The following is a 144179-nucleotide window of genomic DNA, read 5'->3' on the forward strand; positions in this document are numbered from 1 at the left end:
GGCAGGAGGATCATCATAAATTCGAGACCAGCTTGATCTACAAAGTGAGCTCAAGGCCAGCCTGAACTGCATATCGAGATACTGTCTCAAAAAGACCAAAAAAAAAAAAAAAAAAAAAAAAAAAAAAAAAAAAAAAGATTCGTGGTCAATGAAATGTTCCTTATTCTATTTTAAATAAAGAGTTACTGTAAATAAGAATGTTTCTATTTTGAGGTTTTATGAGTTTTGGTAATAGGAGGCTTCATCAAAGTTTAAGAACCTAGGGTGCATTGCTAGCCATCTGAAGTGAGATTGTATAGCATGTCAAACATTACTTAGAATGTGTTCATTCAAATTCAGTTCATCTGGAATGGAGAGAAAGATGGGAAATTAAGTTTCTAAATTCAGATTATATTTACTGTCGGTGTTGCACACTCAAGTACATAAACTCCCAACATTCCTTTCCTTGTCTATAAAATTGGGAAAACACTTAATATCAATCTAATTGAGCAGTGTAAGCAATAACTGATGTAGAAATAAAACATACGGAGTCTTACAGTGACTGACCTATAGAAATATTGTCAATTGTGGTCAGAAAAAGTCTCACACAGTGAGCTAATTAGGTGGAATAATTACTGCACTAATCTAAATACTGTGCTGTGAAGAGCACTGCAGGACAGAGCACTTCATCAGGCTCCCGAGCGAGCGTCTGCTGCCACCTACACCTTTCCCAGTTTGCTTGTTCAGGTGTCCGCTCTGCTGGAGCCCAACCAGGCTTCTGACTCGGGAGAGAACAGCTGCGCAAGGATTTTCTGAGGCCAGCTTAGTCCCAGGATTTGAACTTACGTTTCTTTCCTCTAACATTACTGGCATTTACTTTTCATTTTATAAGCAAGAGGATCTTTACAAGTAGGCAGAAAAATGCTGGCTAATGTGTGGGCCAGGAAAGTTCCCTTTAGCTTCTAAGAATTATCTTTAATTTCTAGCAATTTTTAAACCTCCAACTACTAACAGAACCTTTGGGTGTTTTTTTTCTCAAACCTAGAGCCTGATTTTCTTTTTGCTGTGGGATATTAGACCAGATAAAGGGGGTCAGCACTGCCGTGCTGCCTATGTGCTCAGTACTTGGCTTCAGTTGTGATCAGTCCACAGCCAATTGTGGGTCATCTATCCTCTTTCCCTACTCATATTATTGAGGCGAATTCTAGGCATATTATCCTACCTGTAAATATTACAGTGCATATTCCTAAGCTCAGGATTTTAAAAAATAAGCAGTGTTCGTATTTTCAGTGTGTCATCGACAGCGCATGCATCTGCTGCTGTTTCCCAGGCTGCTCATTTGTATCAGGGTGCACTTGAGGCCACACACAGCCCTCAGGTGACTTCCTGTTACACGCCTTCCAATCTCTAAATTCTGATAGGGGCCTGGCTTGGTTTGTAGATAGTTTAGTGCTATCTGGAGGTGGCCGAGCCTTAGAGCAGTGGTGAACCTGTGGCACGCGTATTTTTTATTTTAAGACAAAAGATGTTCATGGATGAGTCGTTTTTCTAAACTAAATTTAACCTTAGCATTCAGGCTTACTGGTAGTGGGGCACCTTGTGGTAAATAAGTAGGCTCTGGGTCAGTTTGGGTGCTGGCTCTAAAGGTTTGCTTTCTCTGATGGGGGGGCAGGGAGGAAGCCAAGTTAAGGAGGGGAGTCCTTGGAAGGGACTCAGGGACCCTGGCACTTTCTTGTCTCTGTTTTCCATTCTCAGCTGTCAGGAGGTGAGCTCTAATTCTGTCTTGGACATCACGATGCTCTGACTAACCATCAGCCCAAAGACAATGGTGTGAAGTAACAATGGACTGAAACCTCCAAAACCACGTGCCAAAGAAACTTCTCTTTTTTGGAGGAGGTGGGTGGTGTTAAAACAGGGTCTGGCTATGTAGTGCAGGCTGGCCTTGAACTCATCATGTAGCCCAGGCTGACCTTGAGCTGGCAGCCATACTCCTGCCTCAGTCTCCCAAATGCTTGGATTATAGGTGTGTGCTACTGTGTGCAGCTACCTTTCCTCTTTTAAATTAATTTTCAGATATTTTGTCACAACCATGGACCACTGACGGACACAGTATTTGCTAACACTGTTTTTCATTTTCTTTCTTTTCCATTTTTCTTCTTCTAGGTACAGGACCTTTGTACTGAGCTATATCGCCAGGCTTTATTTTTTATTTTCAACAGGATTTTGCCATATTGCCTGGTCTGACCTTGAACCTGTGATCCCCCCGCCTCAGCCTTCCAAAAGGCTAGGATTACAAGTATATACTGCACATTCCTTTATTCCATTTCCCCTGTAAATTGATAAATCATATATAGTGGTTTGATCAGATTCTGGTTTTATTCTGGAGGAGAATTAAAGAAGAAACATAGAAAAAAAGAAAAAAAAAAAGAAGAAACATAGAAGTCTAAAGCCTACCCTATGCTCATCTGTTTGGGATATAAATTTCTTTCTAAAAGCCCTTTTAGCAGATACGGTGGTACCTGACTGTAATCTCTGCACTTGGGAGGCTGAGGTAGGAGAATCTCTGCAAGTCCAAGGCCAGCTGGGTTACATACTGAGTTTAAGGCCAGCCTGACCTATATAGCCAGACCCTGTCTAAACAACAAAAAACAAAAAGCTGTTCTGATGGTTTTGAATACCATTTGCTTGCTGAGGACTCCTGCATTTATACTTCTGTTTAGGTCTTTCCAAGGCTTCACAGAGTAGACGAAACTTCACCTTTAATTACTAAAGACAGCTGGGGATTTAGTTCAGTGGTGTAAGCATCTGCCTGGCAAGTGCAAGGTCCTGAGTTCAATCCCCAGTACCAAACAAAAAAAAAATTACTAAAGACATCCTTAAGTGCACATGCCCAAGATACAACTTTTGATTTTACTCAATTCATGGCTCATATATTCCTTATAACTGCAGCACCGTCTACAGCTATGAAAACCAAAAATTTCCATCCTTGACTCCTTTCTGTCTCTACTTCTGACAATCAATTCTAAGCGCTCTGGTTTCACTTCCACGTTACACACTTGTTAGCTGGGCATGGTGGAGCACATCTGTGATGCTAGCGATCAAGGCTGAGACAGAAGGATTGCCTAGAGTTCAAGGCCAACTTAGGTGCCATGGTGAGTGCCTGAACTACATAGCAAGAGCCTGTCTCAAAACGATGTTATTCAGATTGCTTAATTTTATTATCTGATGCATCTGCTGACTTCTCAGTAGCTCTTCGATAAATTCTAAATGACTTGGGTCAGCCTGGAAGTCCAAGCCTGCCTTCTTTTTTCATGTCAAGCCTCAAGAACACAAGAAGCTCTTTCTCATTTTAGAGAATTTTCACTGTTACTCTCTTTAACAGCAAATGTTCTTCCCCTACCTCTTTGTATGACTAGCTGCTTCTTTTGAGTTTTAGGAAAAATATTAACTCCTTGGAGAGGTCTGGTTTGTTTTTGTTTTTTTTGAGACAGGGTCTCACTATGGAGCCTAGGCTTGCTTCAAGCTTACGGCAATCCTCCTACACTCTTCCCAGAGTTCTGGGATTATAGACATGTGATACCATGCCTGGTATAGAGAGGCCATTCTTAACCTAATCTGCTCTGAAATTAGGCTGTTTTCACCATTACTCTGTATCACAATATTGTGCTTATTTCATAGCTTTGCACTACATTTATAATTTTTTTCATATTTATGTAAATATATGTTGAACAAAAAACTAACTTAAATGAATAGAAGATTGAGAACATATGTTCTATTCTGTTCATGTCAAATTTCAAATTTTTGACTGGGTGTGGTAGAGCATGCCTATAATTCCAGCTTCGGGAGGCTGAGGAAGGAGGATTTTGCAAATTCAAAACCAGCCTGGGCTACAAGGTGAGCTCAAGGCCAGCAAAATGCTGTCTCAAAAAGACAAAAACAAACAAAAATGTCAAGTTTTGAAAACTTGGGGAACAGAAAACAAATTTTAATAATATTGTTTCTCGAACAAGGACTATATTTTGATCACAGATTTTTTTTTTTTTTTTTGAAACTGGGTCTTGCTATGTAATCCAGGCTGGCCTTGAATTTGTGGCAATCCTCCTGACTCAGCCTCACAAGTGCTGGGATTACAAGCATGCATCGCCATGCTTAGCCAAGAGTAACTTTTTAAAACTGAAATTTTAGTGAGTTCAATCCCTGTACTGCAAAAATACTGAAATTTTTATTTGTATATAATCTCATCAAAATTTCCATATTGTCAGTGTACTGAATAATTTTATATGATAGTGACTGCTTGATTTAAAGCTTAATATGGGATCGCATGCCTGTAATCTTAGCACTCAGGAGACTGGGGCAGAAGGATTGCTGTGAGTTTGAGACTACAAAATGAGCTCACGGCCAGCCTGAATTACACAGTGAGACCCTGTCTCAAAAGGATGAAGAATAAGAAAAAAAAAGCCTAACCTACTATGCTGCAACCCAAAACTCTTGAGGTTCTTGGGGTGAAGGACCACGAGAAGATGGGAAAACAGAGTAAAGCTGGGGTCAGGTGGAGCCCTTACTCTCTTGCTGGGAGAAAAGAAACTGCTCAACCACTATAGCAGGTTTATTTACATACTCAGAAGGATGATGTCAATTTCAACCCTGCTGCCTAGCAACTTGTTTGCCTGGCAGACCTGGACCCTTGCCTTCTTGGAGCTAGAAAGCTTGTTTATGGAGCTTGCTTTGGGCTGTGTTGTTAGGGCTAACCATAATTTAGCCCCATGAATGTAATCAATTTCCAGCCTCCAGGGTTCCCTACACTACTAGAATTCTGTACTGTTAACATGATACTTATTTTTAGAATCAATACATGTGAATTTCATTATCTAGAGGTGTGATAAAGAGCTTACTTAACAGGGAGGTTTGTAGTCTGTCCTGCCTCAGTGTTTCTCCTGATGCAGTGTGATAGATGCATGTGAATTATGCCTCATCATGGAGCAGTTGGGAACTGTGCACCAGTTTTGTTTAAAGACCTAACAGTAGGACAATATCTTATGGATCATGTGGTAATCCAAAATACTCATTTTATCTATTTATTTCAATTTTCTAAAGTCATGGTATTACTATGTAGCCTCTCCTGCCTCAGCTTCCAAGTGCTGGGATTACAGGTATGTGCCACCATGTCTAGCTGAAAACTGTGATTTTCAAGAAGTCTAAACTAGTCTCTGATATATTACACACTTACTCTTCCTAACCTGGTCACTCCCTCACTTTTAGAAGACCACATCCAGAGCCGGAGCACAGGACTTTTACAACATAAATCTATTACTTCATTATACTAGGTCCTCTCTTCCCTTTTCCTGGTATCTTTCCAGAGTGTCAGTCTCAAATTATACTAATGACCTCTACTGTAACTAAGGTAGCACACGATTCTATTACTTTCTGTGAAAAATTTTACATAATGTTATCAAAATAACTGTGTAAGTGCAATCTAATGTATTTATTTGCACCGCCTTCAATAACATCTGCCCCTTGGAAGACAGGTCACAGGTAGATAAAGCCTAGAACTGATTGGCTTGGTTGGGTTTGCAAAAACTATGTGGACCTGCGGGCCAGGTAAGCACGCTGGTCTCCTCGGTGTATAGGGTCCTCCTCCCTGCAGCGGTGGTCTCTTTGGTGTACAAGGTCCTCCTCTCTCCAGTGGTGGCCTCCCCGGTGTACATGGTCCTCCTCCCCGCAGCGGTGGTCTCCTCCAGTAGTACTTGGTCCTCTTCTCTGTTGCAGGGGCACCCTCGGTGTACAGGGTCCTCCTTCCTGCAGTGGTGGCCTCCTCTTTTCTTCTTGCAGCAGAGTTATCCTCGGTGTACACCATCCTCTTCCCTGCAGCGGTGAAATCCTTAGTGTACACGGTCCTTCTCCCTGCAGCGGTGGCGTCCTCGGAGTACAGGGTCCTCACCCCCCGGGCAGGGCTGCAGGGAACAGACGGGCGCAGCACGTTGCTTCGCGAGCCTTTCCCGGGCAGAGCCTGGAGCTGTGCGCTCATGTGACCCTTTCCGGCTTCCCGAAGGCTCAGGGGCCGCGAGATCGTCACGACCCCCACGACGAGGCAGGGCGCGCGTCCTCTGCTTTCCAGCCCCGCCCGCTTGGACTCAACCAGGACAGAGCCTACTAGGACACACCGGCTTCTCGGTCCCCTTTCGGGCCTCCGCAGAGCCACACCCACACCGCTCCAGCCTGAGAACCGCCTCTGGCTTCAACGCCAGCGGGGAGAGCAGCTCCACAGCCTCCCGAGCTCCTGCTAGCCTGTACCTCTGGATTTCTGCCCCGAGCGCCACCGACCCTCGTGGCGCAGAAAGACAAGCCACTCCGGGGTTCGGGTCCAGCCCGGGCTGCCGCAGCTCTCGCGAGAGTTCGAGCGGGGCGGGGCCCGAGGCCGGCCGCCCCGCCCCCTGGGCGCGCTGCCCTTGGGTCCCCTTAGAGGCCGGAGCTCGGGAGGCGGCGCGTCGCTCGCCGGCGCTCTGCCGCTCCGCTCCGCTGCCTGCTCTGCTCTCGCTCGCCGCGCCCGCCGCCAGGCCCTGCCGCCCCGGCCCACCCTCGAGCTCAGCCCGTCCCCGGCGACATGAGCTTCTTGTTGTAAGTAGCCGGGTCGCGCCGGCTTTGTTCGGGCGCCTCGGGCCCGGGGCCCGGCCTCCGCTACCGTCCGCCCTGCGTCCGCCGAGCCGGCCTCGCCCGCCGCCCGGGCCGCGGGCACGGAGCCGCGGCGCCGACCGGGGACCGGGGCCCCCTCCCCGCCGGCGGGCTGGTCTCGGGCCGGGCGCCCCGCGTGGGCCCGCGAGGCCGCGGTCGTTTCCCATCTCCGCCTCGGAGCCCTCACAGAAGGGCGGAAGGCCGGGCCTGGCGGAGGTGGGGGCGCGCCTGAGCCCGGGCAGCCCGACAGACCCGGGGCCGGAGTCTGCCGCAGACCCTCCATGACGCAGGCGGAGGCCAGCGCTGCAGACTCTCTCTGTTCTGGTCTCTTCCCACCTCCCGTGGTGTTTAGTCATTACACTGGTCTCCGAAGCCTTAGAACGTAACTCGTCTCTTGGCCAGAGTATTGATTCTTCTTAGGGTGTTTGAGCAGTACTCAGCTTTGACAGGAGACGGACCGCCGGGCAGACTGTGTTTCCAGGATGCATGACAGGGGTTCATCTTGTGTCGACCTGCTGCTTGACGTGTTTGAGCTGTTCTCAGGTTCATCCTAAAAGTTGATTCTGAGTTGGTCAAAATGAAATAGTCCTACTGGAGATTACTGGATGACTGAAGTCCTTTGTGTATTATAATTCTCATCTACATATCCAGGCATCTCAGCTTGAGGCTTCTCATCTTGAGTGTAATCTTACATTGCTTATGTTTTAGTCTCGAGAACTTAAAAGCTGTCTTTGAAATAGCAGTGTGGGTGATGTCTGTGACGACTGCTGATGGGCGCGTGTCCCCGGGGACGCTAAGTTGGTAGAAGTAGGCAAGAGCCTTATTTGGCTGGAGCTACAGAATGAAGAAGGTTCTAGTGCTGTTTTCTGAATGCAAATACAGTCATGTCCTATTTTTTTTCAGAAGGGTGGCAGATTAGTTCATGTCTTCTGAAGGATATTAGCTGCTAATGTAAGTAGCACCGTAGAGGGTTTGGAGGCATGATTTTTTCAGCCAGGCCACATGTAACAATTAATACATTGTCAAAATATTAAGCTCTTGTGTGTGACAACCCCCCCCCCCCGCCCCAAATTAATTCAACACTTTCAGTTTTGGTCTTTGTCTAGGAGTAGTTTAGAAACCAAAGTGAAGACCACATAGAAATAATCACTATTAAAGCAAAAGAGCAAGTATTGGTTATCTTATCTGGTCTCCTCCTCCTCTTCTTCCTCGACCACCTCCTCTTTTTTTTTTTTTTTTTTGGTATAGTTTTCTGAATATTATTCTGAACTAATAGAAAGCAGAGAAAGAACGTTTAGGACTTATGAACATGTTTTCTTTTAGCTCTTGGAAGTGTGTGGGGAGGGCTGCTCTAAGTGGATAAGAGCAGAGGAAATGGGGTAGGGAGAGATAGGGTAGCAAGGTGATAAGTCATGACTCTTCAGAAGATAGAAGGAAATAACTATTGATTAAAAAAAGCTTTCACTGTAGCATATACTGGGTATCATTTATGACAACACAGCCACAGTGGAGCTTTACTAAAGAGCAGTATGTGTTGTGTGTGGGAGACAATTATAAGTGTCCTGGGACAGAGCTGAGCAGGGCAGGGGAATTTTTCAGTAGAGAGTCATCATAGCTTTGAATAATCCTCACAGGTGCCCAGATCATCTGACATCCTTGTGTAGCTTTTGCGCAGGTGCTCAGGATACATTTTCACTGTTTATGTGGATATGACTGAGACAAAGCTTTGGTTGTGCTGGGCGTTGGCCTCTGTATCATCAGTGAGACTCAAAGATGGATAAACTTCATGGGAATGTCATTAACTCTGTGGGCTCAGATATCTGAACATAGTCTCAGCACCTGCTGTGTGTCAGGTGTTGTGCGAGATGTCAGGACTCCAGAGAGGGTAGCCTGTGTCAGAGTCATGATCAACACGGGAGTCTGCAGTGTAAGGGAGCAATTTAAATGATACAATGTTCTTTTATTACAGGAATGGGTGATACTTAGTGAAAGGTGAATCAGAAAAAGTTCTCTAAGAGGGCAAGGGGAAATGGGAGAAGTCAGGCAGAGTGTTGGGGCATGAAATTGTATGTGAATGGTCCCTTTTCCAGTTTGTGTCAAAAGCTGTAGAATTTTGGAGCTAGATTGAAGCTATCTGTAACAGCCTATTTACCTTTTTGCTGCATGTTGCTGGTATACTGCTAGACAGTTTTCTGATAGTTACCCAGCAGGAGGTATTGTGGTCCAAATGGATTAAAACATTGTGGACACAGGGGTTCCTATGTTATTCAAAGGACTAGAAGCTGCAGCTGGTATTTATTTTGGTGTTTACACTGCCCCTGGGTTGGCTGGTAGGAACCCTGTTCATACCCATTTGTATGTCATCTTGACTTTTGCCGTCTTTTTCTGGGTACATCTTTTTTCCAGTCACAAGATATTCCAGATTGATCTTACTTTTTTTTTTTACCTCAACCCTGGGGCTGAGGTCCTTGGTTTCATTCAGTGGAGAATGGTATTTAGAAACCAAAGTCTAAAGGGAGTGAGGTGGTGGACACCTATAATCCTAGCACTTTGGATGGGCTAGTGCCATCCCAGAGTGGGCAACTTAGCAACTGGGTGCAGCCTTGGCTCAAAGCTCCAGCTCAGTGAGAAGGCTCTTGGTTCAGTTCTTTTTTCTTTTCTTTCTTTCCTTTTTTTTTTGAGACAAAGTCTCACTATGCACTTCAGGCTGGCCTTGCACTCACTTTGCAGTCCAATCTGGTCTCAAATTCATGATGATCCTCTTACCTCAGCCTCTCAAGTGCTGGGATGACAGGCCTGCACCACCATGCCTGGCTTAGTTCATTTCTTAGTATCTAAACAAAACAAATACCCATCAAAATCTTGATGATTGGTATGCTTATCATTACAGACATGCTGTTATCTCCAGACTGTCTCATTGGACACTGTTCCTAGATGCTTTCTTGGTCCTTGGGATGAAATGTCCAACATCTGTAACTTAAAGGCCTAGAGCTTTATTTGGGCACAGTTACAGTCCAGTTGTCCACTTCAGGCAGAGCTGCATGGGGGAGGGGCCTGGGAGGTGCCCACACCTTGGCAGCCAGGCAGCTGAAAGGAAGGGCGGAGCCTGGAGGGAGCCTGCCCTTCCAGCTCATGCCCAGTACCATCCCTCCATTGGGTCCTCTTCCCCTAGCCTTGCTGATGAGCATACGATGCCTTGGACATTCTGCACCCAAGCCATGACAACGGTGGGAGAAAATAAATATCACACACATTTACATCCAGGTTTTAGAGCTGTCAATGCTTGTGTTAGGTGAATTCTTAGCTTGCCCACCATCTTTGGGCCAATAGTGTGGAGTTTATTCTAGCCTTTTTTCTCCTTTATTGTATTTTTTGATTCTTTTAACAGTCTTCTCACTTCATCTTTCTGCCTGAGTCTGTGTGCCTGTCTGTCTGTCTGTCTTTTACGTTTTCTCTTAGTTTTTGATACCAAGTACAGGCCGGTCTTGAACTCATGAGGTAACATAGGCTTGTCTTCATCTTGCAGGTATCCTTCTGTATCAACCTTAAAACAACACTGTTGTCTGTGTCGATGACCTGTTGTTCAGGACTTTGAAGGGGCCCTATCAGTCAAGGCTGTTGAGCTCTGTCAGCCTTGTCTGGTGGCCCCTGGAGTCTCTTTCCTTCCCACTGTTGTTTCCCAGGTTGGCCTAAACTCCTGAGCTCCAGGAATCCTGCCTCAGCCTCAAATGTGCACCACTGTGCCCAGCTAACTTTTTCAGGACATGAGTGTTTGTATATGTGTATATATAACTTGGAATTTAACTTGGGGGCTCTATCCTAAAGTTGTATCTGCAGCCCTTTCAGTGTTTTTGGGTACTGGGAATTGAACCAAGGGCCTTTGTTTGCAATGAGCACCCTTCTTTTATTTATCTTTATTTTTTACTTTGGGTTTTGTTTTGGTTTTTTTCTAGACAGAGTCTCACTATGTAGTGCAGGTTGATTTTTAACTCAGATATGTAGCTCAGGCTACCCTCGAATTTAGAGTAATTTCCCTGCCTCAGCCTCCTGAGTGCTAGGGTTCCAGGTGTGCGTGCCACACCCATCTATACTTTGAAACAGGATCTTTCTAAATCACCAAGTCGCCTAGACAGGGCTGGAATCTTTGTGCTGCAGCTTGCCAGAGTACTGGGATTATAGACATGCACCATTGCATCCAGCTCCTTTTTAGGTTTTCTGCTGAGTCAAGGTCTTAATGAATTATATAGGCTGGCCTTGAATTTGGATTCCTCTTGCTTCAGCCTCCTAAATAGGTGAGATTACAGGTATGTACTACTGTTCCTGGCCTTTTCTCAGTGTTTTATTTGGAGAATTATGTGTCATTTAATATTTAGAAAAAAAATTCTGTTGCTGTTTACTTTTTTTTTTGTACCGGGGATCGAACTCACGGTCTCGCGCTATTGCTGGTTTTTTTTTTTTTGTTTACCATATAGTCTTTTTTAAATTTTGAAAGTAGCAAAATACAACAGAACAAGACAGAATAAAGTCAACTGAGACCGTGTAGTGAAATTGGTACAGCACTTCACAGCTGGTTACTGGGATAACAGTAATAGATATCACAGTATATTTCATTATCTTTACAATAGTTGTTCTTCAATCACATATATCAAAATAAAATGCAACACAGAACATTATAGAACTTAACAAAACAGAATATTGAATAGAGCAGTACCATTAATCAGAATAAAGCAGAAACAGTAATAAAAATATTTGCCTTCAAAGAGATGGTAGAAGGAAATCCCCTTTATTTGCTATGGTCAGCCTCCCAAGAGATGCTCAGATTTCTGGTTCCCATTTGCTAAGGCGGGGGGGGGGGGGTAAGAGAACTGAGATGTTTGACTCTAAGCTGTGCGCCAGTTAGCTCACTGTTGCTTAGCAGGGAGGCAGGCTGGTCTGTTGCTGTTTACTATACCAGAAAAAAGCTCCTCTTGGCCATGTATCAGTAGAAAGAACCTCCTGGATGAAGGGAATTCCTGCTTCTGTGTAACTATAACCCTTGAGAAGTCTGCTGTAGGCCCTTAAAATGTAGACGTTGTCACCTAGGAGCCATATGTTCAGGTCTTAACTCTTGGGTTAAAATGCATTTTCATTAGGTCCTGAGGTAATCTAAAAGCACCTTCTCATTTCGGAAGGTTTACACAGTGGTCAGTGGCTTGCTGCCTGAGTATTGATTTAAATGATCTGAAATAAAGTAAAGAAGAAAAATCTTTGAGATGTAATGTAAAACTACCTCTGTTTTTGAGAGTGTTCGAGGACCCTTACTGGACCCTCAAAATAGATCCTCTATTGTCTTTGCATACTTGTAATTACTAAAGTTTTTCTCTTTCTGGACTGTAAATTTCGCGAGTTTGTTCACCATTGTATTTCCCAGCATGTTGGTGCTGAATATTTCATGGAAAATGGAAAATATTTCATGGAAATTGTGTATGTGTGTGTAATCTATCCATATACAGATTCACTGGAGGCCGTCATGAGGAGAATAGCAGACAGGAGTGAGGAGACTTCTGCTTCAGGTTTTTTGGCTTACTGCCAGTGAAATGACCTTGGGGAGATGATAGTGTAGTTTCTTGTCCTCTGTGTTCCTGGGAGAAAGGAATGATGTCTCATTGGATTAATGTGAGAACTGACTGACAATGTACATAAACAGGAAGATCCTGTATAAACACTGTTAATTATCCTTGTTTGTGACATTTCCAAGCCCAGGATGTAGTATGTGAACCTTTTCCACATTCCAAATATTGTTTAGTCATCTTATAAATGCATAGCGTTATTACATAATGCAGGAAATTGTTAGATCCTGGCAGCTGAGGGAAAAGAGTGGGGCTTCAGAAATAATTAGGATATGTTCTCTTTCCCCTTAAGAATCTTTTTTTTTAAGTTCATGTGTGAATCTGATTGTTTTACCTTACGAGTATGGTCTCAAGTTGCATCCTTTACCTATAAAAGTTTCCAGTTTATCTTTCTTTATGGCTGAGTAGTGCTCCATTGTATAAAAATACCATACTTGCTGGGCATGGTGGCTCACGCCTGTAATCCCAGCACTCGGGAGGCTGAGGCAGGAGGATTGTTGGTGAGTTTGAGACCAGCCTAGGCTACAAAGTGAGCTCAAGGCCAGCCTGAACTGCACAGAGAGGCCCTTTCTCAAAAAGACAAAAAAAAAAAAAAAACAAAAACAAAAAACAAAAAATAAAAACAAAACAAAACCCAAAACAAATAAACAAAAACCATACTTTTTTTTTTTATCCATTCTTCAGTTGATGGGCACTTGGGTTGTTTCCAGGATCTAGCTATTACAGTTTGTGCTGCTGTAAACATGGGTGCACATATATTGCTGCGGTATGATGTTTTTAATTCTTTTGGAATGATACCTAAAAGGACAATAGCTGGGTTAAATGGAAACTCTAGTCCTAGGTTTTTTTTTTTTTTTTGTAGCGGAGATTGAACTCATGACCTCACACTTGCCAGGCAGGCACTTGTGCCACTGAGCTAAACCCCTGACCCTACCCCTAGTTTTTTGAGGAATCTCCACACTGATTTCCACAGTGGTTGTACCAGTCTACATTCCCACCATGGTGGAGAACAGTTTGTTTTTCCCTGCAGCCCCTCTAGCGTCTGTTACTGCTTGATTTCTTGATAGTAGCCATTTTTTCTGGGGTGTGGTAGAAGCGCAGTTTTGTTTTAATTTGCGTGTTTGAATGACTAGTGACATTGAACATTTTTGCATATATTTATTTGCTGTTTGTATTTCTTTGTCTAAGAAGTGTGTATTTATCTCAGATGCCCTTTTTGGATGTTCTTTAGGAATCTTAAAACTGAAGATCCTCATGTTTCGTAGATGTACTTCTTAGTGTGTTTAACTCATTAGATCCAAATCCACTGATTGATAGATGGTTGAGCATAACACTGGGTTCCACAGACACCTCCTTTCCTTTTCTACTGTAAATTTTTACTTCAATGTAGTTAGTAGTAGCCAGCAGTGCCTCTCAGTAACTCTTCCTGAGGAATATAGGAAGCAATCTGTGTTTACACACTAGGTATAATGAAAGGCAAGGTGTGTGCAGGTGTGCAAAAGTGTCAAACCAAGATTTTCACCAACATTGTGCCCTAACAGGTTTGGCATATGTTTACCTGAGCACCACAGAGGATGTAATATACTCTTACCTCTCTAGAATTTGTTTTAAAAGAAATTTTCTTTTGATTTTTCTGTTAGAAGTAGCCCAGTTCAGTACAATGGTACATGAAAAACCAGATTTGCAAGTTTTGGAGGAGTTTAAAAATGAATCATCAGATTACTCATGTATAGATGACGAAGATGATCCATTATGGTACAGTACATGCTTTTGTAACAGAAGAGTTATATGAGTGTATTATAATGATGACTATGAGTTTGATGTTGGCCATGTGAGCCAAAGTTCTTGTGACAGTGAAATGGAGCAAGAATCAACTGTACAGACACAGGGAATGCAGACCTCCTTAATTTAGATGACAAAGATGTCAGTGCATATTTGACTAGAAGAAATGTTGCAAAGTGATCATGCAACCAAGTAGAATGACCCAATATTAGAACTAGGTCTGAGCTGGGCGTGGTGGCTCATGCCTGTAATCCCAGCACTCAGGAGGCTGAGGCAGGAGGATCATTGTGAGTTTGAGACCAGTCTAGGGCTACAAAGTGAGCTCAAGGCCAGAGAACTGCACAAGGAGACCCTGTCTCAAAAAAGATGAAAAAGAAAGAACTAGGTCTGAAAATATAGAGCGGGTCTTGGCAGGGGTGAAATGTATTGGACAAAATGCCACCACTGCCATTCAGTATTGGAAATTGTAACAGATGAAATGCTACAAGATGCTATGAAATATACAAAAGCTAAAACACAAGTAAAACATTCTGTATGCACCAGTAGCCATATTGAAAAATATATTTATTATGATATCTTACTAGCTGAACTGAAAGCATTCATAGTTTTGCTGTACTTACTAGGAATTTCCCATTGTAATGGCAGGAATGTAAAAGACTTATAGAAAAGCAGTTGGTCAAAATATGGCATAAGAATTATGTACTTATGGATGTGAGGACTTATGCTTTCAGTATAGAAATTTATCCTGGAACTCAGCCATCAGGTTCTTATTCATCACAATAATAAGCCAAATGATTTTGGGAACAGACTCATTCTTCCAGCTCCTGAACTAATCAGAAAGTGACATTTGACAGTTGGTTTACCAGTTTCCAGTTGATATTACATTTGCTAATAGAGCACTAGTTGATCAGTGTAGGAACTGTGTGCAGGAACAAAGCAGCAATCCCAAATGAAATGTTGCAATTTCAAAACAGAATCGTGTGTTTTCGGAAAGGTTTGCCTTCATCTCAGATATAGCAAAGAAAAACTGGTACTGCTGTCAACATTGCACCATGATGGAAATATTGTTACAGAAACCTCCACAAAATGGAGATGGAAACTTTTTACAACAAAACCAAATGCAGAATAGATGTTGTTGATGAGTTATGCAACAACTATGATGTCACTGAAAACACAAACCATTGGCCTCTGGTTGTGTTTTACTTGATTCTAAATGTGTGGCATATATAGTTTAATAGTTACAAAGAAAATAGTAAGTGTGAAATACCATGGAGAAATATTTTTAGAGGATTGAGACTGGAACTCATAACTTACTGCAGAGGAAAACCAGAATGTTTCTACTCAGGGAAGTACACAAAAAAATTGTAGACCACACTGGTGAGGTGACAGATAAGCAGGCAGGTGCAGCATCACAAAGACCTGCTGTGACACTAGGAAAGCAAAAGGACACCAGCTGTGATCTCAAGAAAGGACAGAAGCAGCGATGTGCTGCCAGTGTAAGCAGTACTTGTATGTGGAACGTGCTGTTGCCTGTATGAAAACTGCCTTAGGTGTGATAATTGAAGTAAAGATTTTTTTGTACATTTTTTTAAAACTAGGAATCGAACTGAGGACCTTGTGCTTGCTAGGCACTTGCTTGTGCTGCTGAGCATACCTAGCCCCCCCTTTTTTTGTAGAGTTTTATTGTTATTTTCATTGTAGTTCATAAAGGAATTTATTTGTTGTTTTTTTAGACTTTGTATACCTAAAACCAGTTGATACTGAAAATTTTGATTTTTTTTTTTGTCTTTTTCATTTTTATCGGTACCAGGGATTGAACTCATGACTGCTTGCTTACAAGGCAGGCACTTATGCCGCTGAGCTAAATCCCCAGCACCCTAAAATTTTGATATATTATAAACAATACTAAAAATCAATACTTTATTACTTTATATTTTTGATATTTTTTCCTGTTAAGTACTCACTGTTTAATATAATAAAATATAAAATTAATAATTCATCAATAAATATTCAAAAGAACAGATGTGATTCTTGTACACACACAATAATGCATCTTTATGACAAAATTGGCACTGGTTTAACAGATTGGTAAAGTCATTACATCTTTGCTCCCAGTTCCAGAATAGTCTTATATTCATAAGATGGCACTAATTCCTGAAATTTTGTAGGATCTGTGATGTAAATCGAAGTGCTTTCTTAGTTTGAGATTAGGTTTTCTTAGGCATATTAGTTCAATTATTCATTTACTTTATAATTTCCAAGTTTTTGTTGTTGTCTCTTATTTTATCTTATAGGATTATGATTTTTTTTTGTACTGGGGATTGAACTCATGACCTTGTTCTTGCCAGGCAGGTACTTACACTGCTGAGCTAAATCCCCAGTCCTCTAGAATTAAGATTTTTTTAAAAATTCAGTTTATACCAGGTGTTGGGGCATATGTCTGTAATTCTAGCTGCTTGGGAAACTGAGACATGAGAGTTGCAAGCCTGAGTCTGACCTGGATAATTTAGTGAGGCCCTGTCCAAAAATTAAAAAGCTGAAATAGCAGCCTATGTGGTGGGGCACCTTTGGGGCTACTCCACCAAAAATAAACCACTTTAAGTAAGAAACGAGTTATTGAATATTTTCTTTTTTTTTATTTAAAAAAAAAGATTAAGATAAAAGAGCACATAACACATGTCAGAACAGAACAATTTAAGCAACACAGTGTTTCACCACAAGACAATCTGACATAACAGTTGCTACCATAGTGTCTCTTTCCTTGAAACATTTGAATATACCTTGCTATACTATAGTATAGCATAAAAAGATAGTGTAAAACATAAAAAGACAGTGTCAAACCATTTAATAGAATGAAAGTATTACAAGGTATTCAGAAGCAACTAACAGAAAATGAACAATGGTTACTATATTATCTCCTTGTCTATAAAAAACTTGGTTTATACTATCACATATAATAAAATCCAGTAAGATACAACATGATAAAACCGATGTAGATGATCATAAGCTTGGTGGGACTTCAAAACAAGATGATATTAAATCATCACTACCTATTATAATGTCTTGATTTCTTCAAAATAGCTGTTCATATCACAGGCAATAAAATCCAACAACCCACCATAAAACCATTCCACTTAATGAATGAAAACATTATAAGGTTTCAAAGCAATATAATGGGGAATCATAATTACCACATACTTTTATGCATTCTTACCATTTCTTACACTAGGGAAACTGTTCTGTATTTATACATGTGAGTTTGATTTATTTCGCTTATGAGTATGGTCTCAAGCTGTGTCCATTTATAAATATCTCAATGTGATCATTCTTTATAGCTGAGTAGTACTCCATTGTATAAAAATACCACAACTTTTTTTTATCCATTCCTCAGTTGATGGACACTTATAGATTGTATCCAAGATCTGGCTATTACAAATTGTGCTGCTATAGACATGAGTGCACATATATCACTGTGGTATGATGTTTTCAGTTCTTCTGGGAATATGCCTAGAAGTGTAATAGTTGGAACAAATGGGACTTCCAATCCCAGCTTTGCTGAAATCTCCAGACTGACCTCCACAATGGTTGCACCAGTCTACACTCCCACCAACAGTGTAGGAGAGTTCCTTTTTCCCCACAGCCTCTCCAGCATTTGTTGTTGGTAGTTTTCTTGATCCTGGCCATTCTTTCAGGAGTGAGATGGAATCTCAGTGTTGTTTTAATTTGCATTTCTCTAATGAGTAATGATGATGAACATTTTTTCATGTATTTATTTGCCATTTGTATTTCTTCGTTTGAGAATTGTGTATTCATCTCAGATACCCATTTTTGGATTGGATTTTTGAATTTTGGGGGTCTGATTTTTTAAAAATTCTTTATATGTTTTACACAGAAGTCCTTTGTCTGAGGGACAGTTCACTAAGATTGTTTCCCAGTTTGTGGGTTTTCTAGAATGCTAGAGAATTCTTTTGACATGCAGAAACCTTTTAATGAGACATGATCCAAGTTATTGATTCTGGGAAGCGGTTTGATTCCTGTTCATGAATTCTCTACCTCCCCCTATGTCTTCAAGGTTTTTACCCAAGTTGTCTTCCAATAGGTTTAGTGTTTCTGTTTTAATATTCAGGTGTTTGATCCATTTAGATTTTATTTTAGTTCATGGTGATAGGCATGGGTCTAATCTTAGTTTTCAGCATATGGAGAGCCAGGTTTTCCAACACCATTCATTAAAGAGACTGTCGTTCTTCCAGTGAACATTTTGGCCCCTTTATCAAAAATAAGGTGGTTGAGTGTATTTGTAGTTATGGTTGTATCTTCTATTCTATTGATCTTTGGCTCTGTTTTTATTCCAGTACCATGTTGATTTTACTACAGTTGCTTTGTAGTATAACTTCAAGTCAGGGATTGTGATGCCTTGGCCTTTGCTGCTTAGAAATGTCTTTGCTATCTAAGTCTTTTGTGGTTCCAGATGAGTTTTAGGAGTGATTTCTCTAGATCTGTGAGGTATGATGATGGTATTTTTATTGGGATTGCATTGAATCTGTATAACAGTTTTGGGAAAATGGCCATTTTCACAATATTTATTCTTCCTATCCATGAGCAAGGGATGTCTTTCCATTTCCTGAGATTCTCTTCAGTTTTTGTTTTCAGTGTATTATAATTTTCCCTATATAGATCTTTCACTTCTTTCATGAGAATAATTCCTAAATATTTCATTTTTTTGGATGCTAGTGTGAAGGGTATGGCTTCTCTTATTTCTGTGATTTTTTTGTTAGTGTATAGAAATGCTATTGATTTTTGAGTATTAATTTTGTATCCAGCTACATTGCTGAATCCATTTATTATATCTAGGAGTCTTTCAATGGAGTTTTGGGGATCTTCTGTGTAGAGTATCATGTCACCCACAAATAATAATTTAACCTCTTCTTTTCCTATTTTTATCCATTTTATTTCTCTCTTTTGTCTAATTGCTCTTGCTAGTATTTCCAGTAGTATATTAAATAGTAGTGGTGATAAGGGACATCCTTGTCTTATGCCTGATTTTAAGGTAAAGACCTTCAGTTTTTAGCCATTTAGTATGATACTGGCTGTTGGTTTTCATAGATAGCCTTTATCATATTGAGGTAAAGACCATCTATTCCAATTTTCTGTAAGGTTCTTATCATGAGTGAATGTTGGACCTTATCAGAAGCTTTTTCTGCATCTATAGAAATGATCTTGTAATTCTTACTTTTGGCTTTATTGATATGGTGGATTACATGTATTGATTTACATATTTACATATGTTGAACTATTCCTGCATGCCTGGAATGAATCCCATTTGGTCATGGTGTATAATCTTCTTGATGATTTGCTGCATCGTATTTGCCAATATTTTATTAAGGATTTTTGCATCTGTGTTCATTAGGGAGATTGGCCTGTAGTTCTCTTTTTTTAGTTGGGTCTTTCTCACGTTTTGGTACTAGAGTAATATTTGCTTCCAGGAATGACTTAGGAAGGATTGCTTCCCTTTTGATTTCATTGAAGATTTTGAGGAGTGTCGACATTAAGTCTTCTTTGCATTTCTTGTAGAATTCCTCAGTGAATCCATGTGGGCCTGGGCTCTTCTTTGTAGGTAAGAACTTCATTACATTTTCAATTTCATTAATAGAGATTGGGTTATTCAGCAGTTTTACATCTTCTTGACCTAGCTTTGGTACTTCATATGTTTTTAGGAATCTGTCAATCTCTTCTGTGTTATCAAACCCTTGAGAATAGAGGTTTCCAAATAGGTGTTGATGATCTTTCTGTATTTCTGTAGTGATTTTGCCTTTTTCATTCCTTATTGCATGAATTTGAGCTTTTTCTTCCCTTTTTAAAATAAGGTTGGCTAAGGGTTATCAATTTTATTTATTCTTTCAAAGAGCCGACTCTTTGATTCATTGATTCTTTGAATTGTTTTCTTAGTCTCTATTGCATTAATTTCTGCTCTGATTTTTATAATTTCTTCCCTTCTTTTGGCTTTGTGCTTGACTTGCTCTTCTTTTTCTAGATGTTTGGGGTGTAGCATCAGGTTATTTATTTGTATTTGTTCTGTTTTCCTGATGTGGGAACTCAGTGCAATAAATTTTTCTTTGAGGACAGCTTTCATTGCATCCCACAGATTCTGGTTAGTTGTATTTGTATTTTCATTTGCTTGTAGGTATTGTTGAATTTCTTCTTCAATTTCTCCTGTGACCCACTGATTGCTCAAGAGTGTGTTATTCAGTTTCCATGTGTTTGTGGGAATTTTGCAGTATCTTTTATCATTAATTCCTAGTTTCATAGCTCTATGATCGATAACATGCATGGGATAATTTCAACTCTTGCATTTATTTAAATATGTTCTGTGGGCTAGTATATGGTCTGTTTTGGAGAATATCCCATGTACTACTGAGAAGAATGTGTATTCTGATGTTGTTGGATGAAACACTCTGTATATGTCTATCAAGTCCATTTGTTCAGAGGTGTGATTCAGTTCTGTTATTTCTTTGCTCATTTTTTGTCTGGTTGATCTGTCCCTTGGTTTCAATGGTGTGTTAAGGTCTCCTGTTATAATTGTGTTATTGCTAATTTGGTTTTTCATTTCTATTAATACTTGCTTTATATAACTGGGTGCTGTGGAATTAGGTGCCTACATATTTAAGATTGTTATCTCTTGCTCTTGAAGTTTTCCCCTAACCAGTATGTAATGACCTTCTTTATCTCTTCTGTTCATTCTTGGTTTGAAGTTCACATTGTCTGCAAACAGAATAGCTACCCTCACTTTTTTTTGGGTTCCTGTTGCATGAAGTATTGTTTTCTATCCTTTGACTTTCAGTCTGTGAGTATCCTTTTGGGTTAAATGGGTTTCTTGTAAACAGCATGTGGTTGGATGTTGTTTCTTGATCCATTCTGCCAGTCTGTTTCTTTTAATTGGTGCATTGAGACCATTTACATTAATGGTTATAACTGTTATATGTTGGTTTATTGTTGAATGTTATCTTTCTGCTGTTGCATCTTTATCTTTCCATTCTGTTTAATTGTTTGCTTTGCTTAGTGATTTTTTTCTAAGTGTATCTAAACTGTCTTTCAGTATTCTTTGCAGGGTTGGCTTGGTGATCATGAAGTTCTTCAGCTGTTCTTTGTCATGGAAGTACCTTATTTCTCCGTCGATTTTGAAGGCCAGTTTTGCAGGGTACATCAGTCTAGGTTGGAAATCATTTTCCTTTAGGATCTGAAATACTTCACTCCATGCTCTTCTTGACTTTATTGTTTGTGCAGAGAAGTCTGCTGTGATTCTGATAGGTTTTCCTTTATAGGTGATCAGTCTTTTCTCTCTGACAGCTTTTTATATTCTATTCTTATGTTGGATTTCTGGGATGGTGATTATTATATGTCTCGGTGTAGTTTAATTTTGGGCATGGCTATTTGGAGTTCAATATTCTTCACTAATCCTGCTGTCAGTTTCCATTGTCATGTTTGGGAAATTTTCAGTTATTACTCTCTAAATGTCCTCTTGACATCCTTTACGTTGTCTCCTTTTTCATTTATCCCTATCAATCTTGTGTTGTTTTTCTTTGCATCATCTTGCAGCTGTTGAATTGTTATTTCCTGATTCCTTATTATCTTTAAAAGATCTTTCTTTTCCTGTTCACTAGCTGCAATCTTGTCTTCGAGGTCTGAAATTCTATGTTTACTTTCATTGAGGCGGTTTTGATGACTTTGAAAGGAATTTTTGATTTCCTGTATATCTCTTTGCATCTGCTTCATGTATTCTCTTCGTTTCTTATATTGTTCATCCAGGGATTCTATCTTTTTATTTAGTTCCTCCAATTTTTTAACTGTGTCTTCTTTAGGTAGGTTCAGCATCTCTTTTATTTCTTTTATCATTTCTTCTTTTACCTGGTAGATTATTTCTAGAATTCAAACTTGAAACCTTTAAATCTTTATAGCCTCCTGGAGTTGCTTCTTTATTTCAGTTGCTATTATTTCAGGTATTTTAGGTGTATGGCATATGTTTTCTTCTATGTACATAGTTCCTAAGGTTTTTTGGGATGGGCTGGAGGCTTGAGATTGTATTTTGGTCTTTCATTTTGTCATTTTCCTATATTTCCATGTTTCAAGTGTTATTCCAAGGTTTTCCCTGGGCCTGTTGGAAATCCTCTTCTATAATTTCATTCAGTTCCCTGGATTGAGAGAGGGTCACTAGGGGTGGGGCAGGCAGGCTTTGCAGGAAGCTGCAAAGTTCCCTTGCTAGTGGGAGCTATGATCTTAAACTCCCTCCTGGGGCTCAGGATGGTGGGGGATACTCACCCCAGGCTGCCCAGTCTCCAGAGTTAAGGGTGCTGGCAGGCAGGCCCAAATCCCCAGAGTTGGCGGAGCAATTATTGTGTGTTTTCAATTCCAATTTTTTTTTAACATTTTTAGTCTGTCTTCAAGTTAGTATTCTTATAAGTATTAGTCCATTTTACTACCTTCTTGTTTCAAGGATACACAAATACATTTTGTTTAAATGCAAAGAAATTGCCATTTGTTGACCTAGTTTTGATTTTTGAATTGCTTTTGTTACCACAGTGTATTAATAGTGACTCTTTTATAATATTGTATTAAATGGTGTCCTTTGTGCAACTAACACTTTCAGTGTTCTATCATTTTTACAAGAGCGGAGCATAATCCCAGGTTTGAACATGTATCTTGAATTGTGGTCCTCTCCCCTCTCCCCTCTCTTCCCTGTCCCCCACCTTTCCCTCCCACTTCCTTCTCCTCCCTCTCCCTTCCCCTTCTCTTTATTCTGTACCTGGCCATGCCATGCTGGGCTCAAACTGTGTCATCTCCCAAAGTGCTGGGATTACAGGCCTGAGCTGCCCTGCCTAGTTTACCATGATGCTTAAGGTGGCAGTGTTAGGTGATCTAGAGAGCTGACATTGCTATCAGTTAAATGTCTGATAAGTGAATAATTTTTGTTTCTAGAGTAATGAAAAAGATTTGGTCACTACCTAACCTAGTGTTAGGTAACATTACTTGACCTTTAGAAATATCTGAGCTTTGACTTTGTTAACTAAATAGAATTATTGTGTTTTATTTTACTGTAACTGCAGTAGTAGGTATTTATTGCCACATGCATGTTGTTTAATTTTCAAGTTGTTTAATTTTCTAATTGATATCTAGTTATTAAATCTCTCCTGACCACTTTTTCTGTTACTTAACGTACTAATTTGAAATTCTAGGCCAGGGATTCAGCTCAGTGGCATAAGTACCTGCCTGGCAAGTGTGAGGTCATGAGTTCAATACCCAGTACCAAAAAAAAAAAAAAAAAAAAAAAAAAAAAGAAATTCTACTTTTAGGTGTGAAATGTAGTCTCAGTATTGTGATTTAATTTCTTTTTACTCTATCCTTATCTGCTGCAAGTTATGGAATTTGTTCTTTCTCCTCCTTTCTGTTCTTTTTTGGATTGTGACATTTCTCTTTGGTATTTCTCCTTTGTTCAAATGAAAACTTAATACCTTTAATGTTTAACTACAGAGATCACAGATTACTTAGTACTTTTTGTCTTATGGTAAAATTTAATTGGTAAGTATCACTTAAATGGATGATTTGATATTAATATCACAGGAATTTTCTTTTTCTGGTAGTTGTTTTTTGAGACAAGATCTAGTAAGTACATGTCCTCAAATTCAATGCAGACTTCCTGACTCCTCTCCCCAATGCAGGGATTACAGGCATGTGCCTCTAAGCTTGGCAACATTGCCATTTAAGAAAAGAAAGACGTTTGATCAGTTTTTTTTTTTTATTGGTACCAAGGATCAAACTCAAGTTTTTATAACATTAGCATGAATTTTTTATTTTCTTAAAATGATTTAATGTGTTGAATTTTTTTTTATAAGTACAGTGGTTTGAACTTTAAATCTTTTTTTTTTTTTCCTCCCAGAGACAAGGTCTTACTATGTAGTTCAGGCTGGCCCTGAGCTCACTACGTAGCTGAGGCTGGCTTTGAATTCACAGTGATCCTTTGTCCTCAGTTTCCAGAGTGCTGGAATTACAAATTATGCCACCGTGCCTGTGAAGAGTTTTATCTACTTTAAATCATTTACAAACACGAAATAATTTTGTTAGTCACTGCTTAATAGCAAAAGAATAAACTATTTAGAACATAAGGTACTAAAAAAATATAAGCTACTATAAATTTTCCATTGAATAAACAACTTGTTTATTCATTTTGAATACATGGTTTTACCTAAAAGATATATGGTTAGGATTAGAAAATAAATGTGGTGCTGATAGATTGAAGGAGTAAATTAATGTTCTTATGACAGCCTGAACGAAAAGATAGAGACTAGGGTAAGTGGATTTTCTTTTTCTTTTTTGGTTCTGGGAATTACACATAGGGTTTTTGTACTTAGCTACATCCCCAACCAGTTGAGCAGGCTGGGCTCAAGATTGTGATCCTCTTGCCTCAGCCTCCCAGAGTGCAGCTGTGTGTCACTGTGCCCAGTGTAGGGCAGGTATTCTTTACCAGGGCTTTAAAATGTATTTTATTTTACAACCTCCCTGAATTCCTTTGTGTAATATGATATGGTTTATGTCTCTAGAGAGAAAGTTCATACTGTCTTTCATATTATCAAGGGCACAAAAAGATTAAGAATTAGAGGCAGGGAGGTCAGTAGTGAAAAAATATTATTGATGAGCATCGTGGGTGGTATTTCTATATTACACAGTACGCCAGACCCTCTCATTGCTGAGACAAAAACATCCAACACCCAAAGTTAAAGGAGGTATGAGTTAATTTAGCTCACAGTTTTGTTGTTTTTTCAGACAGGTCTTGCTCTGTATTTTAGGCTGGCCTTGAACTCACTCTAGCCCAGGCTGGCTTCAGACTTACCGTGATCCTCCTGTCCCAGTTTCCTGAGTACTGGGATTACAAGTGTGTGTACCATGTCTACCTACCTCAGTTTGTGGGTGTTTCAGTGTGGAGCTGGCTGGCTCCATGGTGGACTGATGTGGCAGAGGGAAGACAGTTCATGGCAGGCAGGCAAAAGGTGGCAAACAGTGAGAAACAGCAACAATTGTCCCTTTCCATTTTATCTTGTCAGGCTGCAGGCCTTTCGGGTGGTGCCACCCACGTCCAGGGGGAAGCTTCCCATTACTCACATGCGAAATTTATGCCAAGCCAAAAACTACTGAGATTTTAAGTGTGTAGTTTGATTAGTTTAAACAAACATACACACTTGTGTAACCCACATGCTTTTCAAGGCCTAGATAGAATATTTTGATCACCTCAAGAGATAACTTACTTTTTTTTTGGGTCATTTTGAGTCAGGGTCTTGCTGTGCAGTTCAGGCTGGTCTTGAACTCACTTTGTAGCCCAGGCTGGTCTTGAACTCATGATGATGCTCCTGCCTCAGCCTCCCAAGTGCTGGGATTACAGGGATTACAGTGCGTCACCATGCCTGGCTTGTAATTTACTTTTTAAAATTGAAACCCAGGGACATCTTTTTGGGTCTTTGATATAAGTGTATACTTCCACTTGACAATGTTCTGAAGATATGGCTGAGAGAGCTGCTTTAGCTGTGATGATCTTTTATGTGAGCAAGGAACTGGAATGACATCTGCTGGTTCAGTTCTTTCATTTTTAAGGTTAATCCTGCTCTCTACTTATACACTGCTGAGTAACCTGCTAATGTAAGGTAGTGTTATGGTTGGTACATTGTGTCAATTTGAAAAGTTTAGAAATAACTAAGTGATTCAGGGGAGAAGCCAGGGTCCTCACTTTGTAAACATCCTGAGCCTGTGCAAGAGGAGGGCATGGAGCTGGTGTGAGTGCCACACCTGCCCTGGGTGGGGTGGTAGCCTGCTCGCGGTCTAAGGGAGGAAAAGAGGCTTGCTGCTCCTCCTTTTGCTCTTTCTGCTTTGCTCTCTTCCGCTGCCTTGATGTATTGCCCCTCACCGTGCCACCCTGCTGGTGTTTTGTCTCAACAGTGAGAAAAAGTAGCCAAGACAGATAGTGAGTGAAAGAGCTTAATGAACATTTCTAAAGATACGTCAGAGTGTAGTAGCTTAAAAAAAATCAATTATTATCATTTATTGCACTACAGGGTAGCTTCTCAAAAAGTCTCCAAATAGACTCACAGATCTGCTTCTAAATTGCACAAGATAATAAACAAGACAGACAGGTTAACACAGTTCTTGTTTGGTAACTGCAGTAGCAGAAGATGTAGAGTACTTTAGAGGAAGGAGAAGTTAATTCAAAGGAGATAAGGATATCTTCTCTGAGAACGCAGTCAGCAGGTTTATGTGATGAAAACTGATTGAAGAAGTTGTATGTTTTCCTTCTGTGAGTACCATTAGTGGTCATTCAAGTGGATAGAGACCAATCCAGATTTTGGGGCCCCTCTTTCAGAAAATGAGTAAAATATTATAAATACAAAATTAGGTAGAAAAAAGGCATATTTAGAGTGAGAAAATGACAAGTTACAAATTTAATAAAAGTGATAAAATCTGTCGTCTTACAAAATACAGAAACAGCATTTTTATTAATCAACCACCTGATACTTTATTACTTTTATTTTTGTTTTTTTTTTTTAGATAGGGTCTTGCTTTGTAGTGCTAGCGCAGGCTGACCTCCAACTCGTGGTGATCCTGCTGTCTGTCTCCATGTGCTGGGATTACAGGAGTGTGCCTCATGCCTGGCTTATTTTTACTTTTTTATTATTTAATATGTCAGTGATTTAATAAAATTAACTAACTTTCTTTTCTTTTCTTTTCTTTTCTTTTCTTTTCTTTTCTTTTCTTTTCTTTTCTTTTCTTTTCTTTCTTTCCATAATGAGCATTGAACCCAGGGGCTTCACTGAGCTTCATCCCCAGTCCTGATTGATTGAATGATATACAAAGTCTCACTGAGTTGCTTGGGCTAGGTTTGAACTTCAAATCCTCCTGTTTCAGCCTTCCAATGTACTGGATTATAAACATACACTACCAGGCCTGGCTAGCAGTCAGTGTTTTCTACAGAGAGAATACAAGGATTATAAACCTTACCCTTTTGCATGTTGAATTAAAATGTGTTTATTCATGATAGCTTGGAAAAATGTGAGATCTACAACTTAACTGGTAATATCATAATATTTTAAGATTGCCATTAAATTTGAAGGAGACCCTTAAGAAGTTTTTCCATGCATGGAATGCAGTGTTCCTGCATCCTCAGTGCTAGTGCCCTGTGGAGTTTGTGCAGTATTTGATGACTCTCATCCTGCTCCTTGGTGCAGCTGATACCAGATAAGACAGCACACTGATAGCAGGAAGATTCTTGGAAGTTATTCCTGCGTCCAGCGTAGCAATGGTTTAATCACACTGTGTGGAACCTAAGATAAATACACCCAGCTCATTTTTCTCAGTTAAATACTCAAAATATTTCATTGCCCAAGAAGGAACTGTGATGGAAACAGAGCCAAATCAGTGTTCCTAACTAATTGCCCTTGTATTTTTTTGTGGCAACATATGGCATGGCAACAGATTGTCAGGACTCCTTTCAGTGCTGCTTGCTGATACTCTGCCCCTGAGGTTCCCTGGAGTTAATCTGTTGGTGTCACGAGAAATCCAGTTCCACAGTCTTGTGCTCAGACGCGTTTGTTCAGCTGTGCTGCTCAAAGTTAGTTTAAAATCCAGGGTATGTATTACTAGTGAATATATGCTACATAGCCTAGTGGTGGTGAACTTATGGCATGCATGTTATTTGTTTTTAAGACAAAAGATGTTAATGTATGTGTTGTTTTTTTCTAAACTAAAACCTCAGTATTCAGGTTTAATTGCAGTGTTGGCATTTTTCCGTTAATAAGTGGATTTTGAGTTGTAGTTTGGCATTTGGCCTATGAAAGATTTGTCATTACTGCTATCTACTACTTATATCTATCACTTTTAGCCCTAGAGAGTGAAAAGAAGTTTTAGCTACACTGCAAAGAAATTTTAGTAAATGCCAGAGTATTTGATGTATTTTCAAATTTTTTCACCTGGCGTCCTTTACTAGCTTACCTTAAAACATTGAAGATCTGTTCTGACCTAGTCCTTGATGGCTATAGAGAGGGAGGACAGAAATTCCTGGTACTTTGTAAAGCACACACGTGATAGTGGCCTGTTACACAGACAGGGCATCCTTAATTCCTCAGAGGGTATCAGGGAAGCTTTGGAGGAGGCTGACTAGATTGATTCTCTAAGAATGACTAGATATTATCTGATGAAAGAAGGTAGGCTTCTTCAAGAATTCAATTTTAAAGCATTTAGACTACGAAACTGCTGTGCTGGGTCATTAATTATAATTTTTTTTTTTTTTTTTTTTGGAGACATTGCTCACCGTGTAGTTCAGGCTGGCCTTGAACTCACAGCGATCCTCTTCCTCACCTGCTTGAGTACTGGGATTACAGGTGTGCATCACCACACCTAGCTATCACTGATTATATTAAATGTGTGTTGTATTATTACTTCATATTTGCAGGCAAATCCTGAACATACGCTTTGCTTTTACCCCTCAGCTCCGTCCCCAGCCCCTAGCAGGCAAGTCCTAAGCTATAAAAATTGTGGGTTAGTCTTTTTGTAGTGTTAATTTAGTTCTGTAGAAGATTGTTCTAGTACTGCCAAGGCTGTAGACGTGATCTTTTATTGTATCCTTCTAGTGGTTTTAGATTGCACATAAGGGGAAATTCTGTTTTAGAAGTTATCCTTTTATTTCAAGGAGGTACACTTTTTTTTTTTTTTTAAAGTAGTAGCAGAGTTCATTAAAGAAAGTAAAAGTGAAGAGTGGGAGAGAAACTGGCTCTGCAAAGTGCGCTTGGACTGAGTAAGTAGAAAAGGAGGGTTAAAGAGGAAGGTGCACTCTGCTTCTAGGAAACAGTGTGGGATATTGTGGAAAGCCATGATGGCACCCGCTCATAGTGGCTGCCTTTTATACTGTCCACGTTACCAGAAAACCTGTGGAAACCTGTGGAAAGTCTGCATCCTGAGAGGCAGTGCTGGGACCCCATCTGGGGTCAGGTCTAGCCATTCAAGGAAATACATATTTTTAAAGTTAATGTAAAGTCTGGGAGAGAACTGCAGTTACTCAGTTACTTCAGCGCAGAAGCCACTCTTCACCACATCCTTACCCCAAAAGCACACAAAGGAGGGTAGGGATAGATTTGCTTAGAATTGCTAAGATGTCTTGCTTTGATGTTTCTCATATTTTAATTTGGAGCTGTTGTCTCACTAAATCACTAAATTGCCTGGGCTGGGCTTGAATTTTCCTCTTGATTTAGCCTGCTTGCTTTTTCTATTCCCTTCCCCTCCCCTCCCCTCCCCTCCCCTCCCCTCCCCTCCCCTCCCCTCCCCTTATGTAACAGTTAAAGTATTTTAGATTTGTTGTCTTGAATAAAGATGGGAGATTGATCTGTTTGTTATTAAATGCTCTGTGTAATAAGAGTAGTAGTCTTTTTCTCTTTCAATATTGTTTTTAAAGACAGGATACATTTACTTGGCATTCTTTTAGGTTTCAGCCTGTTTGTTGGATACTGCAGATTCAGGGTGTCTAGATATGATTAATACCCTTGAGTAAATCACGATCTAGGGAGAGAGAAATGTAAACAAAGGCAAAGAGATGGTATCGTAAACTGACCTTTTATGGATTAGAAGTGTGGCAGGGGAACAAAGTGAGGATAGATATTTTATTTATACCTAGACATGTGATATAAATGTGCATGTGTGTGTAAGTGTACATATGCATAATCATTTATTCATTGACTGCCAGTTCCTGTTTTGTGACAGCTGCCTCAAACTATGGTGCTTAAGTTGGTAATTATCCCTCGTTTTTTAGGGAACTTCTGAGGAAAATCATATGATTTAAGGTCTCATAGCCAGTGAAGTTAAAAGACAGGATCTGAAACTACATCTAGTCCTTAAATGTCTTTTAATTGAAATACCAGTGTATTTGGAATTACTGTTTACTCAGTTGCCAGGTTGATTCTCATTCCAAGTTCCTTGTGTGCAACTTTGGGTTCCTTCTTAAATAGTCCAGCATTTTTAGGATTCTATAAAGCATAGTTGCTGCTGCTGTGTGGAAAACACCCAGTTATTCAACTATGGGCACTTCCTAAAATCTCCTGTGGTTTTAGTGCCTGCTTATTGACTAGATTAGTGGATTGGTGCACGATAAAGGAGTCTGTAGCTCCATACAATTCAGGCTTAAAGGGTACTGTATTCAGAAATAGGTGATTAAACTTTATGTTCATGTATAGTTGAGCTAATGCCTCAAATAGCTTCTTCACAGAATGGAAACTAATTGTTCTTTGCTTGTGATGTGTTACATAATTTTCTAAGGATTAGACTATAAAAATTTTGTGGGGTATCTATTAAGTAGTGAATTGACTAACCTTCTACCCATTCTTGTACAAAGTGACTACTGTACTAAAATTGAAGTTTTATGAATATGCTTTAAATTGAGAGGCAACGGAGCACTTCTTAATATATTTGTGTATTGATTCTTAATATGTGTTAAAGAGCAGGATGCTGAAATGTGTAAGAAAGTTTCCATGACTAAGGGTGCATGGGAAATCCTAGGCCTAACTCTTGTCTTCATGGTAAGAGTTCTCATAATTTGTAAATTGTTGTCTTAACGATATTCCAGTGCAGTAATGATGAGTCTTTTAGGGACGAATGCTCAAACTGCATTCCAACATCCACTTATTTATTGTAAAGTTCAAATACTGCAATTAAACCTGAATACTGAGGTTTTACTTTAGAAAAAACAACTTGATGGGTTTTGTTAGCCTGGTGTTTTAGCTACATCCTCCCAACTTGATACGGGACCCAGAGAAGAACTTCTCTCTTAAACAGTAGCATCTATGTTCTCCTCATTCCAGAGATAAACCTCCCACTCCCTTTTTGCGCATATGATGAACCCTTTCCAATCGCAAGATTCCACAACCACCCGAGCCTCCACCTTGAGCACCCATTAAGTCTTTCTGTCTCCTGTTTTACACAAGCAGATGCTCCTTCAAATCAGCAGTTAATATGTCATCTTGGTTACCTCCCAAACTGAGAAAAGTAGTCCCACTTCTTTGTTCTTGCTGAGAACCTCTGCGCCCCCTGTCCCCCTGCCCCGTCATGCTCTTCCGTGCCCACATTAAAGGCCTCCTCCTTTGTCTTCTTATCTCATTTTCTCTGTGCTGCTTCAGATTGAGTGTCAGAAATACTCAATCACAACTCATACATTAATATCTTTTGTCTTTGTGCTGGTTGAGGATACAACTAGTTACTTTATGACAGATAATCACCTTCAAACCTGGGGTTGGTATTCATAACTGTCTGCCTAACATACTCATTTGGATGTCCAACAGTTTTCTCAGGTTAAGTGTTCCAAACCCATCTTTCCACAGCAATACCAGTAACTACTGGCCTACTTGCTGCTTAATGTTAAAAACCCAGACATCATCCTTGATTTTTCTCTTTTTACTACTTTCTGCAAAGAAAATCTGATGGTGAGTCCTGTTGGTTCTAACTGTAGATAATCTGGAATCTGCTTTCCAAGCTGTCATTGTTTCTTCATTTTAGTAGTGTTCTAATTGATTTCCTTGTTTTCACTTTTGCCCTTTCGAGCCATTCTCTGCAGGCTTCCCCTTATGATTATTGATTTCTTAAATGGACAAAAATTGTAATTATATTTATATTGTATAAGATGTTTTGCAGTATATATCTAATGTGGAATGACTAAGTCAACCTACTAAACAGGTGTATCACCTCTCATACCTACCATATATTCATGGTAAGAATACTTACTTGCTGTCTGCTCTCTTAGATGGACATGGTAGCACACACCTTTAATCCTGAAGGCTCAAGGATTATAAGATTAAGGCCAGCCTGGGCCACATAGCAAGTTCAGGGCCAACTGAAATTTTATATTCTTTGACTAACATCTCCCCAGTCCATGTCCCCTAGCATCTGGTAGCCACCATTCTAGACTCCTTTCTATGAGATCAACTTTGTAAAGTTCCACAAATAAATGCAGTCATGTGGTGCTTTGTCTTTCTGTTACTGGCTTATCTGAAATAATAAGTGTCCTCCAGGTATCATGTTGTCTCAAATGACAGGATTTCCCTCTTTTTAAAGGCTATTGTGTATGTAAACCATAGTTTCTTTATCCATTTAACATTGATACTGATCGATTCTGTATCTTGACTGTTCTGAATGATGCTGCCTTAAGCAGGGAGTGCAAACTCTTTGATTTACTGATTTTATATCCTTTGGATGTACAGCTGTTGGGATTTTTTTTTTTTGAAGATAATAAAATACAACAGAACAAGACAGAACAAAGCCAATCGAGACAATGCAGACAATGCAACTTCACAGCAGGATACCATAGTATGTCTTGTTTTCTTCACAATAGTTGTGCTTTTAATTAGGTATAGCAAAATCAAACCAAACCCAGAACACTTAAAAACCTATCAAAACAGAATATTGAATAGAGTAATGTTGGGAGCCGCAGCCCCGAGCCCGGTCGCCTTACTTGGCGGACGTGAGGCCTGTAGAAAAGAGCAAAGCCTGAGTTAGATTACCCCTCCCATCGAGCACGTTAGTTTTCTGCTTACCGCATAAACAACCCGCTCAATAATATGTTAGCCAATCAGCTTGTCTTGCTTACTTTAATATGATTGGACACTGTATCTGTATATATACTGGTGCCACCCCTGGGGGGAAGTAAAAGCCCAGAAGGAGCCGCGGAGAGCGGACCGGTAGAGGCTTCGGAGAGAAGCCCGGAAGGAGCCGCGGAGAGCGGACCGATAGAGGCTTTGGAGCGAAGCACAAAAGGAGCCGCGGGGAGCGGACCAGAGGAGGCTTTGGCTGGGAGCGATCCCAGGGCAGGCTGTACGGAGAAAAAATAAAAAAAAAGGTTGTCCACTGCCAGACTTTGTCGTGTGTCCTTCCTGCCGGCCGGGAGCGACATCGACATTTGGTGGCCCGTACCGGGAACAACTGATCACCCCCGAGACGTGGTAGTGGACAATGTTCCTTGATACAGCACTGCGAGACAGGTGAGCAGGAGATAAACCTGGGCCCTGGGTGGCGCGCACCTACAGGGTTTTTAGACTCCCCTCAGGCTCACGCGTAAGTGGCGGATTTTTGGGCCTCACGCGGTGAGTAACATATTAAATATGGGTAACATACCGAGTAACGACACCCAGCCCTTGGTACAGGTCCTCCGGAAGCTCTTAAAGTCCAGAGACCTCAAGGTGGGACGCAAAACGCTGGAGAGCTTTTTTGAGGAGATTGATAGTTTCGCTCCCTGGTTCTTGCCCACAGGGCACTTAAACCTGCCCTCGTGGGAGAAGTTGGGCAGGGATCTTTCTCTAGCGGAAAGGGAGGGCGGGGCTTTGGTCTTCGCTCGGCCACTGTGGGAAATGATATATGCATGCTTGAAGAGCGAGGGTGGTTGCAGGAAAGGTTCTCAAGAGCTCATTAAAGTGCGTAGGGCATTCAAACAGGCCCAGTCAGGGAGCTCCCGGGAGGGGTCCGTCAAAGGAGACAAAGATATAAAAGAGAAAGACGGGGCTCAGGCCTCGGAGTCGTCTGACTCCGAGAACGAGGAAGGCTTAGACAACGATGAGACCAAAGAGCCTAGATGCCAAGAGGATAGGCCGCTCGATAAAGAGTCGCAGGGTTCTTTCCCAGCGTTGCACCGCGAATTGCGCTCCGCTCAACTTGGTCTGCGGAGGAGTAGAGAGCTCCTGAGCGCCCCCTGGCGCGAGAGGGAGGCGAAGCCTTCCGCCCCACCTTGGGGGCTGTTTCCGGAAGCGATCCCTCGCCACGAGGCGGCCGCGTGGGAGCTCCCTCCCCTTTCGCCAGAACAGGAAGTGATGCACGGGCCCCCATTTTCCGCCCAATCACGGCCGCCGTCTTATGCTCCGCCGCCGGCGGGTCGGTATTTTTACAGGCGGCTTTGGCAGGGGGGACGTTTGTCTCATGAGGTACATCCACCACCTGGGATAGATAGTGGCCCCTACGGGATATTTCCTGTACAAGTAGCTATGGGCCAGGGACGTAATGCATGAGAGCCTTTTGAGATAAAACAGATTAAAAAACTTAAAAATGCAGTTACAACCTTTGGGCCGACTGCGCCTTACACCATTGCCATGCTGGAGAACCTGTCTTCTGGGCCCCTCACCCCCGCGGACTGGATTCAGCTGGCAAAGGCGTGTCTGCCCTCGGGTAGTTACCTAGATTGGCGAGCCTGGTACACAGAGTTCTCTGCCGAGCAGGCTGAAAAAAACGCCGGTCGAAAAAATGGGAGCTGGGGATTTAGCTTAGCGACATAAGCGCCTGCCTTGTAAGCAGGCAATCGCCAGTTCGATCCCTGGTACCAATAAAAAAAAAAAAAAAAAAAAAAAAAAGATAAAAATAAAAAATAAAAAATAAAAAACAAAAAGGGGGAGTAAGCCAAGGCCTGCCTCCAAAGGCGCGGTTATCTATGGCATGACAATGGATGGGCCCGGATCCGGTAATCAGCTGGAACCGAGGCGCGGTTTGTGTTTTTCTGCAGGAATCGGGACGAGAACCACTGTGGGTACCGGAGAGACTGACACGGGCGACAAAGCCCTCGACTAAAGATCAGACCTGCCCTACCGGAGATCCATCACAGACCAACCAACAAGATAAATAAAAATAGCGGTAGCCCAAAATGGACAAAAAGATCCTCAGGCATATGCATGGCTCGCTCGCCTAGCCTACGACCGAGTCTAGGGACGGTGAGCTTCCCACACTCCTCCTCTAAAAAATTATGATATAGCAGGGTAGATGAGTCAATGACGGGTAAGAGCATGCCTCCCCAGCATGACTCAACCTAAGCCAGGCCCTACCCCATCCTGCACGTAAGCCGCTGGACTGTTAGATGCTGCCCAGGTCTAAATTTCTCTCCGAGGGGATTTCTTTACGGAGAGGAAATGAGTGCAAGCTTGTGTGCATCCAGGTTCCGTCCAGTTTGTGCCTGGCCCTAAAAAAAGGACGAGGGCCTCAGGGCCTTGGCAGACCATGGGACGGCCGACCAGGGTCTAAGCCAAGGACCTACGGTGGGCCTACGCATAGGGCATAAGCCTCTGCACCCAGTCCAGGAAGGGCTACGATGCGCACATTTATAAAAAAAATAAAAAAGGGGGAGATGTTGGGAGCCGCAGCCCCGAGCCCGGTCGCCTTACTTGGCGGACGTGAGGCCTGTAGAAAAGAGCAAAGCCTGAGTTAGATTACCCCTCCCATCGAGCACGTTAGTTTTCTGCTTACCGCATAAACAACCCGCTCAATAATATGTTAGCCAATCAGCTTGCCTTGCTTACTTTAATATGATTGGACACTGTATCTGTATATATACTGGTGCCACCCCTGGGGGGAAGTAAAAGCCCAGAAGGAGCCGCGGAGAGCGGACCGGTAGAGGCTTCGGAGAGAAGCCCGGAAGGAGCCGCGGAGAGCGGACCGATAGAGGCTTTGGAGCGAAGCACAAAAGGAGCCGCGGGGAGCGGACCAGAGGAGGCTTTGGCTGGGAGCGATCCCAGGGCAGGCTGTACGGAGAAAAAATAAAAAAAAAGGTTGTCCACTGCCAGACTTTGTCGTGTGTCCTTCCTGCCGGTGGGGAGCGACATCGACAGAGTAAAATAATTAGAACAAAGCGAAACAGTGAAAACAGTATTTGCCTTCAAAGAAAAGATAGAAGGAAATCCCCCATACTTGCTATACTGCATATGGTCTTCCTCCCAAGAGATGCTCAGACCTCTGGCCGCATGTCAGCATAATAAACTAAACAATACAAGCATTTAGTTGCTTTATGTACCTTAGTTGCTATCAGCTCCTACTGACCAACGTGGGGGCTGGGGACGCGAGGAGGACGACAGTGAGGACAAGGTTTGATTTTCAGCCCGAGTGCTGGTAGGCTCATGGGAGATGCTGACTTGTCCTCTTCCTGGCTGGCGAGTCCCCTGCTGGCTCACACTGCTGCTTGCTTACCAGGAAGGAGGGCTCTTTGCTTTCTTGCTCAGTCCCCCAAGTTCCAACGTGGCTGGTTCTCTGGGACTGTTTTTGATTTTTAGAGGAACTGCTGTATTTTTCATGATGGCTGTTTTAATTTACATTCCCGACAATTTACAGGCTCTTTTTCTACATTCTCAGTAACATTTGATTTTCTTTCATTTGCTTTGGATTATCAAAGCATATTATTATCATATTATCAGACTATTAGGAGTTCTAGGGAGAACCTAGACTATCTATCAAGCTCAATGTAGTGAGAGCCAGCCAGCTATGGACTGAGACCTTTGGGCTAAAAGAATCCTTTTTTTCTTATAGTTGTGGGTGTCAGGTAATTATTGTGCTTCAGCAATGACAAGATAACTAGGGCAGTTGTGTACATAGCTAATCATGACTCTCCAACTCTAGCATGTTTTAATCTCCCAAAAGGGACAGTGTGTCATTAGTAGTAATAACTACATTTCCTCTTCTTTCTAATCCCTGGCAACCATAACCACCTTTCATGAATTTTGCCTACTTTGGACATTTCATGTAAATGGAATCATAGTGATAATCACATGCAGGGTTCACCAAAAAAAGTATACATGGTTCAGCAGTTTGCCATACTAATGAATGACTATAAGCTAATGGCCATCACTTTGAGCACCTCTTTTAATTGTAGAAGCCAAAGGTAACAATAATCTCATAATGTTTCAGTAAATTTAGTATTAAAGTATTTATGCAAGTTTTTATTTTCCTGATGTATACATTTTTCTGGAGGACTCTGTTTCGTGTTGTCTTTTCTGTTAGCATAATATTTGTAAGATTCATCCATGTTATAATGTGCTTTAGTATTGCTTTTGCATTTCATTATTCATCAAAGATGAATAATATTGTGTGAGTTTATCACTTGGTGAACATTTGTGTTATTTCCAAGTTTTGCCTATTATGTGGCTATAAAAATTAATGTATGAATTTTTATGTGAACATAAGTTTTCAGTTCTTTTGGAAATACAGCATCTTTTTTTCCATTTTCTGAAACCCTGGCAACTACCCATTATTTACTGTCTCTTTATTTTACCAAAATATGATATATTTGGAATCACATTGGATGTGGATTTTTCAGAATTTTTTTTTCCACTTAGCAATATTTAGTTAAGTCAGTCTTGTTTGACTTTTTTTTTTTTTGGTTCCAGGGATTGAACTTACGACCTCATGCTTGCCAAGCAGGCACTTTTGCTAACTAAAGGACTTTTTTTTTTAAGTCACTGAACACAGTGTTCCATTACATGGATATAGCGGTTTATCAAATTTCCTATCAAAGGGCGTTTTGGTTGTTTACAATTTTGAGGATGTACTTAAAAGCTGTTACCAACATCTGCCTACAGGTTTTTGTGTGGACATAGGTTTTCAGATCAAATGAGTAAGTTTGAGTGATAGATTGGGAGGAGAAGATTATGTTCAGCTTAAAGATGCCCTAGCTGTGTTCTGCCTTGACAGAGCTATGTTTGCATTCCTCCCAAAAGCGGATGAGAGCTGACACTGCTCTGCCTCTCCTCAGTGTCTGTGCTGTCCGGCTGTTGGGTGGCAGCCAGTCTAATAGATGTTGAGTGCTGTCTTTGTTTCGATGGCAGTTCTCTTATGACGGTGATGGTGAATACCTTTTGATGTCCTTATTTGCTATCTACACATCTTTGATGGAGTTTGTTCATCTCTTTTGCCCATTTTTTCACTTGGTATTTTTTTTTTTTTTTTTACTGGATTCTAAATACTTTTTGTATATTTAGTTGCAAGTTTTTTTTATCATAGACTATTTGTGATTTGCAAACTTTTTTTTTTAATTTTAAAGAGGGTAAAACAATAAAACCAATTAAAACAAACCAGTGTAAGAGGTACAGGCCTAAAGGCATTACAAAATCAACAGTAGTTACCCTAAGGCCTTTTGATGTCTTCAAAATAACTGCAGGTAACTTTGGTCATAGTAAAAATCAAGCAGAAAAGAATAGAATAGAAATAATAGAAACATGACAATGAATACAATAGAGGACTTTGGAACAAGCCAATAGTAAATCCCAAATTGCTACCATAATATATCTTGCTATCATTGAGACAGCTGCTCCTGCCATCAGGTTTGACATAATCAAATAAAATAAGAGAGAATAAAACCCAACCCAACAAAACAATGGAAATGATATAGGACCTCAAAACAACACCATAGGGAATCAACAATGGCTGCAACCCTCAGAAGGAGCCCCCCCCCCCCCCGCCCCGCCATGATTGATCACTGGCCATAGACCTGCAATAGTAGTGAAATACCAAAGCATTCAATTGCATGTCACCTCCGTAGCCATCATCACAGCCTGTATTTCTCGGGATAAGCCAGTTTCTTACAGCTGGGGGTGGCTGTGGGATGCTGCTGCTTGTTTGCCAGCCTGTAGGCTGGAAGGGGCTGGAGTCTGTCTGTTGCAGTCTGGAGGGGCTCTTCCCAAGGTGCTGCTTCCCAGGTTGGGTTTGCTCGCTGATGTGTGCTTTGTTCTCTCTACTTTGTTCCACACATGGTGCTAACCCATGGGGAGAGGCTGGGGTCTGGCTGTTCCTGTCCTGTGGGGCTCTGTGCATGGTGCTGCTTCCTAGACTGTGTTTGCTCGCTGATTGCAAAAGTCTTCTGCTAATCTGGTTTGTTTTGGTTTTCTTTACAGTGTTTTTGACAAGTATAAATTTTTTTTTTCTTTTCTTTTTGGGACAAAGTCTCACTGTGCAGTTTAGCCTGGCCTTGAACTCACTTTGTAGCCCAGACTGGCCTTGAATTCGCAGTGGTCCTCCCCTCAGTTTCCCTTTGAGTGCTGGGATTGCAAGTGTGTACTACCATGCCTGGCCGTTGACCTTCTTTGTTAAAGGAGAACTTCAGTCATTCCACCCTTCCTTGGGTTTAAACATTTTTTTTCTTTTTCAGTGCTGGAGGTTTAACCCAGGATTGCTTTACCGGTGACCTACATCCCCACCCTTTTAGATTTTTTTTTTTCATATAGGATCTTAGTTGCTGAGTCGGCCTTGAACTTTCTACCTTTCTGTCTTAGCCTCTTGAAAACATAACGGGTATGTGCCACAGCATTTGATTTTATAATTGCCTATTTTCAAGGAGATAATACTGTCTCTCTTACTCCTAAAGATATTAATTACATGCTCACTTTTCTTTAGTATTAGCTATATTGTTGAGTTCAGTAATTCTTTCATGGTATTAGCTTCCTGAAATGCTTGATGGTTTGGAGTTGTCTGCTTACTTGCGTACTTTATAATCTTGGCTTTAGTTTGCTTTTTGGCGAACACAAGCTGTGATTATGAGAGCTTTTCTTTGGCGACAGGAAGGAGTGTGAGTTATCTACGCAAAAGTATGTTGTAGGTTCTCACTTGTGGGGGTCCCCAACCTTGATGGTGAGGTTGCAGCCCCCCCAAAGTCTCTAAGTTTAGCTTAGTATTACAAAGCTGCTATCGCTGTGCTTACTTCTAAGTAAGAGGCTACAGAGGAAATTACTGAGATTCAGAAAACTCACATGATCTCTCCTGAGGAGTCCCAGGTCTGCCTCCTGTTGTTGCATAATTCAAGAGACTGAAGAGACCATTGGTGAATCAGGAGGATTCATTAGATGTATACCTGGTTCAGCAAAGTCCTGTCTAGAAGACTGAGCTTCAAACAAAGCAGAAGCTCCTGTTTTTATACATTTTGTTGAAGGGATTGTCACAAACCTGAAGCGAGGAGCAAGCGAAATTACAGAAGCTGAGACAGAGGCTGTTATTCAGTCAGTGGCCACCTCGGAATAAGACATCAGCAATTCCAGGATGTCAGAGGCCTGAGTTACAGAGACATAATTGTCAATCTTATCTGCATCTCCTGAAAGAAAGCAGATTCCAGGATGTCACAGGGCACAGTTGTCATGTTCACCAGCAGCAGGCCTGAGGTCAGCCTTGAAGGTAGGCAGATTTCTGAGAAACAGGAAATCAAAGGACTCCATTTACAGGAATGTAGCTGCTAACCTAATATATATGTAGTAGAGGTCAGGAACCTACAGGGAGGAGGAATTCGAGGAGGGAAGTGCTCAAAGCTAGGAGGAAAAGATTTGACCTTTTTCTAAGTTCTGCTTTTCTATGCTCCAGATTTTGAATTTGGAGTACAGAGAGAATCACTTTTATCTTCACAGTGACCTCTACTGGGGATGTGGACGCTAGGTGTTTGAAGGTTTCTTTCCATGTCATTGCATCTTATCAGCTTTTAGGTTTTACCTGAATACCTTAATTTCTGATCTGTTGATGCTGTTTCTTATTTTATTGTTTTGTAGCCAGTTAAGGATTTCTCACTTTCCTAACTGTAACAAAAATAATAGTACCACCTGTCAATACCGAGGATGCTTATTTTCCAAATCCATCTTATTTCAAGAATAAAAAGAAAGAAAAGAAAAACTATAACAAAAATTTGAAAGACATCAATCAGAGGACAACAGTACCTACACTGCACATTGTCATCCCCAAATCATTCACCCAGAGCACAAGACTTTCACATTGAATTGTCTGAACAATACCAGCATAAATCTTTGTCTTCAGCAAACTCAGAGAAATCAGTAGTATAACTATCTTAATTTTTTAAATATACATACACATGTACATGTTTTTTCTTTCAGCTTGTCACACTAATGAAACAATATGATGTTTGCACATATGTGTCTCATGTGTTTTACTAATGAGTATGTTCTCAAGTTGTATCCATTTACCTATAAAAGTCTCGTTTTTCCTCCTTTATGGCTGAGTAGTAATCCATTGTATAAAACTACATCTTTTTCTCTATTTCTCAGTCAGTGGGCATTTAGGTTGTTTCCAAGATTTGGTTATTACAAACTGTGCTGCTATAAACATGGGTACATATATATCACTGTGGTATGATGTTTTGGGAAGATACCCAGAAGAGGAATAGCTAGGTTAAATGAGAACTCTCTAGTCCTAGTTTTTTGAGGCATCTCCACTCTGATTTCCACAGCGGTTGCACTAGTCTGCGTTCCCGCCAACAGTGAAGAAGGTTTCCTTTTTCCCCACAGCCCCTCCAAAGTTCTGATGGGTTCCTTTGGCATGGAGTTCCAGTTTTGTTGCACTCTTGTCTGATAGAATGCATGGGATAATTTCAATTCCTTTACACGTACTTAAGTATGTTCTGTGAGCCAGTATCTGGTCTGTTTTGGAGAATGAACTGGGTACAGCTGAGAAGAATGTGTATTCTGATGTTGTAGGGTGGAAAGCTATGGACATCTTACTAAGTCCATTTGTTCAAAAGTTTGGTTTAGTTCTAGCATTTCATCATTGCTTTTTTTGTCCAGTCGATGTGTCTTTTTGTGACGGGGTATTGAGGTCTCCCAATACAATTATATTAGAGCTTATTTCATTTTTCATGTGTGTTAGTAATTGTTTTATATAGCTGGGTACACTGGTATTTGTTGTATATATACTTATGATTATTATCCCTTCCTCTTGGATTGTTCCCTTTACGAGAAAGCAGTGAGTGTCTTTATCTCTGTTAATCTTGGCTTAAAATTCATTTTGTCTACAAATAGCATAGCTACCCCTGCTTTTTTCTGGGTTCCTGTTGCATGGAGTATTGTTTTCCATCCTTTGACTTTTAGTTTATGAATTTCTTTTTGAATAAAATGTATTTCTTGTATGCAGCATATTGTTGGATCTTGCTTCTTTTTTTGTCTTTTTCCTTTTATTCGTATCAGGAATTGAACTCACGACTGCCTGCTTGCAAGGCAGGCGCTTATGCTGGATCTTGCTTCTTGATCCATTCTGTCAGTCTGTATCTTTTGACTGGTGAATTGAGACCATTAACATTGATAGTTGTAACTGAAATGTATTGACTTAGCCTTGTCATTTTATTTTCCAATTGTTGGCTCCCTCCCTGTTTGTTTTTTTTTCCCTTCCTTCTAATTGTTTGCCTTTGCTGGTGGATTCCTTCTGTTGGGGTTCATGGAGCTGTAGTCCTTATTATCTCTTTCTAGAAAGTCCTTCAGAACATTTTGGAATACTGGTTTGGTGGTCATAAATTTCCTCAAATGTTCCCTGTCATGGAAGTGTCTCATCTTTCCATCAATTTTGAAAGATAGTTTTGTGGGATATACCATTCTGGATTGAAAGTTGTTTTCCTTTAGAACTTGCAGTACTTCACTCCAAGATTTCCTTGACTTGAGAGCTTGTGCTGAGAAGTCAGCTGTAATTCTGATGGACTTTCCTTGAGAGGTGATTTATTTTTTTTTCCTAACAGCTTTTAAGATTCTATTCTTGTGTTGAGTTTCTGGAATCTTGACTATGATATGCCTGGATGTAGATTTTGTTTGGTTATTGCTAATTAGAGTTCTATATGCCTCACTTATTTGTGTGTCTAATTCTTTTTCTCTACCAGGAAATTTTTCTGTCACAATGTCTGTGAATGTGTTTTCAGTGTTACTTGTGGTATCTCCTGCTTGTTCAGTGACTCCAGTTAATCTTAAATTATTCTTCTTTGTCTCATCTAGCAGGTGCTGGGTTGATTTCTCGTGATGTCTTGGTAGTTTTGAGAAATCTTTTCTGGTCACTAACTGCAAGCTTGTCTTCAATATCTGAGATCCTGTTCTCCTATTGGCCTAATCTGCTTTGAACACTTTCAGTGGAGTTTTTATTCTCCTGTATATCTGCTTGAATCTGCTTTATGGATTCCATTTGTTTCCCATGCTACACTTCCATAATTTGGCTTAAGCGCATCAATTTTTTTTTATCTGTGTCTGCTCTAACATCGCTAAGCATGTTGTGTATTTTGGTAATCTCTGTAGTTATTTGAGAGAGTATTTCTGATTTCATTTTTTTCTAGAGCCTCATTCAATTGTTTTGTTGTTTCCACTTTGGAGAGACCTGGTGGGGAGCTTTTGGATTGTTCCACTTTACTGCCCCCTGGGTTTGCCTTTGGTGAACTGGCTGTCTGGGGTTGCATCTTGTTTAAGCGTCTCTTCATTTCTTTTCTTTTTTAGTTAATTCCTGGGGTGATGCTTGTGAATTGCCCATGGTGGGTTGCTTTATTGGTAGTTTAGGACCCTCAGGTGATGACTACTTCTCTGAGGTATCTTCTAGGTGTAGCTGGTTTTTGGGTTTTGAGTCTGTTGGAAGATCTTGCCTCTTCAGTTTGTTGGAGATGAGAAGTTGTTGCTTGCTTGGCCAAGTCTCCGGCTCTTTGGCACTGTGTCATAGTATTTTCTGTGATCTTTAGTTAATCTCAGACATAGATTATCTGGGCCAACAGCTGTTTAGCATAATTATGTCAATTTTGGCTGTAGCGGTACCAATAGCATCAACACAGCCTATAAAACAACAAACTGAGCTAATCCTTAATTTGCAACTTTTTTTTAATCATTTGCAACTTTTAACAGTATGATCTAGATTTGTGATTATCTAATAAAATGTAAAACGAACAGGTAATTATATGCAGTGTGTAAGTCTGTAATGTGTTGAATTTTCCCTCAGGGTTAAAATTTAAAAATGGATTAAGGAGAAAATAGAGAAGTAGAAAAAGAGGAAGAGATTACAAGTAAGTTTGGAGGACAAAGATGGGTCCTGCCAACTTGGGGAAACTGGTGCAGAAAATTGAAAGAAAAGAGATGTGGAAGAGATAAAAGAACAAAGGAGAACCACAACCACGGAGGATAGGAACCACTGTCACACAAAGAAAGAAAGAAAGAAAGAAAGAAAGAAAAAAAGAAAGAAAGAAACTGAATAAAACAAAACAAACAAGAAAAGAGATAAGATAAACAGAAAGAAAAGAGCCCCTTTCCATGATCCTCTCTGGGTTTACTAGTCCACCGTCTATGGAGACAGAGTCCTGAGTTGTGCCACTGTATCCCAGCAAGCTAGCTGTTACTTTAAGGGGGAGTAGTTGATAACTTTAGCAGGCCTGCTCTGAGACTAGACTCATTGGGCTCACTGCAGACCAAGGTGTTTCCATGGGTCTTCACCCAGCTAGAAGCTGCTTGAGGAAGCCAGTTCTGGTTCTGGGCTTCTCCGGCCGGGCTCCAAAATAGCTCTTGGCGAATTGCTCTCTGCCACAGAAGGACTGAATCCTCTGTCCTCACTGCCAGCCAGTGCAATCCTCCACATTCACCGCTCCCCCCATTGCACTGTCGCTCTTCAAAGACCTATGGAGTCCCCAGCCACCACTGTCACCATAACCCATGGCCATGCATCCCCAGGTTACAACAGCTCCTCTTGTGTAGTGAGTCCGACTCTAGGCGAAGGTGCTACCAGCTACCTACCGCCTTCTCTTTCGTTGAAGCTTTTCTTTCTTTCTGTCTGTTTGTCTGTCTGTCTGTCTGTCTTTCTCTCTTTTGTGCTAGGAATCGAACTCATGACCTTGCGTTTGCCAAGCAGGCGCTTATACCACTGAGCTAAGCCCCGGCCTTGTTTTTCTTTTTAGTCCTGTGTGGGCTTCAGTTCACACTTAGATTCTTCCTGGGTGCAGGGGACCCCCACTTCCTTCTTGACTTCCTCACAATTTTCTGTTCCAGCGTCTGGATGGTGACTCTCAGAGAGACTGTTGGCGCTGCTGCTTACTGCCCCACCATCTTTCCGGAGGTCCCCACAGTCTCTCCAGCATTTGTTATTGCTTGATTTTTTTTTTTTTTATAGTAGCGACTCTTTCTGGGGTGAGGTAGAATCTCAGTGTTGTTTTAATTTGCATCTCTCAAATGCCCAATGATGCTGAACATTTTTTCACGTATTTATTTGCTGTTCATATTTCTTCATCTGAGAAGTGTGTATTCATCTCAGATGCCCATTTTTGTATTGAATATTCAAATTTGGGAGAACAGATTTTTTTTTTTTGAGTTTTTTATATGTTCTTGGTAGTAATCCTTTGTCTGAGGAACATTTTCTCCATTACGGATTGTTCTTTCACTCTGTTGGTGGTTTCTCTTGCTGTGAAAAAGCTTTTCAGTAGGGAGAGATGCTGCCAGTATTGTAAGATTTTAGATCTCTAAATACACTTTTCTTACCCTTCTTTCCTTCAGCCTTAGGATTCTTCAGTCTGATTTAGAAAATAACTGCTGCATACCAGCACAGCTTTCTAAGTTCCAGGGCAGGGAAGGATGGCAAGAGGATGGGAAAATAAAGAGAGGAAAGGTGTGAGCTCAAGTGGACCCCTCTGTCCTGATGGGAAAAAAAAACTGCTCAACCACTGGAGCACATTTGTTTATACACTCAGGAGATTGTGTGCTTGCTTGGCTGACCTGGGCACCTTGCCTTCTCTGGTTTATGTGGCTCACTTTGGGTTCTCCCGTGTTCTCAGGACTGGTCTTGTTTTAGCCTCACATGTGTGATCAATCTCTAGCTTCAACTGCTCCCTACAAATAACTTCAATGATAGTTGGATTGAAAAAAAATGAGTTAAAATTTAAGGGTATGATATATGACAGTGGTGAGATGGTAGGAAGTGATTCATGGGAATTAACCTTGGTGTTATTACGGTACCTAATATGTGGATCTAAAGAGGATTCAAATGATACTGAAACCTATAAAAGATAAATCAGATTGGAAGACTGTAAAAGTTATGTGTTCAAAGATGTTTCTAGTACTGAGTTATTCACTAGATGAGCCACTCTGAAAATTGATTTGCCTTCGAGTAGAAGTAGAAGGAGCAGGGAAAACACACCTGATTATTTGAAAAGTGACAGCCTCAGGTTATACTATACAATTTATACAGTGCCCCGTGTATAATCTGATGCTCACATCCCTGTTGGAAAGCGCTACAGTCTTCATAGTTATGAGCTGTGCTGGGAGCTAGAAAAAGAAATTAGCAATTCAGTCACTGTCCTTCAAACTCAGCTGTTCTTAGGCATTGGGACTTTAAAAGGATATAACTTGGGAAAAAAATAAGCATTTTGTAAAATTTGAACACGCCAGTTCATGCCAGTTAGCAAAGCAAGGCTAGGATATGATCTTTTCGTGTTTCTGCATGCATGGAATGCTGAATGTAGGATGGATTACGGGTATCCAGTAACTGGACACAACCTGAATGTTTACTAGGCGGGGCTGGTTGAACAACATTGTGGTAGGGCCATATAGGGAAATTCTGTACATTCTTAGGAGGAATATGGTAGATCTACTTATGCCTTAATGTATAACAGTATCCTTGATGTATAAAATGAAAAACAGTATTAAGTAAATGATAGTGTGCTCCTGTTGTATAAAAAAGACAAAGAAGTAAGTCCCAACATTCTTAAGTTTGTACAGGCATAGGCTCTGGGAAGAAACATGGGAGGAAACATGGTAAGCATGATTTTTGCTCAGAGTTGGGTGAGAGGGCAACTTTATGCTTTTGAACACTTTTGAAGTTGTGCGTTTATGTATTTTAAATACCTCTCCCCACGCAAACAAGTTTGGATAGATTGTTGCTGTAAGAGATCCTCCAGTCCTGTGGACTTTTCCTGGGACCACAGAGCTGTATGTGTCTGTAGCCCTTTTAAAAACTTTTAATTGATCATTAATTTTTGTGTTTTGTTCTGATTTTTTTTTGACATAGTTTTAGAGCTTTTTCACGTGCATTATTGTCTCAGTTTTGTATGTTCAGGGGTGCAGGTATTGGTGATGATTTGTTATTTTTAGTAGACTTTCATTGTGAAAAGAGGCTCTAGAAAGTTTTAAGTAATTTGTCTTAACGTAACTAACACAGTTAATGTGTGTTTAACCTGGCCTTCACTAAAATCAAATTCTCATTTTTTCCTTTCTGCCAAAGCATACCATCTAAGGGTAGACTTAGTTTGGGGGAAGATCAGATCTAGAAGGGGAATTGATTGCGAAATCATTGCAAACCTTAGAACTCTGGTGAAGCTGGGTCTCAGAGGCCAGGAGACTCTGACCCCAGACAGCAGGGCTGGGCCACCCAGTGGCCGTTGCAGAGCTGTCTGTCTTGTCCTTAGCTGCTCTGCACTGGTCGGAGCCAGTACAGGGTGAAGGGAGCGTACATGGCACCCCACCTGGACACCTGTTCCACATTAGTCATACAAGGGCTAGTTTTATAATTAATCAAACATAAACTAATAAGGTGTCTGGTTGTGAAATGTGTTGGTAACATGTTTCTCATACTAAACTTCAAGAAAGATAAGGAGGGAAATGAAATAAACCTTAAACTTGGAAGGTGTAGATGAATTTATATTTCAGTTGTAACAGAAATATTCACCCCCTCCACCATACTTTAGTTTTTTAGAAGTGACTGGTCACTGTGATGCACACTGTATAAACCAATCCTCAACTAACCAGCCATTCTGCCTCTATCCTTCCCGCTTGCTTATCCTATAAATAGCCTGGATCACCACCAGAGATCAGAGCCTGACATTCTGGGAATGATCCTGATCATTGCCTGTTGACATAAATAAATTTGCCTCCAAATCGTGGGTGTTGTTGTAGTGTTTCTGCTTGCCATTGTGTAATTATATTTTAGAAATGCTTGGCGGGAATTTGGCATTGTAATACATTGATTACATGGGAGAAAAATTTCCATGTTAGAATAGAACTTAACATGTCTTGTATACATTTATTTAATATACACATATAAATTTTTTTTGAGACAGGGTTTAGCTATGTAGAGCAGCTGTCTTTGAATTTGTAGTGATCCTCCTGCCTCTGTCTCCTGAGTGCTGGGATTATAGTCCTGTGCCACCATGCCCAGTGATACAGCTCATATTTAACCTTAGGATTTACTTTGAAATCACTGGAAACCTACTAAATGAGTCTAAGCAGAAGAATAACATCATCTGAAGAGTGTTTGGCTTTTTTTTGGTATTGGAGATCAAACTCATGATCTTGAGCTTGCCAGGCAGGCGCTTATACCACTGAGCTATATCACCAGGCCTTCTAATGAGTGTTTTTAAAGAGATGCTTTGACTGCTGAAGGGAGATTTAGGAGGAGACTGTATAGAGTTGAGGAACATAAATTTAATTCTAAAATCCTCACATTGAAATTAAAATGCCAGGAGAGGATATGATTTGGAAATATGAATACCCATCATTTGAATTGGACATTTGGGCCAACAGGTAGATTCTTAATTTATTTTGAATTCCTCAATACTTTTTGAAAGCTCTTCCTGCCTCTCTTTCTTGAGGAAAGAGGAAAGGATTTGGGGCTAATCTTGGGAGAAGGGAGTAATGGGTGAAAGCTATGAAGAGCTTGAGAATATAACCACTGATGATGTGTTCTTTTGAGAATTTTTTCATATTCATGTCTTCAAATGTTTGAATGTTTTAATGCTATGAATTTAACAATATATAGCTATAGACCCCCCCCCCAGTCTTTTCTAATTCTTTTGGTCTGTTCCTTTACATGCAAAGAGAAGAAAGTGCATTAAAGATAATACACTTTGATATGAGAATTTGCCAGCATTAATAGAAAATTGAAAACTTTTTTTCCTTTTCAGTACTAGGAATTGATCCCAGGATATGCTGCTTCACTATATACCCTGCCCTTTTATTTTTCTGAGGCAAGATCTTATCAGTATGCCACTGCGGGCCTCAAACTTACAATCCTCTTGCTTTAGGTTTCTGAGTTAGGGGGTTTACATATGTGTGTTACCACATCTGCCATTAAACATTATTTTTTTTTGGTAATTGGGATTGAACTCATGACCTAGCACTTGCCAGTTAAATCCGTGGCCTTAAACACCATTGTAAATCCTGTTTCAGTTGATCTGTTAAAAAACTGTGTGTGTGACTTCTGGGAGAACATGGCGGACAGATAGCAGCAGCTACGGAGGCTCTCTTAAAGACCCAGCTTAGAATTCAGGAATGGTGCGGAGTAAGGAATCATAAGCAAGAGGAGATATGCCCTTCTGACCCAAGAACGAACTGGGCTGAGAGAAACCAACTGGGAACACAATCCTGGTGCTATAACAGAAACAGATAAAGCCTCAGCGTGGAAGCTGGAGCCCGCGCCATTGGAAGCCGCGATTTGGGTGTCCCCCCCCCCCCCCCCCCCCCCCGCCACCACTGCGTCTGCATCGGCTAGGCAGGGAGAGAGACGCGCGGAAGCTCTGAGAACAGGAATCGGTGAACGTAGTTGAGAGCAGGATGGGTGGGGAGCTGGGTATTGACCTGCGGTGAGTGAGGGAAACTGGGACTCTTCCATGGTCTAGGAGACTCCAACAGAGGACATTCTGGGACTGGGCAGACTTGCGGGAACAGGGCACTGCAGTGACTTCAGTCACGTATCCCCCTCTCAAGCGGGATTGGTGAGCAGTGCCTAGCCTACATGATGCGGCTGGCTGAGACCCAGGAGGCTAGCACAACCCAGATCCCAGCGCCTGAAGGTGACCTGGAGGGGTGGGCCCTGCATAGGCTGCCTGGGTCTGCAACTTCCTGGTGCGCTGCGGTGGGCGGGAACACCTAGCCGGCGCAATTCATTCAGACTGTGGCTGACAGGGAAGGAAGCTAGGCCTCCTATATATGTTTGCATATAATAAGGAACAAAGAATATGGGAAGAGGCAACAACAAGAAAGGCTCCTCGGCCCCCAATCCTGAGAAAGAGGCAATAGCAGACACAGCACCAATAGATACAAAGCGCTATCTCCAGAGCCTCATAGACAAGTTCAGGAATGAAATTAATGACCTGAAGCTAGACATAAGCAGAATAGTTGGAGAAATGCTAAGCACCACCCAAGAAAAAACAGATGGTGGAATGGAAGAATAGAAAAAGAGGGGAGAATTGTTTGATGGAGAAAATAGAGAAAGCATAGAATACATGAAGCAGGTTCAAAGAGATTACCAGGAAACTAGAAACTCTATCGAAAACTGGCATAATAGCTTGAAAGAAACTAAGGACAGATTATCTGAACTGGAGGGCAGATTTGTAATATGGGAGCATGAAATGAAACACTTCTTAAAAATAACAAAGAAACAAACAGCAATAATATAAAGAGTAGAAGATGATAAGAGGGTGTATAACTTAAGAATTAAGAACATAAAAGAAGAAGTAGGGACACAAACAAATGAACTACAAAAGCTACTCACAAAAATAATCCAGGAGAATTTTCCTAATTTAGCAAAAGGTAAAGATACTCAGTTGTATGAAGCATACAGGACCCCAGCCACCTATAACCCAAACAGAGCAACACCCAGGCATATAATAATTAAAATTGCAGAAATCCAATACAAGAACAGAATACTAAAAGCCGTCAGAAATAAGAAACAGATCACTTACAAGGGAACACCCATCAGAATTATAGCAGACTGCTCGCCACAAACCATCAAATCACGAAGAGCGTGGGGGGAAGTAATTCAAGCTTGAAAGATAATAATCTCCAGCCAAGATTAATATATCCTGAACAACTATCCCTGCAAATTGATGGAAAAACAAGGTGCTTCCAGGACAAAGAGGAACTAGGGGAATATGCAACCTCCAATTCAACTCTACAGAGAATACTGCAGGATATTCTAAAAAAGAAAAATACGAAGAATCCAGAAGTAGCGGCAGAGAGGCCACAATGAATGAAGCAGAAAACAAAATGAAGAAGACAAACTGACAACTAATGACAGAAAAAGAGCGCAACAGAAATGAGGCAGAGAAGATTGGATAATAGGAACAGCTATTTTGGAGAAAATGATGTCTTAATAGGTAATACTGATTTAGTATCATCTTGCTTTGAAGTCCCATCAGGCTTTTGTTCTTCTGTCTCCATTGGTCTAAACAGGTTGTATCTTATTGGATTTTATTATATATGATAGTATAAGCAAAAATTTTTATAGACAAGGAGAATATACAGAAACCATTGTTCATTTTCTGTTAGTTGATTCTAAATACCCTGTAATACTGTCATTCTCTTAAATGGTTTTACATTGTTTTGATATATTTGATGCTACAGTATACGAAGTTATACTCAAAGATTTCAAGGAAAGAGACAATGTGGTAACTAGTTTTATGTTGGGATTATCTTGTGGTGAAACACTATTTTGCTTAAATGGTTATGTTTTGATCTGCACTGTTTTGCTGTTATGCCCTCTTTTATCTCAATCTAAATTTTATTATTTACTTTTTTATTTTTATTCTTTTAATTAAGGGAAAAATAAATAAAAAAAGATATAGTAACCCACTTTGACTTTTCATTATCTTGATTTAAAGCCCTGTATAGCTCTCACCATCTTGTTTTGACTGATGTTCCTCTATTCTGTTTTGCTTGATAGTACCAGGTTCAAAAATTTAGGCAACAGCTGTGAAGATAGTGGGATTCATTATGACGCCCATTCTGGTTGACTATTATCTACTTTTGAAGACCTATAATGTCTCCAATGTTTTGGTTTTGTTGGTTTTGTTCTTTACTGTTTTGTTCAATTTTATTATAACTGATGATATAGGCAATTCTATTTGAGATAGCGGGAGGCATTATGGTAACCATTGTTGATCACCTTGTATTATGCTTTTATATTATCTATTATGTCCACCCTTTTGATTTGACTGACTCTGTTCTGTTATGTCACATTTGGTTCTACTCTCTTCCAAAAAAGTAATAAGAACTGTTGGAGCAACAAAACCCAAAATGTGTAATTGTCATTGTACAAAAGAGAGGAAAAGAAAGTGCTCTAAACGATATAACTGCATGTATATTTAAGTGTATAAGATAGATATAGTTTTGTTGGATCATTCAACAGAACAGTTTGCAGTCTCACTGTTGGAATGTCCACTTTATAAGCTTTAATTTTGTAACTTGAACAATTATTTCTAAGATGACAATATGTAATCCATTAACTAGTGATTTCCTACTGTTTATTTTTTTCTGTAAATCTGTATAACTTGTACCCTTTCTCTGCTTTTTTTTTCTTTTTCTCCTTAAATAAATAAAATTAAAAAACAAAACAAAACTGTGTGTGTGGTTGTGGTTGTACTATGTATTTGAGGGGCTGGGTCCAGGATTTATTACAGATAAAATCTGCAGATGCTTATGCTTCTTTTATAAAATGGTGTAAGATTTGCATATAATCTCTGCCTGTCCTGTATACTTTCCACCACTTCTAGATTACTTCTAGTAGCTGATAGGATTTAAGTGCTATGTAGTGTTATGTTGTCCTGCTTAGACAGTGATGACAAGAAGAGTGTGCATGTGTTCAGTATGCATAGTTTTCTGCAATTATCCAGTCCTTGCTTGGCTGAATCAGCATGTGGAGAATCCATGGATATGGAGGGCCAACTGTATGTATATACATAAGTTGAATACATACGTTTGAGCAGACCTGGGATATCAATTACTAATGCTGTCTGCTTAACTTTAATCAGAATTGTGGATTAAGATTTGTTGATGGTGTGTCATGTAAGTGGTAGAATATTTAGCCTTTTTTTCTTATTCTGGTATGAACGTGTGTGTATACACACACTATATATATACATACACACACGGGACTGAACTACATCCCAGGGTGTACTGTTCCATTGTAGAATTTTGAGATGGGGCGTCACCAGGTTGCTCAGGCTGGGCTCCTGCTTGCCATCCTCTTGTCTCAGTCTCCCAGGGTGCTGAGATTATAGACTGTACCACCGTGCCTACTAGATGTTTCTTTTTATTGATATAGCATTATACCTTCATATTTCTTGTAAAAGGTATATTTGTGTTAGCTAGAGTGAATAGGGGTGAAAAAGGAATAAAATGATAATAATGGAAATACTTGTTTTTATAGTTTACAACTAATCCTGAATCATTTATTGTGAAGAGCTACATTAATTATAGTGAGGTTTTCATCTTGTAAGTTAAAGTAGGAAATGTAATAGAAAGTTTGTAGGTCTCTTTAGCAGAGAATACAATAGTTATAGCAGTTACATTGCCAGGATTTAAGTAGCTAATACAATTTAAGTTGAATGCTGGAGGTGGCTAAAGGTATATTTTGCTGTTATTTCTGGATATTTAAGAACAACAATACGATATCATCTGATTCAAGATCTTACCTTGAATGTTAATATGTTTTTGTTTCTTCTTTTCTGTTCATAGTGGCAGTCGCTCTTCTAAGACTTTTAAACCAAAGAAGAACATCCCGGAGGGTTCTCACCAGTATGAGCTCTTAAAACATGCGGAAGCCACTCTTGGCAGTGGCAACCTCAGGATGGCTGTCATGCTTCCTGAGGGAGAAGATCTAAATGAGTGGGTTGCAGTGAACAGTAAGTAACCTTCTGGCTTCTCTGAATTAGGGTAGTAGTCTCATTGTTGGGCAAGGCTAAGGTGATCATTATTGTAGGATATAGTTAGCAACCTAATACTGTGATACAGTCATACCATAATCTATCTTGAGTCTTTATGGTATTTTGTTTCTGAAAATAAAATGATTTTTGTTTGTTTTTACTTTTTGAGACAGGATCTTGCTGTGTAATTCAGGCTGGCTTTGAACTAGCTAAGTAGCCCAGGCTGGCCTCAAACTCACAGTGATCTTCCTGCCTCAGTCTTCCAAGTACTGCAATTGCAGGCATGCACCATCACACCTGGTTATGTTTAGGTTTTTTTGAGTGTTGCTATGTATTCTAGGATGGCCTTGAACTTGCTATGTAGCTCAGGCTGGTCTTTAATGTGTAGTGATCTGCTTGTCACAGCCTCTTGAATGCTGGGATTATAGGTGTGCACCATCATGTCTAGCTAAAAATGAAGTTTTAAGAAATTGTTATTTGCTTTTACAGTATATTACAAAGCAAATTCAGTATTTTCATTGGGGTAGTATTTGGCAGACGGTAATTATATGTCTGGCACTTGTCTTTTCTTTATGGATCATTTTATGTCATCTTTATAACCTTGTGATATAGGTACTATTCTTATACCTTTTCTAATATATAAAAAAAGCTAAGATAGATTAGTAGCTTGCATAGCTTATACAGATGTTGAATGGCAGGACTCATTTTAGAGTCTCTAACCATTACTTTTTTGTTTTTTGGTACTAGGAATCAAATTATGGACCTTGGGCTTGCCAGGAAGGGTGCTGTGCCACAAAGCTACATCTTCAGCCCAACAATTATCTTAAATTTTCCCTTTCAGTAGTATATTTACTTCTAAATTCAACTTATTTTTTAAAAAGATTTCAGTGGTGGTTTTTTATGAAATTAGTAAAATACGAGATAGCCTCTAACTCCTAGAAATGAAAATGTGTAAGTAAAATACATTCTTGGGAATTTAGTCAGAGTAAGTTGGGGAATAAAAGGTTTGGGGCTTTTAAGCATTGGTGAAGAAATTGATGAGTTTTATAATTGAAGAAAATTTGAATAAATTGAATTAAAATGAGATTTAGTTGAAATCATCTACTATATGTCTAAACTTTATGGAAAAGTGAAATAGTAATTTTTAAAATACTCCATAGTTGGGCTGGGGATTTAATTCAGCGGCATAAGCGCCTGCCTTGCAAGCAGGCAGTTGTGGGTTTGATCCCTGGTACTGATTAAAAAAAATTACTCAATAGTATCTTATAATTTGAAATGTCAGTGATTTATAAATTGAAGTGCTGCTCACTAATAACATTTGCTTTGTAGCTGTGGATTTCTTCAACCAGATCAACATGCTTTATGGAACCATCACAGACTTCTGTACAGAAGAGAGTTGTCCAGTCATGTCAGCTGGGCCAAAGTAAGACACACTGAATGACCAGTCCTCATCTGTGTTCTGTAGTTCTTTAGATTAGAAGGAAGTTTCTGACTACGATTTTGTTTTTCTACTAGGAACTCCTTTAGTCGTTTGCCACCGACTTAATAGATCAAGTCCAGATTCTTTGAGTGTTAGGATTCTCCCTGTGTTGTCTTTCATCCTGCCTTTCTTCTGTATGCTGTTGTATATTCTTTAGTCTATCCAAATTAGCTTATGAAAAAACCTTGCTGTGCCCTCCATTTCTTACTTTCTTGTTTAGTCTTTATGCTTTGGACATTTTTTTGTTTTCCATTTGTCTACCTTCTGTTAGTGTATCAAATCAGATCTTACCTATCTTTAAGGCCTGTATCACCTGGTTTTCCTTGAAGTCTTCTCATTTTTCAGACTAGATGTGATCTATTTAGCTTTTAGGTTTTTTAACCTTTGTAATAATGGCTGTCTTTGCTGTTATACTTCTTATGCTATTTGTCTTTTCTTTTTTTTTTTTTTCCTATGGTGCAGGAGACTGGATCTATGGACTTCTGCATGTTAAGCAAGTGCAGGAGCTCTATTACAGAAGTGCTGTCCTGGCCCATATGTGCATTATTTAACCTTTAGATTTGTTTCTCTTTTAAGTTGCTTTTGGTGCAAGGACATTACTTACCACCTAGTTAACAGTCAATAAATGTTGATTGGACTTAATGCATTTTTGAAATTGGCTTTTATTGTTACTGTTATTAATAACAGTGGCAACTGCTATTTATTTAATGATACCTAAATGTAAGACCTGTCATGGATTATATATTTTATTTCATAACACAACATTCACCACAAAAGTATCTCCTCTGGAACTGTCGCAAAGAAAGAATTTAGTCAGATGAATGAACAAGGAGTTCATAACAAAGGTGCAGTATCAGAACTCATGAAAGATCTAGAGATATGGTAAAGGAGCTCAAACCTGAACTAGCCTCTCAGTAAAGAAAAAGGCACAGCACCTGCCTTGCAAGCAGGCAGTCGTGAGTTTGATCCCCGGTACCGACAAAAGGAAAAAGACCAAAAAAAGAAAAAGGCACAGAGCTGCGACTGGACCTTCCCCTCTTGAGCTTCTAGGGATGAACAGCTGCAGTGAACTCAAAATCCGGTGTCTGTCAGTTCCCTGCTTCCTGCTAGACCTCTCTCTGTGGAGTGAGTTGGGTATTTACCTTGGGGAGCTGTCCTCTGTGGTGGTTGTTTGAAGTGCCTCTTTTTGTCTTTCCTAACCCTATTTGGGTTTACATGAGGAAAAAGGGCATTTAAAAATGGAATTCCTTTTAGCACTTCTTCTGGTTGTATTACTGGTATTTACTTTAGATATTTAAGTTTCACTTGTGAAAGTAGATGTTTTTGGGCTAGGGATTTAGCTCAGTGGCAGAGCGCCTGTCTGGCGAGTGAAAGGTCGTGAGTTCAGTTACTGTACCAAAAAAAATAAGTAGATGTTTTCAATTTTACTGTTACTCTACTTGGTTAATTATGCACTGAGGAGTGAAATAGCATTGCCTTCCAGGAAAGCAAGTTCCTCTGGAATTATTTGAAAGAAGTACTTGGAACAAGAGGTGTTTTAGAGTATGGAATATTTGCATATGCATGAGTATCTTAGGAATGAAACAAGTCTAAGGCTAGAATTCATGTTATGTTTTGTATACATCTTTGTGATGGTTTATCTTGATTGACTTGAAAGATGCTTAGAGTAATAGTAAAGCCACTTGTGAGTGTGTCTAGGAGTCATGGTGGCATGGCCTTGGGGAGCGTATCTGCTCTGTGGCTGCATTCTCTCTGGCTCTTCCCAGCCCCTCCCTGGTTTCTGGCTGCCCTAAATTGAATAGCTTTTCTCCACCACGGCCTTGTGCTGTGATGTCTCTGCTGTGGAGCCCACTGACCACGGGCTGAAAACTCTGGAACTATGAGTCAAGATGCAGGCTTCCTGCTTTAAGTTGTGTATGTTGGGTATTTTGCCCAAGCTACAGAAACTGACCATTACAGCCCAAGATACATAAATTGAAGATAATTTTAAGTGCAGTAATGTTAAGTACTTTTAGTGTACTTGATCTATCATGTGAGGCTAAGTGTGAAATTTCCTACTTGTGCAAGCTTTTCGGCTTTCAAAAATACTTGAAGGTGTGCTCTAAGTGTACTTAGCAGTAGGCTATTACAAAGAAGTATTGAATAATGGCTCACAGGGCTTGGTTCTCAGTTACTGATTATTATTAAAATATAGTGAATGTCTTGAAGTTGTAGTTTACAAATTCATGCTATGGAGAGAAGATAGAACTATATAATGAAGGAAATTATTTTAAGTATAAATGTAAAAAGTAGGGGTTCATTGTTTTTAACTCTAGAAGTATCAGCAATTGGTGTTTTATTTTTCAAAAAAAATAGAAAGTTGATTCCTTTAAACAAAAAAACTTCAGTTTATTTAATATGATTCTTCAGTTTAGTGTATTTCTTCACTTTTACACCTGAAAATCATTAAAAAGATAAAAAAAACTTGATTGTGAGGGTAAAATATTAAGATTTCTTTACATAAACATGATGAATTCCTTTTTTTGGATTCAGTCTCTCACCAGGCTGGCCTTGAACTCACTATGCAGCCCTGATGGCCTTGAACTCTTACGGGATCCTCCTGCTTTAGCCTCCCAAGTGCTGGGATCATAGGTGTGTGCCACACGCCAGCTGAATTCCTATTTCCTAAATGAAGAATAATGGTGATTAGACGTAGGTCTTTATTGCCGAAGATGTTTAAAAGTTATTCTTTCTCCAAAGAAGATCAAACAAGTAGAGAACTAGTTTTAAATTACATTGAAGACTTTAGTTTATAATGGGAAGACTTTTCTTTGGGAAGGTGATTAATCATTGCAGCATGACATTAAGAAGTGTTGGGAAATCTCCCTTGGAGACCTTCAAAATGAACTTGACAGTCATTCCTGTTGCTGAGCTTTGGCAATAAGGTACTCCACAGAATGTTTCGTCTAGAGTTATTGTTTAGACATAAGTAGTTATAATTAAGTAGAAAGTATCATTCTATCTCAAGGTAATTTTTATCATTTAGAATACCCTAAGGTGTTTACCTTAATTTTGGAGTTTCATTTCATGTTTCTTTGTCTTTGTCTTTGTCTTTGTGTGTGTGACACTATTTTCTGTTTCTCAGTTTTTGAGGCAGAATCTGACTGTGTAGTCGAGGCTGGCTTGAACTTGCAGTGATCTTCCTGCCTCAGGCTCCTGAGTGCTGGAGGTCCCCAGCTTTTTACTTGTAAAAAATTTTCAATTACACTAGTTCTTTTTGAGAGTGGTGAAGTGTCCTTCATTTAAGCTTGACTTGCTCTTAATATTGAATTCCTTACATGATATTTAAATGTTCACTAAATAAAGGATCATATTCTGTTGATACCCATACCTAGGAGCATCTTTGAGTTGCAGATTTTCTGTGAGCGCATGTTTGGCTCCTCAGCCAAGTATACTGAAATATTGAATCATTCTCATTTTTGTTAGTCTTATGTTGGAGTCTTTGTGTCATTCTGCATCCTTTACATAGAAGCTGCAAGTTAAAAAGAATTGTACTGCATAAGGAAAATTCCATTAAATGGAAAAATCCCATTAAATTCAGGGGTAGCATAGAACTAGGAAGTAAACAAGCTTTATTTATTTATTTTTTACTATACTAATATATGATTCTACCTGATATGAGGGAAAGCTTAGAAAGAAAGTTCAGACACAAAGTGTGTAAACATAAAGGTGAGTTGGTGGAGTCGGCTTGGCTTGGATTGTAATGTAGTTCACTGGCAACTTAAAATACTACATACCTGACGGAGCAAAGATGGCAGATAGACAACAGCAGGCTACAGCAGCTCCCTGAGATAGTCAACTTAGAATTCACCATAATATAGCGAGGGGAACCCCGAACAGAGGGAGATGAATTCTCTTGTCCCAAGAAGAAACTAAGGTGAGAAGAACCAATCAAACATAACAGTCCCAGTGCTATTATTGAAATAGCTATAGGTTCAGTGCTCCTGACGCAGCAGGCAACTTGCTGAGCCATCTGAGGTCCTGCTGCTTCGACTCACTGGAGGCGCAGTCACACTGAGGTCAGGAGTTGGCTAGCCAAAGGGCAGCAGAGCTGGCAGGGAGCCTACATCGACCTGTGGTGAGTGACGGGAGTGGAGCCATTCCATAGAAAGGGGGGCTCTGGTGGATGACATTCTGGGACCGGGCAGGACTGGCATGTGCAAAGGGCAGCAGTGACTTCAGTCAGTTGTTCCCTTCCTGAACGAGATTAGTGGAGTGAGCTAGGCCTGGGTCACATGACCTGGCTGAGACCTAATAGGTTATCCGAAATCAATTTGTTACGTGGCAGTGCACACTAACCACACTAATGCATTGAAGCCTCAGAAGTTTGACAGATCTGGAGGGGATGCGGCGAATAGTAATACAGTGCAGTCCTCCAGCAGCTTGACTGATCTGAAGAGGAGGAGCCAGCATACGCTGTCCCTGTCTTCAACTCACTAGCACAATGCAGTAGTGCTTCAGAAGAACTGTAACCAACAAAGAAAGAAACTGGAGCCTCCTGGAAGAAACCAAAAAGATGGGAAGGGGAAGCAACAACAAAAAGTCCCCCCCCCCCCAACCCTAAGAACACTGACTCAGGACAGGTAAATACAAAGGAGAATGAGAACAGCAAACATGCAATACATGGCAGCACGGCACCAGTGGACATAAAGAGATATCTTTGGAACCTCATAGGTGAGTTCAAAAGTGAAATAGTTAGCCAAGTAAAGCAAGATATAAGAAGATTAATAAAAGAGAGGCTAAGCACCCCTCAAGCAGACACAGATGGAAGAAGGGAGAAACTCAAAGGAGAGAACCATTTGAGGAAGAATATAAACAAAATGTAGACTACATGAAGCAGATTCAAAGAGATTACCAGGAGATTAAAAACTATGGAAAGATGGCAGATCTGCTTGAAAGAAACTAAGGATAGATTATCCGAACTGGAGGACAGTTTTGCAATGTGAAATTATGAAAGGAAAAACTTTTTAAAAATAACAAGGAAACAAGCAGTAACAATACAAAGGCTAGAAGATGACAAGATCTATAACTTGAGAATAAAGAATGTGAATGAAGAAGCAGAGATTCAAACAAAGTAACTACAAAGGCTAGTCATGGTAATAATTAAGGAAAACTTACCAAACATAAGAACAGGAAATGATATTCGAATGTATGAGGCGTACAGAACTCCAGCCACCTACAACCAAAACAGAGCTACACCCAGGCATATCATAATCAAGATCCCAAGAATTCAGTATAATAACAGCATATTAAAAGCTGTTAGAGATAAGAAACAGATCACTTATAAATGAAGGCCCATCAGAATTACGGCAGACTTCTTGACACAAACCATCAAGTCAAGAAGAACCTGGAGTGAAATATTCCAAACCCTGAAAGAAAATAACCTCCAGCCCAGGTTGATGTACCCTGCTAAACTGTCTCTAGAAACTAATGGAGAAACAAGATACGTCTAAGACAAAGAGGAACTTGGGAAATTCACAGCCACCAATCCAACTCTATAGAGAATACTGCAGGGCATTCTAGAGAGAGAAAAGTACTAGGATTCCAGGAATAGTGGCAGAAAATCCTCAATGAATGGAGTAGAAAACAGAATGAAGAAGATAAGCAGACAACTGATGGCAAAAAAAAGCATAACAGAAATAAGGCAGAGAAAGTTGGTTATAATCTCTAATATAGATGGCCTTGATACACTAAATTAAAAAAAAAAAACCATATGTGGAGTAGATCAGGAGGCAGGGTCCACCGAGATGCTATTTATAGGAAATATAATTAACATGAAAAAGAGTCCATGGACTGAAAAGCAAATATGAGAAAGCAATGCTCTATGTGACAGAGAACCAGAGAGTAATAGGGGAAACTAGACCAGTATTTGTGGATAGGTTGGAAAGACAGGCTTTAATAGGTAAAGGAATACAATTAGAGATCAAGTCCAGGAGACAGAAGGTTTGGAAGCACTTAGGTAAATAGCAGGTTGTCCCTCCTACCTAATTTAAAACCAAGGGTCTTGCTCAGACCCAAAAATGCACAGTGTACCCTGGGGAAGTGAAAGAGGAGGGAGAGTCTTAAAAAAGGTGGCAGAAGATATTGTTAATAGTGTATCAGAATTTAAAACCCACATTACTCGCACTACTCTGCTTAGATAGATTTTATTCTTTTTTTTTGATAGGTTTTAATCTGTCCCAGTTTGTCTACTTGCATTAGATTTGAGGGCACAGACAGCTATCCCAGAAACATCAGGATATAGCACAGTAGTCATCTTTGATTTCCTATTATTGTAATCTGGAGCCCTGTATGACTTATACTGTTTTATCATGACTGATCTTAGTTAAATCTGGTTTGTTTGATTGCTATTTGGTATTGACAGATTTTATTCAAAACTGATATGATTGATCGTATCAAGTCTGAGAGTACAGGCAACTACACTGAAGATGACAAGACTCTATGATACACATTCTGGTTTGATAACTGCCTGCTTTTGAAGTTTTATACTATATACAAAATTGTGTTTTTATTAATACTGTTATATACTGATACATTCAATTATACTATGTCTGATGATATAGCCAGTTCTATTGAAGATAACAAGAGACAACCCAGGAACTATGGTAGAACTCCTTGTACAATGGTCTTATATGTCTTTTTCATTTCATGTGTTTATAGGAATATGTTTTGTTTTGTCTTGCTTTGTTTTGTTTTTCCCTCTAACAAAGGAAGGATTAGAAATACATGTTAAGACTCATGCATGTGTAGAATCTACAAACAGTTTATGAGAACTGATCTTATGACACATGATGAAATGAACAGATACTTTAAAGAAAAAAAGACGTTGAAGTACTCAGTGCTGATCCTGGAATGTCATAATGTGAAACCCAGCAATAGTACTATTCTTTGTTCAGAGTGACATTAGACTGCTTGGGTTTGTTCAATCTCAACATAACTGAAGATATGGATAACTCCATGTATAAGTGTATAGGATTGATAACCATATTTATAAGTTTTTGTTGGATAATTGAACAGAACTGGTTGCAGTCTTACTGTTTGAATCCCCACTTTATATGCTCCACTTTAGTATTTTGAATAACTGTTTATAAGAGGACAATCTGTAATCATCAACTAGTGATTTCTTACTGTTTATTTTTTTCTTTGAAAGTATGTATTATTTCTACGTGTTTTCTGTTTCGTTTAGTCTTTCTTTAAATAAAATTTTTAAAAAAGACACTATAGTACCCAGTGCTGATTGCAGAGTGTCATGATGTGAAATCCAGCAATACTATTATTTCTTTGTTCAGAATGACTTTAGCCTCCTTTAGTTTGTTTAATCCCAATATAAATGAAGATATGGATAACTGCATGTATGTTTAAGTATATAGGATTGACAACTATATTACTAAGTTTTTGTTGGATAGTTGAACAGAACTGTTTGCAGTTTCGCTGTTTGTATGTACCACTGTTGCATCTTGAACGACTTTTTGTAAAAGGACAGTATGTAAACATTAACTAGTGATTTCCTACTGTTTATTTTTTCTCCAAACATAAGTATTATTTCTACCCATTTTCTGTTTTGCTTAGTCTTTCTTTAAATAAAAGTTTTAGAAAAACTTGAAAAAAATATTGTGTACCTTATTTGGAGGAGCAGATTGTTTAACACTTGTCTGTATATATAGTATACCTATATAAAGAATGTAAAAATACTTCTTCTCTATTTGATATTCTGTGTGCCTTTTATCTTTTCATTGCAGATACGAGTATCATTGGGCAGATGGAACAAACATAAAGAAACCTATTAAGTGCTCTGCACCAAAGTATATTGATTATCTGATGACGTGGGTCCAAGATCAGTTGGATGATGAGACATTATTTCCATCAAAAATTGGTATAATTATTTTACATAATTGGGACCTCTCCTAGTCTACCTGATTTCTAGAATTGTTTTCATTTTTCTCACCCTGACTAGCTGGAGAACTCTACAGGGCTGCGTTGATGTATGTGTATGTTACAGTTTCCAAACAGGGTGCAAGGTTTGTTAACCGTCATAAAATAAGCAAGTTATCCTGTGTAAATTGGTTTTTTTTTTTCATCTTTTAACTTAGTATTTTTAAATCCTTAACTAGTTAAAAGAATAGGTTTAATAAGCCAGGTGTGGTGGGCAAGCTTGTAATCCCAGTAGTTGAGGGGCTGAGGCAGGAGGATCTTTGCAAGTTTGACACCAGCCTGGGCTATACAGTGAGGTCAAGGCCAGCCTGAACTGAATAGTGAGACCATGTCTCAAAAGGACCCCCCCCCACAAAGAGTAGATTTATCAGAAGTTAAGCATTTTAGTTGTTAGATTTTTGGTGATTTTCCTGAGTAAAATGTTACTCAACTGTTATTTAATAATTGTGAAGATCAAGTTAATCCTTTTATTAGAGGGCTCTAGATAGAGGTTTGTTCCTATTCCAGAATTATACAACGTTAGTGTATCTTTCAAAATACTTCGAGTACCAAAAAAGAAAAAAAAAGGTGTCCTATTTTTTTTTTTTTTAAAGACAGAGTCTTGCTGAGTAGTTCAGGCTGGCCTTGAAGTCACTATGTAGCCCAGGCTGGCATCAAACTCCTAAGTAATCCTCCTGCCTCAGCCTCCAGAATGCTGGAATAACAGGCATGCAGCACCATACCTGGTTTTATTTTTTTAGACCAAATTTATTGTGCACACTGAGACAACCCTCTCTATACTTTTAATTGAGAGTGATAGCACAGTAACAGAATCTTGTAGTATGTCTTCCAGACTTTTTTTTGTTTGTTTTATTTCCTGTTGTTATCTTTGGTGTGGAATATGTATACTGCAGCGCTTTTTGGTCTTTCATGAAATTGTTAACTTTGAACAGTGCACATTATTTTATAGAATACTCTTTTATTTAGGTTTATTTTCTGTTTTCTTACGACTTACAGTTTTCAGTGCGCAGTGGGCTATGTTAAGACATTAAACCTAGGAGTACTCGTATTTGGGTATTATGCCAGTCTGGATCAGTTAGCCAGTTTAAGAACATAACTTTTTAATTTTTAAAAAATTTAATGTGCATCTTTAAGGTATATAATATGTTGGAAGATATACTGATATAGATACTTGTCTTAGTTACTTTTGACTCATCACTGAGACAAAATACCTGATGCCCAAGTTGGGAAAGGAAAGGTTTCTTTCTTACAGTTTTTAGTATATACTCAGTTGGCTCCAAGGCAGGGTGGCATGGCGGGCCCACAGTTCATGGCAGCTGCAAACAGCAAGGCAGAAACTGGCTAGAGAGAGAGATACACATTTTCCTGCCATTACACTGTATGCTGGCTCCACTCCTCGGTGGGTGTAACACTGAGGCCATCAATCTAAGCGCTAGACAATGAATCAATCACAAATCACAATGCAAGTGCATGAGCCTGGGGCCACAGACATAAACCATGACATACCTCATGAAACAGTTATATTAGTGAAACAAATTAACGCACCTGTTATCTCACAATAACCCAGTACCCCTCATCAGTGGTGAAAGCATCTGTGCTCATTTAATGAAACCTTAATACGCTGCATTACTGTTATTACAGCCTTCATCTTGTGCAGGAGATCTTTAGTCTTGCTCATCCTGTCTGCCACTTTTGTGTCCTCTGACCTACATCTCCTCATATTCCACCTGCACCTCTGATAACTAGTTTTATTTTCTCTATGAATTTAATCTTTCTTTCCTCAGTGTAAGTGAGACTGCAGTATTTTTCCTACTGTGCCTGGCTTATGCTTAGCATAATGTTTTCTACATCCATGCATGGTGTGGTACGAAGCAGGGTCTCTGCCTTTGTAAGGCTGATGAAGACTGTTTCCATGAGGGGCGTCTCTCACAAGTTCCTCACCTGTTTGTCTGTTGACAGACATCTAGGTGGTTTCCCTGTGGTGCCAGGTGTGCATAATGCTGCAGTGAACACACCAGTGCAGAGATTTGTGACATGCTGATTTCATTTCCTCTGGGTGTATACTGCCCAGAAGGATGGTTGCCGAGGCCTGTGGCAATTCTTTTCTTTAGGACCCTTCATACTGTTTTCCAGAATGGCTTACCAATCTACATTCCAGTGATAGTGTATAGGGATGCCCTTTTTTCCACAGGGATTATATATTTTTTCTAGTTTTATATCTGTTTAGGGCTGTAAAATTGCTGTAATTCACAAAATAAAGAACCTAAATGAACAGAAATTGCAGTTATTTTGGGGACCAATATAGACCTGGAGTAGTAATGAAATAATTTATACAGAAAAAGTCTGAAATATCTTACAAGCATCTTAAAGAGACTAAACACAGACAGTGTGTTCCTATATTAATATTCAGCACATGTTTGTTTGAAGGCTCAATGTTAAGAAGCCCATTTCATTTCAGTGAAGTGGTAGTGTGTTAGGGATATAGCAGGATCTAATAATGAACTAGTTCTTACTCTACAGAAATGAGTTTATTTTGATTGTATGTTGAGAATATCATTATATAGCAGGAATATAAAGTCATAATTCATAAATACCACTTCTTTTCAGCCATGTCTTAGCAATTTATGTTATATTGCTGACAAAATCATGTTGCCTCATTTTTTTCTTGTTTAATAGAGGGTGGTGTTTATCTCTTTACAGGTGTTCCATTCCCAAAAAACTTCATGTCTGTGGCAAAAACCATCCTCAAGCGTCTCTTCAGGGTCTATGCTCACATTTATCACCAGCACTTTGACCCTGTAATCCAGCTTCAGGAGGAAGCACATCTCAATACATCTTTCAAGCACTTTATATTTTTTGTCCAGGTGAGTGGGATTAAGAGGCCATTACTGTTTAGTGCAGTAGTTGGAAACCTATCACATGCACAGTATTTGTTTTTAAGACAGAAGATATAAATGTACGAGTTACTTTTTCTAAACTAAAATCTCAGTATTCAGGTTTAATGTAGCATTGGTGCTTTGCAGTAAGTGGGTTTTAGGCTATGGTTTGGACACTTGTCTCTAAAAGATTTGCCATTGCTGCCTGTACTGTCAGAGCACTGTGGTTTGAAGACTGTGCACATACTGTCAAGATAGAACTTGCCATGTTCTCTGCATCGCCTGTGGCTGCTTGCTTACCCTCTCCCCTGTCCCCTCTCTCTTCTTCGTTCACCTCACTTCTTTTCTCTTTTCGTTTCTTTTCTTTCCTCTTTTCTCCCTTCCCTTCCCTTCCCTTCTTTCTTTCCTCTTTCCTTTCTTGTCCTGTCCCTTTCCCTTTCCATTTCTGTACCAGAAATTGAATGTAGGACCTTGTGCTGGCCAGGCAGGCCCTGTGCCACTCAGCTGTACCCCTGACCTGTCTGCACTTTCTAGGGTAAAAAGGCTGGCCTTCTGTTTCTGAGTTCATTAGTCCCAGGTTGATGGCAGGCAAATCTCAAGTGGATCTGAGAAGTTTGCTTTGAATTTGCTTCCGTTCCTGGGCCATGTGGAGGGGCTGGAAAAGGAAGCCAACTAGTTGGACAGAGCTATAGATGAACTTGGTCTCGTGAGCACTTTAGTACTCTGTGTCCTCTAACCTTGTGTTTGTATCACACCCTTTTTGTTCTCTCTCGTTTTCAAATCACATTCTAAGTAAGTATAAGTAAGATGGAAGAAAAATCCAGTGTTTCTTCTTGAGGTCCAGTAATCCTTAATCTAACTTGCTAGTTTACTTTCTCTTTCTTTAATCCTCAAAAGAACTCGCCTTAGCAATGTGGGTTATGATTAGTGTGAGTATTATTACCTAATTCTCTAATTAGAGAAATAATAAGCAAAACAGTGTTGAAATGAATGGGGCTGACCAGTTTGTGTATGTATGTATGCATGTATATATGTATGTAATTTGGTGTAGAGGTCAAGAGCAGAAGGCTGAAAGAAACGCATGGTGTGAAATGATGTTTATTTGTATCTGTGGGCATGTGTGCATCAATGCCTTCATCACTTCTCATGTGCACTGGAGCAAAATGTGTCCATTTTCCCTTTATGCATTCTTCTCACACTGAAGGCATACATTTTAATCTCAGTTTCACTATAAAGCACTCTTTTAGATGCTATGATTTGCTAAAACGTGTTTTGAAGGATTACTTTACTGGACTACTCACTCTGTGGACCCACAGGGACACAGAAATCATCCTAGAGGCTGGATCTATGCCATGATGTGGGTAGAGCAGGATTGCTGAAGATAAGGTTTTAGTGGTTTAGAAGAGTATATTCTTGGGAGAGAAAAGATGGCGAATAACAGCGGCTACAGAGGCTCTCTAAGATAGACAACTTAGATTCCAAAAATAATACAGTGTGGGGAGTCCCAAACAGAGGGAGATACACCATGCCGACCCAGGAACGAACTAAGCTGAGAGAAATCAATTAAAAATACAGTTCCAGTGCTATGATTGGAACAGCTAAAGTCTCGGTGCCACTGCTGGAACTTGCAGCTTGAATACCCTGCTGCTGCTGTGCCTGAATTGGTGCAACCGGGATAGCCTGCTAGTTTCAACTTAGTGGAGACGCGAATGTTCTGAGAGTGGGAAGCGGTGAACCGAATTGAGAGCAGAGCTGGCAGGAAACCCTGCATCAACCGGCAGTGAGTGAGGAGAATAAAAACCCTTCCATAGACAAAGAGGCTCCAACAGATGATATTCTGGGACTGGGCAGACTGGCCAGAACAAGGGACTGCGGTGACTTCAGTCCCATATTTCCCTCTCAAGCGGGATTGGTGGGGAGTGCTTGACCTGGGTGATGCCATGGACAGAGGCCCAATAGGCTAGCTCTAAGCAAGTCCCTACCGGATAGTGCACCCTAATGCAGTGAATCCTTTAGTAGGTTGACCTGGAGAGACGGGCCCCACATAGGCTGCCTGGGTCTGTACCTCCTAATACACTGCAGTGGGCAGGACCACTTAGCATGCTTCAGACAAACTGAAACTAACAAAGAAACTGGGCCTCCTATATATGCCTGTATGGAAGGAACAAAAAATATGAGAAGAGGAGGCAACTAGAAAGGGTCCTCAGTCCCCAATCCGAGAACACTGGATCCAGGAAAGGTGAATGCAAAGGAGAGTGAGGACAGAAAACACAATATCAGGCATGGCACCAACAGACATAAAGCAGTATCTTTGGGACCTCATAGATGAGTTCAAAAGTGAAGTATTTAACCAAGTAAAGCAAGATATAAATAGAATAATTAAAGAAATGCTAAGCACCTCCCAAGAAAAGACAGATGGTAGAATGGAAGAACAAAAAAAAGGGGAGAATTGTTTGATGGAGAAAATAGAGAAAACAGAATACATGAAGCAGGTTCAAAGAGATTACCAGGAAACTAAAAACTGTTGAAAGCTGACATAATAGCTTGAAAGAAACTAAGTATAGATTATCCGAATGGGAGGATAGGTTTGTAATGTGGGAACATGAAAGGAAAAACTTAAAAACAACAAGGAAACAAGCAGTAACAATACAAAGGCTAGAAGATAACAAGAGGATCTATAACTTAAGAATAAAGAATGTGAATGAAGAAGCAGGGTTACAAACAAAGGAACTGCAAAGGCTATTCACAGAAATACTTAAGGAAAACTTCCCAAACATAGGAAAAGGAAAAGATGCTCAGATAGATGAGGCATACAGAACTCCAGGCACCTACAATCAAAACAGAACTACACCCAGGCATATAATCATCAAGATTCCAGAATCCAATATAAGAACAGAATATTAAAAGCTGTCAGAGACAAGAAACAGATCACTTACAAGGGAATACCCATCAGAATTACAACAGACTTCTTAGCACAAACCATCAAATTTAGAAGAGTGTGGGGTGAAATAATACAAGCCTTGAGAGACAATAACCTCCAGCTGAGATTGATATATCCTGCACAATTGTCCCTAGAAATTAATGGAGAAACAAGATGCTTTCAAGATAAAGAGGAACTGGGGAATTTGCAACCACCAACCCAACTCTACAGAGAATACTATAGGACATTCTAAAGAGAGAAAAGCACAAAGATTTCAGGAACAGTGGCAGAGAGGCCCCAACAAATGGGACAAAAAGCGAAATAAAGAAGACAGACAACTGATGATGGAAAATAAGAAATGAGGTAGAGAAGGTTGGGTATAATTTCTAATATAGATAGCCTAGATATACCAACGTAAGGGAAAAAAGAGAATCGCAGGCAGAGTGGATCAAGAGGTAGGGTCCACTGAGAGGCTCTGTATAGGAAATATAATTAGCCTGAAGAAGGTTACATGGACCAAAATCAAATATGAGAAAATGGAACTCAATGTGATAGGGAACCAGAGAGAAATAGGGTTTACTGGACCATTATTTATGGATAGGTTGAACAGACAGGCTTTAATAAGTAAAGAAATATAACTAGAAATCCAGTCCAGGAGTGAGAAAGTTCAGAAACACTTAGGTAAATAGCAGGTTGTGCCCCTCCAATATAAAATCGTGAGTGTTGGGGAGACCCAAAAATACACAGTTCATCCTGGGGGAGTGAAAGGGGAGGAGTAGTCTTCAAAAAAAAAAAAAAAGCCAGAAGATATAGCTAATAGTGTATCAGGAATTAGAACTCTTATTACTCGCACCACTCTGCTTGGATGGAACTTGATCCTAGTTTGTATACAAACACTGGATCTGAGGGCACAGACAGCTGCCCCGAAGATACGAGGACACAGCACAGTGGTCATCTTTAATTTCCTAGTAACTCAATCAGGATACCTGTATGACTTATACTGTTGTATCATGACTGATCTTAGTTAAATCTGACTTGTTTGATTGCTGCTGCTTATTGATAGATTTTATTCAAAACTGTTAGGTTGCTGGTATCAAGTTGAGTATAGATAACTATACTGAAAATGACAATGATTCACTACGATGTCCATTCTGATTTTATTACCTGTTTTTGTAGCTCTACACTATCTACAAAGTTGTATTTCTATTAATTCTGCTATGTACTGATATATTCAATTATACTTTATCTGATGATATAGCCAATTCTGTTGATAATAACAATAAACAGCACAGTGACCATGGTATAACTCCTTATACAGCGGTTTTATTTGTCTTTTTAGTTTTATGTGTCTATAGGAATATGTTTAGTTCTGTTTCTTCCTCTAATATAGAAAGGATAGAAATACATGTTAAGACTCACGCTTGCATAAAACCTATAAACAGTGTATAAAAACTGATCTTATGACACATGATGAAATGAACAAATACTCTGAAAGAAAGAAAGGGGCACTGCAGTACCCAGTGCTGATTCCGGAGTGTTATGATGTGAAATCCAGCAATATTATTAATCTTTGTTCAGAAGGATTTTAATCTAATAAGTTTAGTTAAGTCTCAACATAAATGAAGATATGGATAAATGCGTACATGTCTAAGTGTATAGGATTGATAGCCATATTACTTAGTTTTTGTTGGATAGTTGAACAGAACTGTTTGCAGTCTCCCTGGATGAATTCCTATTTATATGTTCCACTTTTGTATCTTGAACAACTATTTGTGGGGGGACAATATGTATACATCAACTAGTGATTTATTACTGTTTATTTCTTTTCTTTGAAAGTATGTATTATTTCTGCCCGTTTTCTACTTTATTTTGTCTTTCTTTAAATAATAATTAAAAAAGAAGAGTATATTCTCCCGGCACAAGGGTTAGTTTTACTTTGCTCTGTAGTTACAGAGTACACTATATTTTTAAATCCTAGAAAATAATAGGGAATTGATGTATAGCATTTACCATATCTGATCATAATGACATATCAAGACACTGTAAACTTACTGGTTACACAGTAATATTCTTTGATTAAGAGTGATACTCCCCTGGACCAGCAACTTAAAAAATCTTGCTCTAGTCCTTCTTCAGTTGCAAATGAGGACTCCACAGGGCCAAGACATACTTAACAAGATCCTTTCTGGGGTATTCTGGGGTATCCTGGGAAACCTGAGATCTGAGAATTCCTTGCCTATGTGGTCCCAAGTATACCAACAAGGGCTGTGAATCTTTTCCTTGAGTCCATTCTTTGGAGGGTAGAACACACCTCTGATAGTTGGAGGAGTAGCCAGATGACAGGTTTTTTGGGAAGGATATGTGGACCTTACCCATGAGTGTGATCAGGGTCTCTATTAATCCTTGGTTGCATGAGGCACCCCCAGGTCCAGGAGAGCTCAGTGTTAGAAGAGCAGAGGTTTTCCTGAGGACTCCTCTTTTATTACTTTCTGTGTAGTAACCTGAGGATTTTTAAGAATTATAAATGTGAATGTTTTCCTGATCACTATAAAGTAAAAGCATAGAATGACTTGTTCAAATCATCAGCTTACTGTGAATTTAACCCTTGGTCATGTGACATGTAACCCTTTGTGTTCTCAGTCTAGACTTCACATATCTTAGGAGTGAAGCTGCTATTTAGTGCACCATAATGCTTCTCCATTATTACTGCATTGTTTGACATATGTAATAAATGAATTAAATTGGGAATTGAGAATGACAAGAGTGAAACTTTCTGTTTTTGATACTGAGGTGAAACACAGATTAGGTGCTGCAAGTGTAGCTGAGTGGAAGAGGGTATGCCTAGCATTAGGAAACCCTCGGTTCAGTCCCCAGTCCCCAGAAAGAAAAAGGCTCAAATTAAACTCAGTTCTCCTGTGTTCTTTGCAGAATTTTATCATTCGTGTATTCATTCATGTTCTCATACCACATCTTAGGAGAGCCTAGATATATTTATTTACTGTCAAATTTTTATTCTTCAGATACTGCCCAAGTTTGCCTGATAAGTCACATTTTTTTATCCCTACTTGGTTGATACATTAAAATGGTGCCTAGGTTATTTATTTAAAAAATAAGCAGCAACTCCCATGTGTTAAATATTACTTTGTGCCAGGAATTACATAAAATGGCTAACATCCATCATTATATTTAGTCCTTGTTTTCATGAGGGTAGGATTTAATCTTAATATTACAGATATCAAAACATAACATCAGGAGTGGTTGAATGATTTGCATAGGACACAGAGCAAATACCAAAAAATTTTTTTCACATCTACTTTTGTTTACTTCAGAAGTTAATTTTCAGCAAATATTAATTGGAGTCTGCTGTGAAATTAGAGGAAAATAATGTTTTTGCTATTTGTTTTGTCTTCTTTCTGCATAGGAGTTCAACCTTATAGATAGAAGAGAACTTGCACCACTCCAAGAACTGATTGAAAAACTCACCTCAAAGGACAGATAAAAGAACACAGAGCTGTGCAAACTGTTCCTCAAACGAAGCTGTGTGGAGTGTATTTGGGGTTTTTGTCATATTTTATCTGTTTTGTCTTGGGTTTGGGTGGCTTGCTTAAGTTCCCTTTTTTTAATTTTGAATATTTGAAAACATGCTCTATTGATAGAAGAAGCCAAGAACCATTCTCTCCATTGAAAGGGGATACATTTTGTCTAGTGGCATACAGTATTTTTTTTAAAAATGATTTTGGTTACTTGACCAGTTTTAATAAGACCATGTGCTGGAAGAAAAAGTTTGCTGATGGATGGGATTCTGTGTTGTATAAATTGTGACACATGGTGAAGTCCCCAGGAGACTTATGTTTTTAAGTGCCTTGGCGGGTTCACTTCTGAGATGCAAAGCACAGAAAAACTGAACAAGGCTTGAAACAATACTAGGATTACTATCCAGGGCACTTACTGGTGCATGCTTGTAAAATAATCTATGATAAAAGCCATAGTTTACCTAAATTGGTGTTCTCCAGCTTTTCCTACATTGAAGAAACATGATTTGTAAAGGTATGCATGTAGAACATAAAAATTAGTATTTCTTAGTTATTTTTGATATCAACAGTAATATATTCTGTTTAAGCAACAAATGCTTAAAGTTCTATACCGGGTCTTTTTCCATCTTTTAAAAGCTGTGATATTTAAATTTGAGGATGTTAAAATATAGTACATATTGCCTTTTGGCTTCTTTCTATGTGTTGACTGCACTGTGGTGTCTTTCTACATGTTAACCGTGGGTGTAAAACTTCAGGTTATATATATAGAATTGCCATCTTCAGAGGTGATGCTGAACTGTGAGGTTTCTTAGCAATTGCCAAATGAGCCATAAGTCTGCAGAATAACCACCTACTTTGAAAAGTAGGGGATAGAGAGTATGTTTGGCTGGGGAAAGGAATTAGTTTGTATGGGGAGTTAGGATGGAATTAAATATGGGGGATTAGCTGGGGATTTAGCTCAGCAGCATAAGCTGAGCTCATAACCTTGGCAAGCGCAAGGTTATGAGTTTGATCCCCGGTACCAAAAAGGGGGGGGGATTAAGTTCTAGGAAGTTCTCTTTTAAAACTCTTCAATAAAACTGATGTTAAGATTTTAATCAATTACTTGTAAGCAGAATCTTACAGACTGCCTTTTAGGAATCAACTTCCAAGTTAAGAATGCATTATTGGTTTTAGGTAAAGATATTAAGCATGGATTTAAGGACCATCTGGAAAAACTGATCACTTTTTTAGTATTTCCATTCAGTGAATGGAGCTGGTATTTCCTGTCATTTTAAAATGATGTATAGTACCTTCTTTGCATATCATAGGCTGAGTTTCAAGTATTCTGAATTGAGAAATACCCATCAGACTTCCAATTTTAGTTTTATTAATTTTGGTAACTTTGTTTTCTTTAGTTAGAAATGTGTTAGATTCCTCCAGTTAGAAACATGCTTGTAGAATAGAAGTGTTTGCTCTGATGGATTACTAATGCCTAGGAGAAAAGAAAATAAGTTTGTTCTTGTCATTAACAAGTAGAGTAGTGATGCAGTTTGATACTTTTACAATCCACATCACCAGGAACTGCCTTTTTCTCCATTCATTCCTAGCAATTAATGCAGTAAGTACCAACAGTAAAGTAACAGGAGAGCCTGACAGAGCAGATATATTGATGCTTACTGGTAATGCTTATTTGTATAATGCAGTGACAAAAACTAGCAGATTTTCTTAAACTTTTAGAACACAGCAAATAATAGTGACCACTGTGGGCTGGTTCAGAAATAAAATTCGGTGGCACGATTTTTGAGGAAATGAAACAGAATTCCTCAATTAGTCTTCCATATTGAATAATTTCCTGTCAGTCTCTTAGCAAAGGATTGCAGTAGCCAAATACAGAGAGAATAGAAGACTTATTCTTGTTCATTTAACCCTTATAAAGTAGTAGTATACTGCAGAAATGGAAAAATACTTCCACAAATTAAAATTTGGTAGGAGGATGTACTTTCCCACTGTATGTGGAAAGGAATTTGTTTTTACTTTGCCAGAGTCTCACGTGCCTGTTTCTGAATATTCATTTACTCAGTTACTGAGAAGCAAGGATACACGTATGTTTATATGTGCTTACAAGGAAGTTTCCCAGGGAGGCGCTTAACATTGTACATGGTGGTAGGTGGCTGTAGTGAGGAAATACTCACTAGCGCAGATGAAAAGAACTGACTTTAAAATAAAGTTGCTTTGCTGTAGTTGTTTTCCACCTGTAAAAGTTGGGAAGATACTCTTTGCAAAATAAGGATCAAAGCTTGATGTTAGAGGAGAGTGTGCTTATAAATGTCTATTTAGATTCTTTTCAGATCTCTACTTAATTTATAAATAACCAAGTAAATTATTTCCTCCCTTTCTTTATACAGAGTTACAAAGCAGAGATTTTTCTCGTCCTTTTTGATTTCAGGATCTCATGAAATATAAAGTAGTGAGTTGACAAGGTGTCATTATTTTTTTGACAAGGTATTATTGGCACTCCTAATAACTTTGGTTAAATGTTGATGTGATACAAGTTTGAAGAATTATTTTAAGTGGTGGTGGTGGTGGTTGTGGTGGTGGAAAAAAATTAATTCCAGAAAGAGCAAAATTTTTAAAATTAGCTACAATAGATGATGCTCCTGGCTTTCAATTGCTGGCCTCCATTTCCCATAAAGCTGTGTAGGCCACGTTAAAACAGTTATGTGTGTATTATTTAGCTGATGGCTTTGGAGGATAACTTAGATGAAAATGTACCGCTCTCTACTTTCTCTGTTAGTCATTTGTAAATTCTGAATGATCAGCATAAAATGTATGAGGTAGAAAAAGATACCGTTAGGGCAAAATACATTTCAGACTGTGTTACTGCTTGGCTTATCAGGATAGATGAAGCACTAACATCTTTCACTAGGAAATGAGATGATATGGGTATTTATATTTTACATACGTAAACTCCAGACTCCATTTTATGTATTAACATTTTCCCTGCACCTGGGAAAATGGAAAAAATGACAGATTTCTCTGACAGCTTTTCTACACCCTCTCTGAGAGAGGTTTTGATAACCACTAAAATGGTAGACTATGTGAGATGGAAGTATTAGGTCGTAGAACTTTCTTTTAAGGTGGGTATGTCATGCCTTAACATCCAAATCAGTTGGTCTTCAGTGGTTTCCTTGGAAAGGACCACTTATTACAGCTGTCCTGTGAAACTTAATGCTTTCAGCACTCTTTTAGAGATGCCATGAGAATCAGTTTGTGACTATGCAAGAAAATCATTTCATCACTTTTGTTGCACAAAAACTTTTGGCAGCTTAATATGACTTACTGTAATCACCAAATCAAGTCTAGTAACTTGGTTATTTTCTGAGAAGCAAGCCACTAGGCAAAAAGAATGTGTCATAGACTAAATCTGCTGAAGAGAATGTTTTAAGCATTATTTGCATCATTGGTTTCCTGGTGTCACTATTTTAAACTATACAGTATCATTTGGATGTGTAGGCTTACGGTCTTTAAAAAAAACTCTGTCTTATAGTAAAATGTATCTTTCAAAAACCCGTTTTATTTTCTGGAACTTGTTGTCCAGTTTTTAATCCTCTTTCCTGAAGACTTTTACGTTCTGTCTGTGACTACTGTCAGATAGTTCAGTGTTAGAGAATATGGAAAAATTGACTCAGTATTTAAAATAGAATAGTTTTAAGGAAACAAAGTTTTTACCTCCATTTTTTAAAAACATGCTTTTTCTCAAATGAACAATATAACTTTAAAAGATGGGATTATTGCACAAGAAAATTGGGATAAATTTTATGTACGAATTATGCTGTTTTAAACCTCAGTATCTCAAAATACTGAGAATTTTATAACTTTCATACATCATTTATAATGTTAAATTTTGATTGTTTTTTCAGAAAGATGAGTGCTAAAAGTTATTTGTGATTTGGAAATGTGACTATATATTTTGAAAACTTCTCTTATTTTAAAACTTAGTGGGGTTTTAAAACAATATACCAGTTCTTACAAACAGATGTATACTTTGAGGACCCCCCAAAATAAATTTAAATTTGTCCTAATGTTAAAATTTACCATGAGAGTCACTTTTGTTGGCTATCATCTTGTATATGATATAACAGAGTTAGCTCTTTCAAGATTTAGTGGAAAAGTTTAATTAGAACATGTAACAATTTTCGCTGCAGATGATTTGAATTTTGCAGGTTTTCATAATAAGTTAAGGAGAATAGTGAAATACCCTCCCAGGCTGCCTCTGAAAGCTGGATTATTGACATTTTGGCAGAAGAAAAAAAGTGCAGATTAGAATATTGAGTACTCTGTTTTATAAGTGTAAAGCAAGTTTCTCTTTTTGCTTAATTTCTATTCTGAATATTAGTAAAATAACTGACCTTTTCCCAGCTGTTTTCTTAACCTTCGTCTCCCTTTTGAGGTACTCATGTGAGCGCTCACATGTGTGCGTGCACACACATGGAAACAACCATTTAGGTTGATTTTGCAAGTCTTCCTTTTTAGGGATTCTGAAGTACTTATTATAAAGTCAGTTTGTTATGGTTGATAACTTTCTTTAAATTTGTCACAGAAACAGTATTAGTGATACAAACTTTTATTTCTCTTTTTATATATTATTTTATATCATTAAATTCTTATAGGTAGATGATTCTTACAGTTTTGCACAAGTTTAATTTTTGTTTCTGAAATAGTATTTGTGCACATTGTGAAATAGATTAGTACATTTTCATTTAAGAACTTTTGTCCTTAAGTTGGTCTGCAGAAATAACTATTTTTAGGAAAATAATTTTTTAACAGTCTTCACTAAATTGTATTTGTTATTTTTGTACATGCATAACCAGGGTGGTAAAGACACTAATCTTTTAGGAAATTCTTACTTTGTTCTCTCTGAATTTTTCCTATACTTTTGTTACTTAAAATTATCACTAAAAGCAGTCTCATGAAATCTAGACTGAGAGAGAATACACTAAATATGAGAAAACTTACATTTTGAATAGGAATTATTTCTGAAGACAAAAGCAGAGGTGTAGCGCTGGTGCCCCGTACTGGCAGCGTAGGGCAGCATTCACATTGTGCTGGTGTGTCAGGTAGCGCACAAACAGGAAGATCCTGTTCTCACGGAGAGCGTTCATAGCTGGACCCTGGACATGGTGGTGCATGCCTGTAATTACAGGTGCTAGGAGACTGACAGGAAGATTGCAAGTCTGAGTCAAGCTTGTACTGTTTAGTGAGACACTGTCGCAAAGAAGTGTGCGGCTGTAGCGTGGTGGTAGAGCACGTGTCGTACATGCGTGATTCCCGGGTGAATCCCCAGCACCACCAGCAACAGTACATGGCTGGAAGGGAGGAAAGTAGTCTGAAATATGAAATGCAACTTGGAAGCTCTGTCTTAAGCTGTGCCAAGATGGCACACATTGTAGTAGTTATTGATTAAAGTTTAATTGCTTCATTTTTATTTTAAAAGGGGATCTGAGTGTCAAATATGTAATGTTTTATTTGAAAGTTGTAAATAATGTATACAGACTTGTGATGGGGTGGGAAGTATCTAAAATTCTAGATTTCTTAAAAAACAATGTTTATAAGAAAAAAATGAATAAAGTTACAGTTGGCCCTGAATCCCGACTCACTGGTATTATTTATATATATATAAAATTTGTTTTTGTACTGGGGATCAAACATGACCTCGCGCTTGCCAGGCGACATTTATACTGCTGAGCTAAATCTCCAGCCCTATTATTTGTATTTTATAGTAGGTCTTTCCACAGTGAGCCCATTCCGTGGGGAACCAGTCTTGTGGGATAGAAGGCATTTCAGAGCTCTTGAGCACCATTGTCTGTAATGATCACAACCGTGGAAGGTAGCGTAGCAGTGTGTTACAAAGCGGAACACTAAAGTTCAGAAATTGTTCAAGTTACTGATTTAGTCTAGGTGTGACAAGCTTTAGTATGTCTGAATTTGAAGCTAGAGTTTGTTTACCATATCTACTAAAATGGTAACAGTTTGCAAGACGATGAATTATTTGTGGATATTTCTTTCAAGCTTAGATAATATCTCATAGTTTGTCTTCATTATAGATCATAAAGAAACTAATGAACTCTACTGGAGAACTACTTATTCTGATATTTAAATTTCAAAAAGAAATGTATTTAGAGCATGATTTAGAAGTACCTGTTTCAGAGGCATTTGTGCTTGAACTCTCAGTTTGAGAATATAGTAGTAGCCACAGTGTCTAAAGTCACTAATGGCATTTGTGGAAAGAACAGGGAGTTGATGGTGTCTATTGATTTTAAAAATGCCTCATTTTGCTTGTTACTGTATTTACAAACTGCTGTATACTCATTACAGTAAAATTAATTTTGGTAATTAGGTTAATTTACCTCTTGTACTGAATGTAAATTTTTAATTCCTCAGTAACTGTCTGGAATTGTGCAGTTTGCAACACAAAAGTGCTAAATAATTAACCCTTTAAGGCTTAACCATGCTTAATGGATGTTTTACCAATAGATCGTACATGAGTCTGTTTTTTGTTTTTTGAGACACAGTCTTTTTTGTGGGGGGGATACTGGGGATCAAACTCATGGCCTCTGTTTGCTAGGCACTTTTCCTGCTGAGCTAAATCCTTGGCCCCAAGACATAGTCTTGCTATGTAGTTTAGGGTTGGTCATGAACTCATTAATATGCAAGCTGGACTTAAATTTGAGGTGGTCCTTCTGTCTTGCCTTTCCGAATGCTGGGATTTAGAGGCATGTGTGCCACCACACACGGCTTATGTTTTTGTTTTAGTGAATGCATTTCTTTTTCCCTTTTCTTGAGAAAGGGTGTTGCTGTGTAGTTCATCCTAGCCTTAAATTCACTTTGCAGCACTCAGGAGGCTGAGGCAGGAGGATCGTTACAAGTTCGAGACCAACCTGGTCTACAAAGTGATCTCAAGGCCAGCCTTAATTGCATAGCAAGATCCTATCTCAAAAAGAAAAAACAAAACAAATGAAAAGAAAACCATTTTGTAACTCAGACTGGTCTTGAACTCACAGTGATCCTACTGCCTCAGCCTCCCGAGTGCTGGGATTACAGGCACGCAACACACCTGATTGGAAATATTTTCTTCAGCGTAGCAGAACAACTGAACTTATCTTTATCCCACTTAAAGTGAAAACCATCACTAGTACATTTCACTGCAAAATATCACTAGTACATTAACACCTCCTCGGGTTAGATTTTTATATGCAGCATACACCTTTTTGAGTTCTGAAACATTGACTGTAAGGTAAGGGATTATGGTGGCAGGCGTCCTGAGAAGCCCTTTTCTCTCGTCTTTTTCCTTGCCCTCCATGACCTTCGTAGGAAAATGGGATATCACACTAGATTTAATGTTGAGAGCTAGCTAGATTAGATTGTTTCCTTCATTTGTTTATATTTTTGAAGCAACTTTTAAGCTTCGAGAACTCAACATTCTTACATCTAGACACAAGCAGAACTGGGATTTAGAACTAGTTTTTGATTTTCCAGTGCTTACACATTTTTTCTGGGGGTGAGGGGTCCTACTATAAGTTGGCCCTGAATGCACTGTGTATAGCCCAACTTGGCCTCGAACTCTTAGGGATGTTTCTGCCTCAGCCTCCTGAGTGCTGGGATCACAGTAAAGTGTCATTTTTTTTTGAGTTAAGGTCTTGTTTTTTTGTTTGTTAAAGTCACGTAGAGGTTTTACTCCATACTTCCAAAACTTGTAAAAGTCATAGTGAGACTTTCTCCTACGAAAAAGGTCTCCACTTGCCTTCCTTCCCTTAGGACTGTTAAAGCCCATAATGTGGGCTTCTTCATGGAACACGACCTCTATACCTTCTTTGCACCTTCCGGATGACAATTCTTTAGGCCTTTTTAAAGGGTTCTAGCTGCTAATCGTCGCGGGATAACAGGTAATATTCATAGACTAATAGCATAAAATAATACATGAAGTTAGAGTCATTTTTGCTCTTTCCACTCGCGTTCCCCATGGGCTCTTTTTAAGGTTTGCTCTTTATTTTTGAGAATGCAGTCGCCATTTCCCCTTCTTCGACAGCAACTTTAAGATGCATCTCAGGACTGGACAGCTGCAAGGTGAACCGGCAAGGCGAGCCCTTCTGTTCCCGTAGGCTACTCGCGCCGCCCCGTCTCCACGCGGGAAAGACCTGTGCCGTTCCCGCAGCTAGCCGGGTCTCTCAGCTCGTCGCGCGTGGCGCGCCGATCCAGCCCGGGCACATCGCCACGCAGGTGCATCCGCCCACCAGCCCCGCAGATACGCCTCTGCGGCCCGTCGGCCCAGGGACCCAACGTGACCACGCACGTATGCACGCACGCACGCACTCGCGCGCGCGGACGCTGGTGAAGGCGCGCGGTGGGCGGGGCCGCGCAAGGCCCGCCCCGTCGGAGCGGCCAACGCGCGCCAAAGTCAAACCGGGCGGTGGAGCTGAGAGTCCCAGGAGCGGTTCCGCGCGCTAGCCTCTGCTAGCCTCACGGATGGCCACCCCGCCCAAGAGAGTCTGCCCGTCCCCTGCCCCCGGCGGCGAGGGCGCCCGTGTGAAGAAGGTCTCCGTGGAAGGCAACATCGGTAAGGAGCGCGCCAGGCGGGGCTGTGGGGAGCTGCTCCGGTGCCGCACTGCCCCCGTGGTCGGCGAGTCGTGTCGGTCGCTTGGATACGCCACGGTGTGTCCTAGTTAGACACCTGTGGGGTCGCTTCCAGCTTTAGTGACTGTTAGTGAAAGTACCACATACGTCAGGTGCAAGAAAGGAGGCTTCTGCTGGTCCCCACCTCCAAGTAGACGCTGAGTGGCCCTAGGCCGCGGTCGCGTTAGTTCTTCACCCTCCTAGGCGCCTGCACCCTGGCAGGATGAACATGATCCCTATTTTTGTATATGTCCTACTACAGGAAACCTACTATTGACGCTTCCTGTTTTGATAGAATTTTTACAGTTTTGGCTATATGTAGCATGGGTACTTGCCAGTCATGCGTTACAGCAAACGGTATGTCATTCTTAGCACATTCAAAGCAGTGTTGCTTCGTTGAAAAGGCAAGCCGAGCCGGCGCTTTAAGCAGTTGGAATGCAAGAAAGCCAGACTGCTTCAGAGAGGATCTATTTTATTGCTCCAGTTTACAGTCACTGGTGGGAAAGGCCCTTATTTCCTCTTAGGTTTTTGGGGGATGCGTGTTTACTAGTATGATTCCTCGCAGTTTCCTGGAGGGTAGACACCATGTATCAGCAGGAGACACTAGCTTAAAGGGGAATTGAAATGGAGAAACCCCAGATCAGAACTACAGTGGATAATCCCCTTTCTCAAATCCGTTAGGCAACATATCATATCTAGAAATCCTTTTTTCTCCGAGCATCTTTAATTTCAGCTCGTGATATAATTTTTTGTTTGTTTGTTTGTTTCTTTCTTGGTTTTTTGAGGCAGGCTCTCACTATGTACTTCAGGCTGGCCTCCAGCTCACAGCCATCCTCCTGTTTTAGTTTCCATAATGCTGGGATTACAGGTTTGCATCGCCATGCCTGGCTAGTAAGTTTCTAATGTGTCATTCCACCTCCAGTTTGTTTTAACTGCTTCCAGAGCAGTCATTTGCTACACAAAATGCAGTTGTGTTATCTTCAAATACCAACACTGAAAGACACTTGAAATTGGTGACTGGATAGGCTTGAAATTTCCCATATATCTGTAGATTCTTGATTTTCTATGAGAAACTCTGAAGGTCAGTTCCACTGTCCCCCCTTCCTTACTTTTGAAGCTTTGCCAATTGTTGTTTTTTATCGCTCTTATACTGTTCTTGCCCCTTCCACCTTACTTGCCAGATCCAAATAAGCTATTATTTGACAAAATAATCTTTGTAGATGACTACTTTGCAGTTCCTCTGCTTTTTCTAGAATTTGAACTTCGCCTGGTGCAAAAGGACTGAGCATCATTGTAGGCTAAAATAGAGAGGCAGTGTTTGAAAATGCAGGAGCCTGGAATGCCTGCCACCTTAGTGATGGCTTACCAGTTCTCACACACTTGCCTTGAAGAAGTACTGCTCTCTTCCTGGTGTTACGAGGAAACAGATGTTCGGGACTTAGCCAAATCTACACAGCTAGTGCAGTACTTCCCAGAGGATTCTTTCTGTGAGGGCTGGGAGCATTGTTCCTCTGCTGTTTCCTAAAATCTCACCAGGTTCTTAATGCCTCTGGTTTAATTCCATGGGTTTACTAAGCTGAAAACAATAAACGTGTGCTGCATACACTTGGAAGGCCCCTCTTGGTTTTCACTTAGCAGAGAGAGGGAAGGGGAGAAAGTATAGGGGTTGAAATTTGGTCTTACTTTTCTTGTTTTGTATTGTCTGCTGTTCTGTATCTTTTGAAAGGCAGTTGATTGTCTGGTTTTTCTTTTCCTGACTTTTTTTCTCAATTTTGCTTTCCTCCTGCACCAGCTGCGGGGAAGTCAACGTTCGTAAATATCCTGAAACAAGTCTGCGAGGACTGGGTGGTGGTTCCTGAGCCTGTTGCCAGATGGTGCAACGTTCAGAGCACTCAGGATGAATTTGAGGTATGAAAACAAAATTTAAGTGAACAAAATAAAAACCTTTTAGATTAGAGGAGCAGCATATTTAACTGCGTGGCTTTCCCCCCTCTTCCAGTAAAACTCAGATCTGGCTTTAAGTTTGAATCTTTATCTGGGTGTATGTATGTACACACGTATATAAAGATGCATTTAAGATTCATGCACAAGATAAGTAAAGTTTCAAGAGCTTTTTAAAAGCACTGATAAAGCCAGATGTGGTGGTACATGCCTGTAATCCCAGAACTCGATAGACTGAAGCAGGAAGATGGTTGTGAGTTTGAGATCAGCCCGGGCTACAAAGTGAGTTCAAGGCCAATTCGAACTGCATAGTGAGACCCTGTCTCAAAACAAAAAGAGACACTAATAGAGTTTTTATAAGTTAAAATGCAAGTTAAATTTCTTGTGGCTTTTTACATTTTGTTTTAAAACAAAGAAACAAAAACAATCACCAGTAACTAAATTTTTTGTACTTTGTCTTGTCAAGCCTTTTGTCATAGGAAAAATCATTTTCCCTTCATTTCTTTGTGTTATAGCACCATTTTTACTAGACTTTGTTTTTTTTGGTACTAGGGATCGAACACATGACCACTTGCTTGCCAGGCAGGCACTTATGCCGCTGTGCTAAACCCTGGGCCCCTCTTACTAGACTTTGATTCCAGGCACCAAGTTTCATTTTCCAGCATATGTGTATATTGCATTGAAAGTGAAAAAGGAAGGGAATAAAAGTTAAATTTCATTTTCTAGAGATTTTCTTTTTTTGGTCTTTTTTGAGATACCTTACTATGTAGTTCGAGTCATGAACTCACTTAGGTAGCCCAGGCTGGCCTTGAACTCTAGGTGATCCTCCTGCCTCAGCTGGGGGATTAAGTGCTGGGATTATAGGTGTGAGCCACTACACCCAGCTATGATCACATTTTCTTAAGAAATTGAGGGCTGGGGATATAGCCTAGTAGAATAGTGCCTACCTAGCAAGGTCCTGAGTTCAATTCCCTGTACCAAAAAAAATTTTGTTTTCTTTTCATTCATCATTTTTGATTGATGTGATGTAGCTGTAGAAGATTGCATGAAACCTGTATATAGGTTGAAGAACACTTTTTGTGGTTGTTTTTTGTTTTTTTGAGATACCATCTGCCTTACTACGTAGCCCAGCCTGGCTTTGAATCTGAGATGACCCATTTGGTTCAGTGTCCCAAGTGCTAGAATTATAGATGTGTGCCACCATGCTTGGCAGAACAGTTTTAAAGTTAGTGTCTTTATAACCATTATCCAGGTCAAGAAATGAACACTGTCATCATTCTAGAAATTCCTATTTGTCTTTTTCCAGTCATAGCTTCTTAAACCAGCGTTCAGATATGTGTGATGTCTCCTAGTTAAAAATCATTGCCCTAGGTAACCCAGTGACCTCATCATTACTGAGCCCTTGGGTTATGTTGTCAGAGGAGAGGTTGAAAAGCATTGTATCAGTACATTTGGAAAGATATTGACCTTGCAGCTTGCAGCTTGCAGAGAGTTAGATTACGCTAATGACTGATGTTAGGCAGTGACACATAGATATATCTGTCTTCATTTTAAGACTTTAAGGCTTTACACTGATGTTAGTGGACTGGGCCATTTTCTTTCCATGTACTAGAATCAGAGTTTCAAACTGGCTTTTCTTTATAACTTGCTTAGGACAAGATACTCTTTCATCAGTCATTCACTGCAATCCAGTCTTAATGATGGTACAGTGTGATTATCCTTACAGAATATTGAGGCAAATTCCTGGAGGGTAGCTTTAATTTGTTTGAGTGTACTGAGGGCTGTTGCACTGGCACTTTTCCCACCCTTTCATGCAGAGTTTCTGACCGTGTGGGAACAGTATTTCAGGGCTAAGAGGGAGAAAGCGAGGGGTAGACAGGTGGCTAGCTCCCCCATATCTTCAGATGTTTTCCTTTTTTGTTTCTGACCTCCACTAAACTCAGGATGTGGGTTTTTCTTTATCCTGGGACCTTCTTTCCCAAACCTATCCCTGATTGTGTCTTGGAATTATACTGTGAATGGCACACTGTCTAAATCTTGGCTTTTTTAGAATGCTGTGAACAGTGAGCAGTGCCCAGCCCTGGCCATTCCTGCTTTAGATGTTACCCACTTGATTGTACTCACAGGGGTAGGACTGGATCTGGTCTATTGATGCCTCTTACTCTGCGCTTAACTAAGTATGTACCCACAAGCTTAGTTCCTTTCCTTTTTATTTTGGCCTCCCCCTGTCCTCGCCACCTAGTGGCTGAAATGTTGCTGTACTACTGATATGCCACCACTAATTGGTAAAATAGCAAGAAACAAAGTATTTAAAAGATTGTGTAGTCTCCTTTCCTCTTGCCTCTCCTCTGGTAAAGATGATTTTTTTTTTTTTTTCTGTTGCTGGGAATTGAATTCATCACCTTGTGCTGGCCACGCAGCCACTTGTGTTACTGAGCCAAATTCCTGGCCCAAAGATGATGTTTAAAACCTACCGCTTAGCTGATTATCAATCTTCATATTAAAGATTTAAAGAAAAATAGCATTCTTTAGTTGGTAATTTATGTTGTTTAGGTCTAAAGCATTTATGTAATTACTGTCTTTTAGTTTATTTTTGAGATACACACCCTTAGGGAGGCTGCTCTATTTTTCAGTGATCTAAATTCTTTAGGCAGATTACTGTTATCATTTGTGAAGTGCAGTTTTAGTTTTTAAAAGTTAAAAAAAATTGAGAAATAAAACATATATAGTATGTAACATGGTATTTTGAAATATGCATACTTTTTGGGAGACTGAGTCTGGCTCATTAGCATGTATGTTATTTATCACCAAGAAGCCACTGAGAAATGAGTAACAGAGAGAAGGTATGAAATATACTTGGCTGAGAAAAAATAGCATATTTTTTCTTTTATTTTTGTATCTTTATATTTTTCACTCATTTTAGCAATAATCTATTCTTCCTGTAAAATGGTGAAAAATTCTGTCATGAAGTGACAGTGGATATGAGTTAGAGCCAAATAAAGGTTTCTGAAAGTTGAATTAATTGGACCAAAAAGTACAGATTTTAGTTAATTGCTCTCCAGAAGTATCATACCTGTAAAATTCTATTACAGATTTTTGCTTCAGTTTTAATTATTTTTAGCATTAACATTATTATTTTTATAAACAGGTGATAAGCCAGAATGAGCCTTTGAGGTCTTTAATATAGTAGACTCTGGAATTGCTTTGAGCAAGAGATTATATTTACTGAGAAATTCAACTAGAGAACATGTGTGATATTTACTATTATTATTATTATTATTTTTCCTGTTTGAGGCAGAGTCCCACTATATAGTCAAGGCTGGCCTTGAGCTCACAGTGACCCTGTGCCTCAGACTCCTGAGTGCTGGAATTATAGAGCCCTCATTCCTGGATTTTATTAATTTTTTGTGATTAAAAAACATAAAATATACCACCTATTTTGTAAATATACGGTTTATTAACGTTAAGTATATGTACATTGTTGTGAAATGGATCTCCAGAACCTTTGCAACTTTTAAAACCGAAACTGTACCAATCCAGTGGCTCGCTTTGTCCCCTGTTCCCTCCTTTGGTCATTGCCATTCTACTTGTGTGAGTCTGATAACTTCAGATACCTCACAGAAGTGGAGTGATAATATTCGTCCTTATGTTTACTTCATCTAACAAAATATCTTTCGCTATAGTTTTAAAAATATACGTCTATAGAAATGAAAAGGTATGTGTTTGAAAGGACATAAGATAGAGAACTCAGATTTTAAAAATGGAAATTAACACTGAAAAAGAAAATATTATAGTTAAAATTACAAGGTGATTGTTGTGGAACATGCTTGTAATCCCAGCACTTGGGAGACTGAAACAGGAGGATTCCAAGTTCGAGTCCAGCATGGGCTACATAGTGAAACCCTTTCTCAAAAAATCAAAAAGAAACTATGTATAATTACAATTAATAACATATAGCAAATTAAATCCATATTTTGAATATGTAGCTGAGGAATTGAAAATAGTGGTGTTTATTACCAAATAACTTGTTTTCACTAGATGTGGTGGTGCATGCCTGTAATTTCAGTGCTTGGGAGGCTGAGGCAGGAGGATTGCTATGAGTGTGAGGCCAGCGTGGGCTATGTAATGGGGCCAGTCTAAGCTACATAGCAAGACCCTGTCTCAAAAACAAACAAACAAAAAACCAAATATCTTTGGTTTTTGTCATCTTTGTTGAATTATTCTGGCTTCAGAAAAAGTTTCGAATTTACGTTCATCATGTAACAAGACAATGAGTTATGTGTATAATGGACGTATGCAACAAATGAATTTTGTTTTTAGACTTTGTTCTCATTTCTAAGATATCTCATAATGTATGTGCAGATATTCAAAGTACAAAACATTCTAAAGCGTGAGACACTTGCAGTCCCCTTCGTGGATAAGGGATCTGTGTTTTCAAGTGAAATAACCTGCCCCACATTCAGTCCAGGTGAATTCAAGGTAGCACTTGCTGTTATAACATACTATAAATCCATGGGTCAAGACGCTGAAAGTGTTTTCTGTCAGAGAGCAGTACAGCATGTTGCTTGATGGGTGGCAGACAGTGGAGGGATTCATGACCTACCGCCTTCTCAGTCATGGCCAGTGATTTAATGTTCATGGTCATTAGGACCCTTGGGAAGACTTGGGGCTACAGATGTGCACCTTGTCCACTTCTGATGTAATAGGTCTGTTCCAGGCGTGTGTCTGTGTGCATGCATGTGCATGTGCGCGTGTGTGCGTGTGCATATTGCTGGAGACTGGACTGAGGCCCTTTGCGCTGACCTACAGCCTCAGCCCTTTTTAAGTTTTTAAATTTGCTTTGAGACAGGTATCACTAAGTTACTAAGCTGCCCAGGCTGACTTGATTCTGCTGACTCAGCCCCAGACTGCTGGATCATAGCCTTGTGGCACCACCACTGCAGTTGTTGTGGTGACTGTGTTGAGGGCCTCTGTTCTAGAACTGAAGTTGATAGCTGCTGCTCTAGGCACTGGTGTCCTTTGCTTCCAGCTGGTCAACAGAGATAAAATAATTGTGCTTGAGAGGTTTGTGTGGGTCAGCCCTTGAAGTGCTATACTGCTCCACTGTCATTGGTGAAAACCAAGTCACATGGCCACAGCGAGTTCCAAGGGAGCCTGGGAAGAACGGGGAGAACACACTTACCAAACAGATTTAACTGCTGTCCGTCCTTTGGAGAGGCAGTACCTGTAGAACTTGAAAGCATGGGGTAAAGGATACACAAATGGCTGAAAAATAAGGTAGGAGACAGGTTGTTTGAATGGCCAAAACTGAGGTTAGGAAGGTTTTTCATTAATGTGGTTTATTCACAGGACGTTTCCACACAGAAATCTAATAAAATTATGTTCTTATTAGAAGGAGCTGGTAAGAAAGGAACTGTTAAGACTGTACATTAAAAGAAGAGATAGAAAAACTAAAAGATCTATCAGAGCTGAAAATGAAAGGTATAAGATCCTTTATTTTATTTTATTTTTATTTTTTGGTACCAGCAATTGAACTCAGGACTTGGCACTTGCCAGACAGGCACTATTCCACTGAGCAGTTGAACTGTATTGGAACAAAGAGGCTTTTTTTTTTTTGTCTTTTGGAGACATGATCTCACTGTGCAGTTCACACTGGCTTGAACTCACTTTGTAACTCAGGCTGGTCTTGAGTTTACAATGGTCTTCCCATCTCAGCCTCCCATGTGCTGGGATTACATGTGGTGTGCCACCATGCCCAGCTAAGATCAAAGAGGCTTAAACATGCATATGTGACATAATAGAGAACAGAGGCTTGTGCGATTATGATCACTGATTTCTTTTCATACATAAAACTAGTCGTTAGATTGATTTGAAAATTCAGTGCTTAGTAGAATAGGAAAATAAAATACATAATTGTTATAACTTGTATTTAGATGTCTCCCCAAAGCCTCATGTAGTCATAAGTGGAGCTTTTTCAGAGGTGTCTGGATCTAGAGTGTGTGACTGATTTATGGTGCAACACGAGGATTAAGGGTGTCGGGTGCTGTCTGCCCTAAGAGTGGGTAGCCTGGATAGAAGGGACAGAAAGAGACTTGCTGCGAGTTACTGTAGTTGGTTGCTTGTAGCTTGATGCCTCCTGCCTTCTGTCTTCTGCCTGCCATGGACCATTTCTCTGTGATGCCCCTCTGCCCTGCCACCCTGCTTTAGAGCCAGCTATGGACCGAAACCTCTACAAACTGTGAGCTGAATAAAGTCTTCCTCCTTTTTTTTTTTGGTCTTTTTGAGACAGGGTCTTGCTATGCAATTCAGGCTGACCTTGAGCTCACTTTGTAGCCCAGGCTGGTCTCAAACTCACAGTGATCCTCCTGCCTCAGCCTCCTGAGTGCTGGGATTACAGGTGTGCACCACATCTGTCTAAGTTTTCCTCCTTTGATTTAGGTGTTAGGTATTTTTCTCAGCCATGAGAAAAAGTAACTAAGACAGTAATGTTTTTTTCTAATAATAACTTCATTTTTTAAAAAAATTATTTTGTTAGTACTTGTTTACAGTATGCAGTGATTGTGGTCATCATGGAAAGCTGCATGTGTATAACGTGTCTTAATTCTTTTTTCATCCCTTGCTCCCATCCATCTCTGGGTTCTCTTTTGTAAAAGCTATTTCTTGTTATCTATCTTCTACTTTTTTCATTAACTTAATTATACTTTGGGTTTAAGAGAAACCGTATGATACTTAAGTTTGTGTGTCAGATTTATTTCAGTTAACCTAATGGTCTCAAGATGCATCCATTTTCTTACAGATGACTCAGGTTTGTCCTTTATCAGTGTGCCATTGGGGTTCTGTCCAGAAAATCCTCACCTATGCCTCTGTCTTCAAGAACTTTACCTTTTTTTTTTTTGAGACAGGGTCTCATTATGTAGTACCTCATTGTGTATAAATACATTTTCTTTATCTATTTATCTGCTGATGGACATACAGGCTGCTTCCAAGATTTAACTATTATGATTTGTTTGTTATAAACATGAGCATGCATACATCATTGTAATATGATGACTTTCACTGTTTTTGAAAAGATACCTAGAAAGGGAATTGCTGGGTCAGGTGGGATTTCTATTTTTAGTATTTTGAGAAATTCTACACTGATTTCTGTAGTGGTTACACCAGCTTATATTCCTACCAACAAAGTAGAAGTGTTCTCTTCCCCACAGCCTTGCTAGCACTTGTTATTATTTGATTTCTTGTTTACATACTTTATGGAGTAAGGTGGAATTTCAGTTTTTCAGTTCAGAATTTCAATGCAGGCGATTTCATACACAGTTCTTGAATGGCCAGAGGTGTTGAACATTTTTTTCCACATCTTTATTGGCCATTTGTACTTCTAAGAAATGTCAATTCATTTTAATTGTCCATTTTTGATTAGATCTTTTATTTGGCAAGTGGGTCTGATTTTTTTGATTCTATGTATTATAGCTATTAGCCCTCTGTTTAAGAGGTAGTAACAACTTTTTTCCCATTCTGTAGGTCATCTTTTCACCATGTTACTTCCTTTGTTGTGCAGAAGCTTTTTAGTTTGATATGATCTAATTTGTTGATTGTTGGTACTATTTCTTGTGTTTTTGGGGTTCTGTTTAGAAAGTCCTTGCCTATGCCCATGTCTTCAAGAACTTTACCTTTTTTTTTTTTGAGACAGGGTTCAGGCAGGCCTTGAGTTTACTATATAGCCCAGGCTGGCCTTGAACTCGAAGTGATCCTCCTGCCTCAATCTCCTGAGTACTGGGATTACAGCATGAACTACTGTGCTTGGGAATAGTTTATCTACTTTCTCTCTCAGCAGATTGTTTTCACTTTTACATCTTGATCATTTTGGTTTTAGTTCAGTACATAGTGGTGAGGTGATCGAGATTAATATTTATATACATACCAGTTTTCTTAGCATCATTTATGAAAGAGATTATCTTTCCCCCAGAGAATGTTTTTGGCTCCTTTATCGAAGATCAGATAGCTGACCGTTCCTGGAGTGGTTTCTGTGTCTTCTTTTTTTGTCTGTTTTTGTGCCTGTACCATGCTGCAGTTTTGTAGTATAATTTGAAGTCTGGGATTGTGATGCTTCTTCCTGCTTTGGTTTTGTTGTCCAGGATTGCTTTTGCTAGTCTCATTCTCTTCTGGTTCTAGATGAACTTTAGGATTGTTTTCTTACATTCTGTGAGGAATGCTTTTGGTATTTTGATTGAGATTAAAATGAAAATGTGGCCATTCTCACTATTATTGGTCCTCCCTGTACAGGAACAGGGCATGACTGTTTTCTGATTTCCTTTCTATGGTGATTTGTTACATTCTCCTTGTCAGTATCTTGTTGAGGATTTTTGTATTAGTGTACATTAAAGTTATAGGTTGGATGGAAGCCAGTGTTTTCTTGGTCTATTGGAATCCAGGTAAGAGTTGTTTTACTTTAAACCTCTGTATCTGACTTATGACTTATGACTATTAGGAAAAACTTTTGGAATGGAGCTAGGGGTGTAGCTTAGAGGTTTAGTGCTTGCCTAGCATACAGAATGCCTTCGTCCCCAGCACTTGCAGGAAAACAAAAACATAGAGGAAGCTGTCACTGAGCTCAGACTTCCAGCTCCCACCAACTTGAAGGAAGAATGGTGTAATGTCTAAAACTTGTGGGAGAGCTCCCAGCCTTACCGTTGCCTGCATGCTCCCGCCAATGTGTTGGTCACACACGCTCTCTGTGTTGTGTGTCTGTGAAAGCTCCTTCCTGGCAGACCTGTCATTTGAGGCAACCTAAATCCATGCTTCTGGGCCATATCATTCAGTTGGCTCAGAATAAACCACTTCTTTAGTTCCTTTAAAGCAGTCCTTACTATGTGTCAAATGGCATAAAAGAATAATTTTTAGATGCTGTTTAATAGAATTTGTAGATTTAGAAAACTCTTTTCATTGAGTCTTTATTTTGTACAGATGAAGATGACATGACAGAGCTTCTTCAGAGCGTGATAGAGAAACCCTTGGGAGACCCGAGATCTGTAGGGCAAAAGTTAGGCTGTGACACTTGAAGGGATGGCTCAGTTTCAACATTACAAGGACATCTGCCTCATGTCGTGGGACACAGACATGCATGTCACTAAACTCAGGGCTAGTATAAAGGACATTATAAAGAACAGAGGAGATTAATGAAATTGAGATTCAAACAACAATACAAAAAAATCAATGAACTGAAGAGCTGGTTCTTTCAAAGAATAAACAAGTTAGAGAAACCCCCACCCTATCTTATTGAAACAAAGAAAAGACCAAAAATGCAAAATCACAACAATTGTTGCTGAAAATCCAGAACATAATTAGGAATTACTTTGAGAACCTGTACTCTAATAAAATGGAGAATTCAGAAGAAATGAATAGATTCCTAGATATATTAGAACTACCAAAGCTGAACCAAGAATAATTAAAACCTCTAAATAATCCAGTATAAGGAAAAGAAACTGAAGAAGTGATTAAAAAAAAAAAAAAGCTAAGAAATGCTGATGGATTCATTGATACACTTGACAAAAATTTTAAGGAAGATCTGACTTCTCAAACTCTGTATTAAATCAGAAGGGAAAAAGTACTTCCAAAGTCATTTCTGATCCAACAGCTAGCATAATCTTGGTTCCAAATCAGACAAGGACCTAACCCAAAAAGAGAGAACTAGAGTCTTCACTGTAGCGATCTTTGAATTCCTTGGATAGGTTAATTTCTAAATATTTATTTTTTCCTTATTCTAGCATGAAAGATACGGTCTTCTTAATTTCATTGTTGTTGAATTTATTATTGGTCTACAGGAATGTTATGAATATTTGTGTAACTTTGTGTACTGTTACATTGCTGAATTTGGTTATTAATTCTAGGAGTCTTTTGTTGAATTTTATGGTCTTCTATGTAGAGGATCATGTTATCTGCAAAGAATGATAATTTGACTTTCTTCTTTCCTCTATCTATCCTTTTTCTCTTGCCTGATTTTTCTGGCTGATGTTTTGAGAACTGTATTTAATAGGAGTGGTGATAGCAAACATCTTGTCTTGCTCTTTATTTTAGAATGCAAAATTTTAGTTTCCATGTAATAGGAAGTTGGCAGTAGGTTGGTCATAACTAGCTTTTATCAGATTGAGAGGTCTTTTTAATCCCTGTTCTCATCCATGGTTAAAGGAGAGGATCCTTTGAGCCAGGGCCTGCACTGCAATCTAGAGACACTTGTCTCAAAAAAAGAAACAGAAATTGGTCAACATTTTGCTAATGACTTTAGTATCTATTACTAATTACTACCTCAATCTAATATATCATTAGGTGCTGTAAAGGTGGTATTTTTTCTCAAGTTTTCTGAATTTATTAGAATTAGTAAAAAGACCCTTTTCCATCTAGTCCATTATCCATAGAACGTGTCTACAGAAAAAGCTAGAATAAAATGCTTGTCATCTTTTGTTTCTCTTCATGTATGATTTTTCAGAAAGTCATGTAGTGCCTTAGTATCCTTTTGAACGTGATTTTTGTTTTTGTTGTTTTTAAGTATTATAACTCACAGATTTTCTCTTCCGTTCTTTTTTAATGTTCACACTGACCATGGAAGCCCCTTTATACTGATGCCTTTGCCCTTTACCCATTCGGGGTAGTCTTTGATAGTTTTCTTATATTTTTTACTGAGACAAGATATGTGAAGCTCATCTTGTACATTTCCTTTTCCAGACATAGAATCATGCGCAGAATACTTTCATTGGAAAATATTGGGCCAGGGATATAGCTCAGCAGCACAATTCCTGCTTGGCAAATGTGAGGCTGTGAGTTTGATTCCCGGTACAAGTAAAAAATTTAGAGACCATAAGCTAGAAGGGATCATTTAGACACCATAATTTTACATAGGCCTTTTGATGGACAGAACTAGGAAAAATTTTTAAATGTATAATTATTTTTATTAAATATTAGTTATACAGAATAAAACTTATTCTAGCAGAATAATTAGGATGCATTCTGTTATATCAGAAGATCAGAGTTACAAATTTGAGTGCTTAAAAGGGCCAGGCAGCTAACCAAATGCAGTCAGTCCCCACTTACCCTGATGTATGATGGTTCCATTTATGATGTTTTTGACTTTCTGATGGTACAAAAGTGATGCACATTCAGTGGAAACTGTACTTCAGTTCTTTACTTTTGATCTTTTGCCCAGGCAAGCAGAATATAGTAGGGTACCTTCCTGTGCTGGGTGGCAGCAGTGAGCCACACCAGACACAGGACCCTGTGGGGTGCAGCTATCTCTCCTGTCCTGTGTTGCTGAGCCACGATTTTGGGTGGATTCTGTGTAGTTAATGCATTTCGAGCATATTTTTAACTAAAGATTGGCTCTCTGGGGTGTGGTTCCACCATGGGTCACTCTGAGTCAGGATCTTTTAAGAAATCAAAAGGGAATGCTACAGACTGAAAAATTGGAGGAGATACATCTCACCTAAGGAAGGTGTGTGTGACTTAACAGCCAGTTTTTCCAAGAGGAAATACAAGCACCATATTGTTTGACTTTTTCATTTTTAAAAGGAATATATAAATCCAAGTAATTTCATTTAGCTTTTAAATATTGATAACTAATTGAAAATTTTTTGTTATTTTTTGATACTATGCCATTCAGGTTGGCTTTGAACTCACTGTGTAGCCTCTGGTGGCCTCAAATTTGTGGCAGTTCTGCCTTAGTTTCCTGAATGCTGGGATTATAGTCATGAGCCACCATACATGGCTACTAAGTAAAACTGTTTCATTTGGGCCAGATAAATAATTTTTCCCATGGGTCATTTGTGACTTCTTGAGAAAGAGCTAAAGATTTGTTCAACCTCAGGTAACCTGAAAAATAAACTGGGAAAGAGAATAAGGAAAGGGATTTAATTGTCTTGGTTTTACTAGTCATGATGCATTTATTTGTGTGATTTCTGTTTATGAACCTTTAAAAAGTTAAAATAACTTTATTGATCATTAACTTACTTTTTGTTTCTTTTTTGCAAATTCAAATTAGGAACTGACAACCTCTCAGAAAAGTGGTGGGAATGTTCTTCAGATGATGTATGAAAAACCAGAACGATGGTCTTTTACCTTCCAGTCATACGCCTGTCTCAGTCGCATACGTGCGCAACTGGCTTCTCTCAATGGCAAGCTCAAAGATGCAGAGAAACCTGTGTTATTTTTTGAACGATCTGTGTATAGTGACAGGTATATAAGTGGCATATATTTGGCTGTCTGGAGTCTTTGGCTTAGAACTGAACATCTTTTTTCTTTTTGTGCGTCTTTCACTTTTTGTTTCTTGGGGATCACAAGTAGTTCTAAAGGAGGAGTTGGGTATTTAAGATAGGAAATGACATTTAATACTCTCGGCCTTCTGGTACAAATCGTGTTGATAAATTGTAGCGTTTATAACCTCTAGCTTCCTTGGAAATTATAAAGAATAAGGGATCATTTAATTAAATTTGCAGAGTTTTTTACCTCCTCCAATGCTTTTAAAATTCTCATCTGTTCTGGTTAAACTGAATCTATACCCTAAACTCTTACCTGGAGCAAGGAGATAAACATTTCTTAGGAGACCTTAGAATTGTGTGTATGTCAGAATTCTTTTGACCTCCAATGTAGCTCAGAATAGGGATTCTGAGATTTTTGGCTTTAAGACCCCTTTCTATTCTTAAGTTTATTGAGAGGTCCAAAGCAGTTTATGTCTGGCTGATATTTATGTCCTTAGACATTAGCATGGAAGCTCAGCATGGTGGAGGTCTGTAATCTCAGCACTTGGAAGCTTGAGGTTGTAAACCTGAGTTTGACACCAGTCTGAATTGGGGACCAGCCTAAGTACATAATTCAAGGCCATTCGGAACAACTTAGGGAGACCCTGTTTTAAAGAAAAAAAAATTCCTGTTAACATAGATAGTCTACTTTTGATAGTAAGTTGGGTTATTTTCTCAGAACAAAGGGTAATGAGACAAGTAGCATTCCTTCACATTTTTGCTTCTCTTTAATGTCTGACTTAATAAAAGACAGCTAGATTTATGTGCTCATATTTAGTCTGTAATTTTTTTTGTCTTGAAATATATTAGCACATAAAGTACTCTGGCCTTCCTGAACCTCTGGATGTGTCTCAGGACTGCAGGAGTCTGAGAACTGCTGGCTAAGAGCACTTTTCCTGTGTGTGAAGAGGCCTGGGTGTTTTCTACTGAGGGTCTGTCTGGCACGGGGTTTAGGAGAGTTTGTGTTCATTTAGTAGATCCATCCTCTCTTTTTCTCTCTCTCTGAAATGATATGTGTATTAATGAAGACACTTTTTCAGATATATTTTTGCATCTAATTTGTATGAATCTGACTGCATGAATGAGACAGAGTGGACAATATATCAAGACTGGCACGACTGGATGAATAACCAATTTGGCCAAAGTCTCGAATTGGATGGAATAATTTATCTTCGAGCTGCTCCAGAGGTAAGACCCTGTAAAAATCTGTTTGCTCCTTTGAAAATTTAAACTAATATTTAGGGGCGGGGGATTTAGCCTGCCTTGCAAGCGCATGGTCGTGAGTTCAATTTCCAGTACCGATTCAAAACAAAACAAAACAAAAACTAATATTTAAAACTCTTTAAAGTGGTCTGTACTAAAGCAGCCCTCATCTCTGTGCCACTAGACTCATAACTGTGAATATAAAAATACTCTTATTTTCTAACCCTAAGTTGCTCCTTGAGGCTTTTTGTGTGTTCTTCCTCAGTTCTGTTTTATTTTTCATTTTTATTTCTTCCTAACTTTTTCAGGCTCGCTCTGTCACAGCTAGACTAAGGAACATGTTCATCCAACTTCTGAACTATAGGCTTCACAGTGTGGGAGTTGAGTATTTTGACCACTGTTGCATTTCCAGTCCTTAGAACAGAGTTTGGGTGCACAGTGGAGCTCGGTAAACATTTACTGCATGATCAGCAAAGGAATTGCAAGCCCAGCCTGGGAAACTTAGTGATTAGTGAGACCCTGCTTGAAATAAAAAAGGGCAGTGGGGAGTAGGTTAGGGCAGAGGCCCGGCACTCCCATACCCACTGCTGAGAGAGAGACCGATAGAGACTGGCTCAGGAAGGTTCCCTGAAACGATACCTTTTACCGTGGGTGAAATATATAATGTTATATATTACATTATGCAGTGAATCTGGGAAGATTAAGTATATGCCTTTTATAAGACTTACAAGTCTTATAAGTAAGACCTTACATTTAATAGGACGCTTCTGATTTTGATACTTACATTGACATTTTTATTCCTGTTCCTTTGGTAAATTATGTGGTAGAGTCTGATGAATGTAAATGTTATAGGTTGGGGCCAATATTAGCATACTGTATTACTATTGAAACTAAACTTGAAAAGAAGCTAGTGTGATTCTGTTCCATTTCCTGTGTCAAAATAAGCCAGAATTTAGCGGTTATAATAATTTGGAAGTTCATTAAAATTCTTGAAAAGTATTGAATTTTTTCATACTGGGAATTGAACTTGGGACCTTGAGCCCTCAGAATTGTTTTTAATTATATAAATAGTGAGTACAAGTGTTACAAAAGAAAATAAAGAATACTAGTGAGTTCATTCTTTTGGAAATTTTCAGTCAATATCTTACAAAGCAAAACTTCTGGGCTGGGGATTTAGCTCAGCGGCATAAGCGCCTGCCTTGCAAGCAGGTAGTCGTGAGTTCGATCCCCCGTACCGATAAAAAGGAAAAAGACAAAAAAAAAAAAAAAAAAAAAAAAAAAAAAAAACCAAAGCAAAACTTCTGTTTTATTTCATCTGTATTTATATCTTTTGATTAAATGATTTTTGAAATGACAATTATAAATTTTTCTCCAAATATATGGGTGAATGCAACTTTAAAAATTCAGTACAGTAAAAGACACAGGTGCCATTAATCCCTCACAAAGTAATCCCGTCATCTTGCACACGCTTACCCCGTCACCACTGCCACTCTCTGAAGGTGTTCTGGAGGTCCTGTCTCGTGAGTATCTTTATGGGGTGCTAAAAATATGGTGACTGCTGCTGCTGAGTGCCTTCTCCTGGAAAGCAGCCTCCTGAAACGCTGTGGTGTGTCCTCTTACTCTCCTTACTCATGGAATCTGGTACTCGTGACTTCTGGCTCTTCCCTAAAACCAAGAAGGCCATGAATGGTAAATGTTGTGAACCATTCAAGACCTTGAGGCAGCTATGGCAGTGCAACTAAAGACATGAAAAAAGACTTCCAGAACTGCTTCAGAAAGCGCAGGGAGGATGGAATAAGTGTGTCTGAAGTGAGGGGCAGTATTTTACAGAGGATTAATGCCAAGTCTTTTGGGGTAATAAACTTTAAAAAATTAAACAATATGTTTTGATCTCATGGTATGAACTTTAAAACACAGTTTATATGCTGTGATACATAAATAACGCATGTTATTCAGACTGAAAGCTCTTTTTTCTTCCTTCATGGCTCTGGGGATTGAACCGAGGGTCCTGGGAATGCTAGCCAAATGCTTTTCTACCTGGAGATCCTTTTATCATTGAATGTATGAATGAATTTTTAAGGGTCTACAAACTCCTACAAATTGTGCATAATTTTGTATATATTTGTTACTTTCTGGAGGAAATAATCTAGAGCCATTTGTCCAATATGCCTATTATAGTTACTAAAATTGAATAAAATTTTAAAATTCAGTTCCATGATCGCCTTGCTAGCCATACCGCAATGCTTAAAAGCCACAGCAGTCTAAGGGCCAGGTGGTGTAGATCACCCCAAAGTTCTTTCTGGTCGTGGTGGTTTGGATCTTTCATCATGTTAGGAACCACAGCCTTTTAGCATTTTACATTAATGGAACACAGATACTTTACATTCAAGTTTGGTTAGCAACAAAGCAAGATTGACAAATTGACACATTGTTAGCTTTCCTCTAAAAATTTTAAGTAGATATTCAGTGGACTTTTCTTTGCCTTTCTACCAAACCTACATTAGTTAGTATATTTTATGTATGGATACTGAAGACTAAGTTATTTTGGTTTCTTTTGGAAAGGATAAAATTACTGAAAAAGCACAGGGAGGTTAAAGTCAACCATTTTAGTATTTTAGGAGGAATGAATATATTTTGGCTAGTTCAACAAAAGGAACTAGAAATTTTGATGGCCTCAGACAGCAAATAATTGTTCCGTTTTGATTTTTCCTACTCCTAGAAATGCTTGAGTAGGATACATTTACGAGGAAGAACGGAAGAGCAAGGCATCCCTCTTGAGTACTTAGAGAAGCTGCACTATAAGCATGAAAGCTGGCTCTTGCACAGAACACTGAAGTAAGCCGCGTTTTCCCCATGTCATTGGTCCTGAACCCTGTTGTTAGCTTTTAGTCTAACATTTGGAAGCTGTGAATAGCAGCATGTAACTTTTAAAATTTTTAGCCATTTATTTATGTCTCCTAGTATGGATTTTGAGTCTCAAGTCCAATAAGATCTTGGTTTTTTTCAGAGTTTTGTAACTAGTATCTCCTAGTGGTATGGAGAGCCTAACACATGGATTTACTTAAGTTGTAAGAGTGTATCTGTGTACATTATGTGTCAGTACTCCATGGAGCAATTACTGGGATACAGTTAGTCCCCTTTATCCACAATTTCATTTTCCACAATTCAGGTACCAACAATAACCTTCATCTGAAAATATGAAATGGGGGCCCAGGTATTTAGCTCAGTGGCACAAGTGCCTACCTGGCAAGTACGAGGTCGTGAATTTGATCCTCGGTACCAAAAAAAAGTGGGGGGGGGATTTCAGAAATAAACAATTTATGTTTTGAATTGTTCACCAAGCTGGGCTTATCTGTAGTCCTAACTACTTGGGAGGTAGAGGCAGGAAGATCACTTGAGCCTAGCAGTTTGAAACCAGTTAATCTGGGCAATATAGTGAAATTCCCTGTCAAAACAAAAAAACTATTTACCATTCTGATGGTAGTAGTCGTAGCGTGATGAAATCCTGTGTTGTCTTGCCCTGATCTGTCGTGCTGGTGCAGCCAGGATATAAATCAGCACCTTGTCCAGCGTGTATGTACTGCCATCTGAGAGTCACTTGTGGTGGTGTCTGTATCAGATCAGCTGTCACAGTGTCATTGTGCTTGTGGTCAGGTGTCCCTTACTTCACTTCACGATGGTCCCAACGCGTAAGAGTGAGTGATGCTGGAATTCAATCTGCCAAAGAGAAGCTACTAAGTGCCTCCTTTCTATGGAAAAGTAAACATTCTTAACCTAATTGTAAAAAATCACTTTTGGTGTAGAAGAGGTGTTAAATTTGTATTTGTATGTATACGAATGAACCAGGATATTACATATAGTGTTTACCTGTGTGTGGTTTTAGACATTTACTAGAAACATGGGAATGTTTATATTTCACATTTGTTTCTTAGGTCATGCCTGTGAGATAGTGCAGCATAGTCATTGAGTTCATTGTATAGACTGTCATTAGTCAGCTTGTAGCTCAAACGCAGTCTCCTTAGCATGTGACCGTGGGCCACTTTGGAGCCTCAGATGACTTCTCTGAGTTTTGGTTTGGTGTCTGTCCTGGATATTGCAGTATCTGAGCACGTGCATACCAGCAGCTGCTCTGCCACTGAGCTACATCCTTAGCCCTCTTCACTCTTAAATGCAATTTCCATTTTATATGATTTCTTTCTTTGAGGAGCATTGTGTTACAGGGCCTGGTTTTACACATCTATTGTGTCTTAAGATTTTTTCATTTACCTACAGTACATTTTTATTTACATATAGTCAATCCACATGAGAAGGGGCTGTCAGTTGCATTACTTGTGGCAAGTAACTTTAGTGTAAACTGGTGGTGTTTTGATTTTCCAGTGATGTAAGAAGGAGTTTTTTTTTTTAAGAGCAAAAACCAAAGAATCAAACAAAAACCAAAAACCAAAAGCAAAATAACAACAAAGAACAACAACAGCTATACAGGTTTTTCAAAACAAGATGATAGAAATTTAACAGTGGTTGTTATATTGCATATTGTTATCTTCAAAATAGTTGCTCAGGTTACCAGATACAGGAATGAAACAAAACAGTAAAACAGAACAAAACATTAGATTTCAAAAAAAAAAAAAAAAAGACAGATGGAAATCCCCCAAAGTTGCGATTATGCACATTACCATCCTCCAAATAGATTTTTAGGCCTGCAAAGTCAATCAAACAATACGAGCATCGTTACTTTTTATCTTCTTTTTTACTTCAGTTGCCATCATCTCAGCCTGACTTGTGAATCAGCCCATTGCTTACTGGGGTGGGGTAGGGGTGTTGTTCTTGTCTCCCGGCCATGTCTCCTGGCTCACTGGAAGGCATGGTTTGGCTTCTTGATTCTCTTCCCATCCCCCATGGTGGCTGCCAAGAGAGTTTTTATGTATTGTTGTTGTTGTTGTTTATGGCTTGTCTGATTTTGTTCATTTCTTTCTTAAACAGAACCAACTTTGAGTATCTACAAGAGGTGCCTATCTTAACATTGGATGTTAATGAAGACTTTAAAGACAAGCATGAAAGTCTGGTTGAAAAGGTAGAGATAGACAGATAAACTAATATTTGTTTTGTCTAAAAGTATTCTAACTTGTGAGAAAATTATCTGGCAGAAAAGCTTACAAAAGTTATAGTAAGAGGTGATTAAAAGCTATGAAGACTAGACAGTTTAGATTCTAATCTTTTCACTCCACCTTTGTGGCCTGAACTAAGATAAAGATTTTATTCTTTTGTTTTCTTTATCTGTGAGACAGAGATGATTACAAAAATACGTTCTTTCTCATATTCTTCCCTGCTTTGTTCCTCCCTTATCTAAATATTTTAATAATAAACTTTAGTAATTAACAGCTTAATAAACTAAAAATTTATTTTTACAAATAATTTTCAACATGGAATATATTTAAACTTGTAGGCTATGGTTCTTACTGTTAGCTGAGGTCTTGAGAATAAATATTTTAGTTTTGAGTTGTGTTTGGGACAGTGTCAAAGATAAATGAAATTGGTTAGGCATTGAGTCATTATCTTAATCAAAATTAAATTACTTCTCAAATAGTGGGGAGTAGATCATTCTGGGTGATGCCATATTGATAAAGGCATAGGTAGAGAATCTTGATGAACATTTGAGACAGTGGTAAAGAGAACTATGTAACGGATATCTTTGTACCTATGTTAATTAACTAAGGTCTCAACAAGAGCCTTAAGTTTTTGTTGAGTTTTGAGAGAATCTTGATTTTTTTCTTTGTCCTTTTACAAAATGTCTGCTATTTATGATAGTAAGGTGTTGCCATCCATTTGTAAGGAATATATTTGAATATTTTCAAAATCTCAGCATTTTATATCACTATAAAACTATGTGGTTGTTTTCTCCATTGTGTACAGCATATCTAGAAAATTGACATGTCAAATGACTTTTTTTTATGAATGCCCTTAAAATATAGAATAGAATTCACTGATAAACTTATTAAAATAAATAAAGTTGTCATTGTACTAACAGACAACTGTCAGTTGCACAAGGCAGTAACCTTTGTCTTTTCAGGGTAATTGCTTTGTAAGAGTCTTGCTTTGTGTGTTGGTCATTTGGCTAGGTTCAGTCACAACTTACGTGACTAGCTTTCCCCCACACACCTTCCTTGTAGAGATTATGATTGAAATTTGTGGCTTAGGAACATTGTGAATCTTCAGGTCTAGTCTGCAAAGTTGTTTAAACTCTAGTAGTTATTGTCGGTTTTAAAGCTGCATGTACTACTGATGTATGATATTTGAATAGATTGTAAAACGAGAGGTATGGCTGTTTTATTTTAATTAGAAATGTGTTGGTATATTTTAGATATACATAGCAGTCACACTCATCAAAGAGAGTTTGTACCTGTACATGATATAACTTGATCCCCCCTACCCCCCCGCCACTTCCCAACTCTCCCTTCTCTTTAAGCCCTCTTGAGTTACAGCTGTTTTAGGACTGTATCAGTCTTAGATATAAATTAAATAGCTCTTGTCATGAATTGATAAGTCATTCCTTTTACTGCTGAAGTATTTGGTAATATTCCTGTGGAAAATATGATAAATGCTATGGTGTTGTCATAGTTATACAGTTGGGGTCTTCAAGTGAAGACGCACGCTGCCAAGTGAAGATGAATATTAGTACCCCAAATTTGTCAAGGCTATATGTTAATATTTTTTTTCCTTTCTTTAGGTCAAAGAATTTTTGAGTACTTTGTGATCTTGCAGAAGACTACAGGCAACAGATATTTCCAGAAGCTTCTGCTTTGTGTGTCTTTATAGCTCAGTATTCGTACCAGGGTCTTGAGAAAGCTCAAGTTTTCAACCATTTGTGTTCCAGGAAAAAGAACATATTTTTGTGAATCCTATGTAAAACTTTGTGACTTATTTCTCTTTTGTTTCCTCTCTTTCTCCTTTCACTTAAAAAGTCAGACGATTATCTCTCACAATGGGAAATCTGGAGGTAGATGGTTCCAGAATCAGAACAGTGACTCGGTGACATTATAAAAGACCCAGCTTCCTGTCTTTCCCCTTTATTATTTTCTCACAGTGCTTTTCACCTCACTGGAGACCAGTTTCTTAACGGGAAACTAAATTATTATACTTGTTAATAGTTGAAAAACAGAATTTAAGGAATTCTAGAATAAGGATTCAGAATTTTTTTCTTTTTCTTTTTAAAGGTGCTAGGAATCAAACTTAGGGCCTCATGCATGGTATGTAAGCATGCTACCACTTTGTTAGACCGCTGGGCCCTGTGGATTCAAGTGTTTTTTATCAAGTACCTCCCATTCCACTAATTTATGAAGAAGCTAAGACCAGGTTTAGTATTTAATGACTTCATTGATATTGATGTATCTGTAACGTACTTGTGGAGGAACCAGTTAGGCTTTGTTCCCAGTACGGTAACAGCATAACCTATTTTATAAATCATTTAATCTCTACTTTGTTTTTTTCAATATGCAATATGGGTGATGTCATTCCTTCTTCCACATGAGATTTTTGGAGGATTAAGGAAAAAATTTTTCTGTACTTAAAAGGTAGTTGAAAAGTTGTTACATGAATATATTTAATCTACATGAAACTTGAAATAGCTACCTGGTTTTTCCTTCTCAGACTATTGTTTTGGAAGGGAGTATTTTTACTATAGTTAAAAGGTTATTTTTAAACTGTGATTGCTCTTATTGCTTGAGGAGGATGTATAGTTACCCCTAAAATTCCTTCCTTTTTTTATAGGCTATGCTAGTGGAATATGAGTGATGTTTTTCCGTGTTACTTCTTAGTCCTGTACTCAGAACGAACCGTCTGTCTCTATTCTTGGTGAGAAGTCAGAGGAGAACCTGAAGCCAAGTTGGGTGTCTCTTGGCAGTGCAGTCTGTGTGCTCCCACCTTATGCCCTGCTCATTCTGCTTTCTCTGTGGTCTAGGTCGATTGGGCAGCCCACTATTTAAAATAAAAAGACACCTTTCTACTTTGAGAACTCTTTGTTTGATAGTTTGCTTTATGTTGTAGGATTTTGCCTTTTTTTCTTCATTCAAAGAAATGACTGATAAAAATGACCCTCCTTCATATGTTTCACAAAGCATTATTGTTTGTGGACTAGGATAAAATTTCAAAAGCTCCCATTAATGCAGTGTACTCATCACTAAACTACTTGTGTGAATAGTTGTAAAATTTGCATAGATTGATCCTCGGTCTTGAGTACCTAAATAAAGGTCTTTTTTCTTGATTTTTTAAAAGCTGAGGTGTGTGATAGTTTTTTAACGTAACATTAGTGTTCTACATTTTAGAAAATATTTATATAGTTTTTGAAATAAGAGAATCACTTCTGTGTTGAAACTGTAGCTTTCCTTTTTTTAAAAAATTTTTATAACTTTCTTTCCTTTAAAATACTGTCTTTGTTTTTGGTTTCTTAGTCACATCTGGTAGCTCAGGGGGCAAACCAGTCTAAATGCACTGAGCTTTGAAGGGGACTTAATTGCAGATCTGTAATAATCATAAATATTTAAATTGTCTTAATATCAGCTTTCTGTGTTTTGTTTGAATGAATTTGTCTACAATTCAATATTTGTCAACAAATAAATTTCCATTTCATGAACTATGATATTGAGATTAAACTCTGAAATGTTTTTTAGACTAAAAATTTGTTCTATTTTTTTGGAAAAAGTTAATAAAGACGAAAATGGACTACATAAATTACAGTGATCCTACTATGGAAACTTTTTTTTTCCAAATCCATTTTATTTCAAAGATTAGAAAAAAAAGAAACTACAACAAAATTTCAAAACACATCAATTGGGGCAATAATGGTACATACATTGCGCATTGCCCTCCCCAAATCATTCATCTAGAGCACAAAACGTCTGCATTCAGTTGTTTAAACAATACCAACACAAACCTTTCTCTTCAGAGAAATCAGTAATATAACTATCTTAACTATTATTTTTATATACACGTGCATATATATACACATATCCATGGTTTTTAGCTTCTCACACATAAACTATGATGTTTACACGTGTGTCTTATTTCACTAATGAGTCTGTTCTCAGGCATCCATTTACCTATAAAAGTCTCCCGTTTATCCTTTATGGCTGAGTACTCAACATTGTATGAAAATATCACATCTTTTTTAGCCATTCCTCAGTCAGTGGGCATTTAAATTGTTTCCAAGATCTGGCTATAGCAAACTATGCTGCTATAAACATGGGTGCACATACATCACTGTGGTATGATGTTTTTGGTTCTTTTGGGAAGATACCCAGAAGGGGAATAGCTGGACTGAATGGTATCTCCAATGCTGGTTTTAAAAGGAATCTCCACACTGATTTCCACAGTGGTTGCATCAGTCTGCATTTCCACCAACAGTGGAGAAGTGTTCCTTTTTCCCCACAGTCTCTCCAGCATTTGTTATTGCTTGATTTATTGATAGTGGCCATTCTTTCTGGGGTGAGAATTTCAGTGTTGTTTTCTCGAATGACCAATGATGTCATTTGTCACATTTATTTGCTGTTCATATTTCTTTATCTGAGAAGTGTATATTCATCTCAGATGCCCATTTTTTTGGATTGGGTCTCTAAATTTGGGAGGACCAGTTTTTTATATAGTCTCGATAGGAATCCTTTGAGGAACAGATGGCAAACATTTTCTCCCACCTTGTTTGTCTCTACTCTGGTTTTTCTTGCTGTGCAAAAGCTCTTTAGTAAGGTGAGAACCCAGTTTGTTGATTCTTGCAATAGTTACTGCAATCCAGGTTTTGTTCACAAACTGCCTACTCCGATGTCTTCAAAAATTTCCTAGTCTATCTTCAGCGGATTTAATGTTTCTGTTTTAATATTAAGATCTTTCATCCACTCTGATTTTAGCTTAGTACAGGTGAAAGATAAGGATCTAGTTTTAATCTTAGGTGTGTGTAGAGCCAGTTTTTCCAGCACCAGAAGAGGCTACCTTCAAGTAAATGTGTTTGGCACCTTTGTCAGAGATAAGGTGGCTTCGTGTGTCTGCAGTTGTTTCTATTCCATTGATCTGCAAGTCCATTTTTTTTTTTTTTTTTTTTGCCAGTGCTACACTTTTTAGCACAGTAGCTTTATAGTATAATTTCAAGTCAGGAAATGTGATACCTCCCATCTTGTCTTTGTTGCCCAGGATGGCCTTTGCTATTCTAGGTCTCTTCTGGCTCCAGATGAATTTTAGGATTGTTTTCTCTAGATTTGTGAGATATGCTATTGGAATTTTGGAATTGCACTGAATCTGTATAACAGCTTTGGAAGTATGGCCATTTTCACTATAGTGGTTCTTCCTACCCAAGAGCACAGGATAGCTGTTCATTTTCTAATAGCCTCTTCAATCTGTTTTTAAAGTACTGTAGTTTTTATTTTTTTAAAAATTTTATTTAAAAGGAAAAAGAGAAGAACACAAAACAAAGCGGTGTAAGGGTACAAGTAATACAGAACTACAAAAAAAAAAAAAAAAAAAAAAAAACCCAGAAATCACCAGTTAATAGATTACATATTATCAGCTTAGAAATAGTTGCTCAAATCACAGTATCAAAGAATACAAAGTGGACATTCAAACAGTGAGACTGCAAACAGTTGTGTTCAGTGATCCAACCAAAAACATTAATATGGTCAGCTATTTAACACCCCTAAACACACTTGCTGTTGTTTCCTTTAGAGCTCTTTTGTTACAACAAAATTTACATATTTTGGGTTTTATTACTCCTTAGTTCTTATTTTTTTGCGGGGGGGAGAATAAAGTCAAATATGGCAAAACAAAGCTGTCAGTCAAAACCAAGGATAGACATAGCACATGATGTAAAACAGTGTACAAGGTTATCAACAATGGTTATCAACGCTGTCTCTTGTTTCCTTAAAAAGAATTGTCTATCTCATTGGATATTATAAAGTTGAACAAAACAGTAGAGAACAAGACCAATAAAACTTAAGCATTGTAAACATTACAGGACTTCAAAAGGAGACAATAGTCAAACCAGAATGGGCATCTTAGTGAATCGTATTGCCTTCAAAGTAGTTGCCTATACCCTCAAACTTGATACTATCATACAGAATGGAACAGAGTCTAATCAGTCAAAACAAGATAGTGGGAGTATTACAGGACTTCAAAACAAGTTAATAGGAAATCAAAAAAGTTACTATTATATACCCTGCTAATTTTAAAAATTTTTCCCCTTAATTAAAAAAAACAAAAAATAACTAAATAATTTTTTAATCAATAAGGGAGAGATTGAGATAAAATAGGACATAACAATATAACAATACAGATCAAAGCATGACTGTTTCAGCAACCTAGTGGTTCACCACCAAATAACCCGACTTAATAGTAGCTACCATAGTGTCTGTCTTTTTCCTTGAAATATTTGAATAAAACTTCATATACTATAGCTTCAAGTATTTCCATATCAAGAAGCCCAGAATAAAGCCTTTCCAATTAATAAGTGAAAACTTTATAAGGCTTCAAGGCCACATAATGGGGAATCATGATTACCACATATTTTTATATATTTGAATCATTACTTACATTAGGGAAACTATTTGGTATTCATACATGCGAGATTGATTTATTTCACTTATGAGTATGGTCTCAAGCTGCGCCCATTTATTGATAAATGTCTCAATGTGATCCTTCTTTATAGCTGAATAATACTCTATTGTATAGAAATACCACAACTTTTTTATCCATTCCTCAGTTGATGGACACTTGGGTTGTTTCCAAGATCTGGCGATTACAAATTGTGCTGCTATAAACATAGGTGCACATATATCACTGTGGTATATACTTTCAGTTCTGGGAATATGCCTAGAAGTGGAATAGCTGGAATAAATGGGACTTCCAATCCCAGCTTTTTGAGAAATCTCCAGACTGACCTCCACAAAGGCTGCACCAATCTACACTCCCACCAAGTGTAGGAGAGTTCCTTTTTCCCCACAGCCTCTCTAGCATTTGTTGTTGTTGGTTTTCTTGATCCTGGCCATTATTTCAGAAGTGAGATGGTATCTCAGTGTGGCTTTAATTTGCATTTCTCTAATGACCAGTGATGATGAACATTTTTTCATGTATTTATTTGCCATTTGCATTTCTTCATCTGAGAATTGCGTATTCATCTCAGATGCCCATTTTTGGATTGGATCTTTGAATTTTGGAGATCTGAGTTTTTTTAATTCTTTATATGTTTTAGACAAGAGTCCCTTGTCTGAGAGAGAGTTCACTAAAATCTTTTCCTAGTTTGTGGGTTTTCTTTTCACTATGCTGGAGATTTCTTTTGACATGCAGAAACTTTTTAATAAGAAGTGGTCCCAGTTATTGATTCTGGGAAGTATTTCCTGTGCGGTTTGAGTCCTGTTCATGAATTCTCTACTTACTCCTATGTCTTCAAGGTTTCTACCCAATTTGTCTTCCAATAGATTTAGTGTTTCTGTTTTAATATTCACATCTTTGACCCATTTAGATTTTAAGTACTGTAGTTTTTCAGTGTAGGGGTCTTTTAACCTCCTTTGTTAGATTGATTCCTAGGTATTGTTTTTTTCTTTTTTGGGTGCTATCATAAAAGATATTGTTTCCCTGATATCTCTCAGTGAGTTTATTATTCATGTGCAGAAAGGCTGTTTTTTAAAAATTTTATTTAAAGGAGAAAAAACAAAACAGTATAAAGGTACAAGTAATACAGAATTTAAAAACCCAGAAATCACTAGTTAATAGATTACATATTGTCATCTTAGAAATAGTTGTTCAAGTTACAGGGTTAAAGCATACAAAGTGGACATTCAAACAGTGAGCCTGCAAACAGTTGTGTTCAATGATCCAACAAAAACTTAGTAATATGGTCATCTATCTTAACATACCTAAACACACTTGCAGTTGTATCCTTTAGAGCACTTTTTTCCCCCTATCTTTTTTACAACAAACATTTACACATTTTGGGTTTTATTACTTCTATAGTTCTTATTACTTTTTTTTTTGGAAGAGAATAAAACCAAATATGGCAAAACAAAGCAGTCAGTCAAAACAAAGGATGGACAAAGTACATGATGTAAAAACAGAATACAAAGTAATGGACAATGGTTACCATAATGCTTCTTGCTGCCTTAAAAAGAATTGCCTATATCATTAGGTATAATAAAATTGGACAAAACAGTGCAGAACAAGACCAATAAAACCTGAACATTGGAGACATTACAGGACTGCAAAAGAAGATAATAGTCAAACCAGCATGGGCGTCATAGTCAATCTTAGGGGGAAGGCTGTTGATTTTTGAGTGTTTACTTTGTAACCAGCTACACTACTGAATTTGCCTATTAAATCTAGTAGTCTCAGAGTTTTTTGGGTCCTCTAAGAGTATCATGTCATTTGCAAATAATGATTGTTTAACTTTTTCCTTTATTCTTTTCATTTCTTTTTCTTTTCTAATTGCTGCAGCTAAAGTTTTGAGGACTATGTTGAATAAGAGTGGAGATAGTGAATATCCTTGTCTTGTTCCTGATTTTTGAGACAAAGTTTTCAGTTTTTGTCTATTTAGTATGATGCTGGCTGTTGATTTATCATTGTTCAAAAGTTTGATTTAGTTCTAATATTTCATTATTGATTTTTTGTCCAGTTGATCTGTCTTTTTGTGATGGGGATATTGAGGTCTCTTCATGTTGTTAGTAATTGTTTTACATAGTTGGGTGCACTTGTATTTATTGCGTATTTATGATTGTTATCTCTTCCTCTTGGATTGTTCCTTTTACGAGTATGTAGTGACTGTTTTTATCTCTCTTAATCAGTCAGCTTGAACTTCACTTTGTCTGCAAATATTATAGCTATCTCTGATTTTTTCTGGGTTCCTGTCACATGAAGTATTTTTTCCATCCTTTGACTTTTAGTCTATGAGTGTCTTTTTGAATTAACTGTGTTTCTTGTGTGTAGCATATTGTTGGATCTTGCTTCTTGATCCATTCATTCTGTTAGTCTGTGTCTTTTGATTGGTGAATTGAGACCATTACCATTGATGGTTATAACTGAAACGTATTGACATCTTTGGCATATTTTTTTTCTTTTGTTGACTCCCCCTTTTATATTCCCCCTCTAATTGTTTGCCTTTCCTGGTGGATTTCTTCTGTTGGGGTTCATGGAGAGGTAGTCCTTTTTATCTTTTTTTAGAATGCCCTTGAAAACATTTTGAATTGCTGTTTTGGTGGTCATAAATTTCCTCAGATGTTCTTCGTCATTATTTTTATCTTATTTTTCCATTAATTTTGCAGGGTACCTCAGTCTGGGTTGAAAGTTGTTTTCCTTTGAAACTTGAAGTACTTCAAGCTCTCCTTGACTTGAGAATTTATATTAAGAAGTCAGCTGTAATTCTGATGGGGTTCCCTTGATAGGTGATTTATTCCTTTGCTCTGGCAACTTTTAGGGTTCTATTCTCGTGTTGAATTTCTGGAATCTTGACTTGTGTAGATTTTTTTTTTTTTGATCATTGCTAATTGGAGTTCTATAGGCCTTATTTATCTGCTTTCAGATTGTCCCATCTCATTGTCCCCTGGATTTGCCTTTGGTGCATTGGATATCTGAGGTTGCATTTTGCTGGTGTTTCCTTATTTTATTTTCTCTTTTTTTCTTAGTTTAATTTCTGGAATGCTTGTAAGTTGCCTGTCGTGGTATTTAGGACACTTAGGTGATGACTACTTCTCTGAAGTAAAATCTTCTAGGTGTAGCGGGTTTTTGAGTTTTGAGTCTGTTGGAAGATCTTACCTCTTCAGTTTGTTGGAGATGAGAAGTTGTTGCTTGCTTGGCCTAGTCATTGGCTCTTTGACAGTGTACCACTGTATGTTCTGTGACCCTTAGTTAATCTCAATCATGGATTATCAAGACCAACAACTTTAGAACAATTATGTCAATTTTGACTATAGTGGCACCAATAGCATCAAACAGCCTAGAAAACAAACTGAGCTAACCCTTCATTTGCAACTTCTGTGAATTAGATCTATGATTAAATAACAAAATGTAAAACAAACTAGATAATTATATGCGATATACAAATCTGTAATGTTTCAGTTTGCCCCCATGGTTAATATTTAAAATAGATTAAGGAGAAAATAGAGAAATGGAAGAAAAGCAAAAGATTAGAAGTAAGGTTGGAGGACAAAGGATCACACCAACTTGGGGAAACTGGTGCAGAAGACTGAAGGAAAAGAGATGGGAGAGATAGAAGGGAGAACAGAACAGAGCCACATGTAAAGAGGTTAGGGACCACCTTCACACTAATATATAAACAAGGCAGAAAGAAGAAAAAACAGTGAAACAACAAACAAAAAACACAAAAATGAAAAAGAAAAACGAATAGTCCACTTCCAGGATTCTCTGGTTTCACTAGTAGAGAACCTGTGGAGACAGAGTCCCAAATCATGCCACTCTATTCAGCAAGCCAGCAGTTGCTTTATGGCAGAGCAGGAGCTGTAGATAATCTCCACAGGCCTGCCCAAGACCAGACGCGGGGCTCGGTGCAGTCCAAGCAGTTTCCAGGGGTCTGCATCCAGCTGGGAGTTGGCAGAAGGTGGCAGCACTTCTGGGTTCCGGGTTTATCTGGTTTGTCTTTAAAATGGCTCCCAGCTGATCGCTCTTGCCAGCTGGAGGATGGAGTCCTCTACACTCCCAGCAGCCAGTGCAGTCCTCCATGTCTGCTGTTCCCCTCCACTGCCGTGTTTTTCTGCAGAGACCTCTGGTCACCAGCTGGCACCTTCATCATGACCATGTGTCTCCAGGTTCCAACAGCCCCTCTTGCTAATAAGTCCCATCTCAGGGTGAAAGAACCACCAGCTATAACCTTCTTCGTGGAAGTTTTTCTTTTTACTCTCTTCAATTTGCAGTTCAGATTCTTCCTGGGTCTGGGCCACTCTTTCCCCTCCTTCTCTTCCTCACAATGCGATAGTCCAGCATCTGGAAGGTGACTCTTAGAGAGGCAGTTTTCTCTTCTGCTTACCACTTCACCATCTTCCTAGAGATTCTCCCTGTTATGGAAATTTAAAAGCCATTGATTTTCTTTTTTATTTATTTTTATTTTTATTTATTTTTTTTTTAGAGACAGGGTCTCACTATATTGCCCAGGCTGGAGTGCAGTGGCTACTCACAGGCGCGATCCCACTACTGATCAGGACGGGAGTTTTGACCTGCTCCGTCTCCGACCTGGGCTGGTTCACCCCTCCTTAGGCAACCTGGTGGTCCCCCGCTCCCGGGAGGTCACCATATTGATGCCGAACTTAGTGCGGACACCCGATCGGCATAGCGCACTGCAGCCCAGAACTCCTGGACTCAAGCGATCCTCCCACCTCAGCCTCCCGAGTAGCTGGGACTACAGGCGCACCCACCACACCCGGCGATTTTCAATGATCTTTAAAAATGTTCAATTTCAGCTGGGCGTGGTGGCACACATCTGTAGTCCCAGCACTTAGGAGGATGAGGTGGAAGATTGCTGTGAGTTCAAGGGCAGACTGACTTGCATAGTAAAACCATGTCTCAAAAAGATTAAAAAAAAAGTTCAATTTCATAATTTTTAATATGTAGAATTGAAAAGCTAATATTTTATGTTTTATTTGTCATGACTAAAAAGTTGTGCTAGTGTGCTAGGCATAGAAGATTTAGCCTAGTGGTGGTCTACATTATTTTTTGGATTCCATTTCTCAGCTATTGTGGTTACATCAGAGATTATGTATTAGTCTTTATAATTTATTCTTGTAAGAAGGTAGTTAATAAGATGAGACATTTTTCTCATCCAGAACTTTATATTCTGTGATGCCTGAAATTTATAGCAATTATATACTAAGTCACCTAGAAATTAGGTCTATTATATTTTAAAGAACAGAGTCACAATGTGATTTTAAAATAGAAGTATAAAATTTAATACCTTCAGAAAATTGCTAGGTAATTTAAAACCTTAAAATCTATAAATCTTGGGGCTGAAGGTGTAAGCTTAGTGTTTAGCCTGAATTAAGTCCCTGTATCAAAATCAAAGTAAAAATGTTTGTTAATACTGATAAATAATAATCATCTGACAAGCTTTTAAAAATCTCCTTGAAAAGGAATTACTTTAATTTGGGGCTCAAAATGTAGAATATCACATTTGTCTTATTACTCCAGCTTCATTCTATGATAACACTATTTAACTGTTGTGTGTTATGAACTAAAAGTTAACTTTGCCTATAGACATCATTTGGATTTTACATTTTCCCCCAAACTAATAGATATTTTAAAAAATGCCTTATTAGAACAGTTTTAGGTTCATAGCAAAATTGAGTAGAAATACAGCATTGTCACATGCTGTGTCTGCGTGGAGTTGTCAGCGTCTTCCACCAGAGCCGGTCCAGTTGTCAGTGATAAACCTGTGGTATCATTTCATCCAAAGCCTCTTGTTGTGGTTTGTTTAAACGTTCCCCCAAAGTCTCACGCGGTCATGAGGGGTGAGTCTTTCAAAGGCAACTGAGTCACTTGTGATTGGTTTGTTGTGTAGTGCTGGGAGTGGGGGTGTGAGTGCTGCCCTTGCCCAGGGGTGGGGAGCCAGCATACAGTATAAGTGAGGGAAGGAGGCGTGCCTAGCCCCTTTTGCTCTTTATGACAGCTATGAATGGTTAACCCTCAGCTATGTCACTCTGTGTTGGAGCCAGCTGAGTATGGACTAAAAACTCCAAAAAACTTTAAGTTAAATAAACCTTTACTTCATTTTAGACATCAGGTATTTTGTCTCACCAATGACAGAAATGTAAGCAAGACAGAATTTGGCACCAGGAGTTGGGCTGTTGCTGTGACTGTATCTGACCATGTGGTTCAAGAACCTTTGGGAATGGCTTCTGGGAAGAGTTTGGAAAGGTTCAGAAATGTTGCCTAAAAGCGTAGGCTGTTGCATATAGAAGATTCTGGTCAGAGATCGAAGACCACAAAAATTGGGAAAGAACAGGCTCAGGGACAGCCTAACTAATCTAGCAGAAGAAATACCAACGCAGTGAAACATTGAGGCAGTGACATAGCTATTATTGTGGGGCCTTTAGCCAGATTTACATTGTGAATCAAGAACCCTGGCAGAATGATTAAAATGTGAGTTTGGCCAGAAAGCAAGCTTCAGTAAAGCTGTGGACTGTAAAGATAGAGCTGAGATCTCCACTGCTGAGAAGAAACAGGAGAAGAGAAAAGCTGGCCTGGGCATCACAGGAAGCAGTGGTGTGTCTCCTCCTTTTGCAGCCTCAAAACTGCAAAAGTGAAAGACTTTGCTTGGAGGAGAAAGCCACAGAACACCATATTCCAGAATGGTGGCAGTCACATTGTGTTCCAAAGTGGTGGTGGAGGCCACATGAGGTTCCAGAATGGTGGCAGCCACACCAGGTTCCAGAGTGGTGGTGGCATCGAGAATCTAATTCTTCACAGTCAGGTTCAGAGTGCTCAGTGATCTAGGCACTGGATCTCTATAGCCAAGAGAGGAAAGCCTGGCTACTGCTGCAGCTGGCAGCAGACTGTGGCATTATCCATGTGGTGCTGGTTTTAGGCACATATAGAATGGAGTTCTGAGGTTTAAAAAGCTTCCACCTTGATTTCAAAAGACCTGGGAGGCTAGGCAGTGTGCCCTGAGGTAGTGTGTGAAGCTGTGAGTGTGTAGTCAAAGGTACAATGGAAAATACGGAAGTTTGGAAATGCCAGGAGCGTGGATCCTCTAAGGAAATCTGCAAGGAAGGAGCAAGGCCGGGCTAATAAGGAAACCATGGGAACTATAACCACAAAAAGTGCCACAAGGGTGGAGTCACGCGAGCCTTCTGGAAACACAACCAGATTGCTTCTGATTGTGAATGTGGAACTCCAGGACTTAATGTTTGTCCTGCTGGATTTTGGGCGTCTTTTGGTCTCATTCCTTTGTGTTTTCCTGTTATACCTTTTGGATTGATAATGTTTATCTTGTATTATTGCATGTAGCAGTTAACTTTGTTTTCATTTGTACAGAGGGTTATAGCTAAGAGTTTTCCTTAGATATCAGAGAAGACTTGGGACTTGAACTTTTCAGCGGTGCTAAACTGTTTGGACTTGGGGAGCACTTGGAGATGGACTAGAGGTCTTTTACAACAGGATGCACGTGAGCCTTTGGAGGGCCAGGTGTGGAATGTTGTGGTTTTTAAATGGACCCCTCAAAGCCTCATGCGGTGATGGGGGCAGGCCTTCTGAAGGCGGCTGAGTCTAGTGTTTGTGATCGGTTCATTGTGTAGCACTGGGATTGGCAGGGTGAGTGCTGCACCTGCTTCAGGGCAGGTAACGCATACAGTATAGGAGAGGGAGGAGACCTGCTTTCCTCCTCTTGCTCTTTTTGTTCTTGTTGCCATGGCCACCGTGAATGGCTGACCCTTAGCCATACCACCCATGTGAGTATGGACTAAAACCTTCAAAAAACTCTAAGTTAAATAAAGCTTTCCTTCCTGCATTTTGGGCATCAGGTATGTTGTCTTAGCAATGAAAAAAAGTAACTGCGACACCTCTGGTTTGTTTTAGGGCTCATTCTTAGTGTTCCGCATTCCGTGGGTTTAGATGAATATGTTTCCCATAGATTCACTGTACTGAGAGTCCTCTGTGTACCATTTGCTCATGTCTGACTCCCTCCAGCCCTGCCCAACAATTATGTTTTTTTTTTTTTTTACTGTTTCCATATTTTGTCTTTTTTTAGAAGTTGGAATCATACAGTGTTTAGCCTTTTCAGATTGGCTCTGTCCATTTACTGGTAGTATTTAAGTTTTTTTTCTGTGTCTTTTTCTTGGCTCGATCGCTCACTTCCTTCTAGAACTGAATAAATATCTTAATATCCAGATATGCCAATTTATTTACTCACTAAAGGATATCTTGGTTGTTGCCAAGTTTCATAAAAGCTTCTTGCCAAACCTGACTAATATCAGAAAGAGTGGCTCTCAGGCCAAGTTTATCTAGTATCCAGTGTCTTGTCTAATCCTATCTGTTTTGTAGTCAGCATCCTAAAACATTAGAACTTTGACAAATAGTTTCAAAGCTTACAATCAGACATCAAGAAGTCAATGAGAGCCAAAGAAAGTCCAGTCTATGAAGACTTTGACTAAGAAACACAGTGAGCAAGATAATTAAAGTCAAAAAACAGTCCCAGTATTTATGTGAATAAGCTTAATTCTTCCAGAAAGGTATTTCAGGCAAACACTTACAGACTCGTTTTTTGTAAGTCAGTGTGAATAACCATTTGGAGAAATCACGCAATTTAGTATTGCCAAGACCAAGAATTAGGGTTTAGTAACATCTTTAGGATTTCTCAGATATACACAGTGAGCTGTAAAAAACTGTAATGTGTGAAAACATTAATGTCTCTTGTACCAACTAGGAATGTACTTTTTTGAGCAAGACTGATCCACCAAGAAGACTGTCGGTTTTGTCAGTCATAGGTAAGTTTTGCCAGTTATATGGTTACAAATAATACAACAGGAAACAATTTACCAAAGCATTTTAATTACTTTTTATAGTACATTCGGACAGAAAACTAAACAATTTAGTTACTTGTACAACATATTAAGGCAATAATCATGACTGACTGTTTTATACCTAAACAATCATATTTTTAAAAATAAGGAAAATCACACATGATAGTTTATAAACAATGGTAAAGAAACTGAACACTGCCTTGGTTACTTTTCTTTTATTGCTGAGACAAAATACTTGACACCCAAAATGAAGGATCGAAAGGTTTATTCAGCTTTAGTTTGTGAAGGTTTCAGTCTATACTTACCAAGGCAGGGTGGTGTGGCTAAGGGGCAGCTGTGAGCAACAAGAGTGAACAGGGCAAAAGGAAAAAGCATGCCTCTTTCCCTTCCTTATGTTGTATGCCAGCCACCCACCTCTGGGCGGGTGCAGCACTCACACCACCAATCCCAGCGCTAGACAAGGGCCAATTACAAACGCTAGACTCAGTTGCTTCCATGACAGCACAAGGCTTTGGGGGACATCCAGAAGTAAACCACAAATAAATGTGAATTCCCTTAGACTTAATTTTCCTAAAAATTTGTAAGTTAAGACAGTAGTAGAGAATAGGAAAAATATCATTCTGAGAAATATAAAACTTTTTAAAGTTTTGTAAATTTTGCTAAGAACAAATCAATATCCCAAGCCATATGGTTTTAAACAAAGATTCTGACATTATCCCTATGTATTACATTTTAAATTATTTCTTAAATATTTTTCTTAAAACAAACTGTCTTTTATTAGAAATGTTTTATTCAGAAGATATACTAGTATGATAAATGACCAATTGACAACGAAAACAACTTTTAGATCACTACATAGTTATGCCTTTGGATCCTATTTTTCGTCCACTGTGACAGTTTCTGACTTTATGTGTTAAGGCCTTTGTTACTTAAGGTGATCTCTGATGTGCTTGGGTTAATAGCTACCGTATTTGTTTTTCCAAAAGCGTTTCAAACACAATGTGAAAAGGACAGTCTTTCAATAAAGAGTATTGGGAATGGTTGGGATACATCTTGGTGGTGAAGCACCTGCCTAAACATATAAGACTGAGTTTAAGTCCAGGGCTGGGGAAAAAAAATAAAAGAATATTGGGAAAACTGGGTGACTACATGTAGATTAACGAACTGGGCTCCTTATATTTTCCATATACAGCAACTACTAGAAGAAAATAGGAGGAAAGTTCTATGAAATTCATCTTAGCAACCCAAACAGCTCAGGTGACAAAAGCAAAAATAGACACATGATTGCCTCAAGCTGAAAAGCTTCTGCACAGCATAGAACTGAGTGAAGAGACAGCTTAGGAACATTGAGAAAATATTTGCAATCGGTATGTTGAATAAGAGGACAATATATAAAATATATGAGAAATCAAGGTACATGAAAACAACCCAAACATGGACAAAGGACCATCACCACTTATCTTTAAGAGAAAGGCAAGTTAACATCAGAACGAGACATCTCACACCTGTCAGAAAGGCAACTGTCAGAAAGATAGCAGGAATGAATACCTGGACAAAAGGAAGCCTGTGTACCCTGTGGGTGAGAGAGTAATGAGGATACCCACTGTGGAAAACAACACAGAAGTGCCTAAAACACAGGCTTATCACATCGACCCAACAGTCCTATTTCTGGTTATAGGTCTGCAGGATGTAAAATCAATATGTTGAGATTTCTGCAGTGTTAGATATTGGTCAAAGTGTATAAAGTCTCTTAGTTTATTTAGTGGTATAAGTTTTTTGAAATCTGTTGCACAACATGGTGACTATAATAATGCATTGCATATTTTAAAATTATTAAAAATAAATTTCAAATATCTCACCACAAAAAGTGGTATTTGGAATAATATGCTAGTTTGATTTAGTCATCCCACACACTGGATATGTATATAACATCACTTTGTTCTCTCTCTCTCTCTCTCTCTCTCTCTCTCTCTATATATATATATATATATATATATATATAATAAAATTTGACAGGCAAAAATTAGTAGGCATAGTCATCTGGCCCAAGAGATCATTATATATTGATTCTTTACTATGCTGTGGCAATAATACAAGCATCATTATTTTGACTGAGTGTTTTGCAAAAGATAGGAGCTTATGTGAGTCTTTTGCTTTGCCTTACCAATCCACAAATACTTAAGATTTAATGTGCACAGGTGCAGGGAAAAAATAAACTATTGAATTAAATATAAACAGTCAAAAGTAGTATTTTTGAAGTTATTTTAATATAAACATATCTACAAAACTCTAATTGCTCCTGCAAGTATCTGATTGAATAATATTAATTATTGGATTTTTACAGGGTAGAACTAGATTAGGTAATTATGCTTAACTGGTTACCAGGAAATTTAATATTCTATTGTTTACTCATTAGACTGAATATTAAGAGCCATCTTGCAAGACTGTTTACCATTTGTTTTGTAGTCATGCATGCAGAGAAGCTTAAAGTTATTTTTATTATTTAGTGGAACTAGATGGAGCTTTGGCAGATGATTATTTTTCCAAATAATGCTAGCAAGATGGCCCTGTGAACTGTACTGTCCATTCCAGAGGAGTACTTTCTTGGAAGAAGGGAGGATACAAACCACTTAGCATGTTTTGTGGCAGCATTAATCTATTAACAAGGGTTTAACTGAGGAAGTCCCACCTCCCAATACTGTTGTGTTGGAGATTAAGTTTCAGTGTATCATTCAAACCACAGCATTAGTGAAACACCTGTAAAACATGGGAATACTATGAATCACTGATTTCACACTGCCAGTTGAATATTATCCTCTTCTGATTTAGCTACTTTTCAGTATATGCTATGTTTATTCCAAATGTTCTACCATTATTTAAAATGCTTATATGTTTGAGTTATAGTCTGAGCAATATATGTTAAATGTGATGCATACTGTGTATATGATGATATGCTGCTTTTTAAAAATGCCCGTATGCAAGCTGTGGTAGTACACGACCATAATCACAGCAGTTGAGAGGCTGAAGCAGGAGGATTACCGTGAATTCAGGGCCAGCGTGGTCTACAAAATGAGTTCAAGTTCAACCTAAACTGCATAGTGAAACCCTGTCTTAAAAAAAAAGGAAAAAGTCCATAAATCATTCAATGATTAGATGGATAAAATGGGTAGCCAAGCATGATAATAGTTGCTTGGTCATAAGAGTAACAGCAGACACTTAAATCTGTTTTCTTGTTCATCTTATAAAGTATAATATGAAGGAAATTCATATCTTTTTTACTAATCGAAATATTTTTGACTAATGTTCTACTCTTAAACTAAACATAAAACCTCTCAGTTGGTTACTTTGAAACCACTCCTCAGTGTAGAAGATTCTGGTGAAGTTTAAAAAGTGCGCTACATCCTATTGTGTATACATTTGGTCTACTCCATCCTTTGGCCTCCTCCAGATTTACCTTTAATACTTTCAACCTCACGCAAGCAGCAGATAGGAGCACAGCCTTCCAAAACAAGAGGCTGGCTCCAAGTCTTCTAATGATAGGCAAATCAGGAATGTTTTCCAAATTCTTTATCTATAGGAGGGTCATCAGTAATCGTATCTGCCTACAAACAATGCAGTTTAAACAGGCAGAATATGTGAAGCGTTTAGAATAGTGCTCAATAATTGTTAACCATTACTACTAGTCTTTTCATTTGATGTCTTGGTTGGTGAAAGTATCTGGATAATTGGTAAGTTTGTGCAGTTACTAGAAACAATAAGGTTGAATTATTTGCAGTAAGATATCCACCATATTTTAAAATGGAAATAGCTATAGTATTATTACTTTATCCTTTTTTTCACTTCGTCTCTCTCTCCTTCCTTCTTCTCAAGTGCGTGGGGTATTTGTGTAACAAGAGGTTCCTGAAACTACTGTGGTTACCTCCTGGGCCGCGGGATTACCGTGGTGGTTGAAATTGTTTGGAGAATGTCTTTGGCATAAAAATGAAACATTAGACAGTTCACTGAATATTAAATTGATTCACTTAGCTGATCTTTTTTGAGCTCCTGCTGCATGCCAGGGACTGAGAAAGGAAAGATTAAGTTGTTAGCAATTACTTTGCCTCTGGAGGGAGTTTAAAGGTGTATAAAGGAGATCAGATTGTTGTCCAAGTTCTTAGCATTTTCCTGTTTTCCATATTTTCATTCAAATGGTGCTAAAAATGCTTTTCATATCATCATTCATGTTTAAAAGTTGTTGTAGTTGTTTCTTTGTAAATTTATGAAAGCTCTACTAATTTTTTAAACATAAAAGTAGGTTTATTGGTTTTGGATTATAAAATAAATACTTGTTATGGAAAACCCTCAGTATTTGGTGCTTGATACTCCCCGTTCCAAGAGACTTTATCTTGGGAAGTAGATGAGATTAATAGGCGATGATTATTATCTATTATTTGTAATCAAGGTGAAGATCTTCTCATCGATGAGTTCTCAATATCTATAAATTATATTGGTTCAGAAACTGCTCTCATTTTTTGTTTTTATAAAACAGAGGAGCCTATTCTCTCATTTGGCTAAAAGGTTATGATTAGTCAGGAGTCCAATATTTCTGCATGAAGAGGTGTTAGAAGGGTAGAATACTTCGTTCTTCCGTCAGCCAAGCAGTTACCCGGGCATCCCTGCCAGAGCGAGCCCGTGTCCCGCACTGGCCTCGGACCTGCTCAGCACCTCGGAACAGCTGCGGATCACAGCTGGTGGACTGGTGGTACAGGCAGTTCTCGGGGAATGCTTTACTCTGGGAACTAAAAGAAAGTTAATGAAATCCTTTGTTGTCTTCTCTTAGTGTCCTGTGGTTTGTTGAGCACAGTAATGAAGTAGAGAAGAGAAGGGGATCAGTCCTACCCGTTGGGTCACAGAGCCATATTTAGCATAGAAAATTAACCTGTGGCATTGTAAAGAAAGCAGTATGGTCTCCTGGAATCCTGCTCACTGTGTACCCATCCTTATGTATGTGCACATAAACACACAGAGGCCCATTTTCTACATTTGTGTACATTTCTTACCATCAGAGGTGGTATTTACATTCAGAAGGTAAAAATCCTGAGTTCCGTTCTGGAAATATGATAATACACAATGTTTTATACAGAGATTTGATGATCAGAAAATTTATCAAACTTTATATTTTATGCTAAGTGATACATAAGTGTACCTAACTTAATGGACATAAAAAGGAAAGTTTAATAAGTTAGAACTTGCATATATTAGTATTTTTCCATTGATTTATAATAAGAAAATTTAAAAACTGCCAATGAATTTTCAGTTGGCAATGATAGTAAAATACACATTTAGAAAGTAAAAATTGAATATACTCATGAAAATGTGGTGATTGCAAACACTCAAATCCATCACATAACACAGTGATAACACAATCTTAGCCAAGTTTAGCTTTCCAGTTTTCTGTACTTGCATCTACAAAGAAAAATTATTCTATTTTACCAAATTGAGATCATGTTATACATTCAATTTTGCGTCCTGTCTTTTTACTTTAAAGTTTATATGAAAATTTTCATATGTCTAAGTTACTTTTGAGTGTAATTAAAAGTACAATGCTAGGACTCCATAAAGTTTGATAACTAGAGGAAATATGAGGAGACAATCTCAGAGCTCCCACCAGGGAAAACTATTGACGTGTTACTGTCTCATAAGCTATTTCTTTGCTACCCACCTTTCAAACAACAAATTGAAGTGATTTTTTTGATTTTTTTAAACAAATAATGACCTTGAAAAAACTGAATCTCTATAAGGAAACTATCCGGGGACCGACCGAGAACCCAAGTAGTAAGCAGTGCGAGCGAGCCACAGGCAAGTCAGGGAGAGAGTAAGTCAGCGGCTCCCTTGAGCCCAGCAGTGGGCGGCCTGCGAATCAAACCTCCAGTCCCCTCGTCCATTACAGCTGGATGGTGTTGGGGCAGCCGGAGCTGATAGCAACTAAACCACATAAAGCAACTAAGTGCTTGTGCTGTTGGGTTGATTATGCTGACCTGGGGCCAGAGGTCTGAGCATCTCATGGGAGGATGACCATATGCAATATAGCAAGTAAGGGGGATTTCCTTCTATCTTTTCTTTGAAGGCAAATATTGTTTTCACTGTTTTGCTTTGTTCTGATTAATTGTTTTGCTCTATTCAATATCATTTTGACTGGTTTTATAGTGTTCTATCTTGGTTTGATTTTGCTATACCTGATTGAATGGACAACTATTGTGAAGATAACAAGACATACTATGGTGCCTATTACTGTTATCCTGGTAGCCTGTTCGTAAGTTCTGTACCAGTTTCACTGTGTTGTGTGGATTGGCTTTGTTCTGTTTTGTTTTGTTGTATTTTACTATCTTTAAAATAAAAAATCTATAAAAAATATTTATAAGGAAATTATCATTATATAATTAATATAATTAGCAAACTGATATGTTTTTCTTTATGTGAGGTGAACCCAGGACTTCCTTAAAGAGCTATATTCCCAGCCTTTTTTCACTTTTATTTTGCTCGAGTTACTAAATTTCCCTTACTGGGCTTGAACTTGTGATCCTCCTGTATGCATCGCCGCACCAGACTAGGAAATTCATACATTGGAGATTTTGCTTGCTTGTCTGATTTTTGTTTAAGAGAGGCGGGTCTCGCTATGTTTCCTCTGCTAGCCTTAAACACCTGGACTTAGGCGATCGTCACGGCTCAGCTGTCTGAATAACTAGAACTAAAGGCATGTGTCACCATGCCGGGTTTTGTAGGGATTTGCAGAGGAATCTGACTCAGGAAAATTGAAGGTAACATTTTCCTATAAAATACGCGTGATATATATGTTTGTGTGTGTTTGTTAGATGGAGTGCTTAGCTTGCTTTTCCATGGCTTCTAGCCATAAATAGTACCCAGGATTTATCCGTGGAATAGCCTAAGTCATTCCTGAACTTGGCATTCCACTTCCTTATTTACCCCAGACATTTATTTTCTAGCTTCTTTACTTTTGTTCTTCTATCACATGCTTGACGTGATTTGCTTTGTGTTCTGAGTTGTGTCTAAGGAAATTTTTGGATCATGTCACAAAGTTGTCTAATATGAGATAACAACATTCTACTGCGTAGGAGCAGTGCTAAGGGCAAAATTACTTGCTTCCTTGTTCTTCTCTTTACATTGTGGGATCAAAGTTTGTGCTTTAGCAAAACTGCAAGTCATTATATAGCAAGGGCCTTTGACGTTGTTCTCCAGTGGCTGAAAGGAAACGTTCCTTTGTGAGGGCCTTCCCGTGTTGGGCTCTGCAGGGACACTGTGCACAGGCTGTGAAGATCCCTCTTACTTACCTGGGCCCTGGGAAGGCTTTCACTGCTGTCAGCTCAGTTCCCAGATCATGATGCTAGACTCTTTCCCAAGGAACAGGCGTGCTGTAGGAACCAATATCAAAATCTGTGAAAGGACTCTTACAATGACGCTTACAAATGTTAATAGCATTCAAGTGCTGCCGGAAAGGAATAGAAGGCAAAAACATCTCCTGACACCTGTGCTGTGGTCAGTTTTCATTTCAGAACAAATAGAGATTATGTATGGGAACCTTTCTATAAGAAACGCAGAGACACCTTAGCCTTGACTTTCACATCATCCTTAATATAGCAGACATTTTCTAACCAAATGCCTCTTAGATCAAAAGAGCAAGGGGACAGTCGTTCTTTTTCATCGTATTAATTCTGAACTATCCCTATCCCTCACTCTTGGGGGAAGCAAGGAGGATGCTGTCTCTGGCTTCTACCAGCTGCTATTTTTAGATTGGCCAGGAAACTCTACTTGGCTCTCTCTGCCCATCTCATTTGGCAACTCTTTGCCTGCATCCTTCGCACAATTCACGAAGCTCAGAAGGTAGAGAAGTGGGGTTCTTTGGTTTTCTAGACTTCATTGCTGAAAAAGACGTATCACCAGAGACAATCAGAAGGCCACTGACTGTAAGTAAAGCATTGCGTGTTTTCATTTCGTGTGGCGGGCTCATGTGGCACGAGAGACAGGATGCGTTTCTATCTGTGTTAATGGGGGTGAGGAGGTGATGGATCCGCTGTCCTGGTTTCCATCCATTATCAAGAGAAATACTAATTAGAGAAGGACATAATTACTGTGCAGCCCACACAGATGCATATACTTTATGCATACATTTTTATGGCTGCTAAGAATAAAATTCATAGAGAAGAAATGGAAATAATATGACTGCCCAGGGAAGAAGAACATAGAAATAATCCTGGGAATGACAGGTTTTAAAGTAATGTATTAAGTGAGATGAATTAATTAACTTAGATGAATTTTCCATTAATATGTAAATGTCAGAGACTATGGATCAGTTTTAAGTGAGCACACATAGATAATACAATGTAACTAATTTGGCAGTATTTGTAGCTTAAATTAAGTGTTCTGAAGCATTTTTGTTATTGGGTATAATAACTTATGGAAATCCATTGTCAGGTATTGGGTGCCATGTAGCAGAGATTTGCCTATGTAATTTTGTGATTTTAGTAGCTTTCTATGTTCATTGTTAAATTATCATTTTCCTATAACTAAAGAATTATGAATTAATAAATGTTCAATATTGTAATTGATTATACTTTAACATATATATACAACTTATAATAAAATTATTGTAGAAAATTCATTCAAAGTCAACTGCATTTTAAGCTAGATAATTACTTTACATAATTGCATTTAGAAAGCCCTTTCATATCTGTCCCAAAGTTGGTATTTTTTCCTTTTCCAAAAGAATTAGAGAAACACACATTAAATTTGGTCATATACACATATATGACTAAATATATGTATTTAACTGTAGTATTAGAAAACAGTTTTACCTGCTAGGGAAGAGTATGGATATATATTCCTCTGTTTAACTTTCTGATGCTGAGGTCAGTGATGTATAAAGAATGAGTTATACACAAAGGCAAACTTTGTTTTCCAGGACTTTCTTGTAAAGGCTGCTCAAGGTTTTCTGTAAGGTGCTTTAGTACTTACAAAGGACCTTTATATTCTTTATCATTTAGGCCTTGCAACAACCCTGCGAGGTAAATAGGACTATTTCTTTTGTAAAGACTCACAGAGTCCCAGTTGTACGTGACAATCTAGGATTTATATGTGACAAGCCACGATGTTAGTAAGAGAATGGGTCACTGCAAAGGTATCTACAGAAACTGTGTCTACACAGATTTTCTAAAATATCCTATCGGGTCCTTTCAAAATTACATTTCTGTAATTCTAGAGAGTCAGCGTGGTGCTAGGAAGGCCGCCAGAAGATCTGGGTTTATTGTTTCTTGGTTTAAACAAGTACTTCAGTCTCTGTGGACTCAATTCCTCACCCCTGAACCTTTATTCCTCATCTGTAAAACAGGGGTAATTTTTAATAACTCGCAGGCTTGCGGGGATGGTAAGCTGAGGCTGGAGAGCAGGCAGAGCTCCTACCAGTGTGGAGGTGCAGCCCTTCCCGTGGCTGAGTGTGGCTTCACAGCCCATTGGAGACGTTCCTTGGGAAGCGAATATAATGCTAGCAGCCATTTTTGATGCATTAGAAAAACCAATGGAGAATTTGTTGAATATGTTAAACACTGGAAGGAGTTAAGTAAAATAGAACCACGTGCGATATTTTGAATTGGAAACGAAAATCACAATTAGAAGCAACAGGAAAGATAGGAAGACTATCACAAGGGTAAGAAAAATGCCAGGAACCACTTAGGCAGGAGAGTGCGAGACCTACTTTGCTAAATTCTGTCCTAAGTTCTTTAATGTTCTCATGTTTTGCCTGGAAAATGAGGTGATAAATCCTATCTCATCAGTTTGTTTTAAAGATTCAAGAACATATGTCTGTGCAGCCATAACTTGTGTAGTCTGTTTATTTTCTGCTCCTCTGCCAACAAAAATAGAATATCGGTATGGTCAGGACCTTTGTTTGGTCTGTCCCTGACATGCAATACATAGTCGTAGATTCTCACATATTTGTTGAATGACTGAACAAATGAATTTCTCCAAGTATCTGTACAAGGGCTTGCATACCTTGCTGAGCGATGGAGGAAATACTGCCAATCTGTAATGGCATGTATAAGATTTATACCATGATCCAGGCTTGTCTAAATTGCTATTACATCTGTTTTCCAATCACAGAAGTAGCATTGAACTGCATGATATTTTATATTCTTATCTATTTAACTGCACTGTTAAAGTGATGTTTACTTATCGTCATCCCGGCTGATGCTATGCTGTTAGGATCAGCAGTCTGGAATAAGAATATATGTTATGAATTATGGAGCCACATCACAAGGAATTTATAAGAGATGGTGGTGATCAGTAGATGAAGCTCATACTTGACACTGGTAGGATTTTGGTTGAAGGTATTTTCCTCTGTTGGTAATTGTCAGACGAAAGGCTGAAAGTCGTGATGTTACTGGTCAAGGAAAGGACAGGATGACCTGTCACAGGGTGTTTATGTTCTAATCCCAGAGCAAAGAGTATGTGTTGGTCAGTATTGTGAGGTAATCCCTGACAAGCACGTTATCTTAATCCTGGGCTTCATGCTGGTGTCTAGGAGGTTCCTTTACCCTCCTCTTAACTTGCTAACTTCTGGTTCTCCGTTTTCAGCTCAATGTCGTTTTTCCTAGGAAATCTCTATGGCAGCAATGTAAGTCTGAACGAGATGTTTTCTCCTCGGGATTCCCAGACTGCCGTATACTTTCCCCTTTACAACACGTACAGAATGACGCTTAAATCGCCTCTTTATTTTCCGTGTCGTTCTAAGTGGTAACTCCATGAGGACAGGCGTTGCGTGTGTTTTACTTGCTGTTATAGTCGGATACAGGGTCTGATAGTAATATTTGTTAAGTAAGTGAGTGAAAAATGACCAGGAAAATAAAAAAATTCCTCAAAATAAGTTGCCACTTATTGAGAGTCTGTTTTTAAAGGTTTATTGTCTGTTTTTGCTTTGCTTTTGTTTTGAGACAGGGTCTCACTATGAAGCTCTGGCTGGCCTCAAACTCATGGCGATTCTCTTGTCTCAGTGTTCTAAGTGCTGGGATTACAGGCGTGCACCACGATGCCTGATTCGGATTCCTGTTAACCAACCAGACCTTGTTAGCTGTTAATACTCAAGTTTTGAGACAATCTCAATGGGGCAATTGAAGGTCAAAGTACTTAGCTTGGTCTAAGTGACAGCATGCAGGTTTAACTGAGACGTTTGGATCCAGTGCTTGGTGGCACTGCCCCCTTGCACTCTGTGTGCTAGATGATTCTGGGCTGCAAGGCCCCTTCATGCCTCGAAGCTGCGTGGAGAAGCGAGCTGTCCTTCTGGCTTAGATCCAGTGGCAAGGTCTGGGGCTGCGTGCAGTGTCCCCATCCTGCCCTGCAGCACTCGGGGCTGGAGGCCTTCACAGGGTGAGGAGAGGACAGTAAGCCCTGCAGAGATGACAAGCAGCTTTACGTTCACAAATAATAGAAGCAATTCCAGATCGATGCATTCAACAGGGCTGCAACGCTTTCTATTTTCTTTTTTCTAAGAAAAAATAATGAAGTTGGGATTAAGATCTGCAATACTATCAAGTGCTTCACTTCGATGTCTGATTATTCCTTGGCTTCATGTTGCTATGAGCTGACGAGGTGTGGAATCCCCACAGTAGGGACCACTGGTTATGGGACAAGCAGGGCCCTCCACGAATGTGATTCAAGCCCTGCCCTCCATTGGCCCTTGCAGCAGCTGGGGTTGTGATTACTCTGCTAATTCCAAACTCCTCGTGTTGCAGTTTCTGGCAGGAGGTTGCTGCACGGGTTTGCAGCGGTCGCCGGCACTGGTCACCACTGGCCTGTGACTTCACTAGGCTTTCCACCTCCTCCAAGGCGCCTCTGCTGAGCGTGGAGGGGGGAGATACCACAGCAGCTAGGAGTGAGGTAATTCTCCGAGACTCTGTCCCGTCCACAGGAGGCCTCAGGCATCAGAGAAGAATGTGGTACAGTTTGCTTAGTGTTCTGAGTATGTGACAGCTGCTTTCACACATGCAGAGCAGCAGACAGGACAATGCAAACACAAAGTCTCAAAAAGGAAAGGGTACTTTAAAAATAATTTTCCAAAACATTTAAAAAATTAAATTGTAGTTCTCTAAAACTACCGTTAGCCAAAATTCTATTGTAATTCTTAATGAAATGTTAGATTTAAATGGACTTAAAATACAAAAATAAATTGCTCTAAAATATAGTCCTAATACATATCTGGATTACTATTTTCTTCTGCTTTGTACTGTTCCGTAAATATCTGGTGGAGCTGCAGTTCATTATTTACTTTTCTTTGATCTCCTCACCAGTTAAAAATATCCATGCTTCTGTTTTCCCTAGGACTTTGCATTTGTGCCGCCTGGCATTGGGATTTTGTGGAATCTGTGAGTTTGTTGGTGGGAGAGAAGAAGAAAAGAATGTAGCAGTGTAGGCCTGAGTAGGTTGTGGCTGAACAGAAGAGAAGCCCAGGCTGGCTTTTCTAACACTGGTATATAACGTATATACAGATTGTAGTTCTAAAGCAAACACTTAAAGGGATACACATACGTACGTGCAGATCAGAAAGCGAAGTGTTTCTGGTACCACATAGCTCTGAAGTACATCTTTTCAAGGCGCTGACATCTTACTTATCCCCAAGCATGCCTACTATTCTAATACCCATTGTCATACCTGAGCTTTGTCAGCTCAAGGCCTTGCACTGAGCTGTCTCCCTAGCTTTTAAAACATTTTTACAAATTGAGACAAGACCTTGGTAAGCCACTGAGTTGTCCAGATAGGATTTGGAATTTCAGTCCTCCTGTTTCAGTCTCCCTGCTGGGATTACAGGCACGCACCACCATGTCTGGTGAGAACATCTTTTTTAGCAGTGTTTTTCAGTGAAGACATCATGAATAGGAGCCATCGCTACAAACTTTGTAAACTGAGGATCAGTTCAAATTCCTTGGCATGGCATGTATGACGGTTGGGTGTGTCCACAGTATTCCCAAAAGATGGAGGCTCCCTGCTGGGTTCTCTCCCTGGTACACTGTCAGAGACAATCTGAGCTCTGTATTCGGGCCCCTTCTGTCTTGGAGGTGCACCTTGGGAGGTGTCCTGCTTTGCAGGGTGGCTGATGTCCACAGGCAGGGTATCTCGTAGGGTCCTCACTCAGGGCTAGCCCAGCCCTCATGCTTTTCTGTATACTCCCAGTCTTTACCTGTCTGGGGTTCCAGGGAAACCCAGCCCTGAACCTTGCTTAGATCTGTTTTCCATCTCTTGCGTCTCTGTCCTCTAGCCCATAGCTTTTTTTATTGAGAAAAAGTGAAAAGCTGGAAGCACACATTCGTGTTGTTCCTATCAGTGGGCGTTCAGGTCTCTGCTTTTGCTTTTGGGCAAGAGGAAGAGGACAGTGAGAGAGAAGAGTGGGGGGGGATGTACTCGGGGTGCAGAGCTCAGACGCACTCACCGAGTCACCGAGGACGTGCCCCCGAGCCTCTGAGGTCAGCTCTCCTTCTCCATTCTCATCGCTGTCCTCACACTCGGAGCACATCAAGCCCCCGCTTCCCAGGCTTTATAAAACCGTTTCCATCGTGCTGAAGCCCTCGTGGCCTCTCCCTCTCCCGCCACCTCCTGCTTCTCTTTCAGGCCTGACTTCAGCTCCGTCTGTGGCTGAGGCCTCCCTGCCCGCCCTGCCCTCGGCTGCTCTCCTCATTGTTACAGTGTTTTCCACCGTCATTGCCACGCAGCTTCCAACATGTGCTGACACTTTTCTCTTTTAAACTAGGTCACAGGTTCTCTGAAAGCATGGGCCTCAGCTTAGCGCCACCACGCTTGGGCCACATCAGGGCCTTGGGTGGGCAGTGCCAGCAGGAAATCCGCTTTGATTTGCCAGTGCCCCTGCTGTGGGTTATCTATGCACGGATAGATTGAGTTGGTTACAAGGGGCCCAGCAATTGTTTGAATATTCCTTTTGCTTACTTGAAATAAAAAGTGCTTTTAAATAATAAAAATTGACTAAATACTACAAGATAAAATGTATATCCTGGCTGCTTGTACCTTGGCTGTTTTTTATTTTTTTAAATGTTTTAAAAATTTTATTTAAGGAGAAAAAGAAAAAAACAGAAAAAGGGTGCAAGTTATACAGAATTTCACTGAAAAAAATAAGCAGTAGAAAATCACTAGTTAATGGACTACGTATTCTCATCTTAGAAATAGCTGTTTAAGTTACAAAATTAAAGTATATAAAGTGGACATTCAAACAGTGAGACTGCAAACAGTTCTGTTCACTGATCCAACAAAAACTCAGTAATACGGTTATTATTCTTATATGCTTAAATATACATGCAGTTATATCCTTTAGAGCACTTTCTTTTCCTCTCTTTTTTTACAATGACAATTACACATTTTGGATTTTATTACTCCCACAGTTATTACTTTTTTTTTTGAAGAGAATAAAACAAAATGTGACATAACAAAACAGAGTCAGTCAAATCAAAAGGATGGACATAGTACATCAGTACTTGTATTCTGTAAAAACAGAATACAAGGTGATCAACAATGGTTACCATAATGCCTCTTGCTATTTTAAAAAGAATTGCCTATATCATCAGTTATAATGAAACTGAGCAAAACAGTAAAGAACAAAGCCAATAAAACCAAAACATTGGAGACATTAGAGGACTTCAAAAGAAGATAAAAGTCAAACCAGAATGGGCATTATAGTGAATCTTATTGTCTTCACAGTTCTTGCCTATACTCTCAAACTTGGTACTATCAAGTAAAACAGAATAGAGTAAAATCAGTCAAAACAAGTGGTGAGAGCAATACAGGGCTTCAAATCAAGTTAATAGGAAATCAAAGTAGGTTACTATAATATATCCTGCTATTTTTTATTTATTTTTTCCTTAATTAAAAATAAAAAATAAAAAAAATAATAATAAAAAAGGAGATTGAGATAAAAAAGGACATAATAACAAAACAGCACAGGTCAGAACATAACCATTTAAGCAAAATAGTGTTTCACCACAAGATATCCCGACATAAAAGCAGTTACCATAGTGTCTCTTTCCTTGAAATCTTTGAGTATAACTTCATATACTGTAGCATCAAACATATCAAGACAACGTAAAACCATTCAAGAGAATGACAGTATTACAAGGTATTTAGAACCAACTAACAGAAAATGAACAATGGTTTCTGTATTATCTCCTTGTCTATAAAAGTTTTTGTTTATATTATCACATATAATAAAATCCAATAAGATACAACATGTTAAGACTGATGGAGACAGAAAAACAAAAGCTTGATGGGACTTAAAAACAAGATGATATTAAATCACCACTAGCTATTATGATGTCTTGTTTTCTCCAAAATAGCTGTTCCTACCATCCAACCTTCTCTGCCTCATTTCTGTTGAGCTTTTTTTCTGTCATTAATTGTCAGTTTGTCTTCTTCATTGCTCTTTCTGCTCCATTCATTGTGGCCTCTCTGCCATTGTTTCTGGAATCTTGTTATTTTTCTCTTTTAGAATGTCCTGCAGTGTTCTCTGTAGAGTTGAATTGGTGGTTGCAAATTCCCCTAGTTCCCCTTTATCCCGGAAGCACCTTGTTTCTCCATTAATTTCTAGGGACAGTTGTGCAGGTTATCTCAATCTTGGCTGGAGGTTGTTGTCTTTCAAAGCTTGAATTATTTCACCCCATGCTCTTCATGATTTGATGGTTTGTGCCGAGAAGTCTGCTGTAATTCTGATGGGTGTTCCCTTGTAAGTGGTCTGTTTCTTGTCTCTGACAGCTTTTAATGTTCTGTTCTTATATTGGATTTCTGGAATTTTGATTATAATATGCCTGGGTGTAGTTCTGTTTGGGTTGTAGGTGGCCGGGGTTCTGTGTGCCCAATAGATCTGTGTATCTTTACCTTTTTCCATATTAGGGAAGTTCTCCTTGATTATTTCTGTGAATAGCCTTTGCAGTTCATTTGTTTGTATCCCTGCTTCTTCCTTTACATTCTTTATTCTTAAGTTATAGATCCTCTTATCATCTTCAAGCCTTTGTATTATTGCTGTTTGTTTCCTTGTTATTTTAAAAAAGTTTTTCATTTCATGCTCCCACATTACAAATCTGTCCTCCAGTTGAGATAATCTATCCTTAGTTTCTTTCAAGCTGTTAGGCCAGCTTTCAATAGAGTTTTTAGTTTCCTGGTAATCTCTTTGAACCTGCTTCACGTATTCTATGTTCTCTCTATTTTCTCCATCAAACAATTCTCCCCTTTTTTTCTGTTCTTCCATTCCAATATCTGTTTTTTCTTGGGAGATGCTTATCATTTCTCTAAGTATTCTACTTATATCTTGCTTTACTTGGTTAAATACTTTACTTTTGAACTCGTCCATGAGGACCCGGAGATATCACTTTATGTCTGTTGGTACCATGCCTGATATTGCATGTTTTCTGTCCTCATTCTCCTTTGCATTTACCTTTCCTGGATCAGTGTTCTCAGGATTGGGGACCAAGGACCGTTTCTTGTTGCCTCCTCTTCTCGTGTTTTTTGTTCCTTCCATACAGGCGTATATAGGAGGCCTGTTTCTTTCTTTGTTGGTTATAGTTTGTTTAAATTGTGCTGCCCACTGCAGTGTACTAGGGAGACACAGACCTGGGCAGCCTATGTTGGGCCTGCCCCTCCAGGTCAGTCAAACTGCTGAAGGCTTCACTACATTAGGGTGCGCTGCCAGTCGCAGGAACCTGGTTTGGGCTAGTCTATTGGGTCTTAGTCTGAGGCATCACCCAGATCAAACACTTCCCACCAATCCCGCTTGAGAGGGGAATATGTGACTGAAGTCACGGCAGCGTCCTGTTCTGGCTAGTCTGTCTGGTCCCAGAATGTCCTCTGTTGGAGCCTTCTAGTCTATGGAAGGGTCCCCGTTGCTCTCACCGCAGGTGGATGTAGTGCTCCCCGCCAGCTCTGCTCTCAATTCGGTTTGCTGATTCTCGCTCTCAGAGCATTCGCGTCTCTATCCCTGCTGTGCTGATTCAGATGCAGCAGCAGTAGGAAATTCAAGCCCCGGTTTCCAGAGTTGCGGCTTCCAGCTTTGGCACTGAGGCTTTAGCTGTTCCAGTCATAGCACTGGGTTTGCGTTTTCAGTTGATTTCCCTCTGCTTTGTTCTTTCCTGGGTCGGCAGGGTTTGTCTCCCCCTGCTTAGGACTCCCCACACCGCACCATTCCTGGAATCTAAGCTGGCTGTCTCAGAGAGCCTCTGTAGCTGCTGTTATCTATCCACCATCTTCTCCTGGAAGTCTTGACTGTTTTTTAAATGTTAACTTTTGCAAGTTTTATCCTTTGCTTTTAAAAATTTTATTTACATATCCTAAATGTGACAGTACTCTTTCCTGTAATTTTTTTTTGTACTGAGGATCAAGCTCTTAACCTTGTGCTTGCCAGGTAGCTCTTATGCCACTGAGCTAAATCCCCAGCCCAATTCCTGTGATTTTAATTACTGTTTTTATTACTATTATGCCTTTGACTAACTTTATACAATACCAATGCTCTCTTTTCTTCTCCTGAAAGGAGCTCTTTTTCCTCTCTGAGCAGGTTTGTGTATAAACAACACGCTCACCTCCCAGCCCCCTTACAGATCCCTGACAGGATGATCTTACTGAACAAAGCAGCAACCAAACCCCCTGTGGGAGCCTGCCTCTTCACCTTCTTGCTTTTCCGCATAGAACATGAGCACTCTCCAAAATTACTTTCACAGTCTTGTGAGGACAAAAAACTATATGTTAAAGATGACAGAGCAGGGAAAAAAGGAAATATCATTTCCTTGGTGATACTCTTGATGCAGTGATGTCAGTCCAACTCTTTCTTGGTTTCAGTAGAAAATCGAATCCTTTTTGTTAAGTTACTGCTTATAGGGTTTTCTGTTCATAGCCTGTTATGGTTTGTGTTTAAATGTCCCCCCAACGCCTCATGCAGTCATGGGGGGCCTTTTGAAGGCAGCTGAGTCTATCGGTGTGATAGGTTCTTTATGCAGTGCTGTGACTGGTGGTGTGAGTGCTGCACCCACGCGGGGAAGAATATCCTGCACATCATATGAGGGAGGGAAGGGGGCTGCTTCCCCCTTCCTCTCCTGCTCTGGTTGCTCCTGGTGTCTGCCACAGCCGCCATGCCACACACCTTGGAGCCTGCTGATTGTGGACTGAACCTCCAGAAACTGTAAGCTACATAAAGCCTTCCTTCCTTCATTTTGGGTGTGAGGTATTTTGTCTCAGCAACAAGAGAAAAGTAACCAAGACATAGCCAAATGCATTTTTACGTGTATTTCCCAAATCCAGGGCTTCACGAGACAATGCAGAGATCAAAGACACTGAAACAATTATATTATTGTAAGCAGTTTTTTCTCCAGATCTCCCTGCCATTCTATTTTTACTTCATACAGTGACTTAACCCCAAAGGCACCAGTGGAGAAATGTTTATCGTATCTTCCTGATTCTTTATATTCCCGACTGACAACTGCTTTAACTACAGTAGGGACAATTAATTTCTCTGAGTGCACAGAAGCTGGTTCCTGAATACTTCCCTCTTCCGAGGAGTACTACATTTAATTTTTTAATGAATAAAGCTCATTTAAAACACAACCCTTTCCAAATATCCAGATGGGGAAGGATGTTGTAGACATATTCTGTTCCCTCAGATAATGCCTGTGCACCTGTCATCAGGCTTTAGACTGAAGCAGTAGAAGACTCTCTCAGTGTTTGTGTCCATGTATACATCGTCTTCCGTTCACTATTGTGTGCCCAACGTCCAGAGAACCAAGTGGCATGTGTTAAATTTCTAATCTTTAACAAACGGGAGAGTAACCGAATGGTGATCCACTGGTGTAAGGAGTAACACGCAGACTGCTGCGTATCAGGCCGCATGTGTTAGGTAACAGCACAGCAACAAACTCCAAACTCTCAGTGACTTACCCCAAGTGCACCCTCACTCAGTTCCCCTGCACACCAGCGTGGTTACCCGGGCGCTGTGGTCCACCAAGAGGGAGGGACAGCCTGAGCGGCTGTAGTTCCCAAGGTGGACCGGGAGGCTGTGAGGTACACGTGGGTCCTGAAAGTGGTGAGTAGCACTGTCATGTCACACACACGCGCGCACACACACACACACACACACACACACACACACACACGGGCGCACACACACAGGTCCCAGGGAGGTGAGTACACCCTGAGCACACAGAGAACAGGTAAAAAACTCTGACGGTCAGAAAGCATTAACGAAAAATGAGGGCTGCTGATTTGCAAGTTTGGTTTGTAGCAACACTGTGCCCTCGGTGTCTAATAGTCATTGTATTAAAAAGCAACTAAAAATTCTAAAAAAAAAAAAAACAAAAAAAAAAAACCAAACCTAAAAATTCTAAAAAAAAAAAAAAAAAAAAAAAAAAAAAAAAAGCAACTAAAAATTCTGACTGGAGTATAAAACAGCTCCTGAATGGTTCAGAATAAACTGAGGAAAACTCAGGTGGGAGAACAGTGAGGCTGGGGATTTAAGGAGAGGTACAAAGTTCTCTTGAACCGTGGTGCTAGGTGGGGTAGAGCCGACAGCGGCTCTGGGTGGACCTGGACTCCGTGTGGGAAGCCGCCACGCAGGTCCGTGGCCAGCTGCACGCTGCCCCTCACTGCCCCACGCACCTGGCAAGTTCAGGAGCCCAGTGAAGCGCCGTGGGCTCCGCAGCTGACCATCAGCCGGGGCGGGGTCCCCTCCCAGGCGGCTCCAGGGGAGCACAGGGCGATCGGGGCACCTTCCCAGAATGACACCCCGCCCCAGATAAAAATAAAGGGGCTTGGGGTGCGGCTTCTGGGAGAGGGTCCCTGAGTCCGCCCTCAGCAGCAGAACAGATGGTTGTCTTGGTTCTAAAGTTGAATAGCAGGATCTAAAATCAGGCTGTGTACGTTTCTGTTTTCTTTCTGATAACTAAAGGAAAACGGTTTCTTTATGTTCTTCATTTGGGGTGATAGAGAAATTGAATTGAACAAATGTTTGTTAATGTAAGTTTTGAAGTATTAAAATGTTACAGTCTTTTCTGTGTTGAATAGGCAGCATATGCCCATAGTCTATATTTCAGAATTTGGAGTTACCCTGTTGCAGCTGTCTGGCCGTTTGGTTACTGCCTGGTTACTTTGTCAGGAGCAGGCGTGATGCGCCCTTGCAGAGAGCAGGAGCGCAGAGTCCGCGGTGGGCAGACCTTGCAGGAGCTGTGGCAGGGCTGGCGCCAGCTCTGGGCACCGTGCTGGGGGAGCACCCCTCCAGGGCGCCGAGGCCTTGCTGACCCTCGGGAGGCCGCGAATAAGCCCACAGTGCACACCCAGAACGTGTTCTGGGACTTGGATATTTTACCTGCTGTGTGAATATCCCTGTATTGGGCTTTTCACACCCGTGCTGATAGATACATGAAAAACTAAATTCTCTTCCTTCCTTCTTTCTCCTCCTCCTCCTTTTTTCTCTTCTTCTTCCTCTCCTCCTCCTCCCTTTTCTTTTTTAGACAGGGTTTCACTGTGCAGTTGAGGCTGTCCTTAAACTCACTATGTATCCCAGGCTGGTCTTGAACTTACAGTGATTTTCCTGCCTCAGCTTCCCATCTGTTTGGTTCACAGGCGTGCACCACCCACTGGCCAAAGCAGAATTTCTAAATCAAGATAAACACACTTAAAAATTTAATTTTAACACTGCCAAATTATTCTCAATAGACATGGTACCAATTTACACTTCCACCCACAGTGTATGAATGTTCCCTTCTCTCTATATTAAAATTTTTTCTTTTTAAAATATTCTTTTTTTTGGTGTATGGAAATTTTAGTTTTTATATGTTTGAATGTATTATTTGTTAATGGTTTCAGGGTTCTTAGTAAGATCCTGTCTTCCCTGGGTCTATTTAATAATTCTTTATTGTATCAAGTGCTTTATGGTTTGTTTTCATTTTGATTGCTTAAATCATTCATTTATTGCAGTGAAAATTTTAATATGAAGGCTGTGACATAAACACTTTTTATGGATGGTTAATCTGGTCATTTCCCTAATAATCTATCTTTTTCACCAGTGATGACAACGTTATTTTTAATTATATACTAAATTCCAAAATACATCTATTTACACACTTTCTATTGTTTCACTGACAGGTTGGCGCCCATTTATTAGTACCATAATGTTGTAAGTGGTGAGGCTTAAATAAAAATAAATTAGTACGTTTTTCCTGTTACTAATTTCTTAAGAATTTTCTAGTTTTTTGGCTTTTTTCATGAGAATTTTAAGTATGGTGTGCTTTTTTTTATTTAGAGGAAAAAAAGCAAAACAGAAAAAAGGGTAGAAATAATACAGGAATTTCAAAAAACAGTAAGAAATCACTAGTTGATAAATTACATATTGTTATCTTAGAAGTAGTTGCTCAAGTCACAAAATCAAAGCATAAAAAGTGGACAGCGACAGTGCAAATGATTCTGCTTGATGAACTAACAAAAACTTAGCAGTATGATTATCTATCTTGCACACTTATACATACAGTTATATCCTTCAGAGTACTTTCTTTCTCTTTCATTATCACAATATCTATTATACATTTTGGATCTTATTACTTTCAGTTTGTTATTATTATTTTTATACTAGACAGACAATATGATATTTACAAATATGAGTCTGATTTATTTCACTTATGAGGATAGTCTCAAATTGCCCCTATTTACCTATAACAGCCTCATGATCATCTTTTTTGGGGGGAGGGTGCCAGGAATCAAACTCACGACCTCATGTTTGCCAAGCAGGCACTTACACCACTGAGCTAAACCCCTGGACCCCATGATCATCCTTTTTATAGCTGAGTAATATTCCATTGTATAAAAATCCCACATCTTTTTCATCCATTCTGTGGTTGATGGGCATTTTGGTTTTTTCCAAAATTTAGCTATTACAAATTATACTGCTATGAATGTGGGTGCACATGTATCGCTGAGACATGACCTTTTCAATTTTTCTGAGAAAATACCCAGGAGGAGAACAGCTGGATTGAATGGAACTTCTAATCCTAGTCTTCTGAGAATTCTCCATACTGATTTCCACAGTGATTACATGAGTCTACACTCCCACCAACAGTGGAGCAGTGTTCCTTTTCCCCACAGCCTCGCCAACATTTGTCATTAGTTGATTTCTTGATGGCAGCCATTCTTTCTGGAGTGAGATGGAGCCTGAATGCTGTTTTAATTTGCATTTCTTGAATGACTAGTGATGGCGAACATTTCTTCATGTATTTATTTGCCATTTGTATATCTTCATCTGAGAAATGTGTGTTCATCTCTGATGCCCATTTTTGGAGAGGGTCTCTGAATTTGGGGGGCTTGATATTTTTAGTTCTTTATGTTATGGATATGAGTCCTTTGTCTGAGGGACTGCTGGCTAAAATTCTTTCCTATCTTGTGGGTTTTCATTTCACTTTGTTGGTGATCTCTTTTGAAGTGCAAAAACTTTTTAGATGAGATCCCAGTTGTTGATTCTTTGAAGTACTTACTATATGGTTTGTGTTTTGTTTATGAATTCTTTGCCTACCCCTATGTCTTCAAGACTTCTACCTACCTTGTCTTCCAGTAGATTTAGTGTTTCTGTTTTAATATTTAGATCTTTGATCTATTTTGACTTTAGTTTATTGTATGGTGATGTGTATGGGTCTAGTTTCAGTCTTTGGCATGTGGAAAGCCAATTTTTCCAACATCATTTATTAAAGAGGCTTTCCTTCTTCCAGTGAACATGTTAAATCTCTTTGGGAAATAGAAGGTGGCTGAGTGTCTTTGTAGTTGTGTTTGCAACTTCTAATCTATTCCACTGATCCTCAGGTCTATTGCTTTGCTAGTACCATGCTGATTTTATCACCTAAGCTTTGTAGTATAATTTCAGGTCAGGAATTGAGATGCCTCCTACCTTGCCTTTGTTGCCCAAAATTGCCTTTGCTATTCTAGGTTTCTTGTTTCCAAATGAATTTTGGGGATGTCTACTCTAGATCAGTAAGGTATGTTAATGATATTTTGATTGGGATCGCATTGAATCTGTATAACAGTTTTGGGAATATGGCCATTTTCACAATGTTGGTTCTTCCTAGTCAAGAGCAAGGAATAACCTTCCATGTTCTAATATCCTCTTCAATCTCTTTTTTTAGAGTAGAATAATTTTCAGCACATAGGTGTTTTACATTCCTTTTTAGGTTGGTTGCTAAGTATTTCATTTTTTGGATGCTATTGTGAAAGGTGTCATTTCCATAATTTCTTCTCAGTGAGTTTTTAATTTGTGTACAGAAATACTATTGGTTTGTGAGTGCTGACTTTGTATACAGCTATAGAGCTGAATTTTTTTTTATTAACTCTAGTGTCTTTTAATGGACTTTTGGCATCTTCTATGTAGAGTATCATATCATTTGCAAATAGTGATAATTTAACTTTTTCCTTTCCTATCTTTATTCCTTTTATTTCTCTCTCTTGTCTGATTGCACTGGCTAATATTTCCAGAACTATATTGAATAGGAGTGGTGATAGTGGACATCCTTGTCTTGTTCCTGATTTTAGAGTAAAAGGTTTCAGTTTTGCCCATTTAGTATAATGTTGGCTGTTGGTTAGTCCTAGATGGCTTTTATCAGAGTGGGGTAGATACCATCTATTCTGAGTTTCTGTGGACTTTTTATCATGAGCAAGTGTTGGACTTTATCAAAAGCTTTTTCTGCCTCTCTTGAGATGATCATGTGATTTTTGTCTTTGGCTCTGTTGATGTGGTATATTACATTTATTGATTTGCATATGTTAAACCATCCCTGCATTCCTGGGATACATCCCACTTGATCATGATGTATAATCTTCCTGATGATTTGCTACATTCTATTTGCCAGTATTTTATTGAGAATCTTTGCATCAATATTCATTAGGAAGATTGGCCTATAGTTCTTCCTTTTGGTTGGGTCTTTCTCTGGTTTTGGTATCAGAGTAATAATACTTGCCTCCAGGAATGTGTTTCCCTTGAATTGCATTGAAGAATTTGAGGCGCATTGGTGTTAAATCTCTAAATATCTTGTAGAATTCAGCCATGAGTCCATTAGGACCTGGGCATTTTTTTGTTAGTAAGTTTTTAATTACATTTTCAATTTCAATAGCTGATATTGGGTTATTCAAAATTGTTATATCTCCTTGACTAAGTTTGGTAGTTTATGTTTCTAGAACTCTGTCCATTTTTTCTCTGCTTCCCACCTGATGTGAGTAGAGATTTTCAAAGTAGGTATTCTTTTGAATTTATGTGGGATCTATAATAATTTCTCACTTTTCAGTCCTTAGTGTGTGAATTTGAGTTTTTTGTTTGCTTTTCTTGATAAGGTTAGCTAGAGGTATATAAATTTCGTTTATTCTCTCAAAAAACCAGCTCTTTGATTCATTAATTCTTTGTATTGCTTTCTTAGTCTCAATTGCATTAATTTCTGCTGTGATCTTTATAATTTCCTCTCTTCTACAGACTTTGGGTTTGACTTGCTCTTCTTTTTCTAGAAACTTGGGGTGTAGCATTAGGTTGTTTATTTGTGCTCATTCTGTTTCCTTGATACAATACTTTATTGCCATGTATTTCCCTCTTAGGACCACTTTCCCTGCATCCCACAGGTTTTGGTATGTTGTACCTGCATTGTCACTGAATTATAGGTATTGTTCAGTTTCTTCTTTAATTTCACCTGTAACCCATTGATTGTTCAGGAGGTTGTTATTTAGTTTCTATATATTTATGTAGGTTTTGCAATTTCTTTTGCCATTAATTTCCAATTTAGGTGTACTATGGTCTGGTAATATGCATGGGATAATTTCAATCCCTTTATATTTACTTAAGAATGTTTTATGGGCTAATATATGGTCTATTTTGGAGAATGTCCCAAAGCTGAGAAGTATGTATTCTGATGTGGTTGGGTCCAACACTCTGTAAACATCTACTAAGTCCATTTGCTCACAGGTTTGATTCAGTTCTTATATTTCTTTGCTGACTTTTTGTCTAGTTGATCTGTCTGTCTGTGACAATAGACTATTAAGGTCCTCTGTTAGAATTGTGTTGTTGCTTATTTGGTTTTTCATATTTATTAGTATTTGACTTATATAGTTGGGTGCTCTTGTATCTGGTACATATATGTTTATGATTGTTAGCTCGCCCTCTTGAATTATTCCTTTGACAAGTATGTGGTGACTTTCTTTATCTCTTTTGATCATTTTTGGTTTGAAGTTCAAATTGTCTGAAAACAGAATAACCACCTGTTTTCTTCTGGGTTCCTGTTGCATGGAATATTGTTTGCCATCCTTTGCCTTTTAGTCTATGAGTTTCCTTTTGAGTCAGATGTGTTACTTGTATACAGCATATAGTGGGGTCCTGTTTCTTGATCCATTCTGTCAGTCTATTTCTTTTAATAGGTGAAATGAGGCCATTTACATTGGATGGATATAACTGATACATACCGGCTCAACTTTGTTATGTTATTTTCCTGCTATTGGCTTCCTGCTTTTCTACCTTATTTAACTGCCTGCCCTGTCTGGTGGTTTCTTTCTGTTGTTTTGGAAATTGTAATTTTTATCTCTATCTAGTACGTCTTTCAGTACTCTTTCTAGGGTTGCTTTGGTGGACATGAATTTCTTCAGTTGTCCTTTTTCATGGAAGTTTCTTATTTCTCCACTAATTTTCTTTTCTTTTTTTTAATTGGTACCAGGGATCGAACTCACAACCACCTGCTTGCAAGGCAGGTGCTTAGCCGCTGAGCTAAATCCCCAGCCCTCTCCACTAATTTTCAAAAAAAGTTTTTCAGGGTACATCAATCTAGGTTCAAAGTTTTTTTCTTTTAGGGCTTGAAATACTTCACATGAAGTATTTGTCTTAACATGAAGTTTTGTGCTGAAAAGTCTGCCGTGATTCTAATAATCTTTCCTTGATAGCTGAGTTGTATCTTTTCCCTAACAGCTTTTAGTACTCAGTTTTTATGCTGTATGTCTGGGAACTTAGTTATTATACATCTGGGTGTAGATTTATGTTGATTGTGACTGTTTGATGTTCTCCATATGCCACACTTATCTGCATATTAGATTCTTTCCCCATGTTTGGGAAATTGTCTGCTATTGCTTCTGTACTGCTAATCTGCTATTACTGCTATTAATTTACTGATGGCATTCGCATTGACTCCTGCATCCTCATTGATGCCTATTAGTCTTACATTATTTCTCTTGGCATCACCTTGAAGCTGCTGAATTGTCATTTCATGCTGTCTTGTTATTTTTAAAAGTTCTATCCTTTCATGATTGCTAGCTGCGATCCTGTCCACATGGTCTGTTTCTATCCTCAGCTTCATTTAAATGGTTTTTCCAGCCTTCAATAGAATTTTTGTTTCTTAGATGTCTCTTTGAGTTTGTTTCATGGATTCTGCTTGTTTTCTATATTGTTCATTCAAGGTTTCAATCAGCTTGTACTTTTTTTTATCTATGTCTTCTCTAGCTGCACTGAGCAGCTCCTTTGCTAAGGTTGTTTACCAAAAGGGTGTGCTGTGTGTTTGTGTCTTTAAGAATGTGCTTAAGTGTACTTTTCAGTGAAATCTTCCCTGGTAGCGATGTGAATCACACCCTCTCCTTCTTTCTTCTGGCTTGGTTTTTTCCTCCATAGAATTTATCACCATTTGTCATATTGTGTATTTCACATTTTAATTTTTCTGGTGCCTGCCCCATCCACTGGAAACCAAGTGCCACTACTGCAGGCAGTTTTACACCTTTGGGGCACACTGTCCTTCTAATTTCTAGAGCACTATCTGGCCCGTAAAACCTGCTCTATGGATGGGATGATGGATGGGATTTCTTAAAAGAATCCAAGAAATGTGCTAAGAGAGATCTGTTTGTCTCTAGTTAGACATCAACAGAGACTAGGACTTAATATGGGATTTTAAAGGCAATTGTGACAACATCACATTTTTAAAGTTCTGTTACTCTGTGGCTTCTCCGTGGTCATGAACCATGCACAACCTTCTCCAATGGGTCTGGCAGGCAGGCATCCGCCTGTGACTCCAGACTGTACCCTGGGCCCACCCCCATGGCTCCTTGACTGGCATCTGCTATGAAACACAAATAGTTTTCATCTGTTTTGCAGAAATGACCACAGAAGCATTTCACTAGAAAGAGAATTCAGCAGGAGAATTTGAGCTCTGTACAACAACCTTCCTACTGCTCAAAACAGTCGTTCTTTGAAAGTCAATTCTCCATTAAAATTAGACACAACACAGTCCTCCAGGAAAGCATCCAGGAGTTCCATCTCTGTAGTATTTCGGCCTAGCATGTAGCAATTATGATTGAGAAAAAGAAAGGGAAGGAAGGAATGATGGGGGAAAGAGGTGGAGGGAGAAATAGATGGAGGTGTTGGAAAACACTTGGATGGGGCTCTGAGAGTGCCCTGAGAACCACCCTGCGGCCTCAGTGTGGGAAGGTGGGGTGTTTTTTTGCTGCATTCTGGTTCTGATTCTGGTTCAGTTTCCAGTTATGGTTCTGGTTCCCGTTCTGGTTCTGGCTTGATGTCAGCTCCTCT

The 144179-nt window shown here is 39.1% G+C and overlaps 2 protein-coding genes across 4 annotated transcripts; both read left to right on the plus strand.

Moving 5' to 3' along the window:
- The first annotated feature begins 6428 nt into the window (after positions 1-6428).
- Positions 6429-77655, plus strand: Mob1b (MOB kinase activator 1B). 2 transcript variants are annotated; one of them, XM_063240559.1, is made up of 6 exons: positions 6429-6594; positions 53060-53226; positions 54577-54670; positions 62506-62639; positions 65399-65562; positions 71916-77655. In XM_063240559.1, exons 1-6 carry the CDS (start codon positions 6581-6583, stop codon positions 71991-71993), a joined length of 651 nt encoding a protein of 216 aa, XP_063096629.1. In that variant the 5' UTR covers positions 6429-6580; the 3' UTR covers positions 71994-77655. The 2 variants fall into 2 exon arrangements, with proteins under 2 accessions (XP_063096629.1, XP_023419903.1); XM_023564135.2 differs by lacking the exon at positions 6429-6594 and adding an exon at positions 38332-39134.
- Positions 77656-80407: 2752 nt separating this feature from the next.
- Positions 80408-104828, plus strand: Dck (deoxycytidine kinase). 2 transcript variants are annotated; one of them, XM_063240557.1, is made up of 7 exons: positions 80408-80623; positions 82472-82587; positions 94646-94839; positions 95930-96089; positions 98824-98939; positions 101085-101175; positions 102829-104828. In XM_063240557.1, the coding sequence occupies exons 1-7, from the start codon at positions 80533-80535 to the stop codon at positions 102853-102855; spliced, it is 795 nt and encodes a 264-aa protein (XP_063096627.1). In that variant the 5' UTR covers positions 80408-80532; the 3' UTR covers positions 102856-104828. The 2 variants fall into 2 exon arrangements, with proteins under 2 accessions (XP_063096627.1, XP_003467597.1); XM_003467549.5 differs by having other exon boundaries at positions 80414-80623; positions 95942-96089.
- Positions 104829-144179: the final 39351 nt, after the last annotated feature.

The sequence above is a fragment of the Cavia porcellus genome, unplaced genomic scaffold, assembly GCF_034190915.1.
Source record: "Cavia porcellus strain 051 isolate PalLab524CR breed Dunkin Hartley unplaced genomic scaffold, mCavPor4.1 scaffold_30, whole genome shotgun sequence".
NCBI lineage: Eukaryota > Metazoa > Chordata > Mammalia > Rodentia > Caviidae > Cavia > Cavia porcellus.

Excerpts from the sequence above, each read along its gene's own strand:
- Mob1b (XM_063240559.1), top strand. Across the intron at positions 53,227-54,576 it reads TGAGTGGGTTGCAGTGAACA|CTGTGGATTTCTTCAACCAG; the intron begins GTAAGTAACCTT and ends TTTGCTTTGTAG. Across the intron at positions 62,640-65,398 it reads ATTATTTCCATCAAAAATTG|GTGTTCCATTCCCAAAAAAC; the intron begins GTATAATTATTT and ends ATCTCTTTACAG.
- Dck (XM_063240557.1), top strand. The coding sequence starts at position 80,533 with ATGGCCACCCCGCCCAAGAGAGTCTGCCCGTCCCCTGCCCCCGGCGGC. Across the intron at positions 94,840-95,929 it reads CGATCTGTGTATAGTGACAG|ACACTTTTTCAGATATATTT; the intron begins GTATATAAGTGG and ends GTATTAATGAAG. Across the intron at positions 101,176-102,828 it reads ATGAAAGTCTGGTTGAAAAG|GTCAAAGAATTTTTGAGTAC; the intron begins GTAGAGATAGAC and ends TCCTTTCTTTAG.